This window comes from Lucilia sericata, unplaced genomic scaffold, assembly GCF_015586225.1.
Source record: "Lucilia sericata isolate MDLA Ls3-8-SP2 unplaced genomic scaffold, ASM1558622v1 Contig000052F_arrow, whole genome shotgun sequence".
NCBI classification, from domain to species: Eukaryota; Metazoa; Arthropoda; class Insecta; order Diptera; family Calliphoridae; genus Lucilia; species Lucilia sericata.
Genome location: NW_023994088.1, coordinates 515,066 through 659,244, shown reverse-complemented (window position 1 = coordinate 659,244; position 144,179 = coordinate 515,066). Strand labels below are relative to the sequence as shown.

The window sequence follows — 144,179 nt, the reverse complement described above, 5'->3', positions numbered from 1 at the left end:
AAATATATCCATTAAATTCCCTAAACCCAAATCTTCAGTTCTGTGCATAATAAGGCAATTATATTTCAATATTAAAACTGTTCTCCAAAAAGTCCTATTGGGAGTTTTTTGAATTGCGCTAAAGCGCGCTAAGAATTCAGTTGTTTTTTTCAAAACACATGTAAACTACATTAGTAAACTAGTCCATATTTTCCTAAAACAATTCGATATAACACAAAAAAAAAATAAACAAAATTAAATGAAACTAGTTTTTCCTTTTCTGATAACTTTGTTAAAGCCCACATAGTACTAATTATCAAAAAGGGACGATATGTGCATTAGGGTATCTCGTGGACCACTTCTTCCTAGGAGTACATCGCAAACGATGAGTATTAATGTACTGAACATGAGAAAAATCATTTTTTAAGGAGAATCATCTTTTCGAAATGGGTTATCAAAACTCCGAAATCATTGTTGAACTATTCCTGGTCCGCAAAACGACTTTTAGTGCATTACAATGGGTATATAAATTCCAAAATTGGTAATCAAAAAAATTTTGAAATGGACCAAACCAAATGATAAACGATTGTTCAAATAATTTTCTATATAAGCTAAAAATTACGACATTGGTCCGATGAGGTCGTCGGACCAAATAAGAAGCATTCGCTAATATTTGTAGTATAAACTTCAACAGCTAACTTTTGTGACCCCGAAAATTTTACAGTTATTAGTACAATTATCTTCAAGGGTAATTTTTAGTATTTATTGATTAAATATATTTTCAATTTTAAAGATATTATTTGAAATCTAATGCAGAAAGATGTGTTATAAAATACATGTATATATAAAATATATGAAAAATAGGTGTGCCCTTATTATAGCCTAATTATTTAATTATTTTGATCTTATTATGTTTTATTCAGATTTAAAAAAATATTCTTCTCGTATTCAGTATATTAATAAACATCATTTAAGAGGTATTCCTACATGAATTTCTTAAAAAGGCTAATCCTCGTGACACTCTAATATACATAATATACAGTAGCCTTTTTAAGATTTCAATGTAGGAATACCTCTCAATCGATGGCTATTAATGTAAATAAAAACTATTTTTTCCAATAGACCTCAGTTCCCTACCAGCGGTTCAAAATCCTGACCTCGGTATAATTTGTGAAAAATAAAATAACTTCGATTTTTTTAAATGGGTCTCAAAAATTCCGTAATTTTGGGCTGATTAAGGAAAACAATAAATTTTTTATTATTTTTGCTTTTTATCGAAATAGGTGTCAAAATTGTTTATTTTGAAATTTATATACCACTTATAATACACTTAAAGTAGTTTTGCGGAACAGGAATAACCTAACAAAAATGGTTAATATTTTTTCCGCGATAAGCTGAAAATTATGGAATTTTTGAGACCCATTTCGAAAAGATCTCAGAAATTTTTTTGAACATATTGTACTGAGATCAAGATTTTTAATCGCTGGTAGGGAACTGAGGGCCTTTTCAAAAAAATATTTTTTTTATTTTTCTCGTATTTAGTAGATTAATACGCATCGTTTGAGAGGAATTCCTCCAAAAAAGAGGTCCACAGGGCACCCTAATATACATATGTATATTAAATATGTACATATATACTACATACATACATACAATACATACATACATACATACATACATACATACATACATACATACATACATACATACATACATACATACATACATACATACATACATACATACATACATACATACATACATACATACATACATACATACATACATACATACATACATACATACATACATACATACATACATACATACATACATACATACATACATACATACATACATACATACATACATACATACATACATACATACATACATACATACATACAAAAAAATTTTGAAATGGACCAAACCAAATGATAAACGATTGTTCAAATAATTTTCTATATAAGCTAAAAATTACGACATTGGTCCGATGAGGTCGTCGGACCAAATAAGAAGCATTCGCTAATATTTGTAGTATAAACTTCAACAGCTAACTTTTGTGACCCCGAAAATTTTACAGTTATTAGTACAATTATCTTCAAGGGTAATTTTTAGTATTTATTGATTAAATATATTTTCAATTTTAAAGATATTATTTGAAATCTAATGCAGAAAGATGTGTTATAAAATACATGTACATATATATAAAATATATGAAAAATAGGTGTGCCCTTATTATAACTACGCCTAATTATTTAATTATTTTGATCTTATAATGTTTTATTCAGATTTAAAAAAATATTCTTCTCGTATTCAGTATATTAATAAACATCATTTAAGAGGTATTCCTACATGAATTTCTTAAAAAGGCTAATCCTCGTGACACTCTAATATACATAATATACAGTAGCCTTTTTAAGATTTCAATGTAGGAATACCTCTCAATCGATGGCTATTAATGTAAATAAAAACTATTTTTTCCAATAGACCTCAGTTCCCTACCAGCGGTTCAAAATCCTGACCTCGGTATAATTTGTGAAAAATAAAATAACTTCGATTTTTTTAAATGGGTCTCAAAAATTCCGTAATTTTGGGCTGATTAAGGAAAACAATAAATTTTTTATTATTTTTGCTTTTTATCGAAATAGGTGTCAAAATTGTTTATTTTGAAATTTATACATACATACATACATATATGTATGTACTTACATATATTGACAACAACAATTTATTTTATTTTTTAATCCACAATATAAATATGATTTTAATGCGAAGCTAAATATAAATTATAAACGGACAACAAAAGTTATGACTTTTTGGCTTATCACAATGCAACATTTAAACAGACCTACAGACGGACGGACATATAGACTGACAAATAATAAACTTCATTAAAAAACAAAACTGGGCAACAAACAACAAAATAAATAAAGTATAAATAAAACGAAATGCAATTTTATGACTATTTTATTATTAAAAACAGACAAAAATGAAAAATAAAAATCTACAAAAACGAACAAAATTATATGGAAAAACTTTTTAATGCCACAATACAAATATGCACACAAAAAGACAACAAATAGACTTGTCGAGAAGAAAGAGCAACAGCAAGCAGCAAAAAATGAGCCAAATAGAATGCAGGCTAATGACCCAAAAGTGATGGCGCCTTCCAAGTAACCCTAACACTGGCAAATACTATTGCATAAACATACAGACAATTACGAGTAAGAGCTCAAATCAGGAATGATAAAACTGAAATTATAAAATGATATGGTAAATTCAATAAAAATTGTACTTTTTGTTATGATGTGAAAAGTACTATATTATAATAGATGGTACAAATTATTACATATAACAAAAATAATACGTAAAGATGATTTTGGGATGAACCCATATTAAGGTCTTATTAAACGAGATATCACGTCTAAAATAAAATGCTACCTCACGGAAAATTAATATGAGTCTGATATGTGAACTAAAAGGTTGCACACTAAATATTTAATTCTGGTTGTATTATATAGTACCTATTAAGTCATAAGTCAAGATTAACTTATGCCTGCAAGTCTGAAGAATATTGGAAAGTAAAAAGCGAAATTTCATACAGGTTAAAAAAGAACATTCAATTAATTCATATCGATTAGAACAGAAAAAGTACAAAATTTGTTATTTGTCCATCACTGGCCACATGAATGAATAACTGAGTAGCAACTAAATATTCGCAATTTTTAAGTATTTAACAGTTTGTACATTTGTACATAGAAGCAACCAACAGTCGCGAGTTTTTATTTTGTATTATTGGTTTCTGCATCGGTTTTGCTTAACTCTATATTTGATTTTACATATTTTTTGTATGACGATGGTGTCGCACAAAAACTCATTTAGTCCATCCATGACCATACACTATGCATGCATGTTTGTATATATGTACATACATACATATGTATGTATGTACGTCTTAATTGTCAGTCGGTTTACTTGTATGTTTGTCTGCTGACACCGCACTTCCTAAATCCAATGAAAATAAAAAAACAAAAGTGGAGAAAAATAAGCGCCAAAACTATTTGTCATAATGTAATTTGAATTTTTCAAATCATAAAAACTACAATGACGACAATTTCGTCGACATCGTCGTCGAAAACCAAAAGTGAATAAAGTCCACAATAAGTATTAATAATGTATGTCTTGGTAATTTTCGTTCTTTCTTTGCATACGAGTACGATTAAGTACTCTGTTCTATCTATCCAGTGGCTACCAACTATGTCCGTCCATATGTCAATGATGATCAATGTTTTGAATTATTATTTGGATTTATGTTTTGACACTGTCGCATTTAAGTTGTGGTGGTGCTACATGTAGATGGTTTATGACAACATTTGTGACTAGACTTAATAACACAACAAACTATCCAGAGAATATGCACATTATTGTATAAATTTATTGGGTTGGTGCAAAATTATGATATTTTCGTCTCAGTGATGTGTATTGAAACTTTCATGTTTGAATCCTCTTTTGGGATTTTTCAGCAATATGATCTAGATTATGAATGATGATTATACGAAGATATATATATATATTTACGCTGGAATTCTACATAAAAGGCGTTAATTGACATGACATTGACAACATACATACATGCATACATACATACACACATACATACATACATACATACATACATACATACATACATACATACATACATACATACATACATACATACATACATACATACATACATACATACATACATACATACATACATACATACATACATACATACATACATACATACATACATACATACATACATACATACATACATACATACATACATACATACATACATACATACATACATACATACATACATACATACATACATACATACATACATACATACATACATACATACATACTACATACATACATACATACATACATACATACATACATACATACATACATACATACATACATACATACATACATACATACATACATACACACAAAATTTAAAGGAAATTTTCTTTATTATGTTGAATTTTAAAGCTGGCCAAATCATGCACAAATCTTTAAACGTTTATACATATTTTCTATGTGTATCAAAATGCGTACAAATTTCACCTAAATTTTAATCAATAAAGAAATTTACTTTCTTACCAACCCAATCGATATTAATGAATAGATAGACTGCGAATAAACGGAACCAACTGTTTGCAAACAGTGGCTTTATGTTGTTACAACAAACTTCAAGTTCACCGTCTACAACTGGTGAATTGTTGATACATTTTCAGTCGTACTGTTAAAGGACTATTTTATGCGATTTGTAACTCGGCAAATACATATGTATATGTATGTAGTACATACATATGTATATGTACATATGTATAATATTTTTAAAACTATCATCAAAGGGTTTTATTTTATGTACATTATTTATTCCTTATATTACATTTGCATTCACCTATACAAACATACATATATACACAGTTACTTATTTATGTACATATACATAAATATGTATACTTAGAGAATCGTGCATCTAGTTTATACAAAAATATGATTTATTAAGTGTTAACAAAGAAATTTTAATCCATTGGCTACATTAACACATTTCATTTCTCATTTCATGGTGTGTCTCCTAGAGGAATACCCACTCGTACAGACTGTACGAAAATGACAGTTATAAGCAGGAAAACCAAAATATGCAAATGCATGTTTTATATAGCGCGTCTTATAGACTCATGATAAGATTTTACACTTTTCAGAACAAATTAAGAATTTTGGCATATTTTTAATATTTTTGCATGTTTTTCCTAAAAGAGCATAATTTTACTCTTTTATTGCATATTTTGAGATTTTGTACCTTATTTTCTAATTTTTGTATTTTTGTTTCAAAAAATTTATTGAAAAATTTTAATTATAAAATTTTACTGCTTGTTTTACAATTAATGGCACAAATTAGTCTTATGAAATCCTATATTAATTTTTTTATTAGATACAGATTAAATTCTAGATCGGACGCTAAACTGACAACTTTGGATTTCATGAGACTAACGCATTTTTTTTGTATAAAAATCTAGTAACGACATTAATTGGATTCTATGGCAGAACCGATTAAAAAAACAGTTTCGAAACTTTGAATACAATTGGAAGAAATTCGTCAAACTTTGTCGTTTGAAATTTATTTGGTTATCTGAACGTTAAACTGAATCTTGTCAAAAATTAATATGATAATTGTCAAAAATTAAGATGATATGAATTATTAAAAACAAATATTGTATGGTGGAATATGACATGAAATATTGATTATTTAATTACATTTTCAGACTATTTAAGCTTTTCAATTTTAAAAAATAACACTGTGATACAAAAGTGAGGAAAAATAAAATGTAGGGGTGCTCATATACATACCAATTCCATTTCGTTTTTAGTTTTCCACTACACTTCGTTAACTTACTTTTTAAGAATAAAAGATGTGAAATAGCAAAATTTTTGAAGTTTTAACTTTTAAAATCATAAGTTTGGTATTTTTCAGCCCATTTTCAAAAGAAATCTAATATTTATGTTCAAATGTCTGAGTTACAGTCGTTTAAGTAAAAAACTTACACTTTTTAACAAAATGTTTAAAATTTATATAATTTCATTTCAACTTTTAATCTTTAAAAATTTAGTTGAGTTGAAAACCAAAAAATTAAAATTTAAAAAAAAACCTATAGCATTTAAGGGATCACATAATATAAAAATTTAAGAAAAATGTACGATATATTTATCTCTTTTATTTAATTAAGGTTTTTTTGAGGATATAACGTTTATGTGATTACAATTTTTTTTCCAATTCGGTAACTATGGGAAAAATCTTTTAAACTGAAATGTATGTGTTTTAGGACTTCTCTCAGGAAATCCTTTGATTTTTTAAGTGACTACATTATTGACAATATTATTAATTATATTTTATATATTGCCATAGAATTGCCAAATGCTGTGCATAATTTACCTTTAAATTATTGTTTGATTGTGAGTTTTTTTTGCTTATCTATGCATTTCACATACGTCCAGTAGTCATTCATTTTTTCGTTTTTTTTATTTATTCATTCAGTCATACTTTACACATACAAACGTGCTTAAATATTTGTATAGTATGATTATATAGATATTCAGATATTATATTCCATAAAACCAATTTTGTAATAAAATTGCACGAGACTGAAAATTAAAATTGCATTTTAATAAGTTAATCCATGCGTGCGCGTATAACGATCAAAAATATCCAACAGCAAAAAATTAAAATCATTTGTATGTGTGTTGGTATTTTATATTTTAATGAAAAAATAAGTATGTATAATGGCCAGAATGAAAAATATAAACAATAACAACAACTACTACTGCCAAAGCAAAACCAACGAAATTTACTAACAACAACAAACAATTAAATAAAAAAAAGTTCATTTAATTATTTGACCTCTTCGTTCATATTTTTCTTTTTTCAGGCCTACAGAATCTGTATCTGCATAGAAAACATTCCAGTACATGGTACGAGTAACTCGATTTTTGGCCTGTATTTTTCAATTTAATTCCAATGATTGTTGCCATTCGCACTCACGTATTCATACATTCATTTATTCTCGCACTTTTATTTAAAGCATATAGTGGTAACAACATTTACACCTTCACAGAACCCTACAGTTCAGAATGACTGTCTCGAAGTAGTGAGAGTAAAGCATCGTTCACAATGTTTTGAATGAAAATTACTCTAGCAAATTGTATTTCATTTCATCAGTAATATTTTAAATTTGACTATCCCGTTTTAATTCACTGCAAAGTGGTGTACTCTATCATTGTGAACGTAGCTTAAGTCACACTTCATACGATTGCAAATGGACAATTGGCAACAGATTTCTTCAGGAGGATTAAATAACTATTTTCCAAGGTACATCAGAAAATTTTTAAATTATATTTACTCTAGATTACCTAGTCATATCATATTGACGATTGACTTTCCTATTTTCTATTACAACGAGTGTCAAACATATTTATATGTCTGAATCAAAATTAAAAAAAATGCAACTGACTCTTTATGAAACTACTGGTATGTGCTGTTAATTTTCCATATATTTTTCAGGAGTATATTTGCAGTTGAATATGTATGTATATATCGGTACTTACATACGTATATTCTTTAGGGTAATAACTTTTTTACAATTTTTTCAAACGGGCCTTTTCCATTCCACATAGAGTATAAAAAAGTACGTAAATTATATAACTTTTTCCCGAGCGTTAAAAAAGTTTTTGCGACAAAAACCTTTAAGTTTTCGATATTTACTCTAAACCTAATTTTAAATTTATTAATACAAAATCGAAAATTTTTGCATGTAGATTATTATATAAAAAATTTATGCAAATTTGTTTGTAAGAGGTTTCTGGAAATCGATTTGCCGCGAAAGGTTTTTGCACCAAAATGACCCGAGAAAACTGTTTTATTGGAACACTACTGGCTACCACGTAGTAATAGGGCCTAATTTTGGTTATTACCCTAATGTACATACATACATATTGTAGTTGTAAAATAGTTACATGTATGCATGGGTAAAGGTGTTTGGATGATGCTCTCCTTTTGATAATGATAATTGTTAATTGTCGAATGAATTGTTTTACTCGGTACACGGTTCAGTTCTAGAATATAAATTTGGTAATTGAATTATTAAATACAGTTAAACGATGTGAAATGAAAATAATACTCGTACCATTTAATGAAAATATTTCTAATGGAATATTCAAATTGTGAAAAATCGTGGTAAACTGTTAATAGATTTTTCATTTTTATTATTTTAATGTCCATTTCATGTATTATTGTTATAATTATTTTAAAAATATTTTATATGTATGTGAATTGTATGCTTTCGTTGTTTATTAAATTGTAGAATATTAAATATTAATAAACTAAATTTTGATTAAAGAAGTTAATTAAACTTCTCTCTAATTAGAAAGCCAACATACAACTTCTCAGGTTTGAATAGTTTTTATGTTAATAGTAAGCTCTTAATAAGTTGATATCGATCATTTACATCTTAAAGGATATTACTCAAAAAGCATAGCAGAGCTTTATAGAAAACAGCAAAAAGTTACTAAAATCGGACTTATGCGCCCAAGAGGTCCAAGTCGTATCTCGACAACATTCTTCTATACGCATGCGAAATTATACGTTGTAGCTCGGAAGCCCATTAAAACGATGAGACTGAAGTATAAACTGGAGGGCTTTGACTCATTTTTATTTCATAAATAAATTTTTCGTGTACTGTACATACCTGAAGATCTATTTCAGGATAAGGATTGTTTAAGGATCGAAATAAATAATCTGTAAACGAATGTGTAATTGTTGTGATTGTTTATTATCTTAAGGTAATTAAAGTTGCAAGAACCAGAATTTAAATTTATAAAAATGAGTTTCAAATGCCTATTAAAATTATATCAATGATGACAAGTTTATCTAAAAATTATAATGTGCATCACACAGAAAAATGATTGGTTGGAAATCGGTCACAGTTGCAATTATTTATTTACTATAAAAGAATATTAGTTGTAGTTATTAAAAAACAATACTTTCAACATATTTTATATAATTACAACTGAAAAAACAAAACTGTAATCGAACTAAGGTTCGCCTAACTATACATTCAGTTAATCTAACCAACTTGAGCTTTATAAACGGTTATTTTAATTATGTCATTTAGCAAGACCGAATTAAATATACAATTATTTGCTTCAATTGTAAATATCAGTACTTGTAATCACAATTTTGCTTACAACTTTTTATTAATGCCAAGCATTTGTTTTTAGTTGTGACATCCACATACTTCAATTAAAAGTATAGAAAGTTCGGTTATATTAATAAAATAGAGAATAATTCGGTATTTCCAACCGAAAAAATCGATATTTATTACAATAAAATCTAATTCGGTATTTCCAATCGAATTCAATATACAAATGGTTAGTTTACTTGACATTTAAAAATATTTAGTACTAAAATAATAAAGAAATAAAAAAGAACAAACATTTACAAATAAAATAAAAAATTTTAAATAAATAGAAGTTTTGCAGATTTTTAAAAGAAATTGTAAGTAAAAATTCTTTTCATGTATGAAATATGAAATAAACATCACATGTTTAATTTCAGAACGCTGTGTGTCCATACCTACAAGCATTTTTTAAATATTGATAGTCTTAAATTTCAAAGAAAACCGAAAAACCGCTGTCAAGCCTGGTGATAAGGAACAAGAGAAGAAGGCTTCGGCTACTACTTCTGCCGCTCGCAAAAAGGAAAGTGCAGCAAAGCCGGATCAAGCTAAAAGATCTGTTGCTGCTACTAAAAAACCAGTTGTCAAGAAAGCCTCTCTTGCACAGAAAGTTGCCTCTAAGGCTAAGCCAAAAACTAAGAATACCAAAAAGAAGGCTGCTGCTGGTAAGAAGCACAAACTCTCCTCGAAGGCTAAGGCTGTAGCTTTGCTAAAGCCTAAAAAGGCCCAGAACAATATTATCAAGGACGCTTTAAGTACCCGTGTACGCAAAGTAAGAACAAACGTACATTTCCGCAGACCTGCGACCTCGAAAGTGGCCAGCAACCCCAAGTACCCAAGGAAGTCTGTACCCAGAAATCGCATAGACGTTATGGTAAGAAAATCGAAACTATTTCTTTTAAAAGATTTTTTAGAAAAATCCGTTGTCCTGTTTTCAGATACTGTACAGATAATGTTTGATACAATTTCCTCGTGCATTTGTATGAGGGCATAATTTGACCATGCAGTTAACAAAAATACAGGACGAATTTAGTAAACAAATTTCAAGATTATTTCAAACATCAAGATGTACATATTTGCATTTATTTTAAGAAAGCGGTAAACTGTATATATTAGTGCAAATTGTTTGATGATGTAGCCAATCACAAGAAAAATATAACAGCTTATCACATATCTCTGCAAAATATGTATATATTCAAGATGTATTCATATGTTCATATATGTGTAATTCAATTTATCTATAATATTTATACAATAGTAAATAAACAGTAAAAATAAACAAATAAACAAAAAAACATAAAAACATGTATTTTAATTGGTTCTTAATATTGATAGTTTCGGTTCCTATGACCGAATTGTTTTTAAAAATTAGTAGTTACGCTAACTAAAATTTCCCTGGCTTCAATTGAAAATTCGGTAGTAACAACCAACCTTTGTTCTAAAAAATAGTGTTATGGAACGAAATTTTCGATAATTACAATAAATTTTTGTGGAAGTACATGCAACCGAACAAATTCGATTGTAAACAAATTCGGTTGTGACAACGAATCTGTTTTCTCTGTGCATGGACGTAATCTTTACTCTTTTATTAAAGGCCTAACTATAATATGCTTAAACAAACTGATGTCAGCTTAAGCGACTGTGCGAATACATATAAAATGTATGTGACAAACTATAATGTACTTAAGAGAGTTTCGTCAAGTTTCGTCAAATTTTATTTGCTTAAGCAAGGAGCGATACTGACAGCACATTACGTACGGAATCAATTGTTTGTTTATTATACACAAAGAAAATAAAGAAAAAAAATGGAAAGCTACAAGTAAATTAATTTATTTCAATAAAATATTTTGAAATATGTATTTTTTTATTACGTGTGTCACATAAATGTGTAAATGGAGCTAAATTGTTTTGAATACACGTAAGTACATTATAGCCACCTAAAAGTTTCCTCGGATTTTCTTAATCATTTGAGAGACTTTTCGTTCGATTTTTACATTACCTTAAGCAAGCTTATGCACATTATAGTTGGGCCTTAACAATCATTTCCATTTGTAAAATATCAACAAGTGTTTCTTTGCCAACAAAAACAATATCGTCAAGATACTTTATTTAATCTTTATATGTATACTTAAGCGCACACAAAATCAACTCCAATATTTAAGTGTTTTTTTTTTTTTTTTTTTGGTTCAATATTCTTAAGCTTTTATGGTGATATTTACGATTCCACTTTACTAAAAATCATGTTCCAAATTACATTGACTATTTAATAAACACAACAATTTTCATTAAGATATTTTTTATGCACTACACAATGTTCAACAACAGCACAACCAACCGCACAATCACATCATTTTAGTTGGCAACTATTTTTCTTTCCCCCACCGGCATATTTGCCGTGAAACAGAAAGTGGAATTGCAAAGAAACACACTTACCAAGATACATACTTTTCTCCATAAACTTAATATTGAATCACCGAAGAAAAAAAAAAAAAACGAAAAATAAACCTGCAACATCACCTTCACAAAGACCACCACCATAGTGGATATTGGCACAAACACTCTCACACACCCACTGTATTCTGATATAAAAACATACACACATCCTTCGCTTAATACATTTAGACAAACATCCCTACTACAGACTCAGACATACAATGTTGAAATCAAAAGTTTTTTCATTAAAATATAAAAGCAACAACAAAGATACATACATACAGATACAAATACTCGTACAAAAAAAGTAAGATTGCAAAGTTTATTTAGGTAGCAAATATTTTTACGAGCTCATTATGGGCCATTTCGGCGATTGTTGTGATCCTTTTATGCGCTTTCGAATGACTTTAAATGATTATGATGCTATTTTGTCTGTCGCCACTGAAACGCCCCGATGCACGTTAGTGGTTGTTGCTTTAGTTCTACTAGAGAGTTTATAAATGAATGAATGACAGACTGACAAACTGAACGGTTGTTGCTTATGTCGTTGTTATTCTTAGCAGTAGAATATATATGAGGTCCATTCGAAAAGAAATTCAAAGAGTGGTGGCCTCTAATGAGATTTTAAAGAAATTTTGGTTCTGATGGAACCTTTAATCGGTTAATAAGAGTCCTTGTATTTAAAAATGCTGCTAATATGAAAATTACTCCTTCAAGTTAATATATTGATTAATTAGATATGAATATCTCATCTAGAAATAAATAAAACAAGTCAGAGTGCAACATTCAGCTATGCCGAGTCTTAGATACCCTCCACCTGTAAGCTACTTTTTATGAAAACCCTTATAAACGTATTTAATAAATTGTGAAAGTTTAAATTGTGGTTCCGTGATAAGGAATGTACACCTTTTGTGGAGATATGGCCAATTATTGGCCAATCCGAACAAAAGAATGATTTATCGATAAAAAAACACACTATGTCGGATTTTATCCGTATATATTATATATTATGGAAATGGGCCTTATATGAGAACTAAGACCAATTATGCATTGATCCTAATTTTTTTTTTAAGATTTCTTATATACACAAAATATACTTATTCCGATATCTTTATTTATCAATGAAATATGCGATTTTCTGAAGTGGATCTTATATGACAGATATGAACAATTATGGACCGATCCGAAAAAAACTTATTTATATAGCCTATTTTTAAAATATCTTTATTACTTAATTGGATATTTGCATAAACGATTTTCGGAAGTGGTCCTTACATGGGAGCTGTGACTAATTATGGACCGATCCAGAAAAAATTTCGCAGGGTGTTTTATATCTACTTGAAACACATTCATGATGAATTTTATACCGATATCTTCATTCTGTTATGTAATATGTGCGATTACGTGGTTATCGGAAATGGGCCTTATATGAGAGCTATGCCCAATTATGGACCAATCCGAAAAATATATTGCAAAGTGATATATGTATACACAAAACATATTTATGTTGAATATTATTTCAATATCTTTATTTCTTAATAAGTTATTTGTATTGAAGTATTTTTCGATCGACTCAGAATTTCATAAGGATCCAGAAAATATATACTTTGTTGAGTCTCAGATGAATATTTCTTGGTGTTACACACGGAATGACGGAATATATATACCCTCTATCTATTATGAAACCCAGAAAACTTAAAAGGATACCCAAATTTTTATTATCTACTGAGTAGTTTTCTATATACTATGTAATAAAATGGCCCTTGCTCCAAATGCTTAAATTTTCAAAGCACGATGCAGGATGTACTGAATACAAGGTGACACCATAAGCCCAGCATAGCGTTGCTTACAAGTTTTTATATGTACATAGATTTGTATACATGCTTGAAGCGTACGGTTGTCAAACTCCATATAACAAAATTTTACAATCGTTCGTTTGATCACAGGTGTTGGTACCTTGTTAAGTATGCCATGCTAGGTAGTAGTGGATCTACTCTTATCACGACTAAAGAGACAGACAACCGAGTTTGGTATTAAGTACTGGTAGCGGGGTCGATTTCCAGATATGACAGTATGACTCCGGCTACATTTCTGGTACAAAAGGATTAAACACGCAAATGGAGAACTAGAGCAGAGAAATTTAATAGAGGACATTTAAAATTTAGTTTTATCCATTCAACAGTCTCATTTGAAAACATGTTCCTTGATAACTCAGATTCGGTGCCAAATGTTTGATTTAAAAAACTTTTTAACATGACTTCGAATCAATAAGGGTACAAGTTTGTTGAAATTAAGTTGGTGATGTTGGTGTGATTTTGAGTATAAATGTGTGTATGTGTATATTTTAAGTTCTTTATAGTTTTTGTTCTGTTTAGTGTTGGTGTATGAAGGTGATGATGATGAGTGCGAGGACGAGTAATATGACGAAACCGGTGGAAGGCAGCATGTGATGGTGGGAAATGAGCTAAGTCACTACTTTCAGCTGCTGGCAATGAAACTTTAGTTGCCAAAGCTTTTGTTAGTTTTGTATATTGTTTCTGTTCCTATATGTTTCAGTTTTTCTTATTTTATATTGTGGGAAATGTCGCCAAGGATACAATCCAGCCAGCCAACCATCTAACAAACAAACAACCAAATACTTTACAAATCCATATTTTAAGCATCCAGATAGTTTTTCTTTTGTATTCGTATGCGTTGCAGCTAAGTTTATGTTCTTAAAGGATGTGCGATTGTAGAAATGTTGAATTCATTCCTTCTCCTTTCTTTACACTGTTTAGTGTAAACATATTCCTCTTACGTTTTTCGTTTTTTTTTTTTTCGAATTATATTCTTGATATGTGGTTTCTCATATTGTATTTAAGTTAGAATGTGTGCAAGTTCCTTTATTATCAAAAAAAAAAGAAAAATGCAACAAAAATATTGTTGTACGATATTTATTTAGAAGGGATACAAAGTAAATTTCTTAAAATAACTTCTTTTTTCTTGGCTTCCATGAGAGTGTGTAGCAAACACAAACACTTGTGTTAGCAAAGTTTTATTTGGTTTATTTATTGGTTATTTAACTCGGAAGTGACTTCATTAAAAATGGTCTAAGTTTGACAAATGGAATCTCACTGATGTAATAAATGTACGAACATAATTACATTTTTCTAATGTCAATTATTTACATGAGTTACATAAGTATAATATTTTGTAAACTTTCCTTAAAAACTTAATAGTAAAAAACAATTTTCGATTATAACATCTTTGAACAGCTTATCGAATTTTAAATAATTGTAATAACTAATAAGGGGTTTCAAAACCTTGGTAAACCATGTATCAAAAGTGTATCCTGAGCAATGCTTGGAAAGAATGAATTCTATTTGGAATTAATTCCCTTATATTTTTAATTCGGCTTTATATTTTTGAATGTACCATTCTTTAAAATCATTGTTTGAATTTAAATTCTCCAGCTGAATTCCTTGGCTTTATATTCCATTGAATTAATTCCTAAGAGAATTCATTCTTTATAGGAATGAATTCAATTGAATGATCATTCATATTTGTTTAATTCCTTCTATTACAAATTGAATGAAAGAAAAAAAATTTAATTCAATTTTTAATATACAGAATGCTTTTGAATTATAAAACAAAACTTTCATTCAATCTATTTCAAATTGAATGGTTGAAAAATTTTTAAATTCAATTTGTAATAGATTGAATTCAAACTAAATTTATATCATTCAGAGGGAATTTAGAAATCAATAGGAATTGTTGAAATTTATGTTAATTCAATTTGTAACAGATTGAATGCAAACAAAATTAATTAATTCAGAAGGAATTTAACATTCTATAGGAATTAATTCATTAGAGAATTAATTCAACTACATCGAAAGCTTTAAGAATTAATTCTAGGAATTAAATCAAAGGGAATGAGTTTGAAGAATTGTTAATTCTTTAAAATATAACTCAATATCAAAAAAAGAATTAGGGAATGAATTCTTTTAGAGCTTTGATCCTGAGGATCAGTGTTTTTTGGAATTTGATGTTGGCACAAGTTTCAAACGATGCCTTGTTATGTACTGAACAGGGAAAAAATAAAATTTATATAAGCAGATTGGTATACTTAAAGGGGGTATAAGTAGTACCAGTATTATTGTAAGTCACAAATATCAGCACATTAAAATATATCAGTAAAAGAATAACGCTTAATCAATTGAATACTTCATTAAATACAAAGTAATCCTTTTTAAACATATTTTACAATCAAATGTAATAAAATACATTTTTCAAATACTTTCATCGATATTTGTTTTCATTTTTAACCGAAATTTAATGTTTCAAAATTTTTGGTTCCGAATTTTTTTATGCAATTGAGCATATTATTGAGTTTTCGAAGCCCCTTCTTTAGATATAATCAAAAATCTATTCAATACAAACTTCCAAATGAAATATTTATCTCCTTATTTTTAACTAATATATCAAAATGGAGTACTCCTTTAGATTTTACGACCTAATATTAAGATTATTAAGTCACATCATTCCAAATGTTGTAATTTTACTTACTTAATGGACTTGACTAAAGGGCATTAAGGCATTGCCGCCATATGATACTCTACACCAATGATTTTGTTAAAAATGCTGATTATTTTTTTTAATAATATTTAAGTTAATTTTTACCTTAATTCAGAAATATTTTAACAATTTGTTGGAATTGGGATTTAGGGCAGGAGGTTAATATGATCCTATCCTTATAAATTTTGGTAGAGAAATTTACATCTACATTAGTCATTTATGCAGAATATCATCGTGATATTAGCGTTTATAAGTGAATTTTGACCATCAATTCATTTTCTGAAGGGGACTTTATATGGGGGATAAGGTAAAATGAGGTCTGATCATTACGAAAACCTTCAGTATCATTAAGACTTATAAAAAACTAAGTTTTGCTGATTTTTTAAGTGATACATGAACATTTAACATATTTATGATCTCAAAAGCCCTATTCGGGCTGTAGAGTGCTCACAAGGTTTACATGGACACACAGACGGACAGATAGGCGGACGGACGGACATAGCTAAATCGACTCTGAAAGTGATTCTTAGTCGATTGGTATACTTAAAGGTGGGTGTAGGAGCAATATTTTTGGGTGTTACAAACATCAGCATAAAGGCATAATACCCTCTCCACTATAGTGGTGTAGGGTATAATGATTTTAAGTGATTCCTAAAAATTTAATTTTAATTTGAAACTAGTTTTGAAGACATCCTAAATATTCATGAATTTTAAAATAATTTTAATGTAGTTTCAGAATACATATGTACATACGTATTACGTATAAGCTTTTTAGTATAAATATGTTTAATGATTCAAAAATGGCTTTAAACTTAAAAATTTTTTAAAGCTTAAAAGCTCGTTATTAATAATGGTTTTAAAATAAACTTATTAAGTATTAAGTGTCCAACAAAAAAAGAACTTCCAAAAAAGCAAAAAAGAAGTAGAATTTACTGATTGGAAGTACTGAAAAAGACCTGAAGAAGTGATGATTTTAACACAGGCTTGTCATAGGAGGGATGTTCTTTTTATTTGATTCCAAATTCCCTACTTCTGAAGTCATTCTTAAAAAGTAAATGCTCTTTTTTGGAAGTGAAATTGTAGTATTGTAAAATACATAAAATATAAATTTAATGGAGAAAAACTGCATTTTTAGTTTTTCATTTCGTGATCTTTTTTAAAGGACTTCAAATTTTAAAAAGCACATTTTTCAAAAAATTTTTTAAAAATAGTACTGATAAAACAATGTCAAATTTGATGTCAAGCGAACAAGAAGAGTTTTGCTGTGTTACCCAGCAAAAAGTCGGTTATGGGTTGTACTTACATAACCACTTACTTTTCAATGACTGTATTACTTAAAAGTACTCTAGTAATGACTTTCTTTTAATCTGATATAGAAGTACTTTATTTTCGGCTTTTTCATTTTGTTTGTACATTTTATTTAATTGCGTTTTAAGAATTGTGTTTTACAAATAAGAAAACAAAATTAGATTTCTATGTGAAAACCATTGAGCAGTGAGTAGAACATTTGACTAACGAACCGAAGTCCCTGATTCGTATTCTCGCAGGCAATTGCTGAAATTGCAAGTATATCTTTAACTCCCTATTTGTATGCGAGCGTGGAAGTACTTGCCTCTAATGACATCACCGTGTTAACATAATGAGTTTAAATGCTAAAGTAGAAGTAGTGAAAAGAGGTTTTATCAGCTTTTTAACTCATTACTTTTCAAAGTAAGTTTTTCTTGGGTTATTTTATTTAAAAGGATAATTATATTTATTTGTTGGCCATATTTACTAAGATTACAGAAATTTATAGTATATGGTCCGATATTTAAAACAACAACAAAAAAATAACATTAAACCTTTAAAGCACTTGGGTCCAATATAACACCAAAGTTCAATAAATCAATTTAAATAATGCTCTATATAATTTTAAAAATTTTAAAGAGTTAATTTTATTTTAAACATCGGACCATATACCATAAATTCTTTTAATTTTAGTAAATATGGCCAACAAATTAATAATATTTCGATATGTTTCAATGAGAATTTCCAAATATTTTCCACATTTCCTAATCAAGTGCTCTGAGACACGTTAATGGCCTGAGGAATTTTTAATAACTTTTACTTTTTTCAACCAATTTTTGTGTTCTATATCTTTTTGAAATACATACTAAAGGTATGTGCATTATGGTTCTGAATCAATAATATGTAAAAATATTTACCTACTAGCAACATTTATCATATAAGATCAAAATATACTAAGTATGATCTACCGCGATCAGTTCACGTTTTTGGGGAAAGCTGTTGTAATTCCGTTTGACTTAATATACATTTTGAAGAACAATATTAGCTTTGTTTTGATATACTAAGCTGTTCTATTATTTACCGTTCAGACGTTATAGCTTTATAGCAAAAAATCTTCAAATTTTGGTAATGAGTAATCTAGATAATGTATTACATTACCTGGTAATGAGTAGTCATTATCATTAGCATTATTTAATTTTTTTTGAATGGGATTTGTAGCCAATTATCTATAGCATCAGTCCAATTATCGAAAGCATCCAAAGTTTTGGTTCGAATCATAGTTGATATCAGTATTTAAAACAAAACGTCGATTTATACTTTTATGTAAAAACTATTCCAAAAAGTAATATAAAATAACTTTTTAATGGAGCACGGAAGAAGCGGAATGACTAATAAACATAAAAAATAACTGTAGAATCAGGTTTAAGACAGGGAAAGTCGGGTAAGCACATTTGTAACCAGTTATTTTATGAACCACGTCGAATAAAAATAAGTAGATATTCACCCCGAAAGTAAGTACTTCTACATTGCTCAAATATTACTTGCCTGCTTACCGGATAAGTAAAGTTTTTTCTGGGATGTTAGCTTTTTGGCCAAAAATTTGGATTTTTTCAAACTTTGAGCAACGAGCTGCATGTGTTAACGTCGTTTAATCGAGCTGAAATTTCTCAATATCTGGAAAGGGGGATCGTTATGTGGGGGTTCAGACGAACAAGATTCCAACATCGACTTTTTGTGGACACTCTAATACATATGTATGTAAATCTCCAAACATTTTGTTTTACAAAATCAGACCGTAAATTACCAAGTTTTGTGTTCAGTCGTTGCAAATAATTAAAAAATAAAGCTTTTAATAATAAAATTTATTACCAATTTAAGCACAATAACAACACATTATTAACCAAATTAAATCGCAATTTATTAAGAAAAAAAAATAAAAGATTAAAAAATAAGGAATCCACTTTGACTACATTAATTAAATCGCTAAATGAAAATTAAAAAAATGGAATGATTGACAGAAAAATCTATATTAACAAAAAAAAAAAAAAATAAATAAATAAAATTCAGCACACAACTAGCGTATAATTTGTTTTGTATCGGACGAAAGAAAACCAATAACAATGGAAAAAAGCGGAGCACAAGATACGTAAAGTTGCAAACAAAACCAACAGCAACAACGAAAATAAAATGAAAAAAGGAATAAAAATTGAAACTGAAATTGTATTTATGGGCAAATTTTCCTTAAGTTTTTTTTTCATTCTTGTATAAATGTATCTACTACTATGCAATAAACAGAGAAAAATACTAGAAACAACAAATAAAATTAAAAAAAAAAAATCTAACAAAATATGAGCAGTATTTTGCTCATTTTTAAACAACACACAAAAGTAAGAGAGATGAATGTTTTCAGCTTTTTTTCTTTTTTGCTTTTTGCTCACATGGGTTTTGAAAAGGAATAACAACAACAACAAATAACTATCATACGTACAATTTGGCCTATAAGAAAATTTCGCCCTCCCTCCATGATGAATTTTCCTTTCATACTTGTGTTTAACACACAAAAACAAAAAACACACTCAAAATGAAAATATTTCACCCGCAAAGTAAAAATGAATGATTACGAACGAAGATTCAGAGCGTGTTTATGAGTTTGTGTGAATATGTTTAATGAGTGTGTTCGCTTGAGCTTACAACATGTTGGATATCTTGTGTTTTGAGTGTTTTTTATATAGAAAAATGAACTTTTGTGTTCATTTGAGTTTGTTTTGGTTTTGCTTCAGTAGGTTCGAATGCAATTTTGTTGATGAATGTTCTTCTTGTGAAATGTTGGAAATGCACTCTTTTGTGTGAATGTATGAGTGTATCTGTGAGTTAGTAAGTATTTTGCTCATTTTTACAGTGTGTTTTTTGGGCCTTGTGCCGCTCTATTGTATGACTTTTATTGTCTTTAGTTTAGTGTTCAACTATAACGTGCCAGTTTTAAATCATTTTTTTCGTTTTTAAACACTCTCGTTTACTAAATTTAAAACAAATCTCCGTCCCGTGTAGCGATTCCAAACAAATAAAATGAAATATAAATAAATTTAAATGCCGTCGCTAAAGTTAATTAATCATTTATGGTGTTTAATTCAAAAGATTTATTAAAATTATTTTCAAAAAGTCTTTTGTGGAGAAACATTAATTAATTAATAAAAATTGGGTGTTTATTTGGGAAACAAAATAAAATTGTAAATTATTTCTTCTTGTATTTTGAGTTATTATCTAATTCAAAGTGAAATAAATTGACTCCAATTCGGGAGTGTGGGCCTGTGTGAGTTTATAAAATACAATTTACTCTTCTATTTTAAAACATTTGGAGTAAGAGCAAGAGTTGTAAGAGTGTGCGATTGAGGTGGTGGTGGTGGTGGTAGTCGAATTACTGGTGGTGGAGGTATGATTTGAAGTGACTCAGTTTGAAGTTTATAGTATTTTTAAGCCAGTTTTCGTTGATGTTGGATTGTTTATCGGTGAATTTGGTAAATTGTCTGCTGTGTACTCTTTATATCTTTGCGGGTTGTCTGTATTTTTCTCTTATTCACTAACGTGTTTCTTTTGGGACGTACACATTTTCGTTATTTTGTTCCATACTTTTTTTGGGGGAGCTAAACCTCCTCTCTGTTCTGAAGTTGGTGGTACGCGTAGACCCAAAAATTTACTACGACTACTGCTCGAGGTTCTGCTGCTTCTGCTGCTGATACTCTTTTGCGGACTACTGTGTGTTGTGTGCTTTTTAGCTGTGCGCTATCACAATCATCGTCGTCGTCATCATCATCATCACTCACATAGATACACACACATATACTCAGTTACGTGTATATACAACAACAGCAACACATTCATCCATCCATCCAACATTCTTCAGTCATAACACAACCAACAGCAAAACGGTGGATTATTCGTTCGATGGCAACGGTTTGGTTAACAGGCGCGCGCTTTCTTTTATTACAAAATTTTATCGCCAATTATTATTGTTATTTGAACAATTTACAATTTGAAAACAAACAGTAAAAGTGTTGTAAGTCAGTCAGTGTGTGCTTAAAAATAAACTATAACAATAAAGAACATTAAAAATCTCGTAAATGTATCTCACTCGTATTTAACCCCCTTTTCCGATAAACACCGACAACAATCAAACATTGAATTGAAGTTAAAACAGCCAACAACTAGTGGCTCATTCATTCATTCTTTTCACTGTCTTTCAACTCTTGATAACATGCTGCTGCTGCACTTCAATATCTTTATGATTATTTCAATGGTTTAGTCAGTTTGTCTACAACGGTCGTAATGAAAATACCAACCAAACAAACTACCAACAACTACTACCAATAACACTAACAACTACAGATACAAAAAAAAATAAAAATAATAAAAACAAGATATTACTTGAATGTTTTAAAATAGAACGTAAAGAAAGAAAAAAATAATAACAATAAAAACAAATAATAATCATAAAAATAATTATTATTATAAATTTTATTTAAATAACAACAGCAGCAACAACAACAACGTAATCATTGGCAGTTATAACAATAACAACAAAATTGATTCAACTACTTGTATTATTATAATTATTATTACATTTTAAATGAATGTGTTTTTTTGGAAAAGTAAAACAAGTGACATCTTCTTCAAATAAATCAATTAAAAAATAATTTTAAACAAAAAAAAATGTGCATATTAAACTGAAAACAAGTATACGATTTTTATAAAAAATATAATAATAAATATATTTATTAAAAATAATTAAATTATTTTTAAAAATAAAAAGTGCAATAAGAAAATAAAACTAATAAAAATAAAAATAATTGTGACCTTAACTAACATTGAAAAATAAATCTCTTAAACATAATGAAATTTAAAACAAACAAAAAATAAATAAAAATTTTAAAAATCAGCCAACAAAAAACTGTGTTTAAAAAACAATAAAACCAAGGTGGTTTTGTTTAAAAACCAACTGAAAGTTTTATTAAATAAAAAAAAAATCTCCTTTTAACGACAACTAAAAGCCGCCAAAATTCTTACCACAAGCAGTATGAATTCATATTTTGAACAAGCTTCTGGCTTTTATGGCCATCCGCATCAAGCCACCGGCATGTCCATGGGCTCCAGTGCCCATCACGATCAGTCAGCCACCGCCGCAGCAGCCGCCTACAGAGGTTTCCCCCTCTCGCTCGGCATGACCCCCTACACCAATCACCATCTACAGCGCTCCACACAAGATTCACCCTACGATGCCAGCATTACAGCGGCCTGCAATAAAATCTATGGCGATGGCAGCCAGGCCTACAAACAGGATTGTCTCAATATCAAAGCCGATTCCGTGAACGGTTACAAAGATATTTGGAATACAAGTTCGAATGGTGGAGCTGGCGGTGGCGGCGGTACTGGTGGTGGTGGTTCGGCCGGCTCAACAAATGCTTCAAACAATACCGCCAATGGAGGACAAAATTCAGCGGCCGGTGGTGGTATGCCGGTGAGACCGTCAGCATGTACACCCGATTCCCGGGTCGGTGGCTATTTGGATACATCGGGCGGTAGTCCGGTTAGTCATCGTGGCGGTAGTGCTGGAGGTGCCGGGTCGGGTGGTGTTGGCGGTGGTGGCGGCGGCGGTAGTGTTAGTCAGAGTGGTAATGTTGGCGGTGTGGGTGCGGCTGGCGGTGGTGCTGCTACAGCCTGGAATGCAAATTGTACAATTTCCGGAGCTGCAGCTGCACAAACAGCAAGTAGTTTACACCAGGCCAGCAATCACACATTTTACCCCTGGATGGCTATCGCAGGTGAGTGTTTCTTTTAAATATTATTTACAAAAAGTGTTTTGGAAGAATAATCGTGGATTTAAGTAGAATTTTATAAAGTTCAAGTTAAAAGAAGTTTCTTTGAAATTTATATAGTGTTTGAAAATGTTTAGTTCTTCAAAGGGAATGATAAGTATTTATAATGTTTGTAAATTTTATGAAATTATGTAAAAATGAATTATGTAAAAATCATGCATCATGCAAAAGTGATCTATTTAAAAAATGTATCTTCAAAGCAAACAAAAATAAAGTCGTGACCGACAAAGTTATCAGTTTCTTATTTCGAACAGTACTATTAATTTTGATTTTTTTAAGCAAATAATGTTTAACACATATTTTTATGTAAAACTGTATGATGGCACACATCCCCACTAAAAAATATTTTAAAAAGAAAATGATAATTTTGATGGCATTGCAAATTGTTTGATAAAGTTTTTGTTTTCTTATTATTTTCATCTACAGCCGCTTTAGTACAATTATTATTATGGGTTTATTTTCATACTTTAGTTCTGTATCTGACTCTTAACAGACATAAAGGCAAAGACAGATTGGTATGGCAATCAGTCAAATAGGCCCCAGTCATACACACACTGGCAGTCACTTCAGTCACTTAACAGAAAACAAGAACAAAAAAAGAAAAGAAATCATAAAAGAAGGAATTACAGACATGTATTTATTTATGAATATCAACACAACATTAAATCAATTATTTCGTCATTTATTGCTTTTTAATATAGAAATATATACATACGTTTGTATGAATTTACTTCTGATATTCTGAGGTCTTTAAAGTTTTATTGTATTTTTGTTTTTGTATGTTTTATGTATGAATACAGTTAACAATAACTGGAAATATTATAACGAGATTGTTAAAAGTACTATAAACTATTATGCAAGTTTTTATTTTTTGAAACACTTTAAAGCTTTCCCGAAACATATACATATATATTTATGATTTACTACCAACGTTTCAGCTATACGTCATGAATTTACTACTTCTGACCTTTTAATTTGAGGGTAATAGAATTGTTTAACGTTTTAGAAAATTAGAGAAAATTGATACATACATATGTAGAGGCTCAAGCTATAGATTAGAACTTCCTTTTTCGTTTTTATAAAATGAAACAGAATCTCAATAATAAGTAAATTTCAAATTTACAATAAATTTGTATTATTTTATTCTAATCAAAATAATAAAATGCAAAAGCAAAATTTCCATGAATTTAAAAATTTGCGCATTAAAAAAAGTAAAACGCTAAACCTGTAATGAACATTTTTACCACAAACTGTGCAAAAAAAGTTTATTTAAGCAATTTGTCTCATAATTTGTCACCCATTTGGTGTTTAGTTGTTTTAGTTTCGAAAAAAAAAGTGTGAAAAAATCTAAAATTATGACTTTTATTATCACATGAAGTGAAGTTATTACGACTACACAGTTAAAACTACAGGATGTTTGGAAAAGCAACAGCAACAACCTTTTGCAACACAGAAAATTAACAGAACGTAAAAATGAAACTGAAAAAAAGTGTGTAAAAAATTGTGAAAACAATCCTTTTAATTTGAGAACATCAACAAGCCGTTTAAAACCGTTTACACAGTACAGGAACAATATCGGGCTAACAGAGAGCAGCAAGTACTTGTACATACACCTAAACCATCTGGCCTTCCTTTCATCCTTTATGATTGTTTTTTTTTCACTTTTTGCTTGATTTTTTTTGTGAAATATTTCTAAAACTGCACTGCTTCACACTGGGTACAAAAACTCATACATACAGAAAGACAGACGGACGGACGGACAAAAGCATAGCACAACCGACTTCTTTCAGATTCTGGGTTACTTACAAGCAATTTTAGTATGTTTTGTTTAGTAGTATTTAGCAGCGTCAATTAAACTCTGTGTAAAGAGTTTAAATTGTTGTTGCTTAATTTTTATTAACACCGCCGCTGCTTTAAAAACGTCACCGCATGAGCTGATTACAAAACTGACTTACAAAAGTAACTACTTGACTACAATAATTGTTTAAATGCGAGTACAAAATACACTTTCTTACACAATTATGTAATTATTATATACTTTTTACAATAATTCTAACAATTGTCGCTTAAATTCTGTACACAGCAAGAGTTAAACAGGCAACATGGACCGACCGCACGAAGTCATAGCCCGTTCAAGCAACGAACAAAAGGAAAAAAATAGGATGCATGCAACACTTTTGTTTCTTATTTTTAAACTCTTTCCATAAGCCGTACATAAGGAAAATTATGAAATTATTTTTCTTTTTTGTTTATTCTTTAACAAAATAGTTCCCATTATTAATGGAATGTCACACATATTATAAAACTCTTTGGGAATTTTTTGGTAAAAAAAAATGTTTATTTAAAAAATCCTCCATTTTTGTTTTATAGAAATATATTTTCTATCTTTATATATTTGCTGTGACTAAAACAGAATCTCTCTTAAAATGTTATTTCTAATAAAGAAATATTTGAACATCGTACAGATACATTCAGACATAAATAAATGTGGCATGACCCTTAAAGATCATCCACTAAGTTGATAAGTTTTTTTTTATTTTTTTGTTTCGGTTTGATAATTTCTTTGAAAAGAAATGTATTTTTTATTAAAATGTTTATAAGTATAGGGAAACTGTATAAATCTTTTAGCTGAATTTATTTATAATTAACACATTATAAACCCATAAATCTGTTAAAAAAAACTAAATTTGATTAGCAAATAATTAAAATGATTTACGGAATCCTATATAGTATTGTTAATTAACGACTTGCTTTCATTAAAACTTTTTTACGCATTTTTGAAAGTTCCTAAGTTAGTATTAATTTTATACATACATACATATATTAAAAACGCTTCTTAGTGTCACCAGTGTAAGCGAATTAACGTTAATACATATTTATAAACATAGAAAAACAAATTTTAACCTGTTTTTAAAACCATGTTTCCGCACCGTAAACGAAATTCCGTAGCAAAAAAAGTACTTCCAAAGAAGCAAAAAAGAAGTAGAGTTTATTCTATTGAAGTACATATTGAAAAAGATCTATAGAAGTGATGAGTTTAACTAAGGCTTGTCATAGGAGGGATGTTATATTTATTTGATTCCAAATACACTACTTCTGAAGTCATTCTCAAGAGGTAAAACATACGTTTGAAGTGGTGATAAATATTATCCTTTTGGAAGTACTTATTTTTGCTGGCTCCATACATTTGTGTTGTACAATTCTCGTTTCAGAAATCGGCCAAAAATTATTAGCGAAATGGCAACGATCAGGAGTAAGAAACTAGAGGTCAGAAGAAAAATAACTTAGATTTGAATGGACTATTAGTAGAAATTTTGTTTTTATGATAACTTTCCACTTTGTCTTTATTTGTGGAAACTATATTAAGTTTTCTTTTGTTTCCAACAATGATAAATGTGAGAATTTCATATTTCTACAAACAAAAAATTTTTTGTACTAAATCATCAAATTTAGTATTTTTAAAACACACCTTAAATATAACACTTTGAAATAAATAAAAAACTTAATAAAATCTATAATATATTTAATTCTTTAGAATTTTTATATATATTTAATAAAAAATAATAATTTGTTATCTTAAGAAAAAAATATTTTTGTTAAACAAAAACATGTTACTGTCACACGCAAAACAAGAACGGTAGACGTTTTCCTTTTTAATTTATGAGCTTCACTACTAAATTTGTTTTACAGACTGTATATTTATGTATCTCTGAATTTTATACGTAGTGTTGGGATTTTCACTTTTTTAAGCATATTGGACATACTTGTATGATTGGCCACCCACATAAAAAAATCAAAGAAATAAAGATGATGCTCTTAATTTTAATCGTATAGAGAAAATTGAAAAAATAAATACATAAAACCCAAAAATATAAAAATCCCGTCATAATTTTATAAGGTGTTAAAAATATAAAAAATTAATATGAAGTTTCACTTTAAAAGTAAATTTCTGAAGTTTCTGTTTCCGTATTACAGATCCAATTAGATTTCTCATATTTTGCTTGTCATAATTCTCATAAAGATATTAATCTTACCTGTCATAAGTTTGCCATTTTTTAATTTGTAGTTCTTGTTTCGCACACTAGGTGGCGCATTATTTTCTTATGAGAATTCTTAAAGGTGAAATAATCATACCTGTTTAAGAATTTAGATCGTAAGTTCTTAAATAGGTCCTATTCACCACCACTATTAATGCTTGCTCTTTTCATAACTATATTGCTATCTCTTTTTAACTTTGTATTTCATGTACTGGCTTTCTTGAGGGTTGCTTAAGATTTTACCATTTTCTCGTGTCATTTCTTACTGAACCCTCCCCGATATTCATTGGAATTAACAATTTGTCACGCAAAGAGAACTTGTTTCGGTGTTAAAAATATCAAATATTTGAAAAATTAAAAAAACAAAATAATTACTATATTCAATTTTTTATTTATAGATTTTCTTTTCAAATTAAGTGGACTATATAGAAAATATTAAATGAAAAATTAAAAACAACACAATTCTAAAACAACCTGAGAGATTTTTTAAAACATTCGTTAACAAAATGTTTGTCCAATCTTAATTAAAATTCTCGAATATTTAGTTTTAACAATTCTGCTGTGTGAAAAAATTCTTTAGGCGTTTAGGCAAAAACATTAATGTCCATTTAATTCTTAACTTTATCTAAAAACTTCGGATCGAATTTGAAATACAATATTTTATAGTTTATTTCGAAAAATACAAAAATCTCTCCACATTGCTTAACTATCGTTCGAAATCTGTATCCAAATGGTACGTGGCCCAAAAAAAAAAAAAAAAAAAAAAAAAAAATAAAAAAATTATTTCTATTGGAAACGTAATTAGGGACAAGTTAGAGTGTTATATTCGGATGTGCCGAATCTCATATACCCACTATCAAACCGTATACCTTAAAAGGAATGCTCCCCTATAAACATCAGGGTGATATTACTCATCAAATTAATTGAAGAGGACCTTATATGAGAGATAGGGTTAATAATTGACCGCTTTTCATATAATTTTTTTAGACCAATTTTGGTTCATACAAAACATCTTTACATCGAATTTCATTTCCCGACACTTTCCGCATGAAATTCGGTAGGAAGATTTACGTTCTTATAAATGCTTCTTATATAAAATTTCATAACTGTTCACGTATTTTTAAGTCAGCAAAGATCGTTAAAATAATTTTCTTTTGGACCGATCCTCAATACATTTGGTAGATAGGTTTTAACTCGTATAGAATATGTGTGTTGAATTTCATCACTTTTCGGTATTTTTAAGCCAGCAATGATCGTTTAAGTAATTTTTTGAAGGTCATCTTATATGGGGAGTAGAGTCAATTATGGACCGATTCACATAAAGTTTGATGGAGAGATTTTGGCTTCACTGAAACTTATGAGTGTCGAATTTCATTACTATAGGAAAACGTGAACCGATATCGCCTATTTTCAATACCAAACAAACCTTACCTATTCAATCCTCTATCTCGTTCCGTTCGGTTTCTACCGTGCTTTCAACAGACAAACAGACGGACGGACAGACATTGCTAGATCGTCTTAGGATTTAATAAGGACCCAGAATATATATACTTTTGTGGGTCTATGACCAATATTTCGATGTGTTACAAACGGAATGACAAAATAAATATACTCCCCATCTTTTTTGATGGTGGGTAAAAAAACGTCTTTACTTATATTTTAACAAAAAATGTGAATATATTTTAAAAAATTTTAAAATTTTAATTTTTCTTCCTTTGTTGAAGATTTAAAAAAATGTTCAGAAAAAAAAATTTCATAAAATTTTTCATTACATTAAATACAAAACCATCCATTTTACAAAATTATTAAAACAAATTATTAAAAATAGTGGTTATTGTGATAATTTTTAAATTGGCTTAACTCCTAAATTGCTTAATATTTCAACAAGCGGAGGTAATCAACCAAAATATTCCAAAAAAAAAAAAAGAAAAAAAAACTAGAACATCTGTCTGTCATTCATTGAGAAACTAAAATGAGAAAAAACAACTTTAAATAACCATAAATTATTTTAGAAAAAAGGTGCGTTGATAAAACCAACAACAAAAAACTTAAATTAAATGTAAAAATACCAAAACATAAATAATTTCTTAGTTGGTTTTTTATAAATATTCATATTTTTCTATGATTTGAATATACCATTTCGTTGTTGTGTTTTTAAATATAAATAATAAATTAATTTCTATTTTTTGAAATGTCAGTTTAAACAAAAACACACATTCGAAATTATTCAACAAGGTTTAAACCAGTATAAGAAAGAAATAATAAAATCATACAGTTTATAAATGAAAAGTTGTTTCGTATTTCTTTTAATCAAAATTTGTTTGGCAGAGAGTGCGTCACACTAAATGATAAAAAATTAAACTACCGCCGCAGCCATCTGATCTTCATCAACGTAATAAAAATTTACAAAATACACAAGCAAAAAAAAAAAAAATACAGAAATGATGAATATTGAAAAGGTTGGTCTAAATAGCGCAAAACGTAAAGTAAAGTGTATACTGGAATTTGTTACGTTACTTGGTTACTTGGCGGATACTATTCCTGCCTGCTCTACCCCCTACAAATGTTTGCAGCACACGTTCATACAATTTACAGTTAAGCCTCTAAATACAAATATCAAATTGCCCAGGTTATAATTCTTTTAAGCCCTTCATTGTGAGCCGTTTACTTAGTCTCTGGTGTCTTAGTTAGTTCATTTTAAATTTTGTATACAAACTAAAAAAAGATCCACCACAATAATATTAACGTTGGAAACAGTATTTTGCAGCCACTTTGGTTGTATTATTAATGTGAGAATTTTAAAATTTATTAGTTTCACTGATACTTTGATTTTCTGATTCTTATCAACTCCTTTTTGCCTTGTGATGCGGTCGGTCGATCGGTCGTTCTGTCGACCGGCCGGTACCTTGTCTTGTTTTCATTATTCTTTATTTCATTTTTTGTGTATATGTATGTATATACTTTTCCTCTCTTTGTATTATTTTTTACATACTAAATGATTAAGAAACAACAAAACAAGTAAAATAAAATTTAAATTTTATTAAAATATTGAAAAATGAAAAGATCGTACGAAAAGAGGGGGAGCAAGAGAGAAATGAAACTGTAAAACAATCTAAACAATGTGTGATTTAAACTTAAACACTACATTGATCATCAGAAAAATGTTCAGGGTTTCAATTTTCAATTTCCAAATACAGTGAAACATTACTCAAAGTGTTAGACTAAAAATAGTTTCTTCAGTTTTCAAAATCAACTGAAAATTCAACTTGTCTGCACTAATTGTTTCTTTTTAAATTTTGCCGTAAAGTTCTAAATATTTTAATGGACAGTTGCTACTAATATTGTGTGAGAAGCAGTAGACCTATTCTTTTAAAATACAAATTTCAATCGCTAACAGATGCCGTAGTACACATTAAGGAAAATCTTCTAATTAATATGACTTTATTTTTCTCAATTTTAGCCTAAAATAAAAAAAAAAAATAAGTTCACATTACCATATTTACTGTGCGAGTTTAAATGCAAATGTGTATGTTATATTAGTAATTTAACAATTTTTAGAGGCGGCACTTACAGCCGAACGGCTCATAACATTAGGCAAACTGGCCAAAAGCGGTTATAGGACACGTCATCAATGTATACTGGACACATTGGAAGTCTATACACAATCATCGGACGTGCCCGATCGCATACCAGAGAAAAAATATGTCGGAAACTTTGAAACGCTGATCCCAGATAGAACTTTAGAGCAAAAGCCAACAGGAATCCGTTGATACACGGATGGCTCTAAATTAGGAGACAAAGTGGGCTTGGGTTTTTATATTGAAGACCCAGAAAGAGAAATATACCACCGTTTACCTAATCACAACACTAGCTTCCAGGCAGAAGTACGAGCAATAACGGAATGAGTAAATTGGATTACAATAAATATGGCGCCCACAGGGCTTAACATATTTACCGACAGCCAGAAGGCAATTAGGGCGATATCAGGTGATAAAGTTATATTTAAAACCGTATTGGATTGTACAAAAGCTCTAACCGCATACTCTCCCAGAGGTAAGGTTCACATCATATGGGTACCAGGCCACTCGGGAGTAGTTGGCAATGAAAGAGCGAATGTAATAGCTTTAAAGGGAAGGGAACTCGAGGTAGTTAACCTGACGAACGCAAAACCATTTGACGCAACGAGGGCAGAATTAAAATTATGGGTGAGAGAAACCCGTAAGGCCTCTTGGAATAATGAAACCTTGGGTAGAACCACAAAGATCCTATGGGGTGACTCTAACGAGAGCAGAACGAGAAGCCTCCTCAAAATGAACAAGTCTGATTTTAGTATGATGGTACGTATTCTGAGTGGACACACAGGATTACGGTCACACCTATACAAAATTGGACTTGCGGATTCAGACTGTATGTAGAGCATGTAGAGAGGACAGTGAAACTCTGGAGCACTTTCTTTGCCATTGTCAGGCTTTCGCCGCAATTAGATCCAAATATCTAGGAAGTGATATTATTCCGGATATATTACCCCTCACGAAAACTAATTGGAAAATTCTTAGGTATTACGTCCAGGAAACTGAGTTTCTAAACATCGGACGATAATACATTTAGTGAATACTAATCGCTATTGGCAACGGATTGTTTTTCAATAGTGAGCTTACCACGGATGTGTATAAAATTTAGATTTCGACAACGAATTGTTGCAATGTTGTCAACATTACATAGTGTTGTCGTACTTATGTATATACTTTGACATCGGATGGTATTGAAAAATTATAAACAATTTCGTGTCAATTTGGTACCAGGCGTTTATATTTCTTTTTCCCTCTGTGTACTTATTATACTTCTGAAACCCCTCCGGATTAATTTGATATGGATTACTTAATTCTTCTTTTGGGTATATTAATAACAATTAAAATATTTTCTATTAAATTTTATGATTATTATTTTGTTTAATTTTTCATAATTTCAGGCTATTTTGTCACTGTGCGCATTTATTGAATTTTGCAATACGATATCGGCAGTACAAATTCATTGAATTTATTTTTGTTTTCTTTTTTTTATATTCAATATGTTCGTTGCTGTTTGCCGTTTTGCCTAAATTTGTTTGAAATTTGTTATTTAAGGTCTTAAATCATGTCCTGAAGGCTTTTAAGTCATTATCGTTAAATTTCAACATAAATTTTCCAAATATTTGTTTGCCTGGTGATTTAGTGATTTATTTTTTTAACAGATTTTTTTCTTTTTTGTGCTAAAAATAAGAAAAATGAAATAAACTCATTTAGGAAAAAATTACTTGAAAAAATAACAGTAATAAAAATCTAGTAACAATAGTTTTTTTTATTTCTATAAAAATATGACCTTGAAAATAATATTTTCTAATATTTTGCACGTACTAAAAATAATCATAATTTTCACACACCAGCAGATACTCTGATGTTGTTATTGTTTTTTCCTTCTACAAATAGATCAATTTGAACCTACAAATTTGTATCTTTCCTTTGATTTGACTTTAAAGGTTAAATGAGGTTGCGTCACTAAATTGTTACTCACTGAGTCTAAGATAAAAGTAATTTTTAGGTAAAAAAAAAGAATTATGGTTTATTAGTTTGTTAGAAAGAGATGGGAAGAGCAAAAAAAAGCATATTATAGATATATGTAGGTATATGTGACTTAAAGATAATTTAGAAGAACAAAAGCAGATGAAGATGATGGTGATGAGGAAACCTGTTGTGAAGTCACCTAATTTCGATAATTATGAGTGGGTTTGGGATTTTTGTTTTGTTACGTTACGTTTTTGGTTTTAGTTTTAATATTTGAAACGGAAATTCTACAAATTTAGACAAAAATTTTAAAGACAATGAAAAAAAAAAATAAATACAAATTCAAATTATGTGGTTCTAGCACGTTTGGCAAATTTGCATAGGGGACAGAGTTCAAAATACTAAAGTTAATTGCAAATATTTAATTATTTCAAGGTTATTTTAAAATGAGAAATAGTACAACTTTAAACGTTTTAGTTTTAAACTCTATTTAATTCATAAACTATAAAAGAAGTCTCTGTGTCTTCAATTTTTGTTTTCTGCAATTTAGTTTAAACATCTCTGTCTTGGACATTGAGTACGGCAGTCTCTACTGTTGCTTATTGAAAAGGATTTATGGCCTGTTTGTTTTATTTATTTAATAAATTATGTTATAACTTCAGAATATTATTTCATTTATTTCAGCCCACTGTATTTTGACCATTTGGTCAGTGGGTAAATTGAATTCATTACATTATTAAGGATGTTCACAGTGTTATACATTAAACTTAACACCAGGAAACTTTGAAATGTAGAAAACAAGAAAACTTTTTATAAGTACACAAAGCATTTATATTGAACATCTTTAAGTTATATCGTAATAAATTTTCTCATCATTAATGAATATTAGTGAATACCCCTATTAATATGTAAGACATGTGCGAAATACATGACTTTTATGTAAATTTTATAATTTAATTGAAAAAATATTAAAATATAAGGATGCCTACAAGATCGTGATCTTGCAAAACTTTAAAAGAGAAACTGAAATGTATTTTTACATAATTAAGAATATTATAAATATGATTTACCCATATACACACATATGAAAACTGGAAATTATAAAATTTGTTTGCTTACAAATAAAAAGGAATGCATAGTTTCGTGGTCCTGCGGTCTTTAACAAATTTTACTTTTTCATTTTCTTTTTTTTTTTTGTTTATTTTATTACAAATTCCTTATGATCTGATAAACATTTAACAACTATAATCATATGATTTTTTAAACAATAAAATTATGTTTGGCTTGTATCATTTCAGTCGGAAATGAACTTTAAATTACGCACATGGTTAACCCATGCTGTATGTATTTAATAATAATTTCAGTTTTAAACTCAACACGCAACTGCAAAAGTAACTTTTTACGAATTTAACGAAGTGTAACCAACTAAATGTGTGTTACAATTACAAACATTTATTTTTTCTTGTTTATCACTTTATTAATAAAAACAAGACGAGGTTTTTATTAATTTAGAAAAAAAAAAAATGATAGCGATTAATATTTTTAGACGCATTATGATTTATTAGCAACGAAAATAGTTGTTAATTGTTTTCACTGATCTAATTACGAAAAAGTTGGTTAAATAATTCTAGAAAATACTTACACACATTTATGTATGTATGATTTATTAATTTGTATAAAATTTATTTGAAAGAAAAAGTGTAAATAAACAAAAAATTATTTATACAAGTAGGAAAGTATAGTCGGACATGGCCGACTATATGATACCCTACATCATGGGTATATTTTAAAAATTATTTATTTTTCATAAAGAAAAATTTGAATGTATTTAAGCAATTTATTGATAAGAAAACTAAATTTATAAGAGTCTTTCTGTGGGAGCTTGGGTCAAATATGGCCGACCCTCAAAAAATTGAAAAGAGGAATGTAATTTTATATAAAGGTTAGTTATGCTGAATTTCATCGCGTTACTAACGGTTAGAAGTAAATTTTTGGACGTTTAAGATATTTTTAAAGGGGGTTTGTATGGGGGCTAGGGTCAAACGACGGCCGATCATTATAAAAATTGGCATTGTCATTTATGCTTATATGAAACTTAGTTGTGCCAATTTTTGGTGAGATAGTAGTATATTTGACATAGTTCCAAAATCGGAAGGTCAGGTTGTATGGGGGCTAGGTGAAATAATGGACCGATTTCAACTATTTTCAACTCGTATGGTCCAAATTTTATCAAAATATCTTGAAAATTGTGGCCTGTAGCTTGCGCACAAGATTTACATGGATAGCCAGACGGACGGACATGTCTTAATCGATCGGTATACTTAAAGGTGGGTGTAGGAGAAATACTTTTATGCGTTACAAACATCAGCACAAACGTATAATACCACCTCCCCACTGGTGGTGTAGGGTTTAAACAGGTTTTTTTTTAAATAGATAGGGTAGTTGCTGCCAAATCATGCCATATATCTAAAAATAGTTAATCTGATCTGAATATATTTTTACATTTGAGGTGATCTAATTCAGCTCATTATATAAATTATCAACTACACTTATTTTTTGAATTTTGAAGCTGTATTTCTTTTTCAATAAAGTTTATTTTGCAAATATTCGATGTGTGTGTTGTAGGGTATAGACATACCTATATATTATTGATCTTTAACATAATGAATTATTAATAATAAATAAATCATTATTATAATCAAAATATGCATATTTATACAAAACACTGAAGACAGACATGGACTGCTGCTACTACTACAAACCAAAACACATATGTATGTATGTACGAACTTTAATTTAATTTCGAAACGATTTTCAAATTCTTCTCTTTTGTATACAACTGAATAATTCTTGTACTTTTTTAGATTTTTCGTTGTTTTTTTGCGTTATGAGAATCGTTTAGTGTTAAGGCGCTCACTCACAAGTGGCAATAATGATTTGTTGTTTTATAATAAACAATAAAACTGTGTTGATTATGTCTAAGAAATATATAAACTTAAATTTATATTGGGACCAACTTATCACCTATAAATGAAATACATCGAAGTACTGAAAAAAAGAATCAGAAGAAATGAATTTTGACACAGAATTGTCTAAACTTAGGTTTTTAGTATAGCATTCAATGTTATACCATACTTTATAAAATTATGCACCTTAAAGAATAACAATCGTTTCAGAATCTGAATAGGTCTTTGTATGCACACATATATATTGTAATATAGTGTAATATTTTGTTTTAACTGCCTATTTTCAAAATGAATTTCGTCATAAAAAATTATGTATATAAACATAAATCCCTCCACTAAATTTAATGAGGATCGGCCAATATTTCATCTTAGATCCCATAAAAACCCTCTTTCAGAAAATCAGTTTTTCATCAATAAATTAATTTTAAATATAATCATAAGTAGTGGTGTAGGGCATTATATTCCCAATTTAACTTTCTTATTTGTTTTATTTATATTTTTGCAAATAAAAACTTTAATTTCTTAAATATCCCAGCAAAAATAAAACGAAGTACTTCCAAAAGAATAACATTTATTACTACTTCAAAAGCAACACTAAGAGAAGTGTGGAAGTGATGTTTAATGACTTCCGAAGAAGTGAAAATAATTATATATTTTTTGGATCTTACATTTTTATGAGTTAAAAAATGGTAAATAAATCTTAACGGTTAATAAATAATAATTTGTCATTAATTCTTTAAAAATAACAAAACAAAAAAGAAAAAGCGTTAAATTATTTTTTTTTATAACCAAAACCATTTCTAGCCAGTTTCTTACTTTTATTCAAAAATAAACATTAGACAATAAAAATTATGAATAATTTACTAATTTGCTAACAAAAATTAAATATTGTTGCTTTAAACAATAAAAAACGAACATGATTTGCATTAAGTTTTGGGATAACAATTAAGATTTTTATCTCATCTTCTTCTACTGCTATTTCAAAAATATTTAAAGATTTATTTATTTGGTGTTGGGTTTCTAATCCAACAACAAGAAAACCAAATGAAACAAAAATTTGCTTTTTTATTGTTCTTTCTTCCACTAAAACTCCAAAAAAGAGAGGGAGCAAAAAATCTCTAAAATAAACAAAACCTTAAAAAATATCTGTTAGTGTGTTTGTTCAACTAATAAATTTTATGTGTGTAAATTTTAAACAAATTATATTTGATTATAAACTTAATCTCATCATCTGCATTAAAGTGATGTACTTTTGCCTGCCACTTGCTGCTGCTGCTGCTTGTTTTTCTTCTCGCTACACGTACTTGAAGATTTAAATGAGTACCGGGTATCTATCTGTCTGCATTTATGGCAGTTATAACATCATGTTTCATCTTTAAATGGTGTGCTTCACTACAAATGTTTGCACAAAATCCCAAAATAAAAAATATATACATATATAAATCAAAAAACTATAAACTTAATGGGAACTTTATGCATTCGCCTACGGGGCGTTGTATTTAAAATCATATAAATTTTAGCACCAGATAATGATAACAGCAGCAGCAGCAACACTATACTAACATTTTACATTCATCCATAAGATACAAATTGTAATGAGTTGCGGTTCTTTTTTGTTGTCGTTGTCTGTTATTCATAGGTGTTTGGTTGGGAAATTTGTTAGTTTTTCATTTAGCTGAGAAAAAAGCTAAACAGAAAGTTCCCTTTATTATTGTTATTGTTGTTGCTGTCGTTATATTTATATAAATTTTGCGTTTGTTTACTTTCATTTACGCCAGTATAATATTTTATAATTTTTGTTTTTCCAAGAGAATATTTTTGTATTTTCTACTATGAATTTATCTGCAACTACTAGTAACCAACACAAAATTTACACGCACACTCTAAAACAGATACTTAAAGTAACGAAAACTTCGCAATTTGTTTTAGAAGAAGCAAAAAGTAGAAAAAAAGGAATTCTTCTAATTTTTTATAATATGCGATTACCAAAATACATATTTTGTGGGGGATGCCTTCAAAATATCTATAAAAAAACTTTCATTGGTTTTTGGGGTTTTAGAAAAATTTTCTATTTATGTTATGACTACAAATCTGATATACGTATGTAATTGCCTTAAGTTACGTTTTTGAAGTAATTTCACAAGTAATCTAAAACTTTTATTCATGTATATCTAATAAAAGAATGCATTCTTTGTAAGCTTTTGGTGGGTAATAGACAACATCAAACAAAAGAAAATATATAAATTGGAGTGTAGTTCTTTTACACCAGTATTTTTAATTTTTCGAATATACATACATACATACATACATATGTATGTATGTTTTTGAACGTATAAGTGTATCTGTGTGAAAATTACGTTTATTCAGGCGCCAGACTCAGCCAGGCGCGCATATTTAAATACACACGTGGTTTATCGCCAACATTAAATCATATTTTTATACCTTCTTCTGCTGCTTCAACTTATTTAGTTGCTCTTGCTGCTGCTGCTGCCTGCCACAACTTGTTCTATAAAAATTTCTTCAGCTTTTATTCCATATTTTTTTCAGTTTTGTTTTCAGCATTCTCTCATTTGTACTGTTGTTTTTCAGAGTATAGTTCTTGTTTGTCCCACTGTTTTTGTTACCGGTGGCATTTTGATTGTTTACATTTTGCACATTTTATGTTTTTTATTGTTTTTTTAGTAGTTGTTGTTCATTATTTTTATATAAACACACACTTGTGTTGAACAGTGTTAAAATTAAATAAAAAGATGAACAAAACAAACAAAAAAACATTGTTAAAATAAACAAAATAAAAAATCGTTTAGTTAATTTTATTAAAAAGGGAAAGGAGAGTAATTATAATAAAAAAAAATAAAACATAATTAAACTTTAAATAAAAAAAATAAATACTTTGAAATGAGTATAAAAATTTGACAAAATTTGGGATTCACCGACAATTTCTTAGTTATTTTAGACATATTGACTTTTTATAAATTTATACTAATAATTGTATACTAATGAGCTTTTTTCTTTTATTTTAACAGGTAAGATAAGATCTGATTTAACACAATATGGCGGCATATCACCAGACATGGGTAAGAAATTTTCCACATTTTATTTTCCAAATTTTAAATCTAGTTGCTAAAACACTAACCAATTTTTATAATAAAACAAAATTTGTAATACATATTGATAAAACTAAGAAAAAGTCCAAAAAACATTAAAGTAAATCAATCAAAACAAATAAAAACGTTTAAAATAAAACTGTATAAATCATTTAACTACTGTTATGAAAAATCAGAAGCAACTATTTAATCAGGCACAATAAACACCTTTTTGTTTAAGTTTTATTATACTTTTTTTTTTAAACTTTGCTGCTACTTACTTGGCATCTTATAATAATATGGGTGTCTTAAAGTTTAAATTACCTTGATAATGATTTTAAACTGTTAAAGTTTTAATGCTTTTACACAAGAAATACTATTTCAAATTTGTGTTCTCGAACTTTGAGAACAATGTATGTGAATTTAACAATCTGTTAAGAATTTCCTTGTTAAGTTAACTACCAACCAACCACACAGTTTTATGTGCATATGCGGTCAGTTAGTTAAGCTCACTACTAGAATCAGAATCAGTTACAGCTGCAGTTTGTTGTTGGCCATCACTACTACGACTAGATCATGCTCGAGTCCCTGACGATAGTGTATTCTGCCAGACCATATCCATAAGTGTGGAAATGATTGATCTTTGTTGTTTTCTTTAAGTTTATTCCGTTTTTACGCCGCTTTTAAGTTTTTCTTCTCTTATGTTTCTTTTTCTTTTGTTATTGAGATTTTTCTATAGATTCTAAAGACTGATTAAACTTATTATTTAAAAAGTGATTTAAAGTATACGTTTAGTCTGCCACTCACTCCAACCATCCATATATACTATATGTTCTTCTCTTCGTCCGTCTTTTGCTCTGTTTAAACCGTGATTATCAACAATGTTACAGCTGCTTTGAGGTGACCAGCTTATGGTTATTTTTATACATTTTCATTAATTTTTTTTTTTAATATTTATAAAAGGTTATCAATCATTTAGAAATGTAGTGTTAAGTATATATTAATAAAATAAAATTATAATTACAAATTTGTACTGTAAATTAAAGCAAAATATAATTATTTTACACATTGTTGACGATAGAAATGAACCGAAAAAGAAATCAAATTAATGGAAAATTTTTCTTTATTGTGATACATAATAAATATAAAATGTATTTAACTGATAAACAAAAGTAAGAGTAACAAAATATAAACTATCATAATAATAGCAGACAGTAAAATGTTGTACAGATCATTTCTCTTCACAACAGAATTATCACCAAAGTTCTAAACTGTATAGGTAAATCAAGTTGTAAGCCCTTAAAAAAAGAAAACATAAAATTGACCTAATTTAGACTTGTTTGACCAAAATTACAATCACATTTTTACTCATGAATATAGATCTTCCGCCACATGCTGTAAACAAAACGAACATAATCACAGATTTTATTATTGAAATTTTCTATAATTTTCATTCACCTTCATTGAACTGGGTACACGTAGTAGTTTAGTTAAAATGCTACAAAAAACATAAAATCCCAAAGATCGACACCTGATCTTCGTCGGCAAATGTTGTAGCTTTTGTTGGTGTTTTTATTGTGGTTGCTGTAGTTGAATCTATAAGCATATGGCAACATACATATATTTAGCATTATGGCTATAATATAAATGCTAAGCAAGAAACACGGCTATAAAGCTGTTGTAATAAACTTTAGTTTTAATTGCCAAACAAATCTATATGACCGAACTAAACTGAACGGAACCAAATTGAATCGAACAGTGACCACCAGCGTCAAGTGCTGGTTATGCACATTTTTTGTAGTTTTTGTGGCTGCTTTAGTTTTTTTTTTGTCTTAAACTTGTATTAATGTGTTGTAATCTCAGAAACTATTACATTTTTATTTGTATGTCTGTCTGCTTTTATTTACAGTAGCCGTGGTTGTTAAAAACGTTAACATGCTGATGACATTAAACATGACAATATGATTATTTTTCTTTTGCATTTTTCTCCTCTCACTCACCCTCTTTTTTTATCTAAAGCATAATCTCTTTGTATGCATAATAATTTAAATTGATTTTATTTTTTATTAAATAGTTATGAAAAAACAATTGAAAGTAAAAACATTAATAGAGGACATTGTGTTTGATTGCCACCTTTGGGCTTCCGTTTCGTGTGTTTTTTTTTTTTTTTTTTGTTTTTAATTTAATTTAATAAATGCTTGGTTGCACATACAGACTTGTGGCATGTGAGTAAACTTGAAAACACGATATTTTGTTGGATATTTATAAATAAAAATAGGTTTTTTTAATTTCTATAATTCATAACTGCAAAGAAAATTTTATGCAGGAGGAATAAGTGATAAAAATACAACAACAACAGAATCAGCCCCAATACAGACAATATATTAGCAATTCTTATTATTAATAAATATTTACACACATAACTCTGTTTACGCTTTAAACATTAAATACATTTAGTAGTTTTTTAGTTTCTGATTTCAACAAACAAGATTTCAAAAATATTCTTTGCTCCAGGAATAGGGCAGAAAAACTAGCTAACAATGCATGCAATATTTGTGTTGTTTTCTTTTTGGCGGATGGTTGTTACACATACGTACCTACAACTTATAAAAAACACTTGTTGTTTTGTATCGGTTGACTTTTGTGGCACTACAGTTACTAAAGTAACCTGCCACCACAACGAAAAAAAACTGCACACTGCCACAACTACAAATACAATTATTGCTGCAACTTGCACTCCTCATATGTATGTTTGTAGTTGCTTTTTTCTCTTTAGCGTTAAAATATAGTAGTTATTGTTTTAAAATGTGTAATAATAAATTCATATTCAAATTGTTAATTGAATATTATTTTCTGTTCAGTTGCATTCACACTGGGAAATCAAAACTTAAGCTTTGTTGTTGATGTGGAACCATTGTTTGTGTGTGTGTGTATGCAAATTATGTTAGCAACAAATACGGGGTGGATCTAACAATGAAAACTTTTGATTAGCTTAAAGGTGTAATTATAAACAACACCTTCCCTGCTATTGCAAACTAAGTATGTGTGACAATGTTTAATTAAATGAAAATGTAAATTAAAATCAATAAGAAGAGTGTAAAATTTAAATATTCAATTATATTGCACAAAATAAATATATCTGATCATTTTAAACATTAACTAAAGCTTTTAACAAATTGTTAATCAATAATTCTTATATTATTATAAGAAACATAACAATATTATGGTCACTGTAACCACATGCCTTTAACATAATATATTTTAGAAGACAGAAGATATTATTACAATAAACAGTATGTAATACAGAGCTTTAAGAAACTGTTTTTAATTTTATAACTCAGTGATTTTATTTACATAATTAGTTATTTTGATAATTTGGCTTATTTTTCTTCTAACATTTTCTCTTTAATTTTCTACGAAACAAAATTCCCACATTTATTAAATATACAAAAATCAGGTCACTAGAACACATTATTTCAAATGGACACACACAATATTTATGAATGATTATGTATGTCTGCAAGAAAGGTATATATTTTGGACTTTAAATATGTTTTGAATTTTTATTTCTTTTCAACGTTGAACCCCTTTTGAATGTTGATACTGCATAAATAACCACCATTAGTAATTTCCTTTGTTAAATACAGTTTAACAAACAAACAAGAGCCAAAAATATGAATAAGGATTAGTTAGAACCCCTTCAATAAAAAACCCAAAATTTCAGTGTAAATACTCATTCTAAAGTGGTTGACAAAATATAGAAAAAAGAAATAATAAAAAATGAAAATACAACCAAAATTGTTGTTATTAAACATTTTGTAAGTGTTGTTTTTGTGTTATATAATTTCCATAATTCATATTCATACACACATTTACTTATACATGAAAGGGTTTTTTTGGACTAAAAGGACATGCAGACGACTCAGGATATTGTAAGAAAAAAAAACACACAAAAAATAACAATCCAAAAAGTAAGGCTGGCCTCAGTAGAGAGACATGTTAGCAGACTGTAGAACAGACGGACAAACTAACAGTTGGACACAGATAGATGTGGCCAAAACAAAAGCACCTGCAATACGACAAAAATTCTATATTTGAAAAAAATATGTACATGCCATACACTCATACACTTTTTCATTCCACATAGATACTTCTACTAGTAGTACTATTCATTTAACATACTCATTCATGTAAATGCGACAAAATACTCAGGATTTCTGTACTTTTTCCTATACGTTTTTTATTTTATTTTTTTTTTTTTGTATTTGGCTTGGTTGGGAAGTTACACTGTAACTGTAACACAATGTTAAAAAAGTGAGTAAATAAAAATCTAGCATATGTAAACAATTATTTGCAAGGACAACAATAGAATAATGTAAATAAAGGAAAAAGGGAAGGCAACAACAGAGTTAATTATTTATGAAATATTAAAAATAAATAATAGAACAATGAACTTTTTAAACATTAAGGTGAACAATTAATTATTTAAATTAACCAAGTTGCTCTACTGACACAAGTTATGCGGCAGATAAAACTAATTAACAATTATCAATTATAAGGACTTGAAAATACATGCTTAATTTCTTAAGTCCATTTATTTTAAGGAAAAAGACAAAAAAAAACACAGTGTAACGACATGATGACAACATGTATACAACTAATAAACAGGCAACAACCACATGCCACCACCAACACTAACCACCAGCAGCAGCAACATCATCATCATAATCATTCCCACAATTATTATTATCATCATACTCATCATCGTCAACAGCAGCATTGCTTGGAACATTGTTGCTATTGCTGCTGCTGATGTTGTTGTTAGTTGGAGTAACAAGAATAACAAAAAACAGCCATTAACCGGACACATATTTGATTTTACACACTTCACAATGGTTAACTGGGGAGCATTTTGTATTTTAAGTGGTCTTAACAGCTCATAAAATGTTCAGACATCCAACACATACTCAACCGTCGTACACCATCCAGCAAAAACCGAAAATAACAAAAAAAAAAAAAATACTCATTCATACTTGTACCATCATCATCATAAGTCCATGAATATGTTTTCCAACACCAACTAACAGTTTAGTTTCTTTTTTGGGGATTTCTTTTCTTTAATATGTATAAATATTTGGGACAACATCGTCATATTATAAACTTACACTTTTTTGTATCTCCTTTACTTTTTTTCACTATTACCAAATATTGTGTTTTACACCCTCAGTATTTCCTTTTCTTCATCGTTTATTGGTTGTGCAGCGGCAAGAGGGGAGTTATTTTGTATGTAAAAATATGCAAAAAAGAGTTTGTGGTCAAAATCAATTAATAATTTAATAATTCCTTTAGGTTATGATCTTTCGTCTGAGAAAATTATTAAATCGAAAAATATGACTTTCTTTTTTTAATTTAAAATATTTAAATTAACAGATTTTTATGTAGGTGAAAAAGTAATTCAATTATTTATTTATTTCATTGATATAGATTTGAATCAATATTTTCTACTTTTAGAAATAGCGTTAAAAATTTTTTTAACCAATAGTAGGTGATTTTAAGGTTTAAAGAAACTCAAATATTTCTTGCCACCAAAAAATCGCTTGTGTTTTGACGTTCTAATTGTATTTAATCATTTAATTAATAGACTATTTAATATTTATATTGTTTATTTGAAAAACAAAACTTTAGTAGATGTTTAAAATCCACAAATCTGTTTGTTTTATGGATTTTCTTGTTTGAAAATAAACATGCAATTTGGTAAACATTTGCTCACGTGTTTTTTCAGAGTTGAAAAATATAAACAGCAAAACGAAAGAAAATCGCTAATTGATTTTAGCATTTAATAAATCATAAATATTAAATGTGTGTTTTAAGACTAAATAAACCACAATGCAACAGTGCTGATGTTTATCTGTAATTTGATTGTCGTCTAACATGAAAGCTCAAATTGTACTCACATGTAGGCATGTATGTATGTATGTATGTATGTATGTATGTATGTATGTATGTATGTATGTATGTATGTATGTATGTATGTATGTATGTATATGTATGTATTTGCTGCAATTTGCAAACATAGTGTATATTGCACACAGATACTAGCTACAAACAAATACCGCAGAGACATCATGACTGCAGCCGTAATTATACTGCTATGAAAATGTACTATTTTTTTCTTTTCTGAAATTTTTAACCATAATTTTTATTTATTTCACACACTGTTCTGTAGTTTTTCTGTTCTCTTTTATTTTTATTTAAGCTTTTATTGTTTTCTTTTTATATTTTTAGTTGTTTGGCTTTGCTGTAGGTATGCAATTAGTCAATTTATTTGAAAATTTATTAACTGCCAAAAAATATTTTGTTGGCCAACAGTTTTTGTGTTTTGCCACCATACACCAACATCGTCATCACCATCGTTTGCCTCTGCTTGTTCTGTTTTTATATTAATAAAAAGCAAAAGGCCAACTTTGAATTTGTGTAAGAATAAATAAAAAAACGGCAAATTTGTTTGAGAACAAAATGTGTTACTGGTACTTTTCAATGCAAAAAAGTGTTCAAATTTCAATGCGTAAATATATCGAGTTGAAAAGATGTGTGTATGTGTGTGTGTGATGTTGTTTTGTTTTTATTTAAATGCCGGCGGTAAATTTAAATTTTTATACTCGTTGTTTGCAACACAGAAGCGCTTACACTGGCCATGCTTTATAATCTGCCATCACTCAACTCAGTATACTGAAGTTTCCGTTTGTGTTTTCATTTGGTTGTTGTTTTCTTAATAAAGTAAAGAACAAAGATACAAAAAGAAATCAAAATGTTGTGTTCATTTTCTGTTCTATGGGAAGAGAGGAAATTTTGTGATGAACAACAAATATCCATAAAACATTAAAAATGAAAATAATTCAATAAAATAAAACCACAAAACTTTGTTGGCAGGCAAACTTTTAGTACCAAAAAACTGCAAGATGCATTTTAAATTTCCTTTTCCGTTTTGTTGTTTTCTTCAAAGTAAGGGAAATGTATATAAATTATAAAATTTGTTATCGTAGATTTCTTGTTGTTAAAAATTGGCGCTAAAAGAACAAAGACCAAAAGAATTAAACTAGGTTATCAATTTCATAGATATTTTGAGTTTCATAAATACATACATACATACTAATAAATTATGAGTTTTCTACATGTTTTTATCTCAATCCAAAGGATTTTTTATTTATCTCTTACTTTTTTATACATCTCTCAAAAAATGATTAATTAGTTTTACCTCAAATATAGTATGGGTGAGAGTGTTCAGCCATTATTATGGGAGAGTTAAAAAACAGCTGATTTAATCTGTGCTCTGTTTATGGTTAATTTTTTATTAATCATTAGAAATTTGTATCAAAGCTCCGTATATTATTGCCAAATAGACACATTAACATGCATCCATATGTATGTGTATGTATGAATGTATTTCACAAAAAGTTTTTGACCAAACAAGAGTGGGAAAGAATTGAAACTGAAATGTTGTTGACTTTGTTTCCATTTTGAATTATGTTTTGACAGGTAACACAGAAACCGCCACAACAACACTACGACATAATACTAAAGAAGATTGACATTTGACAGCATATGAAAAAATTCATGAGTTAGATAATCATCAGGTAAATAATTTTTGGACAAGTGTTGAATCTTATACTCTTTTGTTTGTTCTCTTTCTTGTTATCATAACTCTCGCTCTCTTGATGATCATCATTAATCATCTTGTGGGTATGTGTGAGTGTGTGTGTGTGTTTAGAAACTCACCTCAGCTGTAGTTGTTCACCTTTTTAACACCTTTTTGTTTCACTCACCTGTTTATCGTTTACGATATTAGAATCGTGGTACATGATAAAAAATCTTATTGGATTCAATAATTTCGTTGGTATTATTATGATTGATTATGACATCTTTAAGATCTTGAATATTTTCTTAATAGATTTTGAAAGGAAAATATTAAGCGGATGTTAAATTTGTTACGATTTAAAGGACATAAGATTGAACAAAATCAAGTTGGAACCAGAGTTTAAAATAATCAAATATTAAGCCACATTTACAAAAGATTATTGGATTTTATTTAAAAGAATTCTCATTTAGTACATTTATATCACATTAAGCCAATATTGTTTTTTCACAAATCAACTTTTATAACCAAAAGTCTTTACTATTAATTTCTTTTAATCTATAACTTCCTAAAGCCCTCATTAACATCTTTGTAAGCTCTGATGGCAAAAAACACCCAGAATTAAAATCTATTTTGTTGTTGTGAAATTCCAAGCCTGCTTATATTTTGATTCTTTTTCTACGGCTGCTGTTGATTTTCTTGTTATCTCCACCATTCATATTTCCTTTCCTTTGGTCTGGTCTTGATCATATTACAAAAAAAAGATATTCCACTGACAAGTAAACCACAACAACACAAAACACTTGGCATTATATGAACACACAAAAACACCAAAACAGAAAAACACAAAATTATAACGATGAAGCCAGGAGTCCATGTGGTCACATCTCAAAACCCATTCAACTAACTTCTTAGTTAGATGAGGACAACACATTGAACAGAAAAAAAGTCTGAAGCAGAAAAAGGCATTCAAAACACCAGCTAAACAAAAACTGACAGCAACAAAATTGAGTTAGTTAACAGTTTTATATGCGTTTATGCTGATTTTTAACAGAGATTTAACCACGCATAAGAATTCCTTAACAAAATATTTTTTGTTCATTTTTTTTTTCAACTCTGTTGTCATTTAAAAAGGAGATTTCAGTATTCTTCTCTAAAGTTGTTGTGGGAAAAACCAGGGGTTAATGGGGAAGAGAGAAAGAATAAAAGAAAAAATCTTAAGTAACTGAAAAGGGTGTCATTTCAGTTCAACACGTAAAAAGACTACAAATGAATAAAACTCAAAATAGTCTAAGTCCATTTATGAAAATAAAGTCAATCACACTTATTCTGCATTTCAATTCGAATCGAAATTTTCTCCGTTTGGCAACTTTGGTATTCTGCGTTTCGATTCGAAGCTCCGTCACTAAAATAACAACTTAGAAAAACGTAGTTACGATGGTAATGCAGAATACACACAATCGTAAAGCATTGAAATAAAATTCTTCTTTTTCTTACGATTCCGTTTTTTGTTGGAATACCAATTTTCGATCGTAGCGTAACTGAATGCGGAAACGTAATCGAAATGCAGAATAGGGGTGAATAATTTGTGAATGTAACACAAAATTTTGCAAAATATTGTATTTATTTTAGACTTAGGCTTTTTGCTTCTTATTTATAAAATGAAGGGAGAGTATAACTTTAGATTTTTAAAATTTTCAAAATGTTTTAATATGGACTTGGTCCATTTCGTCGCAAAAGGCTTTATCTCAATGCAGCTTTGTACAAGTATTTCTTTATGCTTTATTATTGTAGCTTGCAGCACGCATGTCACTTAAGATAATTTTTTGTTGTACGAGTAGTTATTTTCGATTGCTTTTATTATTGTTGTTGCTGTTTAATGTTGGTTGTTGCCTGCTCATGTCCAAAGCAAGTAGCTTCATTTTTATATGGCCTAAAAGCACAAATACAACAAAACACACAGAGAAACTCATGTTGTAAGACTTATAAGAAATGACACATTTTTGACATCCATGTGACTTTAAAGTTGAAAATTGTTAATTTTCATTTAATAAGTCCAGCATGAGGTGTCCCTTAGTCAGATTCAAACAAGAGTGAAAAAAATATTTGAATTTTATTTTTGTTTTGTGCGACATATTCAAAAGTCTTGACCATAATTTTAATTTCATTGCCAAAAGTGTCATGTTACGAAGATTTATATTCAACTGTCTTGTTGAGCTGTCTTAAAAAATTTCTACATTCTACACCATGTTCTTCTTTTTTTGGCCCTCGCTGGCTAACGAAACACGCCCAAATAAAAATATTTAAAAAACAAAATTTATTTTTTATTTTCAACAAAAAATGATAAAATAATTTAAAGTTTGTCTTTTTAGGGGGATTTTTAAACAGGTTTCGTTTGTGTTTTTTTTTTATTATTTGTTAGTTTTGTTTTATTACCAACTAAACATATTTGATATTAAGTATTAAGAAATGATTTACATTCTTATCACTTTTACTTGTCAAAAAGGATACTACACTCCTCACACTCCAGACTCAGGTCCAATCACTATTCATGCTCTCAGTCTGTGTCAGTATTGTTTATTATGGTTGAGAGTCAATTCTTTAGATTTATTATCTTTTGGATTTCCACAGAATTCATTCACACTCGTTTTATGGACATTTTGTTGGTTTGCATTGAATTGAATTGACACTCAGGTATTTTGAAAATTTCACACTTTCTTTGAACACTCTTGAAGTGAGAGCAGAGTTGGGTACATTTGAATTTTAGATTTTTTTCTGAATTAACTTTAACTTCTTCTATAGTTTTAGTTTTTATATGAAATACACGCACGCACTTGTTTTGCTGACATTTTTTATATGTGAATGTTTCTATAAGGAAGGGTATGTATCTATGTGCATACATATGTATGTGTGTATGTAGTTGTATTGAGTCACCATTGCCACACACTATTTCTATGTTAAACTATTACAATGGCAACATATGTGTCTTGCTGGATGGCTGACTGTATGGACGGGCTGCTTGGTTGGTAGTTTGTTTGGTTGGTTGGGTGACTGGCTAGATGACAGTCTTTAGTATTTTATGGGCATAGTGGCATGTTAAAATAAGATTTATTACCATCGTATATACACTACTTACAAACACGCTTACAGATAGGTACTCTTCCAAAGATATTACACTACACATACGTAGAAATACACATGTTTCTTTACAATAAAGTGTATTTCATTACATACATACGTGTGTTTACAGAAAAAGTGTCAATGTGAAACGAAAGTAGTCACGTTGTAGCTAAACGCCAGGGGTTAAGGAGACACCATTTTTCTGGGGACTCATTTTCCCTAATCTGAGATTTTATTTAAAAATATTATATTTATATCCTAAACAGTGGCGTTGTCTTAGCTTTAAGTAAATAAAATTTACTTTTACTTAGTTTAAATTTAGCCAACAACCTTCACTTTTTATTATGTCAAATTCTAAAGCAAATGACAGCTGTCATTTTATACACATACATTCATATAACATTGTATGTATATTTCTTTAGCTCTCGCTTGTTTAACATTCTACAAATGTCATTTTTTTGATATAAAAGCGGATTGTTTTTTTGCACAATTGCAATTGTCACTTTATAAACAAAAAACACAATGTTGACATAAACTGTCACTTGTTTTACAAGCAGCCAGCCAGCCAGGCAGTCATTCCGTCTCTCAGGCGTTCACATAAACCAAACAATAAAAATTAACTTTAATATTCATGCTTATTTCAATCAAAAACAAAAATCTTTACACAAAATTTTAAAAATATTTGTAAAAATTTTCTAAGTTACCGGTACTGCACTCATGGCTTAATATCTTTTTATATTTACTTACACCAACAACAACAATCGCAATAACTATGTTTGCAACAAATAAGACATTTGTTTAGTTTTTTCTTCATTTTCATTTTTTTTTGCTTTTAAATATTATTATCATGCAACGCACGTCAAAATGTTAAACGCCTCTATTCGTTAAAGATAACTTCATAATATATCATGTTAAGTAGGCGCTAGTCCAAATTGTTTAGTTTCTTTATTATTTAATATAAAATGACTTTATGATCAAATTGCAAATGCTGGACGACAATATTCTTTCTATAAAGACTTATGTGTTTTTGTTGTAGCAAAAGAAATCCATGCGGTGGTAAAGTGGCAATAAGAAAATCTTAATCTTAAATGAATGTGTGTTAAAAAATTATTAATATATTTAGCTATGAAAAAAATGAATTCAATCGATAGCAAATGTGGCCTTCTGTGGGAATTCAAAATAGTAACATTAATGCTTAAACACAATGGATACGGCGACGGGAATTAAAAGGCATGAGTAATTTAATAATTTTAAAAATTTCCATGGCTCAGAATTTTGCTACTTTGGTAGGCTATAACTATAGATTTCCTTAAAATCTCAAAATAAACTGGCTATAAAATAATAATTTAAAATTGCTCTGTCGCCTGTAGTTTTCATTGCATTCTAGTTTTTGCATTCCAATTATAAATGACCCATATTATTTAAATTTCTTATTAAAGTTTAACTGCATTAAGTCAAAACTCAGAAGAGTAAGAAAAATGCACAGAATTGATTCATGATAAAGACCTGATATTGCTTGTTGCTGTGACAACATGTCATTCAAATGATTTTTGGGGGAATATTAACGTGGCATATAAAACGTTGGTCAACTACTGCAACAAGCAACAACAACGACAAGAAACCGTCTTTATAACAACTACAAACAAGTCGCAAATGTTATGTGTGTCAGTTGAACCATGAACGTGTACCGCCTACAAGTTGTTGCATTAATAAAAGGCAACTAAAGCACACTTCTGTTGCAATAAAGTGCTGGCTAAATGCATGCTTCATCGTCGTACATACACGCACGCACACGATGTGGTTGATGATGCTGAATGTGTAAAGTAAATTGAATTGAATATGATGATCATAATGCAAAACAGTAAAAACATCTCATGTTGGACTTCCTATACATACATATTAAAGTTTAAATATGTCTGTAAGTTTGTCATTGTTTGTCTGCCTGTGGTTGATGATGCATTTAACTGTTCTACTACTGCCATTAAGCGTTTATTTACAGAGCAACAAAAACTTGTCGTTTTGGTTAAAATTGCTACTGCAAATGATGATGACAATGATGAGGTTGAACATCAAGCCATGATGTGTTCATATAGTTTTTTTCTATATAATTGCAGTACTTTTGTACTTAATTATTAAAAGAAAATTAAATACATGTTGTTGTAATGGTTATATGTTGTTAATTTTTTGTTGGGCATTTAACCGTTAATGAGGTGTTTAATGGTTTTGTAAGTGATTTTTATAAACCATCTCTTTTAACTTTTTACTTACTTATTTATATAGGTTTATCGTACTTTTGCATAAAAAATATGAACTTGAATTCTTTAACTTTGTAAGTTTATACTGATGTCAGCATACATGTATGAACGCAACCAGATTGTTGCATTTGAATTGCATTTACACTCACTAAAAGGAAATAATTCGAACTCTGCATAAATGTCCTGACCGGTTAAGTAAAGCCACCAAAACTCAACCACCCTAAAATGCAGTTAGTTGGCTAAAGAATTTCAAATATTCTTCACTCATAGTTTTCCTCCCTACACTTTCATCATATGTAGAGTTAACCACCCTTAAATTCAATTTTGTATGTATGTGTTTGTGCACGATATTTTTCCTTTAGTGCGCAAAGTATTCTGTTTAAAACACAATGGTTTGTTTATGCATCATGGCTGCACCTGTCGGCCATAATTGTAGTATGGTAGTAGAATGGCTCATTATTATTTTTGTACACATACTCTCCCATGGAAATATTCAGAAAAAGAATACTGAATGGTCATTTATGCAGTTTGTTTTATCTGATTGAATAAGTGTGTGTCTGTCTTTTAACACTACCATCCTCCGGTTCCGTTCTTATATCCTTCCTATTTCCTTTGCTACTTTTTTCTATAAATCTAAGGATTTCTTTTTCCAATTTAATATTTAAATTTGATAATAAAAGTTTGGGGTTATAAATTAACCCATTGACAAATGAAAATATTGCTTGTTAATTGATCAAAGTACATATAAATGAATGTTTATACATACATACATATGTATGTTCGTATATAAATATGTATTTTAAATATTTTATAATAAACTCTTACAGACTACAGTAAGTTAAACAAATATACAAACTCAGAGCCAATATGTGTTCAAAAATAATCAGCCCCATTGCAGAAATAGTTGACTTTAACTTATGAGATGGGTAGGTGTAAAAATGTGTTATAAATTAGAATAAATTTAATGTTTTTTATGTTTAATTTCGAATATTTTAATTCTTTTTGAAAGTTATTATAATTTCTGTTAGTTTTTCAACAGAATAGGGCAGCAGCTACTTATGTATACAGCTTTCATTTATTAAAAATCTATGAGTATGAGATGTGTAACAAATGTTGGACTATCACAGCCATAAACAAATATTCCACATATACATATGAATGTATGTATGTGGATATACATACATATGAATATTTATAAATATACAAACACACTGTGTATTTGGAGATAAATGTTTATTTTTGAACCGAATGCTAAAATTTAATTATATTTTACTTAACATACATATGCTAAAATGCAAAAACTCACACATACAGATTTAAATAAACTTACATATGTACATATATTGACACATACACCAAATTTATACATGCATTTGTATACACATTTATGCATATTTACATATATGTATGTATTATAGTGTGTGAGTTTGTATATAATGTATGATAACTAAGAATGTTTATTTAATATTTATATTTACGTACTTAAACTTGGGTTTTAGTATTCGATTGCACTTTGCCTTTTACCACAAACAATACTAGTAGACCGACCAAATAAAAAAAACACATATACTAACGCCCATACATATATATGTCATAGATACACTTACACATTTCCCAACTTTCCAGCGGTTTTCTAAGGAGTATAGAGTTTCCTTATAATGAAAGTATTTTTTTTCAAATGCCTAAATACTTAGATACTTTTTAATTGTTTGACATGTTTGTACCCTTTGTAACGTAGAATCTAGAGCTAATTGCTTTAATATTCCTAAGTAAACAAGAATACTTTAAGTATTAACCCTAAACAATTAGTTTGCAACAGTTATCTTGAACTGCAGGGTTTTACATTGAACATATATTGAAGTTTATTCTAACCATTCTTACGAACATCATTACTCTTCTTTTACTAAACATAGCCGGTATTTTGTGTACTCTACATAAAATACATGCTGTAAAATATGTATGTATAAACAAACATAGGTGTCTAAATTAACGGCCTTCCATTTAAATGAAATTAAAAACTATTATTTTTTAAGGAAATGATTAATATCAATATATTTATAAAATGTATGAAAATTTTCGAAAATAACTTAACCTCCATTACCAAATAAAGAAAAACAAGTCAATTACAAATTTAAATATAAAGTTCTATTTAAAGTTTTCATTTGCCGTTAGTTTAGTTACCAGTGTATAAGTATTAGTTAACTGTTTACAATTGAAGTCCCATATAAACACCTACATTAGGGTGTGTTTGTCCTTTTTCGAGTACGATTTGGATTTGTGATACTTGTTATAAAAATTAAACTGGTCTTAAAAAGTTTATTTTATTTTTATACTTTCAATATTTCAATATTTGAAGCTGTTTTAAGTTTAATTTAAATCCACATTTAGCGGCAAGTTTATTTTAATAAAATTTTAAAAAGTGTCTCAATAAGCTGATACACAATCTTCCAAAAAGCAACAAAAAAACACCCTAATACTGTATAAAATTTTTTTTACTATTATTGTTTGTTTGTTTGTAAAGTGTAGTATCAACAACCAAGCAAACTATTTGCCAGTACTATTCTGGTACTACACTACTGCATTGCATTTTACTCACTGAATACTCGTATTTTATGTCGAATGGTTTAAATTTATTGTTATTGAAATACAATTGCAAAATTAACTGTCAATGTGTAGAGTTTCTATGTATTTATGTACATTTGAGTTGGGGTTTATTGGAGATACTGACTACAACAACACAACAGTACAAGCGAGTAAGATACTCGAGTATGTAGCATGATTGCATGTGTTTGTTTAAATATAGATCTGTGTAAGGGAGTTTGTGTCATTTTGGATATACATACGTATCTAGATATTACCGTTAAGGTCAAAAGTAAACAAAACAATAGCAAATACAAAAACAACAATAATATGAAAACGACTTTTATTTGCAAAAGAGTTATTTAAAGATTTTCTATTAAAAAGCTGTAAAAATTTTCAAAGCCAACTATTTCCTAAAATCTTTTGATTGAAACTTTAATTTTATGAATTATATGTATACATTTTTATTTCTAAACAAGTTAAACTTTAATAATTAAAAGTAATTAGAAGTTTTTGGGTGTTTGAAAGTTTTTAAGAAATGTTATATGTAAATTTTCTTTTTATAAATTATTCAAAATTCAACACATGTTACCTTAAAGTTATTGGCTAACTAAATAATAATTTTTCAAATTTAAACCATACGACAACAATTTGTTTTAAAGAATATGCTTTTAATATGGCTATAACGCCACCGCTACTGTAAATAAAATAAAATACACTTAAAGAAATACTGATTTATGGATATATGTATTTTAAAATATATTTACAAAATCGCTGTTAAAAAATTGAAGTATGTATTTCAAATTTATTTATTTAATTTTAAATTATAATATTATATGTATTATAATATCCCTATAATTTTTTTAAGTGTATGCAGAATATGAAAAATTCGCCAAAAAATAACATACCAAAGAATTCATATCTAAACACAAGCACAACAACAGGAACATAATGCTAATCTAATAACTTTTAAAATGTCAGAAAATTTATTTGTTTTAAACGGTCTAAAATATGAAAGAATCAACAAAAACACACAAACATGAAAAAAACTACAGAGAAGAGAAAAGAAATTGTAAAGAAATCAGCAAGAACATAAACGTGGGTATAAAGAAAAAATTATTTGCAACACAAAATATAAAAAAAAGAACAACACGATGAAGTACTATCAAGGTATCTTTAAATATATTTTAGTGCAACTATAACACAAACACACACAAAACGAATAAAAAGAACGACAAAAAAACAAGAAAAGAACATGCGTCAGGTGTGCGCATTTTATAAAGTTTTAAATAATAGCACAATCTTATATTTTTTTCTAACTTATGCATACTACCTGCCACATCTTTAAGAAAAAAGTTCAGGAACTCAACTACTAAGGAAAAAATTTAACCACCCCCTATGTGGGTGAGTTTTGCCAGCGTTTTTGTCTTAAGTGAAACATGTAAAATTTACATAAATTTCAAGTAAAAACAAAATGTTGGCTTAAAACTCATACTTTTTCTAATTTGGGGTTTCTTTTTGGAGTTTGATAAATGTTTTAAGAAATTACCGTTTTTTTTCGCTTGAAAGTCTTATTGATGCTTTTAATTTCTATTTAGATTTATTTACAGAACTTGTTTGGCATTTATTTTGAAATTTATTTTTGGTTTTTAATGTTTATGACCATCTTTTATAAATATTTTCGGTATGGCACCATTTATATGCAAATAAATCACTAACGTTCAGCCATAAGTCGCACGATTTAAATTCTATACATTCATTCATATATAAATATGTACAATATACAACAAACACATGTGTGTATCTGTGCGGTACTTTAATGTAATAAACTCATAGTCATATTGTTGGCAGAGTTTAAAAGTAATTTTTTCACTCCAGTTAATAATCTAAAAAATCAGAAGATTTTATAGTCGGGCATGGCCGACCAGTGATTTTGTTAAAAATGTTGATTATTTTTTTTTAATAATAAAGTATTTAATTTAATTTTTATCTTAATTCAGAAATATTTTAACAATTTTTGACAAAGAAGGTATTTTCTAAAAGAGGGGTTATATGGGGGCAGGAAATTAATATGGTCCTATCCTTATAAATTTTGGTTGAAGAATATACGTCTACGTCAGTTATTTATGCAGATTATCATCGTGATATTAGTGTTTATAAGTGAATTTTGACCATCAAGTCATTTTCAATGGGGATCTCAAATGAGGCCTCATCATTACGAAAATCAGCAATATCATTAAGACTTATATAAAACTAAGGTTTGCCGATTTTTGCAGTGATACAAGAACATTTCACAAAATTATGTGCAGAAAAGCCCTATTCGGGGGTAGGGTTGAATAGGCTTCCTTGGGTCAAGAAGAGTATATGCCAAATTTCATCAAATGATCTTGAAAATTTCGACCTGTAGGGTGCACACAAATTTTACATGGACACACAGACGGACGAACATAGCTAAATCGACTCAGAAAGTGATACTGAGCCAATTGGTATACTATAAGGTGGGTGTAGGACAAATATTTTTGGGTGTTACAAACATCAGCACGAACGCATAATACCCTCCCCACTATAGTGGGGTGAATTGATTCTTTAAAACATCTGCAGTATGTGTATCAGGCTAGAACCAAAATGTACAAGCATACATACATGCATATGTATGCAGTCTCATATTTTACGGCTCACACTATTTGTCATGAGTTTTTTAAAGAACTTTTTTCCTTGATTTTAAATGATGCAGTAGTAAACGGCCGATTTTTTTTGCAAACTTATTTTAAAATTTTTGTAGCATTTTTTGGGGTTAACATCACACACATTTAAATAAATATACAAATGTGCATATGTGTAACAGTTTTATATACATACATACATATGTATGTACATATCTTTTTTCATATGGCGGCATGTCATCCATATTATGCTGCCGTGTGATATTTTATAATGAAAATCCCTTTTTTGCCATTGCTGCTGCTGTTATATGCTTAAAAATTTATCAGCAGCAAGTCATGCTGTGAAAATGCACAATTTTCACATTTTTACTAAATTTATAACATTGGCTTCGAAATGTATGCATAAATTCGCCAATGAAATGCCAATAAATAAATTAAAGTAATACCCTGTCTACAATATTTAAGAAATACATACAAACACACATTTTTCACACATACATAACTAGATACGTATGTATGTATGAATACATGCGTAAAATAATGTTAAGGTGGTAGCAGGATATTGGTAGTGTTGTATTTCCCCCTTTCAAAAAATACAGCAGCAATAAGGAGTAAATAAATAAACATTTGTTGTGCCTCCTCCCCTTCTCATGATGTGTGAAAAGGGTTTGTTGAAACAAGTGTTAAATAATTGTAGAGCGAATAAATCGAGAAAAAACAAACAGTTAAACTTTAAAATATAAGTTTAATTTGATTTTGAAATTTATGCTGAACTAAAGAAAATTTATTTCACTGTGATAAGAATAGAACAGAAATTTATTATTATTTTTTGTATTTTTAAAGAAAAACAAAAATAAAGCATTAAAACAAATAAAATAAATGTATTTATAAAATAAATTTATTACACAGACACACATTTATTCATATGAAAATCCTTTTACTGGTTTTCTTTTAAAAGCAAAAAATGGTTACAAAAAGAAGAGAAAAATAACAACAAATACAGTCGTACATACAAACAAGATTTTATATCCTTTCATATCTCATTTGGTGTTGATGTTAAAGCTTTTATTTATATTACACACACATACAGATATACATACATATAATGGTGTCTGCGAGGATGCTGTTCTTGTTGTTGCTGTTGCCTTATATGTTTAACCATGTTGCAAATTTTATTGTTTAACTGTAATGTTGTTATTATTGCTGTTGTATTGTTTTGCTGTAAGTGGCATTATTAAAACAAGTGAGTGTGAGTGTCAAGAAAGAGATAGAGTGTGATGAGACCATACTATACGTATGTACATAGATATGTATGAATGTTTTGTGTACATTTACGAGCCGCAGAATCACTTAAGTGTGTAATTGTTTATTTATTTGTTTTCATTTGACAAAATATCAACAATAACAATCACTCTTAATGTCACGTATTTTATACAATTGTTAAAATTTTGCCATTTCTACTAAATTTATCCAGCAGTTTATTTGTCTGTATTATTTATAATAATGAACATATGTTTATTTACTTACTTACATAAACAAGTATTCGTACATAAATTTACTTAAACATAAATTATGCTTATATTGTACATAATTATACAAGTTTTTTTCCCTTTTATAATTTACCCCCTCCCTAAAATATTATAAAAGAAACTGCATTTTTTTATTTGATGAAATTTTCTTTTATTGTAAATGTCAACATGTGTTTATTGTTGTAGTGAATAATTATTTTAAGTGTCAGCTTTTTGCTCATAATAATTGTTAATGATTTTATTAAACTACATAAATGTTATATAAAAAATATTAGCATGCAGATACTCTATAAACTTTTTAATCTACAAAAATTTTATATTAAATTTTAATAAAAACTAAGTGGAAAATTTCTTAATCAAAAACATTTTAAAAATATCTAATTTTTTGTTTTTGTTGTTACATTTCCCGTTTATTTGATTTTCTGCTTACAAACATAATTTGTTGATTTTTATTTAATTAAAAAAAATGTGTCAAAATTTTTTCTGTTATGATTTTCAATAACGTTTTTTAAATATTCTTTTTAAAGAAAATTATTTTATTTGCTTTAAGTTTTTTGGCCTTTTTTATTTTTACTAACAAAATTAACTTTATTATTTTTATTTTTTACCTTTGATTTCATATCTTGGAAGACATTTTTGGTTTCTAAATTTGTACGAAAATTGCAAATTTAAAAACAAATTTTTATTCTAGATATTAAATCTGAGGGCATTTTTATACTATTAGTTTTTTAATTTTTTATTTTACACCATTTCCCATAAATTGTAAATTTTAAAATCAATTTTGTTTCCTAAATTCTTAAAAGAAAAATAATTTTTCTTATGTTGTAAGAATTGTTGAATTCAGCTGATAACTAAACATATTTATATGTTAATATATTCTTCTTAAGCTGAATTTTTAAAACTATTCTGGAGAGGCTTTTAAAATGCCTTTCATTTGATATACATAGTGTCCAAAATTTAATTTTTCATATAAAATGTAAAGACTTTCTCTTGATCATTTCAAATACATATTCCTCTAATAGAAAGCCATTTAGCCAAATGTTGGCTTTTCAGTTTACTTAAGATATTTTCTAATTATTATTTTTTTTTCAATAAATTTTTAAAACATTTAGGGGGAAATGGTGTAACTTATCAGTTTAGCTTATTTTCAGCCTCCAATTATAATTTCTCACATATTTATTATATTTCTTTCTATTTCTCTATATTTCGTTTTAGGTAAGAGATATTCAGAATCTCTTGCGGGCTCACTTCTACCAGATTGGTTAGGTAAGTAAACATTTTTTTTATTACAATTATTATTTTTTGAAAAATTTTTTATTTTATAATTTTTGAAAAAAAAAGAAAAGAAATAATTTTTATTTATTTATTTTTTGAAATAAGTTGCAAGTCATATATTTTTATATTTACAATACACAAAATTTTGAAAAGATTTTGATTTTTGCATTGGGAATTTAAATAAAAAAAATATTTTTGAGTTTTGCTATGAATTAAGAGAAAATTGGCTTATTTTTAGAGTTGAAAAAAGCTTTTTTGAATTTTTTAGTTCAATCATTTTTGTCTATGAATAGTTAATACTATTCTAAAATTAATTATTATTTTAAGTTAAGAATTTTAATTTTTTTAAATAAATCACAAGTCTCATACGTAAGATGTTGAAAAAAGTGAAAAAGAGTGAAAGAGAGAGCCCAGGATTAAATTAAACCTAATATAAGGAGGTAAACCAAAAACTGTGTAAATGTGTTTGTTATAGATGTTTCTATTAGTTAACAATTATTTTAAAATAAATATACTACAAACAAAATGCATGTGCATGAGAACCTATCTCATTACAAACACAACTCTAGGTTGAATAATATTTTTCTTAAAGAAAAACAAATATTTGGCTTAATTTTTATTTTAATAAGGCGTTTGTTGTAATAACATTTTTTATAAAAAAAAAAACAAAATAGTTATTTGCCTTTGTAAATCATAAAAATAATAAAACTAGAGAAAAATATTATTAATATGAGCCATTGACACGCAATTTAACAGAGAAATATCTACATTTTGTAATTATAAATTTAAAACTGATTTAAAAATAATTCATAACAAAATACTATAAATTAATTAAACAATTTTTTTTCAATGTTTGTTGTGCTGTTGGTGTTACTCAAACAAAATCATTTAAAAACACGCATGCATTACAATATTTATATTTCACAACGACTACAACAAAAAAGACAAACATTTTTACACAATTTCTATACAAATGTTTCAATGTACAACTCTATCTATACATACATACATATATTCAAACATAAATAAATCCATTACCATTTTTATTAACATTACAAAACTTATTAACACTTTGTAAATCATAATGTTGTGATTTGTTGTAATTAAATTGCCACAATTTGCGAAAAAAAAAACAATTTTAAACAGGCTAAGAAGGCAGATAAAGAGAGGGAATGAATAACATGTTACATAAATATTTAATTGTCATTTATAATGTCTTTTTTATCAAGGCTTAAAATATTTCTTTTTTTTTTTTTTTTTTGCTATTTTTTCTTGTTTTTTATTAAAAATCTCACTATTTCTGTAGTAAAGTAATTTATTTAAAAGCTTTTTTTGTTGCATAAACATTTTACAAATTACATATTGTGGTAAATTATAAAAACTATTAAAAACATGTCTGGGTAAACCTTAAGAAAATCTTTATAAAATCTAAAGTAAGTGCAAGAAGTTTAACTGTCTAGAACAAAAATATTGTCATTTATTTTCTTTTATTTGTAGAAAATTTATGTTGATTTTATACACATTAAATATTACATATGACAATATTTTCTACATATACTACACACACACACACAGAAATACATTAATTTTCCAACAACATTTACTGGTAATAAACAATAAATTATTTTATTCTGTTAAAGAACCCAAGTTTTTTTATAGTTTTTGTTTAAATGTATCTGTGTATTTTAGAGAAATTGCTTACCAATCGTTTATATAAAAAAAGCATTTACATTAAAAAATTGCCTCCATCATTGTTAGATTTCCTATAAATATATCTGCCCTTCATTCATTCTTACCATCTTCAACAACCAAACATTACTTACTTGCCATCCATTAGAAAATTAATAAATTTTTCCTTTGCCCTGTGTGTGAGTGTGTGGTTTTTATATCAAAAAATTATACAAAACAAAAAAAGGTCTATGAAATTGTTTGCAAATTGAATTAAATCAATTTATTACATTTATTGGTGTTTTTGGAGTTTTGTATGTTTTTAAGGGTTTCCTTTTAAATCGTAAATTAAAGAAAAATTTTATGAAAATGGAAGTTAGAACTTTAATTGGCGTAAATAAGAAATTAAAGTTATTATAAACCTGTGCCATTGTAATAGTAATTCAATTGCTTGCCAAAAACTATTAAAACTAAGCAACTAGAAACAACAATGACAATTATAGTTTAGCTACAAATTTAACACTTCTAAACTTTAAATTACTTAGAAAATTTCTAATTAAAAAAACAAACACCTTTTGCTATATCAAATAGTTTTTGCCTAAGAAAAAGTAATTTAAAGAACAAAAAATCCTTAAATCTTTGCCATTATTATCACTCTATTACTCTTAAGAGTTTTCCCGTAGCCCCCTTTCCAAAAAGAACCCAAACAGCAAATAAAGTATTAGTATGAGCTCGTATTTCATTTATTTTCAACGTCTCTTAACAGGCCCTTTTATTGATTTTTCTGTTTTGTGTGTCTTTGCCTTGCTCTATGTACAAAAATAAGGACAATAACAATACATAGCACAATTACCCAGTTTCCACTATCAGCTGGCTGATATTTGTAGCCATATTCCTACAACATACTATATACTAAACGTTATTCAAAGGACAAGGCGGTGGGGAGCGCCATTAGCAAGGGGAGTTTGAATTTTGGATTTTGCTTGTGTAAAGATTTACATAAAAAAGTTTTTTTCTGCAAATTCAGCAGATGAAAGCGTATAAATTTTATTTGATTTATGGCTTTTCTCTGGGTTTTTAAAGCTAACAACAATAACAATAATAACAACAACAATAGCAAAGCAAACGAAAAATAAACTAACATACCTTCAGATAGAAATACACTTATAATAACCCTGCAGTTTGCGGTATTAGTTGCCCACACATAAATGGACCATTAACTCTGCAATAGGTTAGTTCTAATCAAATTTCCCTTCTAGTTTACCAAATCGTCCAAATATATATAAAATTTTATTTGTGAAATATATGGTCTAAAAGTCTAAACATCAGATCCTCGTCAAACTTCTGGGAGGTTTTTGTGTATTTTGCACACAATGTATGCATGTAAAGCGGTATGTTTGAAGGGGGTATATAAAACATACATACACAAAGTTTACGAAAATATTGAGCTTTATATATTTATATGTTAAAGAGAATAAATACCCTGATTTCATACAAAAGAACCAACAAAAAACTCAGTAAATATGCCACTGAAACTGAAATGAACAAATAAACGCCTGAACGCTTTTTCATAAACATTTGCCAGCCAGAGAATAAAGGTCTTTAAAAGAAACAATAACACATACATATAAGCATTCCCTTACTGGCCCAAATATGTTTGAGTGTAAACGCCAAAATCAACCTGCTGTTAAAAAAATAACCAAAAAACCTTTAAAACCAACAAACATTTTATTGTTTTAACAAAATTACACCCAGAAATAAAATACAAATAGACATGAATACAGCAATCATTTTAATATTGTTACTGGAAATTGTAGAATAGCCTGGACTTTGTAATCAAATTATGTTATTGATATTTTATTTAATTTATAATTCAAACATACAGTGACATATACATACAAACATATGTATGTATGTATATGTTCGCAACAGGCATTTGAATGATGCATTTAACAACATATTGGTTTCAACAGCTAAAAGTATGTTATTTTTTTGGAATCATATTAGAATTATAGACGAGACTGTATCCAACTATGAATTTCTCTCTGCATACATATTCTGAAAATTCTCTAGCTATTTGCAGTCTTAATATTTTCTTTTTAATATCTTCATTATCAGCCTGATCAAGCCACACAGCTTTGTATATTGGGTTAAATTTCATTCAACAAAACTTTATATATTTTTGTTGTTGTTTTTTGGAATTGGAAGCGGTGAGTAGGAAATATTAACATTTATCATAGGACTTGAGAGTTTTTGTTCAAACATGCGTGTGTTTTTGTTCCCATAAAACCCCATTAAAATGCTTTTGTTATACAATTTTTAACAAATACACACACATATACACACTTTTTTTATATTTCTTTTATGTATCTGAGGGTAAGTGTTTGTATGTATAAGACACACAGAAAAGTAACAGAAACATAAAACATCCAGTGTTAGCGATAAGGTAATCTTTAAATCATTATATACACTTGAAGAAATTAAGGTGGGAAGATTACTGTAAAAGTTGTATATTAAAAAATTCAATGAAATTATAAGGAAAAGTCATGAGATAACCCAGCATAAAAAGAACTTCCAAAGAAGCGAAAAAGAAGTAGAATTTACTTCATGGAAGTACTGAAAAAGACCTGAAGAAGTGATGATTTTAACACAGACTTGTTATAGGAGGGTTGTCCTTTTTTTATTCCAAATTCACTACTTCTAAAGTCATTCTCAAGATGTTATTTTTATGGTATTTTTTGGAAGTCTTTCGGAAGTGAAACTGTAGTATTATATAATACAACTAATTTGACTTAAATAATATTAACATTAATAAGGGTAATAGACACATTTAATACAAAAGCCAAGAAATAACAGAATTATTTTCGTTTCTTCGGAACTTCCTCTGAAGGTAAAAACAAATTCACTTAGCGCTACTTTTGAAGTGGTGATAAATGTTATTCTTTTGGAAGTACTTCGTTTAATTTTGTTGTAAAGTAAACAGAAAGAAATATTAATTGTTGTAATCCGTAAAAAGATGTTTAATTTTTCTTTTTCCTTAAAGCTGGATGGGTAATTGATGCATTCAGAAACTTAGCTTCTTGGACCTAATTCCTAAGAATTTTCCAATCAGTGTTTGTAAGTGTTATGTTATATCCGGAATAATATCACCCCGAGATATTTGGATCTAATTTCGTCGAAAGCCTGACAATGACAAATAAAGTGGTCCAGAGTTTCACTGTCCCTTCTACATGCTTTAAATTCGTCTGAATCCGCACGTCCAATTTTGTATAGCTGTGCCCGTAATCCTGAGTGTTCACTCAGAATACGTACTATACATCATACTAACAACAGACTTGCTAATTTTGAGCAAGTCTATGGGTTCTTTGTGGTTCTACCCACCGTTTCATTATTCAAAGAGACCTTATGGGTTTCTGTCAACCATATTTTGATTTTATTAAATACTGGATATTTGTTAAAAACCCGGATACTTTATTAGATCTATTAAAATTAAAAAATTAAAATTCTATTAATAGCAATAACAACTTCTAATTTTTTATTTTAAATAATAAATTTCCATGCACTCATAAAAATATAATTAGTTATATACACTCATACATTAGGGTTTTTAAAATCAGGACAATATTGACAATAAAATAGTACTGAGGTATTTTGCCGCCCAAAAAATGTTATCACCTTAATGTACATACATACATATCGTCATCTGAAACGCAAATGGCCCTAACTAACCAAAAATTCAAAATCGATTTTATTGGTGATTCTAATGTATTGCATCAAAACAAATGACCAACAAATGACGTAATTATCGATTTTATTGACAGAAAACAAAAGACCCTATTTACAAAAACATTTAAATATTAAAGGTAAAAAGTCCAATTTATCCATTTTTATATACGCCATTGTCAACTACCATAATGATAGGTTTCACTATTAAAAATTTTTTTTATTTATACAAATAAATCGCGTTGAAAGATACAAACTTTTCAATTTAAATAGTTTTTTGCTTCTACTGCAAAATTTTAAAAATGTTAGATAGGGCCGTTTGCGTTTTAGGTGACGATATGTATGTTTAAACAAAAATTAAGATTTATTTAAAATCAAATTATTTCGTTAAGTGTATACAAAAGCTTTTTTTAAATAAGGGGAAAACAAAGAAGGTTTTGCTGAATTCAGAACATTAAACCCTTGGGGTTTATTTTAAAATTTTATGAAACTTAGCTCAATGTTAGCCTTTCTTACTGAAAACACTAACGCCATCTTTTTGAAACTTAAAGAAATCCTAACTTATAAAGAACTAAAGCTTTAAAATTAAGCTTAGACCTGTTAAAAGTTTCAAATTGTACCAACATTTTTGAATGAGTGTAACTACTGATTTTGCACACAGAAATATTTAAAAAATAAATATAATAAAACGAAATAATAAAAAAATTAATGAATTCTTATCACACATTTTAAGCAAAACAATGTCTTTATTATTATTTACCAACAATTTAAAGAAGAAGATACCACAAACCCACCACAACAATAATCACAAGTACAAAAAAATTTAGAGTTACAAAGAAAAAGCGTTAAAAGGTAAAAAAAAATCACAAAAAAATAAATAAATAAAATCGTTATCGAAACACACTATAAATGTTAAATTCTTTTTTTTTTTATCACAAACGAAAAAAAAACTTTAACACAACAATTGACATTGAATTTTTCTTTCTTTAGTTTAATATTTGTATAAGGATTTTGCTTCAATAAAAAGTTAAAGAAAAAACTGTGGACATGTGAAAAAATTAATATGCCAAACAGGTATAACAGAAATGTTTAAATTTGTATGGTTTTTGATGGTGTCACTTGGTGACGGACTGACTTGAGCTAACCGGAGGGGTAAGACAATAAAACTTTTTATGAGGTGTTTTATTAAACAGCAATAATAATTGTTATAACAAACAGTAATAAAATCAGACATACAATACAAAAAAACTCATTTAATTGAAGTTAATTTCTTGTTTAATGGCTTTAACAACCAAAAATATAGATAATTTTTTTTTCTAAAAAAAATCAATAATGAATACACTCCCTTAAATAAAAGTTATAAATAGAGGCTAAAAGCTTCTATTATTTATTTTTGCTGTATTTCTTAAGGTGGAGGAGTGTGTTTTATAGAGTTAAAAGTCGTTTATTTTTTGTATATTAAAAAAAAGCAGCAACAACCTTGTCTTTTCAATTCCCAATGGAATGACCCACATTTGGTTAAATCTATTTGGTCTGTTTTACTTTTAGAGGGTGTTTATGTTTGCAACCAAATGATATTATTCCTTTTGTAATTATTAAAAAGGAAATAAATGTACAAAAAGTGTGGCTATAAAAGCGTTATTTTTAAAGCTACTAATTTTATTTTTAGGATTCAAGAAAAGTTTTTGAAATAAATACATATGAACATATGTATGTATGTTGGTATGTTTGAATTCAAATTCAATGGCATATTTGTTTAAAATCGGATATAAACTTTATAAAATATCAAAATTTTTAAATGTAATACAATACATATTTACATAAATACTGAGTTCAATTTATTTTGTTTTTGTATCATGAATATTAAAAGTTTAAAATCAATCAAAAATAGTAATTGTATACTGTACAATTTTGGTTGATCTTTATTAATAAACAACATATTTGAATAAGAGGTTTTGGTATTTGTAGGAACTTCCGTTGAAAAGTTTTCCACAAAAATTTATTTATTTTTCCTGTTTCCACAGAATTATTTAAAACTGCAAACCATTTAATTTCTGACATTCTGGATTCTATAATATTTGGATAATATTGACAACACTTTAATTGGGCGATTTATTACGGAGTCTTGTGTTATGGTTTTTCTGATGATAAACTAATTTTCAAAAAAATAACTAAAAAATTTCAAACATTTTTATGTTTATTTAATTATTATATTATTTTTGATATTTCATTAAATTTTATTGAAGTTTTCAGCAATTATTTATATTTTCCACTTGATTTTCTTTCTCTGCTTTTGCTTACTTTGCCTTGGAAAAATCGGTTTATGTTCACATTTTTCTCTCTCAGTTTTGGAATTTATGACTCCGTGTGTATGAAAATTGTTCGCAATGTTATAAATTTAACAACCCTAAAGGCCATAAAGCATTTAAAATCCACGCGCAAGTTGAGCAACATTTCTGCCACATTTGTTTTGGTATTATTATTGTTGTTGCTGTCTTTGCTTCTTCATAGCGGGCCATAAACATTTAAAGGTCTTTGTGAGTTGCAAGTAAAATCCCAAGTATCACAACAAAACCGGAACGAAAAGAAAAAAACATGCGCAAAAAGCAAATAAAAAAATATAATACTTTTTTAATAAAAGTAAAAATGGCCATAAATTTTTAATAAAAGCACATAAATTTCACAGATTTATGCAAGGGAAATTATTAAATAATTAACAATTTTTATTGTACACATTCTTTAACAGAGTAATAGCTATAATAAAAAAGAACACTGTTAAAGCGGCCGACGGCTCTTGTTTTGCGACATTACAATTCTCTTACGAACAAAATGATTAAGAATCTATAAAATTTATTTTAATTTTTTAACATTTCATTAATTTTTCATTTCATATTTTTTTTCTACGTTAATTAATAGTTTTTAAATTATTTCAAAGCTTTGCACTTAATAACTTTATTTGCCGCTAAATAAATGCAAGATTTATTGTCTCGTATTTGCAAATAAATCTTAAAAGTTCGCCGTTTTTATTAAAACTAATGAAAATATCTAGATACTCAGCAATAAGCCATATAATAAATGAGTAAATGAGTCAGTAGTAGTAGTAGCTGTAGTATTTTTTGTGTGGTTTCTCATATATTTGAGTTGTTGTTTTTGCTACTAACAAATATGGCCGTCGTAAATTCAATTCGCCGTAAAAACAAGTAATTCATCTTTTTTATGTGTACACTACTGCTGTTGTTGCTGTTGTGTTTCGTGTGTGTGTTGTTTCACATAATATAAAATGTTGCTGTAATAAATCTTCGCTCACATTAGTTAGTCTTCTAAGCAAATGTTTACTTGAGTTGCTGCAACATAGCTCTATGGTTTGAGTATGTTGCTAAGCATATTGAAATGTTGCTAAACATTTGTTGGTGCTTATGAATGTAATATTATGTTGATTAAGCATCTTTAAGGAACTGTTTAAGTACATATTAAAATAATTATATCATATTTTAATTATAATATGTAATTAAGAACTTGATTGATTTTAAAGCAATTTAATTAAGAATAATTGAAAATACCAGTTTAAATAGGTACCTAAATATAATAATAGGAATTTTTGGCTAAATTTAAAATTATTAAGTTATATTTCAATTAAATTTTATAAAAATTTCTTATTAATTTTTAAAATTCTACGTAAATTAAAATCAGAAAATCTACTTGAATAATTTGTTTTATTCCCAACATAAATTTTCCTTAACCCCACAAAATCAGTATGTTCTTTAGAATTTTTATGCAAAGGAATTTTTTATGTTTTGTTTTGATACTTCATTCAATATATTGGTGGCACACATTTAAAAGCGAAAAAAAACTCAATGTTTTTTGCATTCACTTGTTTATTTGTGTGCTAACATTGTTGTTGTTATTTTTTCTATAAAAATAAATCATGGGTATTTTCTCGCTACAGTTACTCATTTTTATGTTGACTCGAAATCAAACCCATAAACAAACTCACAAGTTAAAGAAGGATGGACAAAGTAAAATTGCAAATTCAACAAAACACATACATACACAAATATGGTTGGCAAAACTCAAATAAAATAAAAACAAATAATAAACAGCAATAGCTCAAACAACACAACACATGCACACACACACACTCCCATAAACACTTTATAACAGAAAATGAGCAATAAACGGTAAAGTATAAAAAGAGGAGGTTGGGTTATTTGTCTTCCAGCAACCGCCATTATTCATTCCATGCAATATACAATTTTCATAAGCCGGTTGAAATTTATTTACTCGCTCTCTTTTTTTGCTTTGTTTGAAAAAACACACATGCACACACCACACAAACCCATGCACACAATTGAAACTAATATACTCTTCTTCTCGCTCTCTCTTTTGTTTATTATACAAATAAAGAGTACGTAAACATGAGTTTTTAGCCTCTCTCATAGTTATTTTAGTTGTTGTTGTTGTATTTGTGCTAGAGATGCCAGATAAATTATATTGAAAATTGGAATATTATGATTAAATTTCGGTAAAGAGGCACCAAAATTATGCACAATTGTTATTAAATAAAATAATATATTCCGAAATTTCGAAACATTTTGGCTTTTACGACTATCATTACAATTTGTCACTTGTCCACATGGGAAAAAATTGGAAAATATGGCAATATTTTCTTTTCCTCTTGTGTGTTTGTTTTTTCTTCCTTTTTTTCTTTTATAGTTATTTATGCTCTCACATTTTTGCCACCATAACGTATATTTGACTTTTCTTTGATTTTAATGGCCGCTCTGAAGTGTTTATCGTTGGCACACAATTTTTGCGCACAAGTGGGTACTTTTCAATACAATTTTTGTGTCCATTTGAGTTGTAGTTTTGTTGTATATTTTCGATTTTATTATTGTAAGAAATAAAATTGTTCTTATCAGAAGTGGGTTTTGGTTTCCTTACATTAAGTTGTTGTGTTTGTTGTTGTCGTTATTTTTATCTTTTGCGGCGGAAGATGATTTTTCTTCATCATTTTATTATCTCGATATTTTTTTCTCTTTAGTCTCTTGTTGTTGTCCTTTGTGTAACTGCACTTTAAAAGACATTTCTTGGGAATGTTTTTCTTTATCTTTATTTAAGTGTTTATATTTTCTTCAGTCATATGAAATAGCGACGGTACTTTTAGTTTTTTTTATTTTTCTGAAAAATGATTTATTTAAAAAAATTATTTTTTTTTATTTATTTTCGTTTTTTAGGAAAAAAAAAATATATTTATGTATGTTTTGTTTTTGTTAAATCTTATTTTTGGTTGTTTTAATTTTCTGGTTCTTTTGTGATTTTTTTTCATTCCAAGTGTGTGGTTTCAAAAAAAGTTTATGTCTTTTATATTGATTTATCGGTTTATTAGCTGAAATATATTTTTTTGAGGTCTTGGGTTTCTTTACTTTTTTGTTGTTTTTTATCTGTTGACTTAATGAAGTTGCTTTTATTATGTTTATTAATGGCCTTTCAAACAAGTTTTTATTGTTTTAATTTCTTAATTTTGTTTTATACAAATATTCAAAATATTCAAAATGAAAACGTCTGAAGGAAAAAAACTTCAGCACAAAATGAAATGTTGCCTTTTTAAAATGATTAATACGAGAGTATAATTCAGATTTTCAAAGCACAGTTTAAAATTTAATTAATTTGTTTATTGTTTTTAAATGTGTTTTTGTTTTATGTTTTACTATTTTAAAACATTAGTATTCTAAACATTCATCAGTCCATATAAGCTTTACAATTAATCTGCTATTTGTTATTTTAAAGATAACTCCATGAGATTGGAAACATTGTAGTCTATTGCCTATAAATCGCTTGGTTATTAGATCAAAACGTTTTACTAAAACCAAATTTTTAAGCTGATAAAAATATTTGCCTGGGAAAGCTCCCAAATCAAATTGTTATGGGGGCTTCCTAATAAAAATCATTGTAATAAAATAATAATTTTAATGAAGTCATCTCAAATCTTTCTGTTGAACAAAAAGTCTTATTTTTTGGAAACAAATGCGGGATTCTTTACTACAACTACAAGAGCCATAAATCTTAACAACAGATTAATATTTAAAAAAGCTAACAATATTCAGACAAACATACATATGTACATACATACGAATTTTAACATGCGGGCCTCTAATAAAACAAAATAAAAAAAAACAGAACAGTATAAAATATCCACAAGCTACAAACAAAAATGATTTAAAAAGATAAATTGAAATTTCAAAGTAAATATTTCTATTTAAAACAAATAAAGAAAAATAAAAAATGGTTTTTGTTAGATTTGTCACGAAATTTTTGTATATTTTTCACGTAAAGCATATTTAAAACAGGTTTGATTTCTATTTTTGTTTTTTGTATTGTGAATTAAGAAAAAATTTGTTTAGTTAACCTTTTTCAGTTTTAAATCTAAACAATAACAACATGCAACACGACATATGAGCACAAAGTTTGAAAAAAAAAGTTTCAAACATTTAAAACGCCTTACATTGTCAACTACTTATCTTCAAGTACATACTAACAATTTTGGTCTAAAACCCTCATATTAGAAACCAACAAAAAAATCACAAGACAAGTCTCTAAAAAGAAAAAAAAAAGCTGTAGTATGTTTTTGTCTTAGGGAGATAGTTTAAAAGTTGCTAGATATTTTCATATGTATGAGTGGAGGGTTTGGTTGACATTTTGGGCATTATGGAGCGACCAGAGCTATTTTCATTTCAGTTTTGTATGTTGTTTTATTTCAAGTTTTGTTTGCTTTAAGTTGTAGTTTTTTTTCTGCTGTTAACAATCATTTTTTTAAAATCACGAAGTCCTTAACAAACAATACTTGCAAAAAAAACTGAAAGAAAAAACAACATTTTGTATCAAACGTTTTTATCGTTTAAAAGGTGCTGTTGCTTAACAGTCACACAGCCAAAACTCTAAGTATAAAAATCATATAAATACGTATGTATTAAAAAAAATCCACAAATAAGTACTACAAACTACAAGTACTAGGAGTACATACAGCAAATTGTATTAGAAGTCATATATACAGACAGAAACTGGCAGGCAGGCATATATTCAGACTTTTGCGAATTTCATAGGAAACAACAAAAAATGCATGAATATAGTAACAGAAAAAAGGAAATCATTGCATTTAAAATGCAAACAGTTTGAAAATGGCACCATGAGGTTTTATAACAAACAATTCCTTTTGCTTTTTTCTTGCTGCTGCCTTTTTGTTTTGTTTCAAATATTATAATAAGTATTAGTATAGGAAAACTCTTACACATACAGCAATCTAATATTGTGTAGCAAAAAAATAAGGAAAAAAACTATACTAGTTTAAAAAATATAAAAAAAGGAAAATGTCAGTGAAAAAAGTTTAATATTTTTGTTACGAATACAAATGTTGGCATTGCATAACAAATGTTTGCTAAATGAGGCTAACTAAGCACCTTTCGCATGTGAAGAAAAAAAATCACAAAATTCATACTCCAAAATAATTCAATAAGGTAATAAATATACCGAACTAAAGGAAATATATAATATAAATAATCATATGGCTGCAATGTAGATTTAGAACTTAAAAACATTGGACTATAAAATGTTATATTTAGAATTTTAATTGCAATAGTGGGGAAATAAAATTTTCAGAATCAATATGACAAAAGTAACTGTAAATAATTTTTAATAATTTTAAATAAATTTTACTTTAATATAGCCGCCTTGTAGTGTTAAATAAATGAATATGTTTAAACAAATAAAGAAAAACTAAAAGAGCAGAAGAAGAAGAAAAACTGTATCTATAGTAAGCAAAGTTAAGGTAAATTAAAGGAAAAAAATAGAAATAGTATAAAACATGGTATGGTTTCATTGGTTGGTTTAGTCTAAGACCCTTTTACTAACTCTTTGTGTATGTGTTTTTTGCAGCCACTAACTTCTTAACACAATGAACAAGTAACGAAAAAAAAACATTTCTACCGACCCGTCTATATCATTTATAAATTGTTTGCATAATAAGTTTGCATTTAACGGTTCAGTCCAGTTTTTCTTACTTGTTTTTTTTTTTTTTGCTTCTACAAACATTCTTTTTTTTGTTAGTTTTAACTTTAGTTCTTTTTTTGTTGGTTAACTTAGATAGTTGACGTTTGGTCCCCCATATGGAAAAGTAAATACATTTTAGTTGAAAATTGCTTTATATGACGTTTTTTTAGTTTCTTTGTCAGTTTTGTCCTGACCTGTCTATATGACTGATTTAATCTTTGACGACTATAAAACAAACAAGTAACGGAAAGAAACGAAAAATCTGATATGATTTGCAAAATGGTTTTTGTTGCCATGTTTGACAAAAAAAAAGAAAAAAAGTTGCATGTCAGGCATTTTGCAAAAAGTCATTAATTAAATTTTATTATATAGAAAAACAAAAACTCAAGTCAATTTAGCATTTTTTGTTTAGTTTACAATATTTAAAAACTAAAATAAAACTTTAAAATAATTGAAAAAAAACACGTGTTATCTTGCTTAAAATCCTTGACATTAATTTTAATTAGTTTTTACTTATTTCTGTTAAATATCCTTGAATTAGTTATGAATTATTAAATATTAATATTTTTTATTTTTGTCATATAATATTTAACCTTGTAATAAGCAGTTTTTTAATGTTTTCCTCTTCAAAAAGAAATTTGTAAAACATGTGTTTACATTTTTTAAGGAAAATACACATAAATGTGTGTAAAATCTTTCGATTTTTTGGTGCAACAATTTCCTTGAAAAGCAACCGCAAACATTTTTCATATTTAGCCGTGTTTTTAGTTGAAAGATTTTTTAGTTTTTCAATGTCTAGTAGAGTTAGGTATCTCGTGGTTTTCTGTTAGACTTCGTGCTTGGTCGAGAATTTACAACATTTTCCTGTTGAAATATACAGAATTATCGTGCCTTTTTATACAGCAACAACAACTGCAACTATACAACATTACAGAACATTGTATCTCATTTGGGAGTGCACGAAAACCTTGTCATGATTCGATCTTTTATTTATTTTCTTCGTTGTAGCAACAGCAACAAAAAAACTAACCAAACAATATTGCTTACAACTCTAAACCAAAATAGAAAAAAAAAACACAAACTAACAACAATAGTGGAAAAAATATTAACTAAAAAGATACCAACAACCAGAAGTTTGTTGTTGGTAAGAGGAATTTCTTTTTTTTTTTTTTTTTGGTTTGTTGCTGTTTTTGTCTATTTTTTAAACGTTTTAAGTGGGATTCTAATGGTTTTGCAGTTTGTGTCTAATGAAGCACATGTTGCATAACTAAACTTGCTTGTTTTCATAGACAGAGATACAACCAACTAACGAATCATTCGATACATCCTAATTCTGATGTTTTTTGTTGTTCCTGCTTGTCGTATTTTTTTGTTTAGAGAGATGATAAAATTGAGGTTCGTTTTTAACCGTTTTAATTAAAACTAAATATTTTCTTATATTAAGTAAAGTTTAACTGTTAAAATAGTTTTTTTATACTAAAAAATCGTTTATACTTAAACAATTATATTTAAAGTGATCATCTGTAGAATGAAGAACTAAATATTTAAAATAACTATAACTGAGTTAAAATCGTTTGTAGAATTTTTTGTAATATTATTTTTGGTATGTAAAAACTGTTTAATAACAGTAATTTTAAAATATGTAAAATAATTAAATTTTCAAAATAAAAATCATAATAAATTTATCCGTTTTCTAAGTTTTGAATACGTATTAATTTAAGTTAAATATGTTTTCCTAACGTAACAATATTTTCTATTATTTAATGTAACCTCTTAAATAAAAATAACAATAATTATTTTGCAATTATTGTAAATCGTAGAAAGACCAGTTTTTTTTCTATTCAAACGTCAAGTAAAAGTTGTTTAACATTTAACACAAAAATTGTCACAAATTATCACGGAAAAATGTTGAGTATGAGCAAATATGTATGTACAGCAACGATAACAAGTAGAAGAATTTATATATTATTTTTATTATTTTAGATTGTTAAAAATAATCACTACTTAATGTTAATTGCCAACAATTTTTCGTTTTGTTTGTTTAACAAATAAACAGAGACGGCAACTGATCGATCGACCGTTTGTTTGACCGGCCGGCCGGCTGGACGGACAGACTGACTTGAGATATAAACAAACATACTTGGAATCACTTTACTCCATAATTATTTTTGCCTTCAATTGCTACTTGATATTTAGTGTAAAAAAAAATTAAATAAAAATACGATTTGCTACCATTTTCATATAAAATATAAAACAACAACTACAACTGATGTCGTTGCAGTCGCTATTTTACTTTACCTTATATGAAACGTTTAATTTAGAAAAAACGCTTCTAGTTGTTTTTATTATTGTATGTTATTTTCTGTTAAATAGTTTTTATCTTTTTTGTGTGTATGTTTTCTGTTTTTATTTCCATTAAAACGAGCTGCAAATGTGCAATTAAAGAAACAGGTTACATGATCGTAAATCTTAGAGCATTTTTTCAGCGTTTTTATTTAAAACCAACCAAAAAAAACTCACATCAACATGAAAAACGTTCAGTTAAAATTACAAAAAATAAACACTTTACATCGGTGATATGTTATACGGCCATTAGTTTACGGATTTTATAAATCTCATGCAGGAAAAAAGTTGGTTGATAATGTTAACTCCAAGAAATTTAAACATATTCTGACTATAACAATGTTGTCGCAACCATGTTATGTTAAATACATAATTCAAATGATTGACGTAATCATACATACATACTTACGAACATAGAATATGATTTAAACAAATCATTTTTATGATCTTGTCGTTCAGGAATACTTCTCTTCCGTTCTCTTTGGCATCGGTGTTAAAATGTTCAATAGTGTGTAGAGCAGATTGTATAGTACTTTTTTACACAACTAATTCAAAAGACGGCAAAATGTTTGCGAACGAAGCGTGTTTTTCTTCTTCTACTCAGTTTTGTGTTGTTTTACAAAACAAACAAAAAAATATATATTCACATGTCAGCATTTTTGTGATTGCTTGATTTATTGTCAACAAATCGTTGACAAATAAATTACGTTTTTTTCTCAGTCTGTGCAGTATTTTTCTCTCATTTAATACGTTTTTATATTGTGGCGGCTTTAACAACGTTTAAATGACATTATTTTTGTTGTTGTTGTTTTTTTTTTGCAATTTTAAGGTGATTTGATGTAAAACATTTTGAAAAACCAAACATTTATGGTTGATTCATTATAAATGGACAATAATTTAATTTAATGAGTATGTTGTCGTTTTTATTAAGCCAGAAATAAATTTATCATTAAATATATTTTTTTCATTTAAATTTTGCTAGCATTTGCTGGGAAAATGCCCATTAATTAAAGAATTTAAACAAATATTTATATTTATTTTGTTTTTATTTTTTGGGCAAAATCTTTTCAATATGTCTGGGGCTGCTGTAACCAGAGTACAATAGTTGCTGTCTGTTGTTCCGTCTGTGGGTTTGTCTGTATTAACATTTTTCATTTTAGACAAATACAAACTAATTAAAATTCAAAATCCATAAACAGATTTTACCAATAAAACTTTTCACGCGCATAACAACTATTATACATCCTCGTACAGATACTACACTGGCATCTACCAACAATACAACTTTAATTTAACCAACTGATACAAGCATTAGAACTAAAAAAAAAAAAAAAAAACAAAAGAAAAACTCTTTCAAAACAACAAACATTTAAATAGACAAATTTTATTAGAAATGAGCGCAAAAAGAACCATAGACGCCAGGACAGACTTCAGAGAAAGGATTTTGACTTTAAATTTTAAAATATGAGAAACTTTAAATAATTTTCGTTATAATAATAAAAACTATATATTTCTCATGGAATATCTTCCATAATAATTATTTTTAATTTGGCATTGATATATATTTATTCATTCTAACATGATAAACATAAATTTAACAATATTATGGTTACTGTATTTGATACATAAGTAGTTGCTTTCAATTTATAGTAGTAATGTCAACTTAAAAGCTCACCAAATAATATATAATTTCCACTGGGATTTTGCTTTTCCAACAAACTTTCTTTCACTTTATAATCCTTCATTTTACTAAATATGATCCTATTTATTTGACTTTTTTTTTACTTTTTCAAGTAGAGAAATTGTTTGGTATAAAATAAAGTTTTGAATAGTTTTAAACAATACCTGAAACTGTAAAGCTTACCAAAATGAAACGTGCATAACTTTAGCAACAAGAAAGTTTAGTTTATGCACACATACTTCTAACATGTGTTAAATACATGTGCATCCCTGTAAATTGGAGGGGGGTAAATAAAACTAATGATTTTAGGGTGACCCAAATATGCACCTAGGAAAGGAAATCATTGTACCAACTTAAATAATTATCACTCTTTATTTCTATAAAAAGTAAACAATTGACTCCTCAATATATAAAAACTGTCTAAAAGAGATACACGGACTTCTCGTAAAACTGCTGGAATATATTAAATACTTACATATGCATACATAGTTATTTAAGACAAGTACAAATATTATGAGTATTCATAGGATTTTTTTCCTTTCCCCCAACTTATATTTGTCCGTCCGTCCCAGCGTCTGCTTTTGGTTCCTATTACTTTAGATCTGTGTTGTTACTGCGATAAAATGAAAATTGCACATAAGCCATAAATAAGGATCTCTCTCAAGGATAATTTATAAAAGTTTTCTTTTTTTTCTCCACATTTTCTATTCATCTTTTTCTCTTAGCTACTACTTCACACTATTTCTTTATTTTTTCCTTATTCTGCTTATATTTCATATACATATGTATGCATATTTTAGTTGAAGATGTAGTGGAGAAGTTTGAGAAAAAAATAAAACAAATTAAGCTTTTTTGTCTGCCAAGGCATCTTGGCTCATAAAGGCTTAAGCAGGAATATTTGTATTTACTTACATGAGTATATCTGTATGTAAGTTAAAATTTAAATATTGTACTAAATATTGGGAGTAAATTTTGAAATGATAAAGAACAGTGTAAGACTAAATTATAAAATCTTTTGCCAGTCTCGCTTTGTTTTAAAATTACAACACTATTATTTCACTTGTCATATGTGTAAATTAAAAATCTTTTTATCAAAGTAAAGTTTATTGTACCAGTACCATCATGTTAATAATTCTTTTATATTTTTCCAATAAAACTAATAGTAGAATTTGATTTATTATTATTAAAAATGTGTATGTTTGTTAGTAGAGTAGATATGCGGACCAGAAAGTGCATGACTGGCATCATGACACTGCCAGTGCACTGACACTGGCCATCAAGAGTTAAAAACAAAAGCGGATACGACAACAGAAAAAAACCCCAACAAAAACAACAAGTCAGATATTATTAAGTCCCAAAGGTCTACTTCAATTAAAAAGCATTTTTACAGTTTATGACTATTAAACCCATAAACAATATTTCTCGTTTTGTCTGAAAACTGCATTGTTGTGTCACACAGTATAAACGAGTTGTAGAATGCAGTCCGCCAGTTGCAACAATGCAATTCAATATTAAACATATTGGAGAAAAATGTATGTATGTTTGGATAACTGTAAAGAATTTCACAATAATTTTTTGTAACATTTTTCATTACAAAACTGCAGCAGCCAAAAACCCAAAACTGAGATTAAAAAGAAAGTTTTTTTTTAATATTTTTTAAGAATTTTTTTTTTAATTTTTTGCATTTAGCCTCTCATGTAAATAATAAAAAATTGTATAATAATGGAGCCATAAAATTGCAACGCATTTTCACTTATGTAAACGCCCAATTTTTTATTGAATATTCCCCTGGTGTTGTAGTTGATGATGACGACGGCAATGGTATTGTTGTTCATTTATAATGGCGTTGATGATGATGTTGTAACAATAACAGCAAGTGTATAAACGTTTTTTTGTTTCCAGTTCATTTTCCTCAGTTTTGAACCTGCTGTTGAATGTGTGTTGTTTTTGTTTTTTTGGTGTAACCATCTTTTGTTTACGAGTTTTATCGAAATTTTCAATCTATTGCTAAACCATAATTTTCAGCAGAAATTACAAACAGCAAGAACAAAAACAACAAATGAAAATCGCGTGATTTTTTGCATCGTTATTTTTTTTGTTTATCCATACTCTGAACTTATTTTACGCCTTTTGGGTAGGCAGCAATTGCATGTGTATTGTTAAGCCTTAACTTATGCTACATGTCACATGTTTGAATGTTGTGTAGTTTGAGTAGAAAAAATTCATTTTACTCTTGTATCCGTTTTTTTACAGTGATGCTTTTTAAAAACAAAACCTAGAATTAAAAAAAAAACCCTGGCGATTGGCAACATTTTCCCAAATAAAAAACGGCTACATTTTTATTGCTTTTTGACTGTCAAAAAGTCCATACAATTGAAGCACGAACAACAACAAAATAATGATCAGTTGTAGTAAAAAATAAACTTTTTATTTGAAAACAAACAGACAGACAGACAGACCAACATTTATAGAAAGTATTCGTGTGCTGGTAGGAGTCTGCATACATATTTGTCGTGAACTTCCTTCCTTTTTAGTTTTCGAAAACTTTTCAAGTGTATTCAAATACATACATAGACACATATACATTCATATGTATGTACGTGTAAGTGTATAAGAAATTAAGTGACCTACAGTTCTGGGTAACTGTCTCTTTAAATTACTTGGGAACATTAAACAACTTTCTTTTTGCATTGCTATGAGTACAAACGTTTTTTTGGGAACATCTTTCTAAAAGCGATACATTGTGATACTTGATAAACTGTTGGGTTTGGTTTATCTCACAATACAAATGCTGTTGGCGGCAAATGCTGGCTGGCAGTTTCACTGTTTGTATGTTTGTTTTGGTTTGGTTTATCTTGCTCAACAAGCCATAGATCTTTGGCCTTTAAACAAATATCCTCCTCATCCTTGTGCTCTTAACTACAAACATACATACATGGAAATATAAAACCTCCATCTGAAAAAAATCATACATTGTATGGCTGTGATACGAAAAAAAAAAATAAAGTAAGAGAATAAAAATGAAATTTACATACCCTATGAAAGATATGAAATGAATGGGCTATTGGTCATTTGGCCTTTTTACTATACAATATGAAATAACAACAACAGCGGCCATGTATTGGGTCAGCATTTCATATGAATATTTTTTGTTGTTTCTGCTTAGCTCCAGCAAAAGCAACAGCAGCAGCTATTCTAATATAGAAATTGTGAAAAGGGCAGAACGGAAGAAAGAGTAACACACCATCAACTACAATAAAATCCATATAGTCATAAATATTGTGGCCAAATATTCGTTGCGGGTTATCCCAGGAACAGCAGCAACAAACAACATCGATTGCTGCTTGTTGTTGCTGTTATAGTTGTCGATTGTTATTTGTATTGGCAACAACAAAAACAAAGCAAGGAATATGAAAACAAAATTTTTCCGAAGCATAGGTTTAGGCGCGAAAGCAATTTATAGGGGTATGAAATAACAATAAAAACACTACATCAACAACAATAACAACAAAAATGGTAAACTATTGTGTATATGCTGGAGAATTTTGTTTTGCAAAAAAGCTTAAATGCGATAACTCGATAATTATATCCGTTGTAGTTTATTGCCAATATTTATTACATACTCGCCTGGATTTTTATTTATTTTATTTCACCCAAAAACGGTGAAATATTAAAATCTAATGAAGTATAATTTCGAGCTTAATACAAATTTAATATTTTATTATCTAAGTTTAGGCAAATTATTGTAATATACACATTCTAGCTATAAGTATTTCACTCTTTCTGTTGAGTTTATCATCTTGTTTCTGTGTTATTTTGTTTATGCAGCTGTAGTTCATAAAGTTTGCCTACATATTCTTTGCCTTTTTTTGTTTTTCTTTTTGGGCCAAAAGTAATAAACCCCTTAAATATTTGGCATATTTGCATAGAGCTCTACATAAATTTAATGACCTTTAGTGAACTTTTATGCATATGTCTGGCTTAACACTTGGTAATTTACAAGCCAAAAATTTTTAAGATATACAACTACATTCTCACATACATTTATAGATACAATTTGCAAAACATTCTCTTTACATATACATATGTATATGATACACATATGTATTTATATAGGGAATAAAAAGAAAAGTATATTTTTAGGATTTATAAATGTAATTTAGGTAGATGCATACTTTTCGGCTAGGATGCAAATAAAGAGTGTTTAACAAACTTTGAATTTTGAATTAAAGCTAACTTTAATATCTATTAAGTGTTTTTTTTTATCTTACTGTCGCCATATTTATGTACTTTAATAAATCCTTCAACAATTTATTTTTTGTTCCTAAAAATCCGCGTAAATATTCATAGATATGTTTTTTTCCCATCTAGAAACAGATAAAGATTTCTAAAAAAACTTATTTGAAAAAAACCTAGACATTTTCCATACATATTTTATAAAATTTTCTTTATATCTATATCATGCTTGTGTTTGTTGTTGTTATTTTTATTATCATTATTATTGTTGCTGTTTTGAAAATTACATTCATGACATGACAGTTGTGGAAAAGTGTTGACAGTTTTCATATAAATGTGGTTGTCTAAAGAAAGCACACAAAAAAAAAGAAATGAAATACACATTTCATTTTCATTTCTATTTATACCGGGGAGACAAAAAACCCTGAATAGCAAGTGTAATAAAATTTTTATTTTTTTCCTTCATTTATGTACTTCAATGTGGAAAATGTTAATATAACGGAAGGAAGGAAATACGAATAGAAAGAAATGTGTACTATAACGCCAAGTTGAGGCAAATCAAATAAAAGAAATGTTTTTTCATTGTCAAATAATTTAAAATAAAAATCAAGCAAATAACTTAAATAAAATAAAGGTGGAAAGTTAAAATAGAAAGAAAAATCTGAATTGGAAAGAATTATTTTATATCAAATAGCTATGAAATTAAATTTTTTCTAAGAATGAACCTAATTTTCAATACGTTCATTTTTTTCATAACAGATAATATAAATATTATTGGAATTTAAAAGATTTTTTTTATTATTTTCCTTTTACAATTAATATTTTTAAAAATATAGATTTTCTAAACAATAAAATTCATTATCTTGTTAAAATACATAATACAAGTTTATAAGTTCGTATAGACAATATTCCACCCTTATGTCAACTCACCATATGTAGCAATAATTGTATTAATAATTACAATCAAACATCCATATGTACGTGTACCTACACAGCGCCATACTAGTAAAATTATAAATGAATTATAATGTAATGGTTTAATTATTTACAGAAACCCTTAACCATTATTTTTTTGGAAATAAATCAAAAATTTCCAACAATATGGAGTTTTGACAGTTACAAAACAAGGCCATATTTAACTAGGAACATTTGTTACGAAAAACTCAGGGATGTAGTTTACCAATTAAACTGGTTTGAATATATTTTTAAATAAATTTATAAAAATCTAATCTTTTACTTAAAATTTTAACTAGAAATTTAAACATTTACATATGCATACTCAGCTTAAGCAAAGAAACCACCTAAAAACCACATTATAGTTTTAAATAAAGCTTTTCATGTTTTAGGAAAAATCTCTAATGCAAAAAAGAACAACCAACCAACAACAAAAAACCTACTCATGTATGCAAATACGATTTTTTTATTTAATGAATAAAACCATGTTAAGAAAACCGCAATATAAATTTTCTTTAAATAAAAGAAAATAAGCATGCGGACAGACAGATATAGAAACAAACAAATAAAGATCTCCCTCTCACCATAAAAAATCTCTGAAAAACATCAATAAAACAAATACTCGTACGAAAAACAACAACAAACATAAAAAAATAAGAACGACATGTATTTCAAAAAATAACATTTATTATCCTTAAGCCTTTTAATACTCATGTATACATACATACATATGTACATGCATATGAATTCAAACTCTCATACACGTACTCATACAAATGCATGTACTTTTGGAGCAAATACATCCTTTACAGTACGAGAAAGAGTGATACGAGTAAAACCACTGTTTATAATAATAAAGATTTTCTTTTATTTTCTTTCTTTTTTCTCTTGCCTTTAAAATATAAATAAACATTTTCTTTTGTTTGCATTTTTTCGTGTTCAAAGTCGAAGAAAAGTGAGGAAGAACTTATAAAATGTAAAGTTTTCCTTTTATTTTGCTCTTCAGCTCGAGCTTAATTTGAATTTTCATTAACAAGACACAAACAATATAAAATAAACTTTTTGTTTCATTGCAATTGTTGTACATAGTTGTTGTAGCTGTTTTGGTTTAAGCAACAAGACGTTTATAAAGTCAATTTAGAGTTAACCTTTGAAAAGCGGCAGTGATAGAGTTTTGTACTGAAATAAAATATATATTTTAAAATGTTTATATCTTAAATATTTAACTCTCTAAAAAATAACTAAAATTTAAAATTGTTATAAAATATCACTCTTTTAAAGGGTTAACAGTAAAATTTTCTTGACAACAACGACAGCAACAAAACAGTGAAAACTTTATTTGTTTTTGTTTCGTTTCGTTGTGTTTTTGAAAAATTGCACATCCTTCTAGACATTTTGAGAAAATTTATTTTACTTGAGCTGCAGTGTGTAAGTAAACACACATACACACACCGACAGACACAACAACAATAACTCTTTCTCACTCTTTTCCTCAGCATATCCTTTATATTGTAAACATACTTATATAAACCCAGCAAACAATATAAAATTCATTTCGTCTTCAAATACTTAGAATTTTAAACAAAAAATCAACAAGTTTATGAATTGTCATACACAATATTGTATAAATTAATTTCAGGAGCTTTATTTCCCCGAATTCATTAGAAAATGTTTACTGGGTTTTATTTTATTTTTGTTTTCTTTGTTTAAACATAACAAATTTGTAATGTTTAGAGCCAAAAAGAAAAATTAAAAAGCAACAACAAGAAAACATTCAACTCTACTGAAAAAGCTTTAGATGCATATGCAGTTCTGGTTAAAAAGGATGAATTTGTTAAGGACTGTATGGTAGCTGGGTTTCTCTAAATATTAGTTTATTTAAAAAAGGGAGTTTTGCTCACATTCACAAATTCATAGTTAAAATCCTTGCAGTTCGTGGACGCTGTCCCGAACTAGGGAGCTTACCTATTATTTTTACATGTGCTTATCCTGCAAGGATCATACACAGGCTACTACCGCATATTATATCGACACTAAATGATGATTGACTTCCTTTCTACAATAAAATACCCAAAAATTGTTAACCAAATAGACATTAGGGAAAATACTTTCTTGTAGGAATTTTTGTCTCCTTTTTAAGGATGCTGAGTAGTTTAAGTATCTCATAGTGTATGTTGTTGTTACTTCGTATTTAGTAGTAAAATGCAGCAGAATGTCTATAAATATAAAATAAAGGTAGTTTGTCTTTTTTCCTATAACATCAAGAAATCTAAAGGACACATTCATACATCTTCAGGAACTTAAAAACGCATAAATATGAACAACTAGAAAATTTATAAAAACTGTTCAAATTTTAAGTTGAAAACTAATAACTTTTAATAAAATTTAAAAACAAACTAATTTTGCTGAAATATTTATGCGAGCAACACTTGTCAATGTTAGAATATTTTAGCAAAAAAAAATTATATACATTTTATTTAAAATTACAGAAAATATTATTAAAATAAATACATTGTTGCATTTAATTTTTGTTTGTGTGAATAATTTTTTATAAAATTAATTTGTAAATCTTAAAGAAAATCGTAAATTATTAATTTTATTTGTAATTCAAAATATTTTCAACAACATCAACAATAAGTATGCATAACAATTTTTAAATATTTATGTGTATTTGCAATAACAACAATATGTATGAATAAGCTTACCGTGGGATGTAGATTTTTTCATGCAAATTTTGTACATTTTGCGTTCATTTGAATTGTGATCTTTTCGATTTTTCTTTCATTTTCAATTTTTACTTTAAACATGAAAATACACATGATGTGTAATGAAGTAGAACTTATTTGCAATTTTTTCTCTGTGTATAAATTTTTCTCAAGAAATTCTGCTAAACTTGAAAATATCTTTAAAGTCGTTTGAATTATTTCCTTTCAATGACAATTCTGTTCTGTAGTTTGTCTTCCAAATCCTTTTTTTTTTCTCTTCAGTCTTTTTAAAACCTTGAATTTATACTTGGTCACATTTTTGTTTTATTAGCCACCAAATATCGTACTGAACCTGTTTAGTTTACGTTTTATTTTAAATTGATGAATATCTTTAAAGCAAAACAAATACAAAAATTACGTGAAAAAAAGATCACTGAGAACTGGTTTCTTCACTATACTATAAATTTTATATAAATATATTTTCCTTAAATATATGGGCTTTTTGCAATTTCCTTAACAATTTATAAAAAAATATACAGCAACAACAAAAGTTTAACTTTGGATGAGCTGTTGCTGTATGGCTGGATCTGTAAATCTAAAAAAAAAGAAGAAACCTAAAGAAGATCCTTTTTTCAAGATACGAACACACAATGAAATGAGTGTCTTTAGCCTTTAACAATACAACGAAATGGAATCATCCAGCCAGGCAGTCAACCGGCTTAAAGATTCATACATATTCGTGGATATTTTATTTGATTGTTTAAGATATTTTATAGAGTGTTTAAAAAAACATTGAAATCAAATTTATTTACTTAAGAGAAAAATTGTGCGAAAATAAAACTTAACACAAAAACGGACTTAAAAAAAATAACAAATGTGAGTAAATTTTTAAAAACAGTTAACAATATTAGGGATTTGCTTTAAAACACTTTATTTACAAAAATTTAATAAACTACTTAAAACATTGCTAGTAAAGTGTTTAATTTTAAGAACCCTGGGGGTGGACTTTAAAGTATCCATAACCAACACCAAAAATATCTTTATATATTTTTATTTTTTAGTAGTTTTTTATTGTTCAAGACAAGAAAAACCCAACTCCACATGCAATAACATGCTGGAGTTTGTTAAAAAAAATTGTTGCTTGTTTCGTTTAATTTTTTTTCGTTTTGGTTTATTATTTTTGTCTGTTAGTTGTTGTAATGTTTTCCCCCAAAGTTTTCACTATTTTTTGTTGGAGTTGGGTGCATGGTTTATGGCATTGCATGTTGTTGTTTAAGAATCCACTAAACAAAAAATTCAGACAAAAAACTGCCGCGCAAATATTTCTATTTAACCAGAGTTTATAAAACCTTAAGGCCAAATAATCGAACTAAAAACACAAATAAAAAAGACATAGCGCAATAGCTCCGATACAATTGTTTAGATTCAACGCTGCTATTGTTAACAGATACTAAAAAATGAGGCAGCCACAAAAAAAAACTGGTTATAAAAATATTTTTTTTACAATTAATTATAAAAATAAAATTACATATCCTGCAAACACAATTTAAACTTTTAACTTTTTTCTTTATTTTATTTAAAATTTTCATTTAGATGTTAAACATATGTACATATGTAGTAAGGATTAATTAAAAGTTTTTTAATATATAAGCTTTTCAATATCATCTTAATTTTTTTTATATATGTATCATGTAGATAATTAATTTAGAAAATTTTATATGATTTTACAAAGATTTATTTTTTATTGCATTAAATTGCTCACCTTTCGTTCTCATTAACCTTGTTAAATGTGGCATTTACTTCATTAATTTTACTTGGTTCCGGAAGCATTTTCTTATCTAGTCATATAGACTCCATTAGAGGCGGCTGCTGCAGAAGCGAATAGAAACTTTAAAAATTAAATACATCTTAAAACAGTGACCAACAAAAGTGGACAAAATCAAGATTCAATGTAAAAAAAAAACTTTAAACAATTCCTACAATTTGACTTGAAAATAATTTTTGGTTTTGTTGTAAATTGTTAAATAAATTTCTTTTTTTCAAATAGTTTTCTTAACCGAATAAAATAAGATAAACGAAACGGAACCACTTTTCTTGTTATATAAAAAGGATATTTTTTTTTGTAATTTGCAGCAGAAAAATCTGCAGTTTTAGTGGCCTTTAGAATAAGCAATATCAACAGCCAGTTGTTCGTACAACATTTTTTTGGAGGGTATAAACAAAAATAAAATTGAAAAAATAAATAAAATAAAGAAAATATTCACACAAAAATGTTTAACGAGCTCCACAAAGTACTTGCAAAGATATAAGACATAAAAACAGCAACACAATATCAACAACAACAAAATATCTGTATATGTCTGCAACAGCAAAACAAACAAAAAATAAAAAAGAAAAAGAACACAGGAACATAACATGCATTTCGTGCAACGTGCAACATGCTGTATAAAGTATATAACTTTAAAAGCAACAACAACAACACCAGTACTAGAAACAACTACAACAACACTTACTGTATAATATAGTTTGTGCTACGTTTACGTTGCAAATGACGCCGCCGCCGTTTGTTGCTAATGTCTCATTGTAGCATTGCAATCGAGTTAAATTTTCTGTTTTTTTCGTTTAATTTTTTCTTTTATTTTTTTGCGTAAACATTTGTGCTACCTCTCGAAAGCATGTAAGAGGAAAAAGAAGATGAATAAACGACCAGCAACAATAACAATCCAATGAAAAAAAAAAACACACAGAAACAGCAGCTCTTTTACTTTGCACATAATGTGGCGGCACAGTGTTGCGAAAATCGTAAATATTTAAGTAAAAAATCATAAGAAAAGACATTCCTTTTCACTCACAAATATTAGTTCCACATTTCTTTTCACTTAAACAAAAGTTGTAAAAAAAAAAACAAAAAATTCATTATATTTACGAAAAAGTTATTACTTTCGAAGACATTATTTCGTTAATACAACAATATTTATTTCAAATATTTTTCTCTAGATATAGTTTATGATTTTGATATCTTTGCTTTGGGAGTGATAAGAAGTAATTTTTTCAAATATATCTATCCTTCAATATTTTCGTACTAGTCATTACACTGTGTTAGCTGATATTCTTTATTTTTTATACAGAGTACTCTAAAGGTTCGTTAAGTTAACTTGCAACATTCTTTTTTTCTACTCCAACGTTGTTGCATCTTTTATTTAGAGTATTTTCTTTATTTTTTTTCTTGTTGTTGTTGTGTGTGATTGCTGCAACATACCAAATAAAGCAAATGCATTGGAAATTCTTCTTCTTTTATGGCATTTTCTCCATAGAAGAAGAAAAAAAACTTTAAACAGATTGTTGTTGAATAAAATGTTGTTGTTGCTATTGCTGCGTTGTTGTGGCAAGCAAATATGGAACTGTGTGTGTGTGTGAGTTTAAATACAAACGTACATAAAGCTTTTTAATGATTTAAAATTCCATTTTAAGAATTTTTATACTTAATGATGTGTTTTGTGCTACAAAATATAATTCAGGAAGAGATACAAAGAGCGGGGATGTCAAATTTTGTTAAGGGGATAAATTCTTTTTTTTCCTGTTGTCTTTAAACCATAATGGTTGAAGTCCCTAAAAGGGAACCTGCATACATACATATGGGTTTTGAAATTGTCAATTTTTTTCTGTTGTTTGTTTCTTAAATGGGGATTTTTTTGTATGATTGTTTGCCGGAATGATATGTGTGTGAATTTTTTTTGTTTTGGTTATTTCATCTTGACCAATTTAAACCAATTGACAGCCGCCAAATGAAATGTTTTAATGGTTTGTCGTCTTTTTTAGAATGGCGGCTCGTTTTTCTCTTTACAAAAACATTAAAAAATAAATAAAAACTGTTCGCATTGTTAAATGAAATTTGTCTTTTGCCGTTGGCTTTTTGTTAAATTGTTAATTTTTTTCCTTTTAGATTTTAAATATTTTAACATAAAAATGTTTTTAAATTCTTTGGGGAATTTTGACTGTATATATTTTCTTTTTTAAGCAAATGATATAGAAACAAAATATGTATGTATTTCTTTAAAGATCTATACGAAAAAGTTAAATCCTAAGGGAATTTAGAAAAATAAATTTGAAATAAAACAAAAATACACTTCTTTTAAATGTCACTAATTTTGTGACGACTGAAAAATATTTTTTTTTTTAATTTTAAGGTTTTCTAAATATTTGGGGTTTTATATTAAACCGTTAAAATCGTTTAGTTGTTACCGCATTGTTAGTGAAACTGATGAATTTGTTTGTAAACTAAAATCTTTGAATTTAGCCGCCTTGTTTTGTGGTTTGTATATTAAACCATAAAATTTGTAATTTAACTTAAAGAAATTTATATATTTTGTTCCTACTTGTGTTATAGGCCTTTTCTGGTCGGTAGCTGTTCAGCGTGAAATTGGCAAAAACCAAAATATTTTCACTTTAAGTCCAAACAAAAACATTATTTTCTTAAATTTTACAAACGTTTTAGTTTTAATATAATTTATGACTTTTAAGAAATGTCATAAATTATAATTAACTAAAAACACAAACAGTGAGTAGTAAGTAACCTGTCCAGTAGTGAATGTGCGCGCCTTTTAATTGTACCTTTTTGTGTCTCATGCAAATTTGTCACTGTTAGAATTATGTAATACTTTTGTGTATATTTTGCCAACTTTCTCCTAGTTTTGCATTGTTGCATAATCTTATGCAATTCGTTGCACCCAACTACTGTCTGTTTGTGTGTCATTAGAATAACCGTGTTACCTGTTCTAGGAAATTTTCAAATCTAAAACAATAAATTATGAAATTTCATATTTTTGGGTTTCTTTTGCAAAAACAGGCATATTTTTGCGGTTTTGTAGGGTCTAGAGTAGAATGAGGGACCTGCAGCTGTCGCAATTTTTTGTTTAACTAAAAAAACAGCTGGAAGTTTCGTATCTTTTAGTTAAAAAAAGAAAAATTCTTAGTAAAAACTTATGATTTATGAGTTATGAAACAAATTTCTTTCTTAAAAAAAGAAAGTTATTAGCAAATCCTGACTCTGCTGGCAAATATGTATTTTGTATTTATTTTAGTATATTTTTCCTAGGCTTTCAAACAACATGGTGATTTTTTAATTAACATTAAAATATTTAATAATAATTTTGCCAGACACTGGTTTGTTTGCAATGTTCCAAAAAAACTGAATTCAATTATCACTCCATTAAATGCCATAAAATATTTTATGCCACCTACCAAAATGGCTTTAATGTTGCTAGCTGTTTTGTTGTAGTTGTAATAAAAAGGCTTAATATTGTGAAAATTGCTACAGTTTTATAGAATCTGTGTTGCAAGTATTATTATGAAGTAGTATACGTGTGACTGTTGGTTAAATTTACCTGTGCAAAGTTTTGTTGTATGTATTTGTGTAATAAAAGTTCGGTACCGAACGTGTGCCATGGTCATAAATTTATTTCAATTGTTGTTGTTGTTTTTGTTGTGGACTAAACTATTTTATTGTTGGTATGTTTTATTTTGGTTTGTTGTTAGTGTCTATAATCTGCAAGATATTATGGCATTAATTAGCTTAAATATTATATGAAAATAAGTGTATAACTTTACAAGTAATAAACAAAATTTATGAATGATTTTTCAAAATAAGAGTATATATTTTATAAGTTCCAATCAGATTCTTGTAAATTTTACTCGCTCTCATATTATAAGTAATCAGAATATTGTTAAACATTCTTGAAATATTAATATAATGATTACTGTAACCATGTTTAAACATTAATATCTGTATCAAAAACTATTTTCTAAAAATTTTCTATAACATTGTCGTTGTATTTTGTGTCTAAAATATTGTAAATATATATAAATATATGGCTGTGTAATATTAAGCTTTTTTAAATTATTTATACACAATTATATAAATGTTGAAATTCTGAATTTCTATATTAACAAATATCTTTGAATACCACAATTAATAATACTTATTTTTTCTCTTTCTTTTCTAGGTAAGTAACGTACATAAATCAATAACAAAATCTTAAAAAAGATACCCCAGATCAAGTAAACTAAAGGCAAATTATGAAAAGTTTAACATATGATAAAAAATGGTTTGAAATAAATCACAAACAAGTAGTAAGTACTTAGAAATAGTTTCAACAGCAAAAAAAAAATTAACATAAAATATTCATGAGGTTGCTGATTTCAATAGCAACATTTGAAAATGACTATAAACCACCACCAGAAACCAAAGAGAATTTGCAAATTTAAATTTAAGACATTAATTATAATAAATTAGAGTTTATAAACGCCTTCATATAAATTTATTTTCTCACACACCAACATATACACTAAATAAACTTCAATCGAAAATAGTAAAAATAGAAAAATAACAATCAATAAATACAGCTTTAAAAATAATCAAAGAAAAAAACGTAAAATAATACACCCAGCTACCTTGTACACATCATTTGCAACCTCATTCCTTTTAAACACATCCTTGATCAGGTTCAATCAATGTAAATGTAATTTATTTGCTAATGTTATGTGGAAAACCCCCTCCTGTAACAACAAAATTTATACAACAAAGCAAAAAATATTTAAACAGTTTTTGCTACCAAATTCTACATATAAGCAGCGGCTGTTGGCTGCATATCATTGAGATAAAACATTTTAGCAAAAGTTCTTTTACATTTTTTTTGCTTAAAGGGAAACCCATCAATGTAACAAGACTAAAGAGGGATGCAAAAAACCAAAAAAGAAAAAAAAATTATATGTAAAATTATTCAATACCCATTTATAAGAGCAAAACGTAAAGATACAGTCTCAGGATTTTTTTCTGCTTAAATCAATACATTAACAATTCAAATTCTAGAGCCATCAGTCTAATCAATTATCTAACATCATTTGTTAAGGGAAAATAGCTTTAAATACGAAATACTGGTACAATTTGTTAAAGTTATTTTATTGAATTTTATGGTTTTCGGAATATAAAATCTGAAAATCTACTCCACTCATTTCACTACAGTCTCATATTTTTTTATCATGCTTTTTATTGCGTCTCATATAAATGATTAACTGTAAAAGGATCTATAAAATTTGAAATATGTAAGGCAATTTGCAAAATAATAAAACAGACAGAAACATTAATTATTGGGAATGTTCTTCTAAAGAGGACTTTGCCAAAAAAATGTTCTTTGAAACTAAAATATAAATTATCATAATTTCACTAAACTAGTTCTAAATAAAGTCAAATATGTCGACGACAGAAACTAAGTTGATACACAGTTGGAAAAAGAAATTTGCACGTCTGGTACCAAATTGACACCCAACTGTTTATAATTTTTCAATAACATCCGTTGACAAACATTGCAACAATTCGTTGTCGAAATCTAAATTTTATACAGATCCGTTGTCTAAATGTTAACAAACGTGGTAAGCTCACTATTGACAAACAATCCGTTGCCAATAGTGAGCTTACCACGTTTGTTAACATTTAGACAACGGATGTGTATAAAATTGAGATTTCGACAACGAATTGTTGCAATGTTGACAACGTTGCGTTGTCAACATTACATAGTCTTGTCGTACGTATGCATATACTTTGACAACTTTGACAACCAGGCGTGTTTAATTATTTTGCCGTCGGTGTATACATTTTGATGGCCTTTTTAAAATATTGAAAAACATCAGTTTTTTATGAAATTTTAAGGATCATCATTAAAAAAATCGCAATTGAAATAATCTGCATATATGCAATAATAAACTGTCAACTATTTTTTTGGACACTGAATTTCATTAGAGAAATATTGTAATTGAAACATATTTGCAAGATTATTAGAAAATATTATTGGCTTTGTATACACAACTCCTTCCGATCTTCATAAAAAAATTGATTTTAATTTACTTAATTTTAATTTATTTTTTAAAGATATTATTTTTCCTTATTAAATTTCTTAAAGCTACAAAAAACTTACTTTAATAATAAAACTAAATATGTATAATAATATGGAAAAACTTCTTGAGGCAAAACTATGTACAAAATGAAGTGTCTTGTCATAAATTGTCTCTTTGGGTTTTGGGTTGAAAGAACGAAAAAATATATATAATAAAATAACGACATCATATGAAATTACACAAAGATATTTGCTCAAGGCTTTTTCCTCTACATACTTCACACTAAATGAAGCTTTAGAAAAGGCGTTTTAAAGCAACATGTTTTATGTGACAAAACAAAAAACAAGCTGTAGTTTCATAATATGTATTTTTGGTCTGTTTCAGAATTTCAGTCTTATCAGCTGTCAAGTTAGCTATTAAGTTTTTACCAGATTCATTCAATATTTTCATTCATTTCTGACAGTGTCAGACCGTATCCATCCTTTAAGCAATTTTTGATGCTTTTTATACACAAAGATATTAAACTGATAAGTTAACATCATCAGTTAAAATCTTTTAAGTTTTGTTGTCTTTTTGATAAGAACACAACAACATTGCCATCAAACACCATAAAAAAGTATATGCTTTAAGGCCTTTTTAGATACATTTTTTCTGTACTTTTTAAACGACTTTGTATGAATATAATTGTAATACATAAAACACGTTTAAATATTTATGAATGTAGTAAGTTGCCTCATATGAGATACATTACTGTTTTGTTGCTGCTGTTCTTCATTTTTTTTTTCAAATAACTCTTGTTTCTTGAAATATAAAGCAACGGCTGTGTTAATTGCTTTTACAGCAATTATAAAATTCAGACCAAAAAAAAAAAGCATAAAAAATTTAACTGACTCCAATGTATGGTTGTATTTTGAAACACCACCATTATAATTAAAATATGTAAAATAATGTTTTAGTATCTGTATTCATAACAAAAAAAAAAAAAAAACACTGTAACAAGAATTAAGGCGTTAACGAAAATTTGTTTTTTTTAAATTTTTATTAAAAAAGGAACATCTACATCATTGGCATCATTATTAAACGATTAAAATTTGGTGGAATTGGTTGGTCATTTCTCTTACTGACTGTGGCCATCATACATCAAGGGTTAAACACACGGCTGTTCAGTTTGTTGCAGGCTTAAAAAAAGATACGTGTATATTTTTTAAGCTAATTTATTTTTTAGGTGGTATGTCTGAATGTGTTATGATTTTCATGCTTTTTTATTAATTGCTTAATTAGTTACACTGATGTATAAGGATTTTTTGGGTTTCCGTTTTTTTAGGTTTAAAAAAAAATAACAAATGGAGTTTATAAAAAAGATAATTTACAAATGAAAACCATTTAATGTTTTAAACCTAAAAGTGACTCCATATTGAACCCTTTGAGAAAAGATATATGAAATTATACATAATTTACCGGGAGCTATTTTTACATTAAACATTTGGTTTATTAGTTAATCTGTATTATAAAGTTATGTATATTCATTCTGAAAAATTCTAAATTATTACCACAAAAAAACATTGAGTAATTACAACAATTGTAAACAAAAATCTACTTTGATAAATTACTACTTTGTCCAAATTTAATTACAGCCCCAAACCCTGTTTGGCCAACAAAAACTGAAAAAGCCTAAATAATATATTTTTAACAACAATTTGTTGGAATTCAAATGAAAACTTTCTGAACAAAAACATTCCAAAAACAAACGAAAAAAAGAGAAAAACTACAAATGAACAAAGAAAAAAATAGTTTAGCACTAATTAAGGTTCACATACTTTTGGGGATGGCGAAAATATTTGTTGTGTCCTTTTTTCAACTTTCGAGCAAAGCTAAAATTGGAAATTTAAAACATAAATACCAAAAACTTTATGATGGTGTTATTGTAAAATACCTTGAATAGTTGAAATATTTATTTTAACAAAATCAGCATTATGAGAAAATATTTATGAAAAATTGTTAAAACTTAAATGTGATTGAATTTCATTTTTAGTTTTGTTGAAAAACAAATTTTGTAGAAAATTTAATATTCTAAGGCCATTTAAGTTATAAAATTAATTACATTTCTTTTATATTCTTTTTTCTTTCGAAAAATAGCAATAAATTTAATTATATTTTATTATTATTTTCTTCGCACTGGTATAGTAGTAGTCTCTGTGTGGCACGTGATGATGGGTCGGCTTTAGCTTTGTGTAATACTTGACACTATTTTAACATAAATATTAACACACGCCCCTCTGATTGTCAGCCTTGTTTTGCAATTAATTTTGTGGCAGAGTAGTGGAAAATCATAGAAATGACAGTTTTCACAGTTTATAGCCACACACATACATACATGTGTATGTACATATGTATGTTTGATTATAAATGAATGTGGTTTTATACAAAATATGCTCCTTTAATTCGGGGAATCATACAATACAAGTATGTATAATGATCCAAACTTAAATGTGGGTGATGTACCAAAAATGTATAGAATAGTATTCCCACATTAATGTGTTTGTATTTTTGTTTGTGTTCAATTGTATGCTAAACTTTTGCAATTAGTTTTTACTCTTTCTTCTTGTATCTTCGTTCTGCGTCTGTCTTTTTCCAGCAGGTTGGTAAGGAGTAATTGTATTCTTTTTACACTGTAGTTTTTCCCCCAATGTTTTTGGGTCTTGTCGAACTGCAGGGTTTTTCACTATATCTCTATCTCTCTGATGATAATTGTATAATACGACAAAAGTTAATTTATTTAGTGCCAGTTGACAGTTAGTTATTTGTTGCAGCAATTGTTTTATTGTTTGTTTCGTAATGTTCATATGTTTGTGTGTTTGTATGAATGTTTAAGTGCGTGTTGTACGTTTGAGTTTCAATTAGTCTACAAAATATAAATTCCTGACAGTTTATTTAAAACACAAGTGTAAATTAATAAACATTATTATTTGGTTGACTTAATCCTTTAAGAGATGCAAGCGGTCAAGTGAGAAATAGAAATTATTAATTAAAATGATATATGAAATATGATTACAATATCTAAGAGAAACTCTGCCACTGAAATATAAGTACCATGTTATTCTCACACACTATTTGATTTAAAATTTAACATAATATGATTACAACAACTATAAATTTAAAAAAATCAAAAAAAATTATAACCATGTCAAACCATATTTTCTTTCTGTGTCCGATTCCTCAATGGTTTAATTAAATTTATTTCCATAAAATTAAATTTGCAAAATTTTATTTTCAATCAGAAAAAATACTTAAAAATAATTCGGTTTTTATTAAATATTTTAATGGCTTTTTAAATATTTATATAATTGTAGCGCATAATTAACAGCGTCACCAACAACAACAAAATCACACCAAAATCGTTTATACTAAATAAAATTTTATAAATATAAATTGTTCTTATAAAATTTGTTTTTCTTTTACCTTCATACAAAAACAACAACAAAAAACTTCTCATTCATGTATTTTCCTTTTTCTGCTGTTGCCATGTTTTGTAGTAAAAAGAGTAAAATTGTCGTTATCTTTTTTGCCACAGGCAGCTGCAAATGCCACGCAAATTAAACATCCTTCTTTTTTTCCATTCCTTTCTTTCTTTGTGTGTGAGTGTTTTGGCCTTAAAAAACGTGTGTTAGTATGAGAGATTTTTTATTTATTTTTTGGCTTTAAGCTTTACATACTACCTTTTTTTCGGCTGCTGTTCCACCGTATGAGACTTTTTGTACACTTTTTCCCCGTAGTAGTGACAATTTATTTATTTGTACGGTGTTTGGGTTGACTTTTTAGGTTTTTTTTTGCATCTTTGTTTTTGCTTGATGGCTGGCAGCCAGTCAGCCAAACCAAACATTTATTTAGCCAGCCAAGCAAACCAGAGTTTAGTTATTAAACACCCACTTATTACCTTTTTATTTGCATTTGAACGACCACTCTATAATTTCTGTTAAAAATGGTCCTTGTTTGCAAACAAGAACCCAAAAAGAAGTGAAGAAGTAGAGAAGAGTTTTGTAGTCATGTTTCAAAATAAATGCTGTTATAATTTAGTTGAAACAACAACCTCAGGTTATTGGGTTCAGAATTATGGGCTTGGAGAGATGATAAAACACAACAAAAATAAACATTAACACTGAAAAAGAGTTGGTGCCAAGAAAGAATTTAAGTTTATTTTTATACATTCACTTCGCAGTCCACTTTTTTCCACTTGATTTTTTTAATGATTTAATCCTTAATATCCTTGACAAACAAGTAAATACTTCCGCACTAGTAATTTTCCACCTCGTAAATCAATGTGTTTATACAACAAAAATCACATAAAAATTATGGTGCACAACCAGCGCTTAATCAAACGTACCACCATGTAAAACACCCCCTCGTCAGGAATCCTGTATGCAGACAGAAATAAGGATATAAATTTGTGCAGCAGGAAAAAAAAACGCAACTGAAATATGGCAATAAAATCCTACAGACAGAAACGAAATTACGTGACCAATGTGTTTTATTACAATTTTATTGCAAGAAGTCACTTTTTTAAATACATATGTATGTATATATAAGACTATGCATATGTATTTATGTATTAAAAAGTATATAAAAAGGATGTCATAACACATAAATATATAAATATGAATTATATATGTATATGAAACTTATACAAGCTTAATATAAAGAAACCCTGCAGTTCATACTGGCCTGAACTAGTTAAACTAGTCTACAATTGACTATGTAAAATATTACTCACGGACTCCAATGTAACGATTCTGTGACCTACAGACTGATGGAACACCACACCATTAACTAACCTAATGAAACACTCACTCACATATTTAGATATTTTGGAAATATGTATACTATTTAAAAGAGATACATTGACACCGTATACAACTGTTGGGGAAATAAAGTAAAAAAATTATTTATGTAGCTTAACTTGAAGATGAACAACACATGAGCATGAATATCGAGCCATTGAGCAAAAGAGTGTATATGAAGTATAAATGTTGCAAGAGCATGTGCTTACTCTAGGAATATACAGAACCGTGAAAATAATAATAATTTTCATGAAAAATGTCACATATTTATACTCGTATATTTAACAAAGGAAAAAAAGACAATTTCTTTCTTTTTTGTTCTTTCTTGGTACAAAATATGTATGTATGTGTGTAGGTATAATATACATATTTAACATCAGCGTAAATAATTTAATTTATTGTTTGATTTTTTATTTATTTTGTGGGAAATCTGCATAGATTTTCTTCTTTTGTTGGTTTAAGATTGTGGTGAATGGTTACATGTTGTTTATTTCTTTATATGCTTTATGGAGAAAATAATGAAAGTTCAACAAACACCTTAAGTTAAAAATAAATTAATTTTAAAATGTGATATTATATTTAAAAAAAAAATCATATTAAAAAATTAGTGTCTTCTGAAGGCCGATGTCTCCAAAGAATCATTTCTTTATTTCTTCCCTCATTTCTAAATCTTTAAAATGTATAAAAAAATTATATTGATTACATTTTTATTCTTCATATACGAGTTAAATTCATTTGTAGTCGAGTGGTGCTTAGTTGTGGTTATAAACATCAAAAAATAATAAGTTCAAAAATTGTAATTTTTCCCGTACATTCTTTAAACATTTTATAAAATTATAGCAATTTATTATATTACAATAGCTTTAGCAACAATAACAACAACCACAACAACAAAAGCCTTAAACGTTTGATTATAATAGTACATATAACCCTAAAGGGTATTTACAATTACTTGTATTATTTGTTGGCTTTAAGAAACCATCCTGGACAGACAGATACAGCGGCCAGGTTGGTCAAACAGACGAGTGCAAGAAACCTGGTCAATAAACGTCGTCTTCAGTACTTTTTTCTTTATAAATGTTAAAAGATGTAAACGTTTTATTTATTTTTTTGTTCTGACTTAAAAGCTCTTATTGGCCATATAAATATTTTAAACTTTTATATAAGGTCACTGCTTTTAACAACAATGTTATTTTTGTTTTTGTTCTCATGTTCAGGTTGTGGCAGAAATTTTATTTTGATTAATGGTTGTTTTCTATAACAATTCTTTTCATTTTTTTTAGCCTTAAATAATAAGTTATTTTTTCCTAAATTATATGTTGTAATAAAATTGAAAATTATATGAAAAAAGTAGAGAAAGGGATATGGTTGTAAAATATATAAATATTTAATAAAACAGTTTTATTAAATAAGAAATTTTTAGAAAATTATTTATTTCTAATCAACATACATGCATACATACATACAATTTGTTTAGTAAGAGAAAGTAAGAATAACTTCTAATAAAAATTAGTATTGATTTGTTTTTGTAGTCAGCCATTAAAAATTGTAAACTATGATTTTTATTTCGGAAGCCATTAAAATTACAACTACCACTACATTAAGAACAACCACCAACCATCACACCAACAGTACATTTCTCTACATCCTCTCTCCCTCTATTTTATCAAACAAACTCTCGCACACAAAATATATCTTTAATGCCTGCTGCTGCAAACGTTTTACGTATGGATGGATGTGTGAGTGTTTCTTCGGTTTGGTTTCCATTAAGATAAGAAGACATTATGGCAGCCACTACTTTAAAATGTTTGTTTGGTTTTCTTTTTTTTTGTTTTGTTCGTCCACACTAAAAAGAACGTAGTGTTTCTTGAGAGTAAAACGAAATACATATTGGACCGGTTATTTTGAAATTTATTTGAAAACGCATGCGCGCCAGTGTAACAATCCTATGTTCGTTTTTTAGATCTTTATTTCAATATATATTTTTTTTTCATTATAGATCATTTTATTAAGTGTTTAAAAAAAAACTTAATTTATCATGCGATCGTATTGAGTTATTATGAAATAAAAAATTGTGGTTGTTTTTTTGTATTTTGAGGGAGGAGTATTATTTAAAAAGTGTTGAATAAAATGCTTCTTATGAATAAATTAACTTGTGAATTTGTTTATGCTTTTATTAAAGATAATTTTATCTGTTTTATAATTATGTGTGTATATAACTCAATTTAATTATTCCTTTTTAAACATTTCAATTAAATTTTAAATATTCTTGATGATAAATTATGCCAAAAATCAAATTAAATGTTATGGAATATAAAAATTATTTAAAATAATAAGAAGTGTAAGTTCCATTAATTTTATCATACTGAGCGTGTAAATAAAATTTATTCTACAAATTTATAAGTTAAACAGTTTCTTCTTAAAATACGCAGAATGTTTATTTAAACGTTAGTAAATTTAAATAAATTAAAATTTTAACGCAATATTAATTTAAACATTTTTTACATCATTCCTATTGTTGTTTGCTAAAAGACCATAAATTATTAATATTTTTACATAGTTTCAGTTAAAAATTAAAACATTTCCTTAACAAGCACTTCTAATTTAAATAAAATTTAAGTTATTTATCTAATTGACTTAATATTATGCAAAATGTGTTATTTAACATTCATAAAAATTTAAATTTCAAACATTTTCTTTTTAACTTATTATTTAACCATCCATCCTTATCGTAGTTAAAATTCTACTGTTTAATTTTAATACTTTAATTTGAAATTATAAAAAATTAAATTTAAATAAATAAAAAAACAAGCATATCCCCCCAAACATATTTATGTATTTAAATGTCATGCCTATAATTGCCCTTAAAACTTTGAATAAATTTTGTGTGATTTTGGTCGTTTATGCTAAAAATTGCTATTGTTGTTATTGTTGCTGTTGTACAAACATTTAAAGGGTATGTAAACTACATACTCCAGACTTGAAAGCAGCAACAACAACAACCATAATTACACTGTCATCCAGCAACAAGAACAGCAGCAGCAATAAAAAAACTAAAACATTGAACACTTGTATATAAACGATGATACTTGTAAAAGGTTTTATACTTAAAACTACATATTTTTACATACATACATATGTATGTACATATGTATGTGTAAAAACTTACATGAGTTAAAAAATCGACAACAAAAACAACATTAACTATTAGGGCAACAAATACTTGTTGTATTGTTGTTGAGATTATTCGCATGTTGCATGCAATTTAACATATGCTTCAAAAAATTCACGTGTTTTGATATTTTTGTTATTGTTACTTCTACTCTTATTTCTCTGGTTTGTTGCTGTTGTTATATTTTCATAAATATTGTTGTTGCTGTGAAATGAAAAGAGGCCTTGCTGTACAATTTTCAGTTGTTGTTGGTGTCGTAGTTGTTGTTTGTCGTTGAAGCCAGTTTGTTATAAATTACTTTTGATTCGCCAGTTTGTCGGTATTATTAAGGGAGCCCTTCCGCTCTTTTAGCACCATGCTTATTATATTGTATGTGTTAAAGATTTTGTTGTTGTTTTTTATAAACATTAATACATGTATAATTTTACAAAAAAAAATTGCCCACATATAGTTAATAATGCGGGAAATTAAAAGAATAAAATCATTTTGTAGAAAAAAGTCTTTACGAAACTTAAAAGAAGTGATATAAATAAGTAAACGGTTACATTCTTAGGGCCTAATTAATAAAAAAATTATTAAATTGATAAATGATAATTTACCATATGATTACTGTAATATTACCTCTGGTTGTGACAACCATATTATGTTAGATTCATCATTCAAATAGCTGAATCTTTGTCACAATAATTTTTATCGTTGGTCAACATTATTTGAGATACTGTTGTAAAATAACTTATTAACAATATGTTCAATTTAGTCTTCAGTTAATGTTTATCTACATTTACAGATCTGTATTAAATACATTTTTACACTATGATTTGAAATTGTGAGAGTAATGCGAATGCGCGCACACTTAAATTGTGGGTTATTAAGTAAATTGATTTTAAGTACGTTTTAAACTTATTTTCCTCAGTTGCCTTCTTTTGTTGCACACAGACAAAATCTTAACACGAAAGGTAAACATTTACAAAAAAAAGTAAAAAAACAACACAACACTTATCTTACCTCACCTTACAACACATTACTTAAAAAGTTACAGATCGGTAAAAGGTAGTAAGACAAACAACCGAATGCAACAACAACAGCAAAAGACCCCAGTAATTGCCTGTTGGAAAATGGTTGATGTATGAAGTACCCACCAGAGTAGGTAGAAGAGAGTGATATGGCTGGTTTTGGTATATGTTCGTCTGGATGAATGTATTTTATAATAATTCGTTTTAGGTTAAATGTTATTTGCAATTTTCATGTTTTTATTACAATTACATATTTGTTTTAAACGAAATTGAAAATGAAAATAAAGTTGAAAGTTAATTGCCCTATAAGTTAGTTGCTCAAACTATTAATGCCAGTATTAACATAACATTGTATTAAGACTTTTAGTCAAATTAAAAATTAAAGAAATTAAATATTTTATTAAACTTCATTTTCAAGAGTATGATGGCGTGTTGAAATCATAATTCTTTCCAAATAAGAATAGTTTTCAGTAAATAGATTTCTTGTAATTATATTTTTTGTTAATACATAATTATAATAATCCCCACAAATTTAGGAGGTATAAAAATTTACAACCATTTTACATGCCATTTTAATAAGAAAATTTAACTAGAAACCTAAAATTTCTTTGGCTTTCATTCATTAAAATTATAAACATTAAACGAGAAAATATCTTCAATATTTTGCTTTTAGGCTGCCTGAGAGAGAGAGAGAAACGATACCACCCAAGTGGTAGCTGACAAAGCATTTTATAAAGTAGCTTGATTATGGCCATGATCAGCACTTTTATTATTATAATGAGTCTATAAAAACAACGCTTAATTATATGTCTTTTTTAATGATCGTTTTAACGAACGATCATACTTAAGTGTTTGTGTATAAAATTGCATTTGCTTGTATAAAGATTCATATTTTAAGAGGATCGTTATTACTGACGATTGTTAGATTTATATGAGTATGAGGTTTTGATTTTTTCTGTCTTTTGTATGTATGTACGTACTTAGTTGTTTATATTTAAACAAAAACCAGTATTTAAGTTATTTTTTAATTTGAAATTGTTTTTAATTTGCTTGTTTAAAAAAGTGTAAATTTAATTGTTTTTAATTATTTGCAAATAAAATAAAAATTTTAATTTATTACTGATTGGAAAAGATTAGTATTTAGGGCTTTTAAGCAGGTTTTAAAAATTGAAGCTGTTGCATATTTTTTTTTTAATTTTCAAGATGGAGTTTTTTATAAACATTTTTTACTTTGAAAAGTCTTAATTGTTTTCTATTTTAAACCAATTTAAAAACCATTAAACTTTTACCGCCTCTCTTTTATTTTGCATCATAAATAAATCTCAATTAGTTGTTTAATAAACCAAATACTTTACTAATTTTAAAACATGTACAAACTCAGTTAATTTAATAACGTAATAACACAAAATTTCCTTTTTTATATAATAAACAAAATAATTTAAATTTTTTTACTATAAAATATACAGACGTTTATAGCAAATAAAATTTTATTGGCAAACATATTACCCATATCTCTAGTTTTATAGATGTGACGATCTTGCCTTAAATAAGTGATTCCTTGTACAAACTATGCTCGTTTAAACATACTCTGTCATATTTTATGAATGTAACGAGTGAACAAAATTTATTTAACGATATTTAACGTTCACATCTTAACACATACTAAAAATATGATTTAAGTTAACAACTTCAATTGTAAACCACCATAAAAGAAACACTCAACAGCACAAACAAAATAGTTAATGTTTATAATAAAATATAATCATGAGAGGATGCAAAGAAACGGTTTGGTTTGTGCCACAGAAAGTTGAAACAAATCCATACTCTTGTTTTAAGTGTGTATGATATAAAACGAAAAAGAATTTCTAGTTATTTTGAGTTTCCTGAAATTGTATTGAAGAAGTCAAAGCAAAACATATTTAATCGTAGAACGAAACCGATTAGTTCTATCTGAATAAAACAGATTGTGAAGCTACTTTCCCAAATAAATTTCAGAAAAGCAAATACGTATCAGAATTAAGCCGTTTTTGTGTTTTATTTAAACAATATTAATGTACATTCAGTATCTGACAAGTTATCGGAAGTTTGTATTAGTTAAAAATATTCTATTAAAAATAAATAAATTAATTGATTTTTTGTTATTTCATATTTTACCATAATATTTTGCAATAATATTTTTATATAAAATATAATTTTATTTATATTTTTTTTTTTTTTCAAAATTTAACAATATAAACAAAACACAAATTTCCTTAATAGCATTTTACTACAAAAACTCAATAATCTGTCTATTGTTTTATGAGTTTATCCCTTTTTAAATAAAAATTACTCTATTGTTTAGTTGATTATTTAGTGTTAGAATTACTATTTCATATTTATATGTTTTAAAAAATAAAAATATTTATAGTCATATAAGCCTACGGTAAATTTGGCCAAAAAAATCCGTATTGTATGTATTGTTTACACCACAACTAGTAAAACAAACTATAATTTACATCACACGTTTATACAAAAATGTATGTAAATTTAACACAACAGAATCGGCTGCTTTTTGTCTAAAAAGGGGGGTAAAATCATATTCTTTGACATTTTATTATTTAAGAGATTTTATTTTCGTATTCCAAAACTTTTGCATTTATGATAGAAAGTTTCCTGTTTTAGAACCTTTTCCCGAAACCGCTCTGATCTGATAAAATTTATTAAATATAACAACAACATCATTGGGAGACAAATATTATACGGTACTATTTTATTCGATTTTTTTTCGTTTGTTGCAGAAAGGGGAGAAAATTTGTGTTCATAGAGATAAAAGTGCCAGAGCAACTTGTCATAATAAATTTTCCCAACGATGGTCAGCATTTATAAGCTTTTTTTTGGCCATTGATGTTGTTGTTGCTGGAGTAGTTGTTGTTTGTTTCATAAATAAAACTCATTCATTCACAATAAACAAAAACAACAAACAATATGAGCATTTTTTATACGATTCATCCATTCATTGTTTTAATATATAAAAATAAATAGTGAAATTTATGCAAATTTATAGCGGAGATTTACCACAACAACAACTACAATTGTTAAACCAACAAAAAATATACATACAATATATTTTCGCATGAAAAATTGCCCAAAGTTTTTTTGTTTTTTTTTACCAACAAAAAAAACTGAAGTTTATAAGATTAAAATCTAAAATGAAATATTAATAATATTGCAAAAAAGCTATGTATTTAAATATATATACATATGTACATATATGCAAAAAATAAATTTAACTTATTAAAAATTTAAACATTTTTGTAAATTTTGCAAAAAATATTGACTTACTAAACTCTATAAATTTATTAAGCATTGACGCTCTTTACTTTTACTCATTTACGTATGTATGTGTATTAACACATAGTTATACATAATTTACCATAGGCTTAAACTTTCAATAAATCGGTAAAAAATTAATACCTTCTCTAAGCTTAGAAAGTCCTTTATTACTAGAATTTTGTTTGATATTTTACAAAAGTCCCAAAAAAAGAATAACAAAAACTCACAAAAGTCAATATCAGCATGATATTGCTACAGAAAAAAATCTATGGCATATAAACATTGCAGCAGCACATCTATAGATGCCTAACAAACAACAACAACAACATGAACAGAAAAAAACAAAAACACAACAAATATATTGAGGGTATTAAACATTAAATCATATCTTTGCAACAAGCCTAGACAAAATATGAACATAACTACAAATATTAGAAAATTAACCCATTGTGGTATGTCTACCATCTACTGTAGTTCATTCTTTAAATGTTTATTGTAATCGGTTGTGGTGTAAGCGCTCCTTTACCAGAGTCTCTGGTGTTAATCGAATCTCTTGTTTTCAAATCATGTTATATTAATTTATTTAATCAAATCAATAATGCAATTAGAATTATGTAACATGAACGTTTGGCGCAATATTTTTTATTTTCTACCATTTTTTATGGGTTAGTTGCGGAAAATACTCGAAGCTTTTATGTTAAACATTTTTAAATGAAGCACTTTTTACTTCATTATAATACAATTCCATACAAATACACAAAATTCAAGCCTCCAAGGCAAAAATAGTCTAAAATACAACAACAACACTAACAAAACCAAAACAATCTACAACTACAATATATAAAGCAAATACTAAACAATTTCATGTAGGAAAAAGCAAAAACAACAACAACAAGAACTACAACAAAAATTATTGTTGTATAAACATTCATGTACATTCGATGGTTTGGACTCACTCATACTTTATACTTAATAGCAACAGCAACAACAACAATAAGATAGTAGTCGGCAAACTCCAATGAATAAATGTTGCTGTAGTTATTACCAACCATTGCTAAGGCTGCTGTTGCTATTGCTGCTGCTACTTCTACTGATACCGATGCTGGAGTACACATTGTTAATCTTTGTAAAATCCAAGTGCTGCATGCGGTATTATGCGAAAATTTATCTGATTTAACACCTAATATACAATAACTTAATATGCAATATTTTCTTTCTCTCTCTGTTGCACTTCCACAAATAACAGCAATACGTACAGAAAAAAAAAACAAAATGTTCAAAAATGAACAAACTAAAAAGTCATATACTACATTCATACATCCTACTATTGTATGTCTGTTAGCAGTAACTAAGAGGAGAGTACTACTCAAATATACAACCATGAATAGAAATTTTACATTACAGAAAATGTTTAATACCCCCCGGCCTTCTCTTTTTTTTTGAGAATAAATCCACTATAGACTTGCAACAAGAAGAATACACATGAAGTGTGTAGTGTAGAAGGTACAAACAATGTAGATGATATAAGTTTTAAATAGCAAGTGTGTGATAAATGCGTTTTAAAGCAAAATATGCAAGTCGAGTGTTTGCACGAAGTATAAATTACAAAAATTCTAATACTGCCAAAATATTAACCGACCACTCCTCCCCCTGCTGTCTGCCTACTGCTTGTGTGCTAAATTTTATGGCGGTAAAATTTTACACTCTCCCTCATTTCTACTTACATACATTCATAAGCTTTTAATTCAGTGGTCGGTACAAAGAGAACAGAACTTAAAAAAGCATTAGTTTAAATCAAGGTGAAATTTCAAAACAATGATTTTTAGGAAAGTGATTGCTCTCGGCCTCTTGCGTCCATAGAAGCCGACCATTGTTTTATGGTCAATATATGTATAGAGGTCCATAAGAGTAAAATATGTGCGTGTGTATGCAAACAGTTTTATTCATACGTTTTCCTTACCCAAAAAACTAAATAAAAATTCTATTACTTTTTCTATGCTTCTTATAGAGGTGGTTATTTTTTTTGGCACCTTTTTACAATAAAAAGTACCAACTCAAAGCAAATCAATGAAGTTGAAACTTGCTTGAGAATTCATTAATTATTAGTTAATGATTTCTTAAATTTTCCATCCATTAAACAACATATTATTATCAAATAGTTATAACATTAAAACCATAGTACTTGTTTTTAGTACATTTTGACAAACCATAGTTTTCCAACACCAGCATCTACCAATGGAATAGTGTTATGTTAGATCTTGTTCGGGTACTAGAGGAAAATCTCTGGTATGTAATACCCTTACATACACGGTCAAATACTTTTTTTGCACTTGTGTGTGTATATAAAAAGGAATGTCCCTGCAGTTTTATAGGCAGTCAATGCCTAACTAGTTGGCTGACATAAATTAATAACTATTTTTGAATTTATGAATCGCAACTTTTATGTACTCAAGTAATTACGGGGGAAACCAATTATTATCCTTTATAATTAAGAATTTAGTTACATTAAACCTTTTTTCTCCACTACTTTAGTTTACCCAATCGTTGTTAGTTAACATAGTTAGTTAATTCTGTAGCCAGGACTGTTCCAAAATGGTTGGTTTAATTTGGTATGGAGACCATAAACTGCAGGGTAATAGTAGAGTATGTGTGAGACGAACACTGTGAGTGCACATACTTGGAGTAGTATGTTGACTGAAAAATGTACAAACTCATGTATTGAAAGGATGTTAGAGTTAGAATGCGGCTTTTATAAAATGTGAATATGAACTGCATAAATCTTTCTAAAGGCGGCTGCATCTATAGTTCACATTTTTAGCTTTTTACCAAATGACTTTACGGCTTCAGTTTAAAGCTTTAGGATATTAAAACATATTATGTATTGTACATATTTACATGTAAGGAGGAAGTCATACTTACATACATTATATACATTTAGAGGAAATATACAAAAATAAAGTACTTGTTTGAGATATGCAACAATTTAGTTGTATATACAGCTAGAAATTATGATCAAAATTAAATAAAAAAGCCACAAAAAATATTTGAAATTTATCTAAAGGAACTTAGCAATTGCTTTAAATGTAACAGGAAATAATAGATGATCTCAAATATTGTTTATAATATATAATAATTTTCTCGGGCTTTAAAGGCTTTTTTCATAATGTGTCATCATATTCTTAACCATGAGTCATAGCCGACATAAATTTTATTTCTTTAAATTATTATATGGAGACAAATTTTTCTTGTTTTTTTATAGAGGAGAAAACAAATGCAAAGTATAAAATACAAATTATTTATGGTTATAAATTTTTCAACACTTAAACCAATTTTATTATATTTTTTTGTGTTGTAGAATTTTTTTAACACCATATGTTGCAAACGCAAAAATAAATTTTCTGTTAAAAAATAAGACTTTTTTGTAGCATCATCTCCGTTTTAGTTCAGTATTATATTGTTGTTGTTGTTTTCATTTTCGAGCTGGCTTAAAATTGTCTTTTTGTTTGATTTAAATGTTTAAAAAACGCTTTAAAACCTAGAACATTATTCTTATCGTTCTGTTCGGCTGTTCTTGTTCAGTAGTCGTTATATATTTGTATGTACATATGTATTTTACAAATTTATTGAATTTAATTTCTTTATAATTTAAAAGCCCAACAACTGCTGTTGTTACGACTGCTATGATATTGTTGCTTCTACTGCTGTTGTTGCTTGCTACTGCTGTCAAAATACATAAATTAGCAAACAAAATATAGAAAATTTACGAAATTTTGTTTTTGTTCTTATTGTTGCTGTTGCCGTTGTTTTGACAACAGCTGTTGCTCTTTTAACTGTCTAACGGGTTAACAACAAAGACAAAAACAACGGCGGCAAGAAATACAACCAACAAAAACAAAGCTAAAGTAATAACCAACCAAAATTGTTTTTCAATTTTGTATATTTTACACCATTTCCCATAATTTATTTATTTTTCCCTTAAAGTATGCAATTAGAAATTAAGTAAACTTCTTAATGTATGATCGTAATTCTTATTCCTTTGTGTCACACTTATACATATTTTGAAACGTTATTTTTATTCACTAAAGAATTTTTATGAAATCTTGAAATAGTGTTGTAGAATTGATTCTCAAAAAAAGCTAAGTAAATATTTACTTCTTTAATTATTTTTGTCTAGTTAACAATTTTTAAACCCTTATTGAATACTCTACAAAAAAATACAATAAAATAAATAAAATTGTCCTTAATCCTTTAATTTATGGTGCCTCACATTTATTTCGTATATTTTTTGTGGCGAAAATGCGATTTTATCTTTTTATTTCTTGCTCGAATGAAAAAAAGAAAACCTACAATTTTCAATCGGCAATTAACAATTCTTAAAAAACAGAAACAAAGTTGAACTTATTTTAATTTCTTTTGTTTTATGTAAAGAAATACAAACTTGTTTAGCTAGATTTTAGGTTTATTTCTTACAAAGAATTTCCATTTTTAGCTTTGTTTTCGCATTTTTTTAGAATAAGACAGCCAATTAAAAGCAAGTTATAAATTTTATTGTATTTTTATATTGGGTGTTTCCGCCTTAAGGCCCCCACAACAAAAATAAAAAGTGGTTTAAACAAAAATCTATTTTTGGTACGAGTATGTAAGTTTATGGCTGAACAGTTTGTAAAGGAGCTATTACATATTTATGTATTGTAACTAAATGCATAAGTATTGTATATTATTTAATTAAAGCTGATGGTTTTTTCATTTAAAAGTACTTTCATGGAAATTTGATGAAAGTATCCCTTTAATTCTCTGTTTGTAATTTATTTTTTTCTCGTTTTGTGAAAAAATAAATCCAATTTTTTCTCAGTTTTTTTTTTGTAAACTGTGAAAAAAGCAATTAAAAACGCATTGCAAAGTAAGATTTTATACTTGTGATAATAAAAACAGAGGCTTGTCTGAATTAAGTAAAAAAAAAAAAAAATATTGAAGGAAAATAAATGCACGTACTCTCGTACTCCAAGTTTATAAAATAATTGTGTGTACGTTTGTAGGCAAAAAAAAAAAAAAAAAAAAAACATAAGCGACACGACACCAACAACAGCAGCCGGCCGCGGCAGTAGTTTTAAGTAGTATAGCAATTGCCAGGAAGGTATGAATGGTTAAATGAATGAGTGACGAAGAGGTTTTTTAGGCTTTTTATTAAGTAAAAATATTATACTCGTAGCAATGGCGTTAAATGAGTAGGCGTGACGAATCCGTGCTTAAATAATTTATGACAACATGAAACCAGTTAGAGTTCTATACACGTAAAAGAAAACGACAACAAATCGTAGCAGCAGCAATAATAACAACACTAGTAGTAAGTTGTACTTGTTGTAGTTGTAGTATTGTAATGCAATAAAACATTTACTTGTCTTACGTTTAATTAAAGCAATTAATTGGCTGAAGGGTATATTTTTTTACTTTAACTTGATCTTCTACTAAGAATTGGAAAAAAAGCGGGATGGAGAAACACATTTGATATAAACAAATTTTTTTAATTAAAAACATTTTAAATTTTGTAAATAAATTAGCAATAAACATGTTGGAACAGTAATTTTAGGAATTTGAAAAGCAGAAAAAAGAATTTTTCTTAGGGAATGAAGAATCTAATAAATAAGAATAAAAATATGAAAAATAAATCATGTTTGTATAATTTGTTAATCTAACCTGAGTTTTAAAAATAAAATATAAACTTCTTATAAATTTATTTTGTTGTTCTAATGAACTTGTAAAGTAATTATGCAGTGCAACATACAATATCTTGTTAATCCTTTAACACATTCAACTCCTCATTCCTTAACCAACATCCTTACATAAAACAATACTTTCCTTTATCCTTTGATGCTCTTTGGCTCTTTTTTTGGCGCCCACGTTAAATAAACTCATTTTAAGTTTTAAGCATAATAAACCCTTTTTTGTTGCTGCTTCTATTACTCGCTTAAATGTTGCACAAGTATGTGTTGACTACAACGTGTAATTGTTGATGTTACGAGTACAACATATTCTTACACATACAAATTAACACGCATAGAAGTTTATTAATTATATACAAAATATGTATAGAATCCCTGAAGATCGTGCTGGCTGTCCCAATCTAGTATTCTTAGGTTTCTCTGGGTTCTGAATTAGCACATCATTTTGATTAAAAATCCCCTCTGTAATAGTTTACTGCTGTTAATAGTTAATAGTTTCATTTAATATAGTTCCTCCTTAGATTACTTAGGGACACTAATGTCACTATTCCTTTTTCTAAACAATAAGGTATAAGTACTCGTGACACTTAGTAAAACTGCTAGATGTTTCCGTTAACACATGTGTTTGTGTGTGTATTAAAAAATTATATAATAGTATTAGTAAGTAATGTAATATATTGTGTTGTATAGAAATATTCCTTTTTTGAACACACATTCCTTCTTTTATATTTGGTAACAAATGGCAACATGTTTCTCCTGTTCTCTACTTTACTTTTTAGATGCTTTTTCTTTTGAATTTCTTTTCTAGTCTTTTTTTTATTTTCTATATTTTTGGGTTGTCTAGCAGAATATAGATGATGCTGGCTGGTTTGTATTTCTTAACTGTCTTTTCTTGTGAGTTACAAACTTTGAACACAAAAGATTGTAATTACACGCTTCATTGTTAGAATCTATTGAGTTGGAGGAGCAGCTATGCTGCTGGAGTGAGAGTGTGATATAACACCCGCTAGCTACCTCTACAAACTTTTGTGCTACTCAATTGCTTTAGTGTAGAAACTGAAAATGTATTATTTTTCTTTCCTTTTAGACTTGGTGCAATTTTTTATATATTTAATATACAACATGGTTGTTACCATAGACGTAGTTCAAGTATAAAATGGTACTTTAGGTTTCCTATTAAAAATCATCCATATTAAGTTTCATAACTGACGGCTCTACCTATACATACATGATTGCCAGGAGTAAATATACTAAGGATGTATTATTGTATGTGTTAAAGGATGTGTTTGAGTTTAGTAATAATATATGTTTGTCTGTAACACCTACAACTTGTATCTAAAATATTGTTAATATAATATGTAGATTTTTTGTCTTCATTTTTGCTTCCTTCCCCCTTTTTTCCATTTCCTTTATTTTAGGAATCCTGTACAATAGACGAATAAAGTGTTTTTAGGATTTTGTTAAGAGTTAAGTATCGTATATCTTATGGTTGTGTGTGTTTTTATTTTCTACTTAATTGGATATTTCATCTCTTTTTTTCGGGGATAACACAAAAATAATGAAGTTTGTTGTTAATAAAATCATATGAGATATTACAATTTAAATTACCTTGAATAAACATAAAACTAAAGTGTTGGTTACTTTTTAAAATAATAATTACAGGATTCTAATTAATGTAATCCCGACATAAAAATTTTATTTATTAATTAAAATTATAAAGAACATTTTGTTAGAAACTAAAATTATTCATTATGATTACATTAATATTTATTTAATATCTAATTACAATATTTAACCATAAGAACACTTTTATAAAAATAAATTTAAAGCCTTTAGGCTGGTTTTTATTTGTTTGACATTGGATTTAACTTGACTTTTTCAACTCTATTATAAAATTATAATCTATGCCTTACATACATTACCAAAAAAAAATTATGAAATTTATTACTTTACACCTGTAATTATATTTACTTGATTTTGCCGTTCCTGTTTTGTTTTTTCTTTTTTCTTTTCTGTTTTTTCTCATTTTAACAAATAAATATGACAAAGTTAAGGAATTATTTGTAAACCTTTTGGCTTTTGGGCCATGATTTATTGCCTTAAGTTATTGTTCGTGTTGTTGGTATTTCTTGGCTTTTTTTTGTGTTATTGGGTGCCGGGGGTACATGTGGTGCTGCTGTATGTTAGCTGATGTTTGTTGTACGGCCATGTTTTTCTTAATTTAACATTCGACATTTTCCGTTTCTAACATCCTAAACAAGGCATCCATCCATATAAAGTACAAACAGACACAACAAGCAAACAAATGTTGTTGTTTTGTTATATATGAGCTTACGTTGAAAAGACAGTCGCCCCCTAATAATGTAGCATGAACTTGCTATTGCTACAACAACATTTTACACCATACAATATACAAAATACCATGTTGTAATTCAACGAAATAAAATAAAACACGCACCAAAGCACATTCATCCCTCGAGATATATTGCTTATTTGGCTTGTAATAATTCTTTTCTCTTTTTGTTGTATTTGTGAAAGCAGCAGTAGCAGAGGCAGCACCAGGAGATGCTGCAAGAACACCCTATTTTCAAAAGTACATACCAAATAAATTGTTTCGTTCGGAAAGGGAGGGGGTGGTTGCTTATTTGCTTGCTTTTGCTGTAACGAATTTTACAAACTTCTTCTTCGTGTTAGATTTTTCTTTTAGGTCTTTAGTTATTTTTTATTTTAAGAAAAATTTTTCTAAAAAATTTTATACAAAAGAGAAAGTTTTATTTTTTAGTTTGTTTGCTGTTGTTTCTTTTGCTTGAAGGAATACATAAACAACAAAAAAGATGTTGCACGCACATTTCTCTTTTTTACCGAAAAACGTAGTAGACACATTTTAAGAAATATTTCATCGTAATGTATCCCTTGAGTAACATTTAATACCTTTGCAACATTCTTCTTTTTATTTGTTGTTTTTGTTTATCCATGAGGTATTTATGTATGTATTTTAGTATGTGTGTATCTTAAGATAGTAGGTGTTTGCCATATTTTGCCTAAGGAGTCTGCCTGCAGTGTAACAGTTGTAGCCAACACATATTTAAACTTCTCTATAGCTAAAAACTGATAAATTAGCCTTATTTGAAAAGTCATTGTTTCGCAAGTTTCTTTTGCTGTTGCTCGGCTTTCTTTACAAACAATAATTCTTGGCGGGGTGTTTATTAAGGCCAGCCAGAGCCATTCAGCCAGCCAGCCCCAAAAAGTATAAAACTTCATTTAAAACACGCGCCTTTAGACTCGGTCGCGGCTGCTTTTTTTCTTAAAGATTTTTTTTGTAAAAATAAGCAGCATCACAGAAATATTTGTAATAAATCTTAAGTTAATTATAAGAGGGTATTAACTCATGCGCGAAACATAATTGTTGTACTTATCCCCTCGACTCTAACAAAAAAAAAAAAAAACAAACTGAAAAAATTTTTGTTAACATTTTGCCGAAAATAAGGAAGAAAAAACTGAAATAATGATGTTTGTCTAAGTAATTATATTTTATGAGGTTTATTTGTCATTTTCCATGAATGTTTTCTTACAGATAAAAGGCATTATTTTGTTGTACTTTATTTATGTTAGATTATTATTACCATTATTTTTATTATGACCAACAAAAACACCAACTGAAAATGAAATAAACTCAAATACAGTTAGCAATGGCAAAGCAAACAGTAAATAGAAAAAAGAAAAAAACTTATTCTACACTTATGTTAGATGTATGTATGTATATGTTTTATATGTACATACACATATTTGTATATTATAAATTTCTAGGATAATAAATAATTTTAATTGCTTACAAAAGTCAAAGATTCATAATAATTATCGAATTTATGAGACAATTTTTGGCAAATAACTGAAAATACTCTAAAGAAAGCTAAAAGGGAAATAACCAAATATCCTAGCATATTTTAAGGGATTTTAAAGTAGATTATGTTAAAGAGTTTTTAATTAAATTAAAATATAATTACTTAAAGGCCAATTTATCAAAGTAAGTACTTCAACCATATTTAGTTATTTTAAATAACTGTCTTTGTTGCGATCGATTTATTTTATATTTTATGCACTTCATGAATAATTCCTGAGATCCTCATATCAAATGCAGAACTGCAAGATCACATGACTCAACTAAAAAAAGTTAAGAAATAAAAATAATGAAATAAACCTAAAAAAAATAAATTGCCTCTAGAATTTTGTGTACAAGGCAGCAAAAACTTTTCAAAACAATAACAAATATTAAAAATTTCTAAAAAGTACCATATTAGGCCCGCAACAGAAAATAGGAAAGTTATTTCACAAGGATTATGATTATTGTGATTTTTAAATTTCTTCTATAAATTCGACTCAATTTCCATGATAGTTTTGCCACTCCTGATACTATTACTGGGTAGACTATACCTTCTAACTTTAGTCTCTTTTTAAAAACTATACAAAAGCTTCTAAGATCGTTCTATGTTAATTCATTCTCAAACGAAGATAGGAATTCTATATACTTTATTTTTTGTTTAGTTCCTAAAACATGACCAAAAGAAAAACAAGGCTCCACAGTTCAAATTGGAATTGAACATCTTTGTATTTTGTGTAAAAAAAACCAAGATGACGACAACAACTACGAAGACGACAACATTTTCAAGTTAATAGGATTTTTGTAACAGGTTTTCGATGCGCAAACAGAACTTATAAGATATTCATAGAAAAACTATTGAAAAAGTCAATGACCAATAAAAGTGATATAAACAAAAAATATATTTAAAACAAAAACTAAAAGTACAGTTTGAGATTGATTACTGATCTTGAAAGAATAAAATTCAAAAGAAATTTACGACCTAAAGTAATCAAAGGATCTGAGAAAGCACAAGAAAATTGCTAAAAGCTCAGTGAACTTTTCAAAAGATAAGCAAGATCTTCTTAGTGAGCTAACAACAAAAGGGGTATTCAGCATGTATAAATAAATTATAAATAAAATTATTTTTTACAAATAAAAAAAAAAAAAACATTCAAAGGGATGAATGTAAGAATTTTTGTTACAAAATAATAATTACATTCCTTTCTAAATTCCCTTTATTGAATACCCCTATTGTTTATTTATTTTGCGCAATATGAATTAAGTTCCTTTCGTCCAAAACTGTTAAGTGTTTGTGCTGTGAGCATAATCACAATTTCCTTTTAATATGGCATTATAAACAGCCCTTAAAACAAGTTTAAGAACGTAGTTTTTGTACTCTGGAGCATCGTTTCTTTTCTTTTCTTGAGAGTAGAAAACACTGTAGAAATCCTATATTAAAGCGGTATATTGTTTATACTCTTCAGTGTGCAAAAAAATGTGATCGTGTATATTATCATAAAACGATGATCATAAATTCTTCAGCACGTTTATGTGTTTGTAAACCTGGTCTGGTCTGTCCGGGCTGGGTAGGTTTCCTTAAGTCTAGAGCCATGTCTGGCAACAGCAAAAAAAAGTCATCAGAATAATTCATTATGGTATGATAAAGGTAGGAAGGAAGAGAGAGCAATTGTGTATAAAATGTTATTGATGAACGAACGTACAAACGCATTTTGCAGCAGGTAACAGGTAGGTTGCCTTTTCTACAATATACACAGTACGTATTTTTTTAATCTGTTCTGTTCAGTTTTTTTTTTTTATTTTATTCTGCTGTCTTGCTTAAAAAAAGAAGCCTAAAAGGCCTGATAGTATTACAACAGTTTGCATGAGGAGCACACAGTGTTAGAAGGTTGATGTTATTGTTTTCATTGAGTCTGTTGCTGCTGTTGCATAAAAGTAGGCAGATAAACTGGTTGCTGTTGTTGATGCCACAGCTAACAATATGGCTGCTTGCTGAGATACCAAAAAATAAAGAAAAATTTTAACAATCACATGATAATTTTTGCAATTTATAAATAAACTACAAAAAATTAAAATTCTGAATTCAAGTTTTAGTTTTTTTTTTATTTTATATTGTGTACACAAATGAAAAAATCTTGTTTTTGGTGCTTTACAGGCCAGCACACGCGTCTGGTATTAAATTCTCATACATAAAATATCTTCATGTAGAAAAGAAACCAAGAAAAAACCAGGCAAGGAACGGTAGCATAATGACTCTCTACAATGGTCCATAAGTTAAAATAATGATTTTGTTTATTAAGCGTTGACTTTAAAAGCGTATAAAATAAATATGAGAAGTTAAAATTTGTTGCTGTTATACAGTTCTGTTCAAATATTTCATAAAAAAATATAATTTATTAGAAAACTATATAAATTTACCAGAGGGAATTGAAATTTAATGACATCATCTCTTTCATCTTCACAAACATCATCATTTACAAACACAATATCATTATCATTTTTATGTTTGTATAATTAGCCTAGAAAATATAAATCTTTGACCTTCTAAACTTTGAAAACGATATGAAAAAAATGTCTCAATTTATAAATAAATTTTAGAGGAGTTCTACAAAAATAACATCATAATCACCAACAGTAAATATGTATTATCAAAAAATTGCCACCATTTAGAATGGTTTCATTTATTTTATACAAATTTTATTCGTTCGCAGTTTCTTTCATAATAAATTTTGTTTATTTCTGTTAATTTCTTCTCAGCACGCGATCTTGTAGAATGAACGTATAAATTTATTTATTTTTCTAGACCTTATAAATGAAGAAATAGAAACGCCTCTGCATCGTCATCATTATAATTATCGTCGTCATCATCTAACGATTCATCGTTTTTAACTTTATGATAATCAATGTCTTTATTTATACATATTTATATTTGTATTTTTTTTTTCTTAAATATATTTTTACATATTGTTTGAATTTCAAATTTCAACGAATAAAGTTTCATTTATCTTTTTCGTTTTCCGTTTTCCTATAATAATGATGGCGTCTACTAGCATGGTCTTCTAAGTATATTAAAGTTGTATTAATAATAGACAAACATTATCGATTATAGTATAATTTGACCATTTTACATATATAAAAAAACAATTCTTATCATACGATTTTCATATTTTGTTGGGTCTTTTGTGTATTTATGCAATAATTTTTCAATTTCAAACATCATTTAATCGACAATGTATTTTAAGAGAAAACAAACAAAATAGACAACATTTGTTAACATTATTGGAGTTTTGTATTGGCGTCAGCTATTGAACAGTGGTTTATTTCTACCGGCATCTGAGATTGCAATAAAATTTATAAACTCCAAATAGCATGTATTAGACAAATTTACTAGATTTATACCCATAAAGTTTATATCTTCAGTTTGTATGTTGCTTAATATATATGTATCTAACTACAAGACAATATTTTGTGCATTTCATAAACCCTTAAATATTTTTAATATTGACCACTGTTCCTTATTTTAAAAATCTAAGTTTATAAATAAATATTTGTCAAAGTTTATTTTTATATAGCATGCATTTAGGGTTGCATAAAATGTTTATAGTTTCCTCTATATGAACTGATAAACTAGAAAGGAAGTCATTTAGAAAATCTAGATAAATTTTAGGCAATAAAAAAAAATACTAGATAAAATCTTAAAGCAAGTAAAGTTGCTGTAAACTTTCCACCATTAACAATATATACATATAAATGGCAGCTACAAAACATAAATTCCTTCTAATAAGTTACATTATAAAATATAAAATGTTTTGCCAAAATTAATTTAACAATCTTAAAGAAATTAAGTATATAATTATATTTAATAAATGCTTTTTCTTTAACTATAATGCTTTAATTTATAAATTTTTCAAAGCCCCTTTAAAAAATTGCTCTTTTATTTATGCTTCATTAAACTATTTTCCAAAGCCTCCTTTAAATATGCTTTAAAAAATATAAACGTGGCTACATAATTTTAAATTTCTAGTAAAACGTTAAATTGTAAAATACAATAATTAACTTTCTTAAATCCTTTTAACTATTTATTTCCATTAAAAATCTACCTCTCTACCAAAAGTTGTTTTATTCTTATTATATTTGAAAAAAAAAGAATAGATATAAAATCAAATTAAATTACAATTGTATCACATAGTTTATGGGGTGGATAAAAAGGCGTAACATTACTTTGTATTTTTACTGTTGTTGTTGTTTCTTGTTGTTGTATTCCAAAGCAATCAAAAGGCTCTCATGCCACAATCAAGGTATTAACGAAAAGCTAAAGCAAAACACTTGAAAGTTTCTCATTCTAAAACCTACAATCAACTGGAAAACTGGTAGTTGCAAATTGTAACAACCTCGCTGTATTCTAAAATGATGATGCTGGCATAGAAATGGCTGAATTGTTTTGCTTGATTGCTAAAGATTGGTTTGGGGGTAAGATGAAATGTATTTTTTTCTTTCTACAATACACACAGACAATCGAAAACCACTAAATCTGTCAATTAAATTGCCGGCAGGGTGTGCGTTCAAATACTATATTCCACTTTAACCACGCAATTGTTGCAAGAACAAAATGTAAAAAAAAAACAATTCATAGGTAATAAACTCGTGCTACAAAGTATTGGCTGGGAGGTGAAATAATTTCGAACAAGTACTTTATAATTATTATTGAAGCCCAGATGAATTGAGGCTACAATAAAGCCAACAATTCTAAAAAAAACATTTGTAGGAAAGTAAAATTAAAATTGAGTAATTTGCACATATGTATGAACATATGTGTATAGAAATCAAAGAAAGGGTAAGCCCTTGGAAAAAAAACTTACAAAATTTTAAATTAAAAACAAAGTTGCAAAAACAATATTAACATATTTCAACTATACTTTTTATTCAAATTCTTGAATTGTATAATTTTGTAGGGACACCCTGTATATTTACCTAGGATCTTGAATAATATGCCTTAACATTTGTTTTTTGTAGTACGAAAAAGTTACCACCTCTTCTCAGTAAAAGTATGATTGGTTTGAATTCCTAGATTTTTCAATAGACAGTAAAATATTTTGCACAGCTGTAGTGCAGTGATGCGTTTCCAAATAGAATTTCTATTTGTTGATATCGATGTTACAATAATTTTGTTCCTTTTACATTTGAGATTGTACCTAAAAGCAATCACATTTTAATTACTTTTATGAGGTTGTGTGTCTCATTTCGATTTTTTGTTCTTTTGCCGAAAAATCGGTAAAATCTAAAGGCGTGTAGAATCTTTGAATTGCAATCAAAAACAACAAAACTGCATTAAACCAAATAAAAAAGCACACAAAAAAAAACAGAAGTGAACTGAATCGAACAGAAGCTGTAGATTCAGAAATCATTTGACTGCAGTTCATAAGTAAAAATTACTAAAAATCCAGCAAACAGAGCAAATGTACAAAAACTAAGATGGCAACAGAAGCATCTTCTCAGTCATACATACAACTTTTAGACAGACAATCATTTTGTTAAAGGTAAAATTTTGCGAGGCCACAAAGTGGTGTTGACTCTGCGGTTATTTTGGCTTTGTATTGCAGTATTAGTTGTTGTTAATTATTTTGCACATTCTATTTGTAGCATCATCTAAGTTTGGTATTTTTTTATTATTAGTGCAGTAGGAACTACTTACATGTGTTATATTTAATACATTTGAGTTATATTTAATATTTTTAATCTAGAACCTTTTCAGACCCCTAAAAGTATGCTACAAATTGTATTATTTATGACAAGCCCCCAAAAGCATACTAATTACTCAATTGTCGTTTTCTTAAAAAAAAAAAAATAGATTTTTAACTTTATGAAAAATCTTATTTTAGAAATGCCCATATATAAACATAATTTAAAAATTCATTTAAAATATAAATCTTTAAAAAAATAAAATAAAAATACTCTAATGAAAAGGTCATATTTTGCTAAGCTTCGTTAAAACAATATTGGATTATGGGCATGACAATTTTTATTGTATAGAATCTAATAAATTACTCAATGTATAAAAGAATTGTACAAAAATCCAACTGACACACAGACAAAATTTTACTGATGGACATACGAATGCAGATGAAACAGAGTTAGAAACGGGCGCAGGGCATAAGTGCTAAATATAGTAAAACGTTTAGAGATGTGTTATTTAGTAGAAATTAAATATAAATATATTACGAAAATATAGGAATATAAAAGAGCGAGCATTGTAAATATTATACAAATGGTGCATAGCAAAAAAAAAAAAAAAAATTAATACAAAATATATCTCCATTTAAATAAAAATATATAGATAAATAACTATGTATATGTATATTAAATCTTTTAAATGTATATACATATAAATGCTATATACATAAATACATTTGTAGTTACATAAAATGTGTGTGTGTGTTGCAGACATAGGACCCTGCAATTTTAAGCAACTGTCCCCTCTTAGTGAATTTACCTATACATTATGAACATAATTTTACATACGATTGATTTTGGATTATATTATTTTTTGGGCTTAAATAACTTTCTCTAGATTTCTTAGGGACACTAAAGAGACAATTAACATCCTGCCTGCACAGATATCAAATGATAAAAATATACATATAAAAGTTAAAGTTAGACACCTAGTTAGACATTTGCGTACATTTTTCTGTCTAAAAGGGATACATTAATTCCTTGTAAGACTGCTGGGAAATAGCATTTATATACTTTTACACATACATTTATCAGCAATGCGACATGAGGAATAACAGCAGCAACTAAAACAATAACAACAACATGAATATAGTGTAAACCTTGTGATTTATTAGCCATGTCGCATACGGCACCAGTAGCAAAGCAGTACATTTATACTTGCTACAATACAACAACAAAAAACATACAACAACAAGACAAATGTTACAATGGAAATTGTATCAATTCATATGAAACAAAAACACACGCTCTTAATTTTTTTTGTCTGTTTCCTATAGATTTTGTATTTGTATTGCACTAATAAAGTAGGGTGTGATAGGTAGTGTATATGTGGCAAGTATATTAGAGAGTGTGTAATATGGTGGCATATTTACAGCATAAACAATCAATGATAGACTTTTCTTTCATATATACACTTTCTATCATCAAAGCCAAAACAAATGTACGAAAAAAAACGTAATATTTTCAAACTGCCAGTGTTTAAAACAGAAGAAAGCAAAAGACAAAAAACGATTTGACGCTTTGAAAACTTTTCAAATCCCTTAAGTATCAAAAAAGTCACAGCTGTGTTAATAAACTACACTACTACTACTATTACTAATACTTTATCTTGCACTTATATACTCTCGAATACAAAACAAAGACAACAACAATATTTTAAAACAAAAAAAATTTAAAAGTAAAAAAAACTAAAGTATCGCACACAATTTACATCAACTTTATAAATTTCTTTTTTTATTTTATTATTTTTTTTTTTTTCGAAAAAAAAACAAAAAAATCTAAACTTTTATTCAAAACGTGCTAAATGTAAATTTTCTTTCTTTGCTGCTATTCTACCAGCTTTTGTTATATTACTTTACTATACATATTTTAAACTTTGTTGGAAGTAGATAAAGACGCACTCATACACAAAAAGTAACAGAGATCCTATTTTAATGTTGTCTACCCATTATTGCCTTAAATTATCAAAAAAAAAAAAGCAGCAAGAAATTGTTAGTAAGGATTTTAAGGTTTATGGCCTGTTCTAGCAATTTAAATTATATACTTTTTCTTCGGCAGCTACAGTAGTGCCATCCCTAGCAGCTGAAAAAGGATGAAATGAAAACAAAAAACTTTAACATTTCTTTTGTTAGTGTCATTTTTAGCTTTAAGGCACGCAGCCGAAACAGCCTTTACAGCAACACAACATGTTTCCACAAAGAACGTAGAAAAAAAAACAGGCTTAAGCGCCAAAATGAATTTCGCACTTTTTCGCCTAATAAATTTTAAGTTTTCTATGTAAAATTATACTAAAAGAGTGCAAAATAAAAAAGCTAAACTTTTTTATGCCGTTTCAAAAAAAATTTTAGTTTATTTTTGCATAAAGAAAATCTATAAAATTATTGTAAGCAGGAAAAAAAGTTGAAAATTTTTGGCATTTTTTTTCTAGCAGGCGTGACAAATGCCATTTTCAAATTTACTACATATTTACTTTCTTCTTAATATTCATCATGTATAAATGAGATATTACAAAACTTTTAAGAATCCTTTTACATACTTATCTTTTCTAAAGGGTTAAAAACTGAAGAAAGAGAAAGAAAAAACTATTTAAGTAAACGTAAAATTTTTCAATGTTTTTCATATTTTCGACTTTTAGAACATAACTTAATTTAAATTTTTTTAATTTTGATGAATTGCAGCATAGTTAAGCTTTAATAAAAATTATTAAAATATTTCTTTTTGAGATAATTTTATTTGAAACTTACATTTAGTTGACCTTCTCTCTCCTTACCGTTTCATTTGAACTTTAATAACCATGGAGAAAACTTTGTATTTTATGTTAAAATAATTGAATATTTTACAAATGTATTTATTCATAATTAAAATAAAAATTCAAAACATTCCCCTTTATTTTCCAACAAAAACACAAAAAAAATCCTTTTTGTTTTTTTCTTTCTTTTGCATTTTATTTTCAGACTGTATAAATAATAAGGCTGAATTGGTAAAACATATTTCAGTTGTTTCGCTAAACAAACTAAAAAAAATTGTTTGCATTAATTTACATTTTTTACATTTCAATTCGCATAAAATTTTCCAAAGACGGGGAAGTAAAGACTTCACTCAACTCACAGCAATGAAAGATCTGACATGCCAGGAAAAAGTTAAAATGATGTATTAAACAAACAAAAAAAGGCTGCAAAACAAACAACAAGAAATGAACAAACCAAGTTAAAAAGTCTTAAGATTGTTAACATTGTATGAGTATTTGTTGCTGTTGTTAAAAAAAGTTAGTTAGTTTTTTTTGTGAGTTTTTATTGCGTAAATATTTAAACGTTTTTACAGCTGCATTCATGCAACATGCTTCTTAAATGAATAAATGTTGGCATGTTTTGTTTGAATGGTCTTGCTCGTACTATTTACCTCCAAGATGGGGTTAGTTTTTATTTGAGTGTACTTGTCGCTGAACACAACAATCTTAAGCAAGTCCAGAAAAAAAATAAATACAAATAAATAAAATGGAAAAGGTATTTTTGCCATAACTAAATGTTTAATAAAGACTTTTTGTTGGTATTACAGTGCATATTGGCGGTTTTATATCACCAGTTTAGTTCAGTTTGTTTTATTTGAAATGAAAACGTAGCAACAAAAACAAAAAAAAAAATAATGAAGGAAAAAAATGTTTAACAAAAATGGCGTTTTTTGCCAATTAACTTGAAGAATGTCTTGTTGCATAAATTTAGCTTAATTGGGTGCCACTTGTTTCACAAAGATATAAAATGTTTGCCGTTGTTGCTGCCTGTTTGGCTCAAAATTTATTATTTAATGCATTTGAACAACAAGTTTTTCCTTTTTCATTCTGTTAAGTACGTTTCTTTTGGTTAGTTAACACAAAAACCAAATACCAAAAAAAAAACCTAAATTGAATTGGTATCCTTTTTTGCTCAAACTCATTTTGGCCATTTCGTAATGTAACAACAACAAACAAACTTAACAAAATAAAAAATACAACATTATCTTTTAAAATCTAATTTTTGAAATAAAAGTCACGTTCTACTCATTCACCATAAATGGTTAAAAAAACAACAACAACAACACCATCGTATCAAATTTTATCACAAGGGAGCTGTCAGTGGCTGTTGATGCTGCCGTTGCAACTTAAGGTTTTAGTTGCAATGGCGGCGACAGTTCAGTTCAGTTAAGATCATTCATTTTATTTGTTGATTTTTTGATTAAAAATCTTCTTTTTTCAGTTTTCGTTTTATACTCATTTATTAAGAATTTCTTGAGCCTATAAATTATAAAAAATTATTTCGAATTGTAGTTTTTTTTTTTTTGTTTTTATAGAAAAACGTATTTCTCACAAAATTAAATTGAAAATAATTCTTTTTAATAAAAAGAGCTATATAGTTTGTACGTATGTATGTATAAAGTTTGTATTTTATATAAAAAGCCTACACGTGCATGTGTTGTTATTGCGGTCCATGTTTTTGTTTATTCTGAAAACCGCCATATAACAACCATGATGAGATTTTAGCTGTTGTTGTTATAGATGTTGTTGTAAATTTAAGCAATGTCATAAATAAGCATTTTTCTTGAAATGATCATCAGTTTTTTTTAACAGTGCAACATGAACCAGCACATCATCAGTACAACTACAACAACTATAACAACAAAAAGTTTGAGATTTTTCTTGTTGTATGTAGGTTGTTTCTCTTAACCCATTAACAGCTGGATGTTAACAAGTAAAATTTGACTCAAACATACATATATCTTAAATACTATTTTTGGAAACTAAGAATTTAAGCAAATTGACTTCAATCAATGATCGGTACACTCGTACAAACTCGAGTAAAAAAAGTTTGTACAAACAATAAATAATAATTACTATCAGCAATTGGAGCATAGATGGATCGGAGTATATTTGATTTTAAAATTTTGAAATGTCTTAATTGTAATTTTTGTATTTTTATACATTTTCTCCCGCCCCGAATGGTTTAAAAAACCTCTAAAATCATGTTCATGTTAAAGATCGAAGAGCTGTTGATACTCGTATTTGGCGAGTAAAACCATAAAAGACAAACTCAATGATGCTGTTGTAGTTTTTTTTCTGTTGCTCGCTGATGTTGTTCCTGTAACTGTTGCAATTGAACATGGTTACAGGTAAATAAAAAATCACTGCAATTTCAAAGCAAAAATAAAAAAACATTTCATTTTTATGGTCTTTCAGTTAATGTTTTTGATGCAACTCCACAACTTACTGCCGCCATAGAAGTGCAGTTCAATATGTTTAATACATAGTATAAAATGGCAGAGAAGGAGCGAAAAAAATCAAGTAAAAGACTATTATTTTAAATTGATCGTAGAAAATAAAATCGAAAAATGTTTGTTTTTAACACTAACTAAAATTAATAGCCATTGAAAAAAGAAATGGACAAACAAACACTCATACACACAATTTAATTCAAGTATTTATTATAAAAAATTTGGCCATTTTCTATATTTATAGAAATGTACATAATACATACGTTGTTTTTTAATAGGAAATTGTCTTAAGGACATTTATGGTCATTATTTAACATTTATTTTCATTATTTTATAATTTATATGGCATCTCACACTTTAATGGCTCATAAAATCTTTTGTGAATACTTTGGCAGTTAATCTCTGATTTAACATATTTATGAAGTTTAATTTGCCTCAAGAGCAATAACTCAATTTTATAATGTAGACAGACAGACAGACAATGCAAATGGAAACAAACTTTTATACATATTTACCCAGCAGTTTTATATGTTGTCAATGTTATTACAAATTTTGATGAAATGTCTAACAACTTTATAGACTCGAAGTCATATAGTTGCATACATACATATTTTGCTTATATGCTCCTTGTAATAATTGTAATAATTTGCCAATCATAGATTAAGTTTAGTAAGATTAGTAATCTGCTGTGAAGTAACTTTAAAACAATATTGTGTGTTGCACCTTAAGAAGTAGTTATTATACCTATCACAAGTAATATATTACAGTTTCAATTGTTCATTGTATTGGAAGTGCAGTGTGACTAAAATATCTGTAATGATACTCAACTTTAACCCCGAATACACATGTCGCATACATCTGTAATTACAAATGATAAAGACAAAATTCGGGACAGACACCGCGAACTGCAGGGTTCTCATGCATTCACAAAATGCATTTACAATCATCATTTACTCATACTTATGCAGAAAAACGTATGTTTTGCATACAACAATTCTGATGCAAATGTATGTATGAGTGAGTGATGTAACAGTGTTTGGGAGTAAAGTGTGAAATTTTGTTGAATTACAGATGCAATTTCACAACTTACCTTGCTATAGATACATGTATGTATGTACATATGTGGGAACGGAAGGACATTTTACTTCATGTGCATATTTGCATGCAGTCTGTTGGCTGCCAACTCCTGCAGACCAAACTCATCTTTATGTCAATTCCCCAAATCCCCACACATACATCAATACATTTTTAAATTATACAAATTTATTTTCCCCTCAAAAATGTCGGTATCTTAAATCCTTTTAAATGTATGAAATCATATTTGCCCAAATATTTAATTGTTTTCTTATGGCTAGTTTAAATAGTATATTTTGAACATAAACATGAGAATGAACTCTTTTAAAATATTGTGCATTTGTTTGTATATTTTACCATTATTTTAAATATACGAAGTTTTTCCATTCATTTGACATTATTGTTGTTATTTAAATGTTTAAAAGTTTTAAATATTTATAGACATTTATTTGCTTTTAAAATGTGCTGCTGTTGGCCTAAAGGTATTTAAGCAAATAATTTATGTTGACATGCGTAAAGTTGAAAATGCATTTATTTACAAAATAATGTGTATTTATGTACAATTTTATTAATTTATTGTTTACTCTATAATATTTATCTAGGAACGTTGTGTGTACGCATACATTGAGATAATAAATGCAAATTAACATGTACTAAATTTAAAACATTTGACCCCCGGTTACACTCTAACCGTTAAGGTAATAAATAAACTCCATTACTTGCCTAATTTTTTTTAATTTTATGCTTTTTTGCAAAATGCTAAAAGGTAGGCTTTAGTTTTTAAATTTAAGCAGAGCCTGACAGTATGCAGTACTTTTTGTGTGATATCAATACATGTCTTTTCATAATTTGCCTTTAAAAACTGTTTATTTACTTGACACAAATTGGCGTACATGTTTATTAATTTACTTATTTGTTCTTTTTTATTACAGGTACAAATGGTCTACGAAGACGTGGTCGTCAAACATACACCCGCTATCAAACACTTGAGCTAGAGAAAGAATTCCACACCAATCACTACTTAACCCGCCGACGAAGAATCGAAATGGCCCACGCTTTATGTCTGACAGAGAGACAAATAAAAATCTGGTTCCAAAATCGACGCATGAAATTGAAAAAAGAAATCCAGGCTATCAAAGAATTAAACGAACAAGAAAAACAAGCCCAAGCACAAAAAGCGGCAGCAGCAGCGGCGGTGGCAGCGCAACATTTAGGAGAATAAAATTAGGAAAAATTTATAAATTATTATTATAATTATAGTAATAATAGAGAGGATAATAATAATACTACTATTAAACATTTAACAACAACAACAACAGCAGCAGCAACTGAAATAGAAACAACAACATCAACAGCAACTACACTTCATACTTCTGTAAATGCCACACCAGCAGCAACTCCCTCGTCTTCATCATCCATACAAAATGTTGAATGTAATAATGATTTTACAGCTGAAGCAGCAACAGCGGCATCAGTAACCACAAAATTAAATTCTATAAATTATAATAATTTTTATCAGAATTATACACAACACCATTATCAGCAACAACATCATCATCATGGTAATGATCATCAACATCATCATTATGACTGGAGGAGAGACTGTCATACACCACAGATTTCAATGGACAAAATATATCACCACCATCATCATCCTCATCATCATGGCACTTCTACGACCATTAAAATCGAATGCCATCCAGGTGAAGATGATGAAGGTTTTAATGAGAAATCTGCATTTTGAAGAGCAAGTTGCTGTGCCGTGCGTTAGACGTCCTATTAAGATTCTCACAAAATTATCAAATCTTCCTGTTTCTTTTTTTAATTTAATTGTAAACAAAAGTAAAAATCTCATAAACAATTTATATTTTATATTTTTTAAATGATCTTTTAAAGAAATCTTCTCTTTTAGGTTAAAAATTAAACTAAAATTAAAAAAAAACAAAAACTTAAAAACTATACTTAAAAAACAAATAAACGTTATTAATATATAAAAAATATAAATCAACCAACCCATCTTCATTGCAATTTTTGTTTGCTTTAAATTAATTTATTATAATTTAAATAAATAAAAATAACAAAACGAAACTTAAAACATAACGTATTTTTAAGTAACAAAACAAACCTGTGCAAATTACTTTTAATTTTAAGTTTTTATTATTTTTTATTTTTTAATATATAATTTTACAAAAATAAAATGTTATAAATAATTATAAACAAATGTTTCAACATATTCCAACCACATGTTTAAAAACCAGCTACAAATGCTGCTGGGTTGTGTTACAGTGGAGGAAAATGTTGAAACACATTAAAATGATACTTTTCGTATACTGTTGATATTTAATTAATATTATTAAATAGAATTTAATTAAAATACGCGCCTTTTAGTTTGTTCGTCTTTAAGTTTGTACATTATTTTTCTTAACTCGCTTAATTAGTAGTTCTTCTTCTCACTTCTCTCCATTTATTATTATTATTTTTTTTTTTTAATTAACTTTTATGAAATTTTTGTTGTTTTTAAGTAATTGAAATTTTGTGTTAGTAACTACTTTTGTTTTATTCTTTTTTTTAAAAACCCTTTTCTCTTTAGTATTTAAGCTTAAACTTAATTAATTGAAAAATTTTAACATTTAAATTAATTTTAGTATAAAATAAATTAAAACAAACAAAAAAAAAATGCTGAGATTAAACAGAAATTCGTTTTAAATAAATTTAAAATTTTTTTAAAAAAACATAAAAAATATATAAATTTTTTTTGAAAAATTAAACAAATTCTTTGATTTTTTATTTGTTATAAATTTTTTTTAGTTATGTGTTTGTATGATTATTTTTTCCTAATTATTTGATTGATACTTTTGAATTCGATATAAAGTAATTTTCAAAGACCAAGAATTATGCAAAATTTTAATTTTTATACGTCAAAATAACTTGTTTTTCGTAGGGTTAAAGTTCGGCAACATGAATATTTTTTGCTGTTGCAATAGTGATAATGTTAATAACTCGATAATTCACTATTGTCTGATTTTTGTTGAAGATTTTTTTTTAATTTTGATTTATTTAATGTGAAATTTATTACATGATTTTTTAAAATAATTAGTTTCGTTTTAGATGAAATGTACATAAACAAAATTTTATTAATTTGAAATAGAGTCACAGATCCTTTGATCATTTATGACTCTGTGATAAATTAAATAAAGAACCCGTTCGGAAATGCATCACTACACAGCATTACCCCATTTTCTCAATGTCTTGTTATTTTTTATCTAAACGATATATTTACAGTTTTCATACAAAAATTATTTTATCGGGCAGAATATCTACCGTTTAAACGATAACTGGAGAATGAGATTGTGGCCCATAGATTGTTTGCGGTGCTAATGTAAATAAATTGATGAGCATTTTATGCCAAAACTTTTACTTTCGAAAAAAGTTCATGAAACAAATTAAAATCTCAATTTCGCGTATGCGGATAAATTGCTGTTCTGCATTTCCGAACAGGAATATCCAAAATTCGCCATATTCTGTTATTATCAAATATTATTTCCTAAAAAATAATTATGTTCTATAAATTAATTTTTTTTAGCTCTTGCCATATTTATGTTTAATGTGAATATTTTAAGGTTTTTGATAAATTTGTCTGACAATATAAGAGGAAATAGGAAATGTCCTAAATCGTTTTTCTACATAGCTGTTTCGAATTGGGGAATTATATTAATCTTTGTTTACATGGATCTTGAAGAAAAGGCCAATTATCAAAATATCAAAATTTCCTAAAGATATCAGCACTCCTACATTATTTTCACTTTTATTCTGCTGACTGACATTTGATCAAATTTATAAAAAGGGTTATAAGGTCCATTTCTGACATTAACGGAAGAAAATATTTTTAATTTTTTTGTTAAATTAAAATTTAGTTTATTGAAGCAAACATCTTACATCATTATTTAGATTTGCAGTAAAACCCAAAGTACTTAAGAATACAAACCTTGTAGTAGGATCCACCAAAATGTATACGTTTTTAAATAAAAAATAAAAATGCATAATAAAAATGATAATTATTATTTGGGTTGTTTTTGTAAAGATTGTGAAAATTCTGCAGCGTTTTTTGGTTAGAAATTTTTGCTTGAAATCTTTCGATAGGAGACTTACATATGTGTTGTTTTCAGATAACGTGCCAGTACTTTAAGTTATAATTTTACATGTTCATATTTTAGTTGCATTTACAAAGTTTTTACTCAAAGTACTCGCACATTAACAACACTTTAGTTTTAGCACTGTACTGTATTTTAGGAATTAAGGAGTCAATCACCTTTTGTCAAAATACTGTTATCAACAAAATTCTGACAACTAAATAATACTTTTTTTCATTATTTTATTTGGATTTAGGTTATAAACCACTTAAGGCTTTTACAGTTGCACAATTTGGGACAATAACTAAGAAAGTTTTGCTATCTTTTTAACATTATTTAAAAATTTTCATAAGTCAGAAATACGTTAACCAAGCAGAAATCGTCCTCCAAAAATTTCATTAAAAATTCTGAATAACCCTGTAATAAATGGTGTGGTTAATTTTCGTATATTATTTGAATTGCCATTTTTTTCATATTTATTTTTTTTCAAATCCTTAAAAAGTTACAAATAAAAAACTTAAATTTATTACAAAATATAATTAAAAATAAAATCATACAACATAATGTATACGTAAATAGGGCTTAAGACAACAAAATACAATAAAATACAAATTTTATTAAATTCTAAAATTATAAAAACAAACTTAACTTTAAAAGTAAAAAAACAAACAAAAAATGTAATTAAAATAAATACTATAAATATATGAAAAAAAAGAGTTTTAATATAAAAAAAATTATACAGACGTAAAATATTTACAAACTTTATAAGTTTAAGTATAAAATTTAATGGAAATAAGTAATAAAAATAAAACAAAAGAAATTGAAAAATATTGTGAAATGCAACAAATATACGTAAATAAAACTAATTACAAATTAAAAATTTTTATTATTAATTATAATAAAAAGATAAACAAAAAAAACTAAAACTATTAAATATAAATAAATGCTATTTTTAGTGTAATTTATTGCAAATTATTACTTAAACCCCCCCAAAAAAGAGATAAACATGTGTAAATTATGGCTTTTTAATTAAAAATCTAATTATATTTAAAAAAAATAAAATAAAGAAAACCTTTTTAAACTTAAAATCAAACTACTTTTTACTATCACTCCTCTTAACATCAACAGATTCTAGAATAAACCAAATTTAACAGCAAGAACTTATCTGTAATTTTGACTCCCGAAATTATATTTTTATTTATCGACTCCTTTTCCACTAAATGTATGTAAACTTAATTGTAATCAAACGACATCGACATTGAATACAACAAATAAAATTGGATCAAACTCTATAATTATTTTTAACAAACTATTCATAAAGAAATAAATGAATCCTTAAAATTTACGTTTGCAAATACAAAGAGAAAAAGATGATTAATGAAATATTTATAATATACAAAAGAAACTACACCTAACAATAAATAGTTTAATTTTTCATTAGTCTATAAGTTGTAAATTATACATATTATTAATTAATTAATATTATTAAATACGAATTATATAAATATAATTTATTATTGAAATCTATTTGCGTTCGTAGACGTCAAACACATTTCAATAATGACAACAAATTACCACACACACAAAGAAAAGATAAACTAAATGAATGAATGGTAAATAAATGGAAAATTAAAAATATTAAAAACATTGTTGAATTTAATAATTGAAAAAAAAGATGGTAAGAAAAATAACATTTTACAAAATTTTGTCCTTATAGGACAGAAACATTTCATTAAATGTTTATATCCTTAACGTATTGATGTCCTTTAAAAAGGAAAAAAATCAAAATGTGGAAAACTGAGTACTCAGCTCTTCTGTATGCAATCTCTGCTTTCACGAGTGCATACATATTTGGTTTTTGTACAGTATTTATTTTTTAATATTAGAGTAATAATAAATTTTTAGCGGCTTAACTAATAATGCTATAGGAACAATATTTAATTGTGTGGTAAAAAATGCATAAGTTTTCAATATATGTATGTGTATTTCTTGGAGAAAAATATATTGAAAATTCTCAAGGATATAAAAGTATGAAATTTTCAAGGGACATTATTTTCACTTTTTCATCCTGCAAAGTAAAAATAAAATATAGTTTTGATTTCCGTAGATTATCCTCTTTCATTTGATACCCATATTGACGAAAACTAAAACTAAATAAATTTTTATATCCTTAAAATTTTAAAGTCCTTTAAAAAGGAGAAAAGAACAGACAATGAAAGTTTCAATTAAGGCCTGATCCACATAAAATTTGGTAGAGCGATTTTGGTTCGTATAAAACTTTCTTCTATACTCGAAATTTTAAGCCAGTAATGAGCGTTAAAGTAATTTTAAGGAGGGGACCTTATATGGGGGGTAGGGTCAATTATGGACCGATCCACATTAAATTTGGTAGAGAGATTTTGGCTCGTATAAAACTTACTTCTGTGAAATTTCATCGCTATACTCGAGTTTTTAAGCCAGTAATGAGCGTTAAAGTCAATTATAACGATCCACATAAAATTTGGTGCAAAGGTTTTGGCTCCTAAGATACTTACTTATGTCAAATTTCTTTGCTATACTCGTATTTTTACACCAATAATGTGCATTAAAGTCATTTTCTGAAGGGAACCTTATATGGGGGTAGGGTCAATTATGGCCGATCCACATAATATTTGGTGGAGAGATATTGGCTCGCATGAAAATTATGTGTGTCGAATTTCATTCTATATTCGTATTTTTAAGCCAGTAATCAGCATTAAAGTCATATTCTAAAGTAGACCTTATATCTGGGGTAGGACCAATTGTGGTCCTATGTCCGCCATAATTCCGAATTATATTTCGGAAGTCAAAAAACGGACTTATGCGAAATTTTCTGGTATTTGCTTCATAAACAACGAATGTAAATGTTTTTACACAATATTCTGGGGGTACATTTGTATGGGGCTATGTGAATTTTGCTCATTTTCAACACCAAATATTTCTGATCAATAAGAAATATTTTGGGAAAATTTCATCTCAATATTTTTTTTGTGGAACAACAGACAGACGGACGGACATAGCTATATCGTCTTAGAATCTTATATGTATATTACCTTAAGGGGTCTGTGAACAATATTTCGATGTGCTACACACGGAATGACAATATCAATTTACCCCCCATCTTTTTTGATGGTGGGTATAATAATTGTTAATATTTAAAAAATAAAGAAATCTCAAAAATAGCGCAAAAATTATAAAAAATCCCTCCCCATGAAAATCTATCCCCAAATAAAACTAGAAATCCTCAATTTGGGGACAAATCCCCACATTTGGGGACACTGGGTTCACTGTTCATGAAAAAAATCAGATTTGCTGAGACACTGCATTACCCACTGCTATATACACAATTTGAAGTTAATAAAATCCACATCCACTTAAAACAGTTTTTGTCATGCGCATTAACTGTGTAGCAAAGACATAAACCATAATGTTTAACCGCATTGCCAACGCTCTTCTTGTAATTTTTGTATTCCACATAACTTCCACAAAGTGTGTATTCTATTTCAGTAAAGCTGCCACCTACTTTTATGAAATTTTCCCTTTTTTGGAATCAGGAATTAATATAAATTATTTTTTTAATATTTTCAACTCAGAAACTAAAAGAAATGTTTTAATTGAATACTATTATGTTATTTTTATTTTTTACTTATACATTTGATGAATTTTTAAAACTTTAACATATTTTTTATGCAACAATTAAGAAATTAAAAAGTTTTTTTAAGGTACTCTGAGATTTTCCTACAAATATTTCGCGGGTTAAACAACAAAAACCCAATACTTTGTTTGCTTCCGTTTCGAAACGCTGAATAGGTAACAGTAACGATATTTATGCTTATTTCGGTAACGATTTTAGGCTTATTTTGATAACGTTATCTTAGCAGTAACGGTATTTTGCCCTATTTCGGTAACGGCAGCCAACCTAGTAGGGTGATCGATTATTCGACATTTTCCAAAAACCGGTTTTCGAATAGTTCGAATAGTTGACATTTAAAAAAAACCGGTTGATATTTTTCAAATACAGAAAAAACCGGTTAACCGGTTTTTCATTATAAATAAAAAAATATATTTTAATTTAAAAAACTTAATGTTTATGTTTAAATTTGATTAATAAAACATGGTCCGAAATGATTTTTAACAGTTTAAAAGATTATAACTTTAGATCTAGTCGTCTGATTTACATTATTTCTTTAATATAAAAAAAAATTAGGAAAAAAGTGGGACACTTCTGTTAAACATAAAGTACTATGTAATCCTAGCTTATTTTAAAAGCCCTGTTTAGGAAATTTGCATAGGCATTCCAACACTTCCATAAAATTTCAGCCGTAAATTAATTATTGTAATTGGAATATAATCTTAAGATTGATAAAATTTTATCAAACAGTTATCAATTTTACAAATAAATTTTTTTAATTAATTAGGGAAATCAAAGAAGTTTAACCAAAGGAGCTGTAGAAAAATATACGCTAGTTCCTAGACTCGAATATTTTTAAAATTTAGACGGGCTGTATTATTATTTACTTAAAAATTTCATTTAAATAATCTTTGAATACAAAGCAAATAAAAGTATTCGAAACCGGTTTTTAAAAAGTGAAAAAACCGGGTTATTCGATATTCGAAAAATCAACATTAAGAAAAAACCGACACTGGTAAAGCAGAAAAAACCGGTTTTAAAACCGGTTGAAAAATCGAGTCGATCACCCTACAACCTAGTTAAGTTAAAATTAATAAAACAATTAATTCGGGTATACAGCTCTATCTGGTTGTACGTAGCCGAACTAATGAAATATGATGTGGAATATATACTGAAAAGTTGCATTCCATTTATGGAATGTAACAACCAATGTTGCCGATTTATTATTTCACCTACTATTTATTATGGTGTTTTTTTTTTTTTCAAAAAGGCATTATTGCAGCACTTTTCTAGTTGCAAAACAATGCATTTAGTAGGTCTTATAACATTTTAAATATATTTTTATGATTTTCAGGAATGAATGATTAACAAAAACTTACTATTTAACAGTATTGTATTCATTGCTTAATTATTTCTAAACATTGTTTGTTCTGCTTCAGAATCTTGAAAATAATGATATCGCCTTTACTTCTACAATCAGTAGTGAATAATATTAATAAACAAGCATATTGTGCATAATTTAAGGCATAAAATTAAAACTTAAATCATATAAACCTGAAAAATTTAAATTTTGGCTTTAGTCACTTTTTAACTTTGTGTGCATTATACATATGGGCAATTTTGTGTCAAGTGAACCAACTTTTAAAATCGATGTCTTCTTGGATGAAATTTACACCAAGGTTAGTTAGTACTATTAGATAGTAGGTCAAACACATATTTTCAGCTCTATCGGTCAAGTATTGCAGGATTTAGAGGGGGTGAATGTTGGACATTTTGGTCATACAGGGTTTTATTCAAATGAGTGTAACATTTCACCTATTGGTCCTAGGAAAAATTATCTAAAGGTGTTCAGATAGCTAATTCTTCATTGTTTCCAATTTTATTTTTAATTTTTTTATTTTTTTTTTAATGGGCCCTTTTTTGCTTATACAATTTCCTTTAAGGGCTTTATAGTTCCATAATGGGATGCAAGTGGAATATCTATCAAAAATATTATTTTTTATCTAAAGAATACGATTCTTTTGCAATATATGGCACTTAATTTTCACCTATTTTTTCAAAATGGACGTTTTCGTTGCACTTTTCCTTTAAGAGCTTTGTGGTTATTAAAGGGCCCATCAGACGATCACACTTTATGTACGACAAGTCTAATGAAAAAGTAAAATGAAATTCCATCCGTATGACAAAAAAGAGAATAAAAGTCGTATGATTTATATTTTTTGTGTTTACACGATTGGTATAAAACAATAACAAAGTAAGATGGAAACAGTTGTTTCACTTTTTTTGAAAGTGTTTACATAAAAATACATCCCTGATCTAATGCGACTTGCTTGTTTTTTGAATCATTTTAAAAAATGAAGAGAGCCATACGACTGTCAAATTTTCCATCCGTATTTTCTCTCAATGTGTGATGGTTTCATTACATATTGCGTTTAGACGATCCCATCCGATCTCTTCTACACAAAATTTTGACAGATCATATTACTTGTGTGCTCGTGTGAAGGGGGCTTAAGTGTGCTGCAAGGGGCACATGTCAAAAAAATAATATTTTAAGTTAAAAACTTTGCTTTTTGAGTTTATAGATATCCCACAAAGTGTTTAAAGGGAATAGTCTAAGTTTCTTTTGAGCAATACAACAAAAACGCCCGGTTTAAAAAATAGGATACAATTAAGTGCCAAATATTAAAAATGTCTCATTTTTAAGTTAAAAACTATTTTTTTTAATAGGTATCCCACTTGCATCCCATTATGGGAATATAAAGCACTTCTTTGGCTTGTAAAAGCTTTCTTTTGAGCAAAAAAGTGCCCATTTTGAAAAAAAAAAAAAATAATTTTTTTTTGAAACAATGAAGAAATAGCTTTCTGAACTTTGTTGGACAATTTTTGCTAGGACCAATAGGTGAAAAGTTATAATTATTTGAATAAAACTATGTATGACCAAAATGTCCAACTTTGACCCCCTCTAAGTCCGGCAGTTCTTGACCGATAGAGCTGAAAATTTGTGTCTGGCCTACTATCCAATAGCACTAACCTTGGCTAGTACTTGGGTCACTTGAAATGGAATTTCCCATATGTATATACATAATTGATCCAATGAAAATCCTCCAACATTTACTTTAAATTAGCTTTTACAGAAACCGTCTCGGAGATGACAATTTCGAACTCTAACGGGAAAGAATACAAGCTTTAATTATGTGATCTGGAACCAGAAGATCTAACCAGTTAATACTAATGAATGGTAGAGATTTTATTTTTTAAAGGATTCACATGAAAACAAAAATTTGCTTAAGTTTGCAAAAAACCTAATTACCTTATCCGAGTATGTTAAAAATGTGAATTAGCATTTATTATACTCTACACCACATTAGTGGGGACGGTACATTGGGTTTGTGCTAATGTTTTTAAAGCACAAAAACATTCAACCGCTTAGAATCGTTTTCTGAGCCGATTAAGCAATGTCCGTCCGTCTGCCTGTCTGTCCATGTAAAGCTTGTGCACAAGTTACAGGTCCCAATTTTCAAGATAATTGAATGAAATTTGGCACATACGCTTTGTTTGGCTCTCGGACTTTTGAAAATGGTCAAAATTTGTTCATGATTTCTTTGGCTTTGCCTTTTGAGCTCATAATTATGTTAAATATACTTGTATCTCGACAAAAAGCTGCTCAACTAAGTTTTATACAAGCCTTGATGATTTTGCTAAATTTCGTAAGGATCGGGCCTCATTTAACCCTAGCTCCCATATAAAGTCCCCTTCAGAAAATAATTTTTAAAATTCATTCATAAACACTAATATCGCGATGAAATTCAGCACAAATAAGAATTATATAAATATTAATTTATTCACCAAATGTTATCGGGATCAGTCCATATTTCCCCTTTGCCTCCATATAAAGACCCTTTCAGAAAATCTGTTTTTCGCCCATAAATTTCTTAAATATATCGGAAACAATGTAATATTCAAGATAATGATACTTTATTATAAAAAATAAATCACATTTAATATTCATAACTTGTGTAGGGTATCATATGGTCGGCCACGCCCGACTATACTTTCTTAATTGTTTTTATCTTAATTCTGACATATATATTTCAACAATTTGTTGACAAAGAATATGATTTTCAGAAAGGGGGCAACGATAAATATGGGCCTATTCTTACGATTTTAAAATTTGATATGGGAGTAGCCAAGGAGTATTCGAGTTTATTTTTTGAAAATGGACGCAATAAATATTCCAGGGGCAGCTCCATGCGTGCTCAAATTAGGTTAACTTCAACATGTAAATTTTTAAACGCGTTTGTTGGTTTCACATACGTTTTTAAAGATTTGTATGTTTTTGGAAAGTACTCTAGATAAGTAGATCTAGATCTTAAAAAATATGCATTCGTGTGCTGTTTATCTCTTATAATTTCCTAGTTGTAGGCATTTGAAAATTCAAATTTAAAAATTTTGCCATACCCTGGACCGCTTTTTTTAAATGTAGGGCGTATTGACCGAATGGCTTCCAATATGTATTGTTAGTTAGACAACTAGATTTAAGTGGGTATATCTTTAAATCTAATTGAGATATTGAATTGAATTTCTTCATTAAGATGTAAGAATTAGTTTGTTTAAACAAAAGCAATTAGTTTGGGACAAATTTGGATACAATTTTTCCTGAGATTTACGTATTAAAATTTTGATACAAATTTAATTTTAAAAACTCAACAAATAAATAATATGAAATAAAATCTTTATTTGTTAAACAACTTCAATGAAGTTTTCAAAATTTTATATTAAAATCATTATTAATGATTTGTATTTCAAAAATGGGCTTTTCAATGTAGGAATGAGAATTCTTTGGAAACTTGGATTTTGGACATTAGTCAAAATTTTTCTGGCAACACTGTATATAAAATAAATAACTAAATAAATATTTAGAGATCATTTGTAGCATACTTTGTGGCTGTTCTTTATAAAATTATATATTTAGTCTTGCCACAAACCCATTAGTTCCGAAAATGTTCGCCAAAGAGATTTGAGAAGTTTGGCGCTAGTGTACCTAAGTTTATAATTAATTATACGTATAGGTGTACTGTGTACGCATACACAAAATAGTTAGTTAGTTTGAATGGAGGATGTATGTATATACATCAAATCCGAAGAAATACACCTACGCCTCTATCGGGCCTGTTGTGCGCTCCTTAACCAGTGCCTCAGGTGGGAATCGAACCCACCTCCTCCGGTCTACCAGACTAGAACACTAACCTACCGGAGGCCACATACACAAAATAACTTTTTAAAATTAGAAAGTTATAAATTAAAACCATAGTATCAAAAAAAAACTGTTATTATTTGCAATCTAATTTAAACCTTTAATTTGATCAACTAAAATTTAAGTTTTACTTTTCTACTTCGCAGAAAATTAATGGGAACAGTGTACATGTATCACCAGCTGTCTAGGAATAAATACATGAAAAGGCATCATCATTATTATTGTTGAACATGTACTTCATCATCATGTACTCATATGGATCTATGTATGTAATTGTGTACGAAAATCTACTTGAATTTGAAAAAGTCGTGTTTATCCAAGTGTGTGTATGCTAAATGAATTTAACTTAATTTCCGCCAACTCTTTGCACTTGGTAGTCGGATGAACAATAATTTGGCCATGAGATTGTTGAAGTTTGTTTTTTAATACTATACATTCTGTTACTTTGCAGCTGCATTTTAGGGTTTCCTGGCATATTGAACCTTTACAACTTTTGTTATTAGTGTTTCCTAAAAACGACTACAAACGTTTGATTGTTTGTTTGTTTTAGCAATTTAATGTACGAGCACCGACTGTTTTGTTTGTCCTTATACGAGGAACAAGTCCATAAATATACATCTATACATACATAGATATGCATGTATGTATGAATGTGTGTATTAATAGTTCTATACATGATAATACTTGTATCCTCCTGGGAGAACATAGAGAAATGCAAACATAAAACTATGAAAACATGGGAGTTGTTGCTGCATCAAGTGTTCGAATGTGAAGCTCTTCCTAATGGATCCTCTCTAGGGGTTCTAATTGATTTTTTATAATTTTATTCATGAAAATACTTTTACTTTTATATCCATGAGGAAGCAAATAAATAAACGTGTATACAAAATATTTTTAAAATTCTTTATAATTAAACAATTATAATTAAACATAAATTTAAGAAAAAATTTAAGAAAAAATTTAAGAAAAAACTATAGGAAATTTAAAAAAATTTTAAAGACAGTTAAATAAAAGTTAACATTTGTGTATTAACCCCCAATTTTACAATGTCTAGTTATTTTTTAACTTTAAGATATATTGACAGTTCTCATACAAAAATTGTCTTAACTGGAAGAATAACTGCCGGTTAAACGATAACTGGAGGTGGTGAAAATGGGGGTAAGTGAGATATTTTTTGGAAAAAGTCATATGAATACGTACATAAAATATGTTTCTTCTTTAAACTTGGCTGAAGATCACTTTTGCATATAAACAGCAGTTTTACAATTTTCAATTTTTTTAAAACTAATAAAGAAGAAAGACAAAAATTTCTACGTATACTGAACCTTGCTTTCTGGGCAAGAAGATACCAGTGACAGACAAAGTTAAGTACTTAGGTGTAATCCTCGACCGGAAATTAAAATGGAGACACCAAATAGAGGATAGGATCAACAAGGCACATCGGTGCTGGGCGATATGTAGGAGAACTATAGGCATGAAATGGGATCTTAGTCCTACTGTAACAAATTGGCTTTATAAAAGTGTAATTAGACCAATTCTAGCTTATGCTTCAATAATCTGGTGGACTGCTTTAGACAAAAAGTGCAATATCAAACTACTACAGGGAGTTCAGCGTACATGCTGATTGGGTATAAGTGGTGCCATGTGTACTACTTCAACCAAGGCTCTGGAAACGTTGCTAGATATTCCACCCATTGAAACATATTTAAGATATGAGGCGGCGCTTACAGCCGAACGGCTCTTTACTTTAGGCGAACTGGCCAAAAACGGTTATAGGACACGTCATCAATGTATACTGGACACATTGGAAGGTTATACACAATCATTGGACGTGCCTGATCGTATACCAGACACAGAATATGTCGGAAACTTTGAAACGCTGATCCCAGATAGAATGTCTTGGTCAAGCGGAACATTAGAGCAAAAATCATTAGGAATCCGTTGTTACACGGATGGCTCTAAATGGGGGGACAAAGTGGGGCTGGGTTTCTATATTGAAGACCAAATCATAACACAAGCTTCCAGGCAGAAGTACGAGCAATAACGGAATGTGTAAATTGGATTAGAATAAATATGGCGCCCACAGCACTTAATATATTTACCGATAGCCAGAAGGTAATTAGGGCGATATCAGGCGATAGAACTAAATCTAAGACCGTATTGGATTGTAAGAAAGCTTTAACTGAATACTCTCCCAGAGGTAAGGTTCACATCATATGGGTACCAGCCCACTCGGGAGTAGTCGGTAACGAAAGGCGAATGTAATAGCTTTAAAGGGAAGGGAGCTCGAGGCAGTTAACCTGACAAACGCAAAATCATTCGACGCAACAAAAGCTGAACTAAATATATGGATGAGAGAATCCCATAAGGCCTCTTGGAATAATGAAACAGTGGGTAGAACCACGAAGATCCTATGGGGTGACCCTGATGAGAGCAAGACGATAAATCTCCTCAAAATGAGCAAGTCTGAAGTTAGTATGATGGTACGTATTCTGAGTGGACACACAGGACTACGAGCACATCTACGCAAAATTGTGCGGATTCAGACGAATGTAGAGCATGTGGAGAGGACAGTGAAACTCTGGAGCACTTTCTTTGCCACTGCTAGGCATTCGTCGAAGTTAGATCCAAGTATCTTGGAAGTGATGTTATTCCGGAAATAACATTCCTGACTAACACTGATTGGAAGATTCTTAGGAATTACGTTCAGGAAACTGAGTTTCTGAACACTGAAAAATAATTTTTTCAGGTTTTTTATTTTTCATGATAAGGAGCGCACAACAGGCCCGACAGTGGCCTAGGTGCATTTCTTCGGATTTGATGTAGTATACATCCTCCTATCGACCTACCTACCTAATAAAGATTGCAAAATGAAAAAAATTTACACAAATTCTAATGTTTTATCGCAGAATCGACTTTGGTCCATAGAGATTTAAATTTTCAATGTTTTTTCAGACTATTTTGCATAGTTGTTTTCGAGCTATTGTGCAACTTTTGCAAAAATACAGAATCGAATATTAGAAACAAAACAAACCGAAATATTCAATGGCTATAAAAATAGGATTCAGTAATTGAAAACATCTGATTTTTACATGGAATACATAAAAACCCTTCAATAAATAAAATGGCATTAAAAAATTTAATTCCAAAAAATTGTGACTCGTTCCCTTTTCGAAATGACTGTTTCAATTATGTTTAGCCTACAAAATTGTATTATGATAAAAAACATTTTTGACATGTATTAATACTCAGTATTGTAGTTTGAAATACATTTATTAGGCTTAGTTTAAAAAATCAATATGTTTCCAGTTTTTGTAATATCACA

The 144,179-nt window shown here is 28.0% G+C and overlaps 2 protein-coding genes across 4 annotated transcripts; both read left to right on the top strand.

Annotated features, from left to right (window-relative positions):
* The first annotated feature begins 4,086 nt into the window (after positions 1-4,086).
* On the top strand, positions 4,087-10,729 carry LOC119616009 (histone H1.5-like). Its single transcript, XM_037972124.1, has 3 exons — positions 4,087-4,126; positions 10,217-10,650; positions 10,715-10,729. Exons 1-3 carry the CDS (start codon positions 4,087-4,089, stop codon positions 10,727-10,729), a joined length of 489 nt encoding a protein of 162 aa, XP_037828052.1.
* Positions 10,730-22,955: 12,226 nt separating this feature from the next.
* Positions 22,956-129,112, top strand: LOC119616013 (homeotic protein ultrabithorax). 3 transcript variants are annotated; one of them, XM_037972128.1, is made up of 4 exons: positions 22,956-23,866; positions 39,490-39,540; positions 60,545-60,595; positions 128,754-129,112. In XM_037972128.1, exons 1-4 carry the CDS (start codon positions 23,122-23,124, stop codon positions 129,041-129,043), a joined length of 1,137 nt encoding a protein of 378 aa, XP_037828056.1. In that variant the 5' UTR covers positions 22,956-23,121; the 3' UTR covers positions 129,044-129,112. The 3 variants fall into 3 exon arrangements, with proteins under 3 accessions (XP_037828056.1, XP_037828058.1, XP_037828059.1); XM_037972130.1 differs by lacking the exon at positions 39,490-39,540; XM_037972131.1 differs by lacking the exons at positions 39,490-39,540; positions 60,545-60,595.
* The last annotated feature ends 15,067 nt before the right edge of the window (positions 129,113-144,179 follow it).

Excerpts from the sequence above, each read along its gene's own strand:
- LOC119616009 (XM_037972124.1), top strand. The coding sequence starts at position 4,087 with ATGACGACAATTTCGTCGACATCGTCGTCGAAAACCAAAA. Across the intron at positions 4,127-10,216 it reads ATCGTCGTCGAAAACCAAAA|AAAACCGAAAAACCGCTGTC; the intron begins GTGAATAAAGTC and ends TAAATTTCAAAG.
- LOC119616013 (XM_037972128.1), top strand. The coding sequence starts at position 23,122 with ATGAATTCATATTTTGAACAAGCTTCTGGCTTTTATGGCCATCCGCAT. Across the intron at positions 39,541-60,544 it reads CGGCATATCACCAGACATGG|GTAAGAGATATTCAGAATCT; the intron begins GTAAGAAATTTT and ends ATTTCGTTTTAG. Across the intron at positions 60,596-128,753 it reads ACTTCTACCAGATTGGTTAG|GTACAAATGGTCTACGAAGA; the intron begins GTAAGTAAACAT and ends TTTTTATTACAG.